The sequence below is a fragment of the Babylonia areolata genome, chromosome 28, assembly GCF_041734735.1.
Source record: "Babylonia areolata isolate BAREFJ2019XMU chromosome 28, ASM4173473v1, whole genome shotgun sequence".
In the NCBI taxonomy this organism is placed as follows: Eukaryota; Metazoa; Mollusca; class Gastropoda; order Neogastropoda; family Buccinidae; genus Babylonia; species Babylonia areolata.
Genome location: NC_134903.1, coordinates 14,858,011 through 15,002,189, shown reverse-complemented (window position 1 = coordinate 15,002,189; position 144,179 = coordinate 14,858,011). Strand labels below are relative to the sequence as shown.

At 42.9% G+C, this 144,179-nt stretch overlaps 4 protein-coding genes and 1 non-coding gene across 7 annotated transcripts in view; 2 read left to right on the top strand and 3 right to left on the bottom strand.

Moving 5' to 3' along the window:
* LOC143301964 (prostamide/prostaglandin F synthase-like) overlaps positions 1 to 13,616 on the bottom strand; it is a 13,897-nt gene extending 281 nt beyond the window's left edge. Inside the window, exons 1-7 of the mRNA XM_076616441.1 lie at positions 13,475 to 13,616; positions 12,208 to 12,412; positions 10,816 to 10,867; positions 10,133 to 10,196; positions 6,736 to 6,811; positions 4,907 to 5,102; positions 1 to 1,924 (exon numbers count right to left, since the gene is read on the bottom strand). The exon at positions 1 to 1,924 is cut by the window's left edge and continues 281 nt beyond it. Coding sequence (XP_076472556.1) covers positions 4,942 to 5,102; positions 6,736 to 6,811; positions 10,133 to 10,196; positions 10,816 to 10,829 — 315 coding nt within the window. The 5' untranslated portion in view covers positions 10,830 to 10,867; positions 12,208 to 12,412; positions 13,475 to 13,616 and the 3' untranslated portion in view covers positions 1 to 1,924; positions 4,907 to 4,941. The remainder of the gene's footprint in view (positions 1,925 to 4,906; positions 5,103 to 6,735; positions 6,812 to 10,132; positions 10,197 to 10,815; positions 10,868 to 12,207; positions 12,413 to 13,474) is intronic.
* A 4,439-nt stretch (positions 13,617 to 18,055) lies between these two features.
* Positions 18,056 to 23,609, top strand: LOC143301887 (polyadenylate-binding protein 1-A-like). The gene has a single exon (XM_076616317.1). It carries the CDS (start codon positions 18,056 to 18,058, stop codon positions 19,088 to 19,090), a length of 1,035 nt encoding a protein of 344 aa, XP_076472432.1. The 3' UTR covers positions 19,091 to 23,609.
* Positions 23,610 to 48,470: 24,861 nt separating this feature from the next.
* Positions 48,471 to 125,896, bottom strand: LOC143301809 (uncharacterized). Of its 3 annotated transcripts, XM_076616205.1 has the most exons (27): positions 125,562 to 125,896; positions 117,137 to 117,296; positions 105,602 to 105,673; positions 104,623 to 104,786; positions 100,299 to 100,429; positions 98,418 to 98,504; positions 95,261 to 95,366; positions 94,072 to 94,141; positions 91,825 to 92,009; positions 90,553 to 90,637; positions 88,250 to 88,356; positions 85,511 to 85,664; positions 84,984 to 85,101; positions 83,733 to 83,784; positions 82,205 to 82,275; positions 80,530 to 80,642; positions 79,351 to 79,436; positions 77,650 to 77,723; positions 76,882 to 77,097; positions 74,837 to 75,001; positions 73,000 to 73,219; positions 72,299 to 72,456; positions 68,656 to 68,691; positions 63,375 to 63,500; positions 62,285 to 62,498; positions 59,084 to 59,139; positions 48,471 to 55,950 (listed from the first exon to the last, which is right to left on the bottom strand). In XM_076616205.1, the coding sequence occupies exons 2-27, from the start codon at positions 117,214 to 117,216 to the stop codon at positions 54,292 to 54,294; spliced, it is 4,605 nt and encodes a 1,534-aa protein (XP_076472320.1). In that variant the 5' UTR covers positions 117,217 to 117,296; positions 125,562 to 125,896; the 3' UTR covers positions 48,471 to 54,291. The 3 variants fall into 3 exon arrangements, with proteins under 3 accessions (XP_076472320.1, XP_076472321.1, XP_076472322.1); XM_076616206.1 differs by lacking the exon at positions 68,656 to 68,691; XM_076616207.1 differs by lacking the exons at positions 104,623 to 104,786; positions 105,602 to 105,673; positions 117,137 to 117,296; positions 125,562 to 125,896 and adding an exon at positions 104,191 to 104,215.
* A 4,281-nt stretch (positions 125,897 to 130,177) lies between these two features.
* Positions 130,178 to 130,295, top strand: LOC143302156 (5S ribosomal RNA). Its single transcript, XR_013057897.1, has one exon. It is a non-coding gene; the product is annotated as a 5S ribosomal RNA (ribosomal RNA).
* Positions 130,296 to 132,684: 2,389 nt separating this feature from the next.
* Positions 132,685 to 144,179, bottom strand: part of LOC143301991 (period circadian protein-like) — a 59,942-nt gene continuing 48,447 nt past the window's right edge. The window contains exons 16-18 of the mRNA XM_076616474.1: positions 143,999 to 144,107; positions 133,725 to 133,808; positions 132,685 to 132,716 (exon numbers count right to left, since the gene is read on the bottom strand). Of these exons, the coding sequence (XP_076472589.1) occupies positions 132,685 to 132,716; positions 133,725 to 133,808; positions 143,999 to 144,107 (225 nt within the window). The remainder of the gene's footprint in view (positions 132,717 to 133,724; positions 133,809 to 143,998; positions 144,108 to 144,179) is intronic.

The window sequence follows — 144,179 nt, the reverse complement described above, 5'->3', positions numbered from 1 at the left end:
AACCTATCAACTTCCAACACCACTCCAACAAAAATGTCACAACGGTTCACCATTATCTCAATCAGAACATGTCACAGATGTGGCGCTTATTCAACACCATGATAGTTTAACATTTTCATAATCAACGTCATCACAGAGCAAGCTTTCTCATAACAGTCAGAAAATTTAGAGGAAGAACAGGAAAAAACCCCACTGAAAGTATACAATCAATACAAAATAAACAAAAATTATGTTCAATATCTGTCCAAATACAACAAGGGAGGTAAATTATCTAGCAGAGTTTCAGTAACTTTCACCAAAGTGTTTTTTGTTGTTGATTTTTTGAATGCCCACTTCAAATAAAGGAGGGAGGGAAAGAAAGAAGAGAGAGAGAGAGATGGAATATTGGCATTTTGGATTTAAAAAACAACAAAAAAAAAAAAAAAACCACAGAAAAAGGAGCAAAACAACAATTTTAATATAAAAAAAAAAAACCAGCAAAAGGTGCTCAGATTCTCTATGTAATGGTACAATTTTTCTTAATCTCACAAGGAAGAGAATTATTTCAACAAACTCACAGTAGGATAACTAAAGTACCAAATAACACGCACAAAGCAACAAAAACAAAAAAACAAAAAAAAAAAAAAAAAAAAACCCACAACTTCTACTACAATACTACTACCGAATAATGTTTGCCAGAATTTGATTGTGATATCAGGTGTATGTGAACTTCCTCAGAAAATGATTGTCATCACTCCTAGCGTTAAGAGCTTGTGAGAATATCAAATGAGTCTCTAAGCCTTCTGAGTCGTAAGCGTGTGAGAATAGAAATAAACATAAGCCTAAAAAGCTTCAACAGAACAGTGATAACGCCTGCTACCTACCATGTTTCATCACAATGTTATTTCAGTTCATTTGAACATGAATGTACTGCCTAGCCATCTCACAGAAAGCTGACGATGATAATACCTAATAAGCCCTTCTCTCCCTTCTCAAGATAATGTTTGTAATATGTCTACTACCTCACTGAAATAGGATGACCTATTTCCCATGCAAGCTTCAATAAAATATTAACTACTGGAATAACTTTCACATTCATATTCACGGAGAGTATGATCACAATAAAGCCAGTCTACACATAAAATTCACACTGGTGGGGAAAACAAAGAAAACCAGAAACAGTAACAAAAAAAAAAAAACAACAAAAAAACCCAAAAAAACCCACAGAAAACCCCACAACAAAGGATCCAACAAATTAAAGTCTTTGATCGATAAACCTCATCACATTGTTTAGACCTCCCCCACGCCCACCCTCCCCCAACACATCCCTAACTCTCTCCCTAATCCCTGGCTCCGACTCTATAAAAATAAAAATAATAGTAATAATCATCATTTGCAATGTTCATCTTTAATTAAAAAAATATAATAAAATAAAAAATTGCCCAAGAAACACGGAACATCTCGAACATGAAAGACCCCCCTCCCTTCCCCCAAAGCCCCCCCCACCCCCCGACCTCCTCTCCCCCAATGCCAGCACAACACCCTCGCCCTCACCAATACACCAACAGCACCACCACTACAACATCCACCACCCGTGTGAGTGCACATCATGGGGTCTCCCTCTCAGCCGTGTCAGGGGCGCAAAGACCCCAGGATCAGACCCCCTCCCTCCCTGAAAGTCAGAGTTTCGGCAAGAGGTCGTCATGGCAACACGTTCAGGGAGATCACCCCACAAGCGTCAGACGGGTCGATGGTGTTGTTGTTGGTGCTGGCAGTGTTGGTGCTGGCGTTGTTGTTGTTGTTGCTGTTGTTGTTGTTGTTGTAGCTGTTGGTGAGAGTGTTGTCAAACAGAAGATCTGCTGGACGACGATGGCACCAACCACGCCCTCAGTAATGACAACTCCAGGTGTCAGGCCGTCCTCCAGGCAGTCCATTCTGGTGGCATCTGAAAGTGACAACGCAAATCGTTGAACAAAACATGCAGAAAAAGGGGACCCTTGTTTGCCCAAATTAATAACTTTAAAACCTCATATGGGTGACTTCAGTTGACTAGACAGAGCACCGGCATATGCGACTTTAGTTGACATCGAGGGGTCATGTTGATAATACCGAAAACTTAGCCGTATGAAGAGCACAGGAACAGGAGTCATGATGGCTGCCGGAAAAAAAGGACGCTACTTCCGGGAGGTTATTGGCCGTAGCTACTTTCATTTTCTCCGCATAGGCGGATAGTAGTTTGCACAGGACAGGAATGTCAGACCCCTGCCGGAGTCTGCACTAGTGGGTCAAGGTTAAGTGTGTGTAATTAAAACTGTTTTTCACATTGTGACAAAGCTTGACAGCTGCAGCCAGTTTCCCCGCCAATAGAGCAATGACTGACCTTTGCCCCCTGACCGAGTTTGAAGTGAACAAGTCCACTGTGTAGCTTTAACTCACTCAGTACGGCCAGTCCTCTCTTCTCCTCTACACAGACCCCCTCGGATGTCCAGTGGGTGTCTAAATGACCCAACTTCTAGCTTCCGTCGTCAGAATTGTGGTATTCTTTGTCAACATTCACATCTTCAGTATAAGAGCCTTCCGCTTGCAATATTTTGATGATGGTAATTGAGGTGAAACGCTGTTAACGTTGTCTCTTTCGCCGTTCGTATGGAGAGAGTGAACATGTGACTGAGAGCATCTGTCTAAAAATATTTGGCACTGGGGAGCATTTTTCACACTGAAACTTGGCAGTGAAAGAGTTAACTTTACTTTCAAACTTATTGTCTTCATTGACACTAAAACCCTGATTGTAAAGATGCTGTCCTTCGATATAGAAGCAAACAGGCAAAAGAATTGTCCATGAATGGGAATATAATAATGAGGAAAAGAAAAAAAGACAAATAAAAAGGGACTTTTAGTCTCAGATTCTCAAAGATGTCTCAATTCGTTCGGACAAATCCATAAACGCTACACCCCCATCCACTAGGCAGATGCCTGATCAGCAACATAAACCAACACACTTAGTCAGGCCTTGAGCGCACGCATGTATTTGAATACCTATCAGAGTGGATTTATTCTACAGAATTTTGCCAGAGGACAACACTCTCGTTGCCATGGGTTCTTTTACAGTGCACCAAGTGCGTGCTGCACACGGGACCGCGGTTTATCGTCTTATCTTTTCCCTCAGCGATAAGTTCAGTTGTGGCAGGTCCACTTCCTTTGCGTTAGCTGTGCTTGACTATGTGTGCATACATATGTATGTGTACATAACTACATGCATGTATATGAATGTGTATTGCGTGTGCGTGTGCGTGTGTTTATGTAAGTTTGTGCCTGCCTATGTGTGCGTATGTGTTAGGGTAGCTGTTAGATACACATGTATGTTAAAATGTATGTATGCAGCGCGCGCGCGTGTGTGTGTGTGTGTGTGTGTGTGTGTGTGTGTGTGTGTGTGTGTGTGTGTGTGGGTGTGTTTGGGTGTATGCGCGCACGCATGCGTGTGTGTGTGTGTGTGTGTGTGTGTGTGTGTGTGTGTGTGTAGTCACATTTTGGTGTGTGTATGTAACATAGATATGATGTTTTATGTTAACAAAAGCGTTTTTGTAAAGCACCTAGAGCCGATTTCTGGATAGTGTGCTATATAAGTATCCATTATTATTATTATTATTATTATTATTATCTGAAAGACTAGACGCTCAGTTTGATTTTCCAGTCAAACTTGGGAAGAAAGGGCGAGAGCGGGATTGGAACCCACACCCTCACGGACTCACTGTACTGTGGAGTGATGGCCTAGAGGTAACGCGTCCGCCTAGGAAGCGAGAGAATCTGAGCGTGCTGGTTCGAATCACGGTTCAGCCGCCGATATTTTCTCCCCCTCCACTAGACCTTGAGTGGTGGTCTGGACGCTAGTCATTCGGATGAGACGATAAACCGAGGTCCCGTGTGCAGCATGCACTTAGCGCACGTAAAAGAACCCACGGCAACAAAAGGGTTGTTCCTGGCAAAATTCTGTAGAAAAATCCACACCGATAGGAAAAACAAATAACACTGCATGCAGGAAAAAATACAAAAAAAATGGGTGGCGCTGTAATGTAGTGACGCGCTCTCCCTGGGGAGAGCAGCCCAAATTTCACACAGAAAAATCTGTTGTGATAAAAAGAAATACAAATACTAGCAACTGAGTGTCTTAACCATTCTGCCACCTTTCTGCAGCAAGAGGGAGAGAAGAGAAAAAAGGGACCAGATACAGCTCCAAAAAAATCTGTATACTATAACAAATTTGTACACTATTTCCAATTGCTGTTGGTGAACCATCTGATTAGCTGTGTGGTCCACCGTCCTCCTCCCAATACGATCTACAGTGTGAGGATGGGTTAGGTCCTTCAAAAATATCCATGATACACGAAATGATGTAAGCTTGCATCAAACTTTATAGATTGGCAAAAAAAAGAAAAAAAAAAAAAAGAAAAAAAGTCCATCATCCCCCCCCCCCCTCCCGCCCCTGTCCCCTCCATCTAAAATCAATTTAGTAAACTGATGTTAAATATATCGGCAATAAACAAAGAAATTTATTTTACTATTACCATAGCAACATCGTCATCATCATCCTCCTCCTCCTCCTCCTCCTTCATCGTCATCAATATAAACAAAATAGTCTCAAAGTCTGTGGCCGTCCTCCCAATACCATCTACAGTGTGAGGATGGGTCAGGTCCTTCAAAAATATCCACGATACACGAAATGATGTGTAAGCTTGGTGGCGGGGGGGGGGGGGGGGGGGGGGGGGGGGGGGTCATGTGCTTATGGGATGATGTGTGCCTAAATCAGTAGGTCTATGAAGCGGTAAACGTGTGTATTACTCAAGTCAACATGCGAGCGTACTCAGGCGCAGAGCCCAGCTGGAAAACCGCCACAGCGCAAGCCTTCGTTCAGTTCTGTAACCAGTCTGACCTTATTCCTTCTTGGGCATCTGGCACACATCCCCATCACAGCTCACGGCGCCACCAGCAGCAGCAGCAGCAGCAGCAGCACCCTCTGGGGCCGCCTGGGGTGGCGGCCCCTTCGATGCCGAGTGCCTTCAGTATCTCTGCGTTCGCTACGCTGTCCGAGGGACTCTCCTGCTTGAAGCTGAGCAGAGTCTTGCCCCCTGGAAAAAAAAAGCTTCAGTGTCAGTTTCTCTGAAGGAGGTGTCACTGTGTTTGGACAAATCCATATATACACACGCTTCACCACATCTGCTAGGCAGATGCCTTACCATCAGCATAACCCAACGCGCTTAGTCAGGCCTTGAGAGCAAGTAATATATATATATATATATATTTGTGTACCTATCATAGTGGATTTATACTACAGTACAATACAACACAATACATCTTTATGCATCCAACTGGAAACAGGTTTTCTTCTACAGAATTTCGACAGAGAATGACACTTCTGCCGCCATGGGTTCTTTTCAAGTGTACAAGTGTGTCCTGCAAATGGGACCTCATTTTATCATCTCATCCGAACGACAGGATGCTCAGTTTGATTTTCCCAGCCAAACGTGGGAGAAAGGCTGAGACTGGAATTTGAACCCACACCCTTCACAGATTGTTTCAGTTTCAGTTTCAGTAGCTCAAGGTGGCGTCACTGCATTCGGACAAAACCATATACGCTGCACCACATCTGCCAAGCAGATGCCTGACCTGCGTAACCCAACGCGCTTAGTCAGGCCTTGCGGAAAAAAAAAAAAGGAGGGGAATAAATAATAGATAAGCTTACATAAATAAATAAATAAATAATAATAATATAGAAAAAGGTAGTAGTAGTAATAATAATAATAATAATAATATATAAAAATATAGATTGGCACAGATTGGCAGATGAGCATTTTAACCATTCTGCCACCTTCCTCCCTGTTTCATTACAAAAAAAAAAAAACGACTCAAATTCCATGCACAGAAATCTGTTGCGACAAACAATAATGACGAAATGCAATACAACTACACGAAAAAAAAAAAAACAATTTCAGACACCCCACCGACTCCCAGAGAAATCTGTTGCGACAAACATTACAGACTAAATTCAACACAACTCCACCAAAAAAAAAAAAAAAAAAAGAATCTCAAGAGACCCAGCCAACACACACTAAAAATCTGTTGCAACAAAGGAAATTTTCTTCCTAAAATTACGTTTACCTAACATACTTACCGTGACCCACTAGTGCAGACTCTAACAGGGGTCCGATTCCTGTTCCTGTGCAAACTACTATCCGCCTATGCAGAGAAAATGATCTGTTGTTGAGAGAGGCAGAGGTAGAGGGCTCAGAGTGATCGCGAATCGATTGCAATCGTGCCTTAATTTTAGCCCGATCTCCCAATCGAGCCACATAATTTTGCGACCTCGCTGAAGACATAATTGGACAAAAAGCAGAAACGCCAAAGACAGATAGAAAATGCGAAAAAAAAACTTAACCGTATGAAGTGCACAGGAACAGGAATTGAGATGGCTGCCGGAAAAAGAGGGCGCTAGCCAGCGGGACAAAGGGGAGGTTACCTACTTCTGGGAGCTTATCGGCCGTAGTTACTTTCGTTTTCTCCCCATAGGCGGATAGTAGTTTGCACAGGACAGGAATGTCAGACCCCTGCCGGAGTCTGCACTAGTGGGTCACGGTTAAGTATGTGTCATTAAAATGAAAGTAGCTACAGCCAATAACCTCCAACAAACATTTTTGACTAAATGCAATACAACAACTCGAAAAAACAAACAAAACAAAACAGAATCTTAGAGACCAAGCCGACCTTTTTCAACGACCAGCAGCCCTCCGTTCTGCATGCCGTCCCCTTTCAGGTCACCTCCCAGCTTATCTTCCTTGGCCTGCACACGTTTATACACACTTCTGGTACTTCTTTTATGTTGACAATGATGGTAATTATGGTGATATGTGTGACGGCCTTGAGGTAACGCATCCGCCTAGAAAGCGAGAGAAAATCTGAATGCGCTGGTTCGAATCACGGCTCAGCCGCTAATGTTTTCTCACCCTCCACCAGACCTTGAGTCGTGGTCTGGGCACTAGTCATTCGGATGAGACGATAAACCAAGGTCCTGTGTGCAGCATGCACTTAGCGCACGTTAAAGAACCCACGGCAACAAAAGGGTTGTTCCTGGCAAAATTCTGTAGAAAAATCCACTTCGATAGGAAGAACAAATAAAAATACTGCACGCAGGAACACTACAAAAAAAAAAAAAAAAAAAAAAAGGGTGGCACTGTAGTGTAGCGACATGCTCTCCCTGGGGAGAGCAGCCCGAATTTCACACACAGAAATCTGTTGTGATAAAAAGAAATACAAATACAATTACAAATGATACAGAGATATACACACTTCTGGCACTTCTATCATATTGATAATAATGATGTTAATATTACAGAGATAAACACACTTCTGACAATTCCTTATACTGATAATAATGATGAAAATGATACAGAGATAAACACACATCTGGCACTTCATGTTGATAATAATGGTAATGACGACGACGACGATGATGATGATGATGATGATGATAATACAGAAATAAACACACTTCTGGCACTTATCTTATGTTGATAATAATGGTAATGATGATGATGATATAATAATACTGAGATAAACTCACTTCCAGCACTTCTTTATATTGATTTGTTTTTGTTTTTTGTTGTTGTTTTTTTTCTTTTAGTTGTTGTTTCTTCTTCTTCTTCTTCTTCCAATCTTACATTGCATGTTCACACTTCCATCTACTTTTTTCCTTAATTGAACAAATAAAATTAACTGCGCAAAAAACGGAAAAGAAGCTTCAAAAAAAAAAAAAGAAGCTATTTAAAAAAATCAAACAAACAAAAAAAGAACATATAGGTATTTCAAAACACATAAGTATTTCAAATTCCAAGAACATTTTTAATGTTATCCATCTAAAATCTTTCTTTTTTTTCTCTTTTAAAAAAAAAGAGACTTAAAAGGGACGTACACAACAGCCAAGTGGTTAAAAGTATTACTGGACTTTCCATCCGCGAGTCCTGGGTTCAAATTCCCGACGCGGCATCTGTTAGGTTTAGTGTGGAAGTGTCTTCCTTATCTTCCAGGTCAGCCAGTGTGCAGACCTGTTAGCATCACTACCGTTATCATCACTGCTGTTAGCATCACTACCGTTATCATCACTGCTGTTAGCATCACTACCGTTATCATCACTGCTTTTAGCATCACTACCGTTATCATCACTGCCGTTAGCATCACTGCTGTTAGCATCACTACCGTTATCATCACTGCCGGTAGCATCACTGCTCTTAGCATCACTACCGTTATCATCACTGCTGTTAGCATCATTACTGGTGTTAGCATCACTACCGTTATCATCACTGCTGTTAGCATCACTACCGTTAGCATCACTACCGTTAGCATCACTACCGTTATCACTGCTTTTAGCATCACTACCGTTATCATCACTGCTGTTAGCATCATTACTGTTATCATCACTGCTGTTAGCATCATTACCGTTATCACTGCTCTTAGCATCACTACCGTTATCATCACTGCTGTTAGCATCACTACCGTTATCATCACTGTTGTTAGCATCACTACCGTTATCATCACTGCTGTTAGCATCATTACTGTTATCATCACTGCTGTTAGCATCATTACTGCTGTTAGCATCACTACCGTTATCATCACTGCTTTTAGCATCACTACCGTTATCATCACTGCCGTTAGCATCACTGCTGTTAGCATCACTACCGTTATCATCACTGCTCTTAGCATCACTACTGTTATCATCACTGCTGTTAGCATCATTACTGTTATCATCACTGCTGTTAGCATCATTACTGCTGTTAGCATCACTACCGTTATCATCACTGCTGTTAGCATCACTACCGTTAGCATCACTACCGTTAGCATCACTGCCGTTAGCATCACTACCGTTATCATCACTGCCGGTAGCATCACTGCTGTTAGCATCACTACCGTTATCATCACTGCTCTTAGCATCACTACTGTTATCATCACTGCTGTTAGCATCATTACTGTTATCACTGCTCTTAGCATCACTACCGTTATCATCACTGCTGTTAGCATCACTACCGTTATCATCACTGCTGTTAGCATCATTACTGTTATCATCACTGCTGTTAGCATCATTACTGCTGTTAGCATCACTACCGTTATCATCACTGCTGTTAGCATCACTACCATTAGCATCACTGCCGTTAGCATCACTGCTGTTAGCATCACTGCCGTTAGCATCACTGCTGTTAGCATCACTACCGTTATCATCACTGCTGTTAGCATCACTGCCGTTAGCATCACTGCTCTTAGCATCACTACCGTTATCATCACTGCTGTTCCTTGTTTCGGTGATCGGTTCTCTTGTACTTTTTCTTTTTTCCATTTATCTTTCTTGCTCTTGTGTCTCTACATAAGCTGCCAGAAATATTAAAGTCTATTACTTATCACTATAGCTGTTAAGAAGTCTACCCCCCAAAACAGAGCAGGGCTGCGCCTATATGGTGGCGTAAAAACGGTCTCACACAGTAAAAGCCCTCTCGTGAACATACGAGTCAATGTGAAGAGTTGCAGCCCATGAACGAAGAAGAGGAAGTAGAATCGAAGTATTTTACGGATAACTATGGTCGTTAAGAAGCCTCAGTGGAGGTGGAATCAGTTACATGCTGGACTTCTGATCCAGCGTTCATCAGTGATCAGGGTTCGAGGTCCTGTTTCAGCAAGGCGTTGTGTTCTTGGGAAAGGTTATCGGGTGTTTCCCCCCAAAAAAGTGACATGCTGTTTTGAATTTGACAATACTCGCATAATTTGCGTCCAAACTTTTAGATATTTTGCACACTTGTTGATGATACCCTAAGGTTACTGTGTGTAAATTTTCAACGAATTCGGTTTCTCTATCACTGAGAAAATACCCTGATATATCATCCGCCAATTTTCCTTACTCCACCCCAAGTGCGAACCGGTACCCGACTTTAGTTGGGGGGGAGGGAAGCTTTAAACTGTGGAAGGAGAAGAGGATTGGGGCCTGCCTACTTATGCCGAGCCCTGAACAAAGTGGATATGAATTCACTGCCCTTCTGGCTAACACAGGCTATGGGATCTTCAAACCATCTATTTCCTTATCCATAGTTGTTACCTGCTACTGCTGCTCATAGTTTCTCACCTTAGAATAGGCAGTTCTGGAAGCCTTGGAAAAGATGGCAGGAAACATGCTGAAGAAATTTAACCTGCACACATTTGCAGTGTGAAAAAGTAATCGCCAAAAAACAACAAACAAACAAAAAACATGTTGTTAAACATGAATAAACATACACAACAGCTACAACCCAAAATAACGTACTGGTGTGGCAAACAGTATAATACATGTACATCATTCAATATTCTCACTACCCCTTTTTTTCTTTCTTTTTTTTTTTTTTTAAATCAAAACTAGGAGAATTTGGCTCATACATTTTCACATGTACTTTTTTTTTTTTAAATGTCAGCATAAACATACTGTTTCTATTCTAATGTTTTAAATGCTTTCGTCTTGTTTTGTTTTGTTTTTGTTGTTTTATTTTGCAACACTTGAAAAAGTTGTGGCTAATTATTATTAAACCTGACAGATTTATCAAACAGAACAACTTTGTAGTTTGTAGTACATGAATTTCACATGACTTTGTCATTATACCACAAAAAATCAGTTGCACCAAACTGTCTTTATTCGCGCAAGAAGAACACAACAGAAACAACAACAAAAAAGACCAAACTACAACTGCAACAACAAAACTTAGCTCAACAAGAACAGCTTCCAATAAATACACTGATTAAACGTACACACACACACACACACACACACTGGCTTACCTTCTAAATCCCATGAGTTTATACGTCTCCTTCTTTGTATCAATAAATAAATCTGAAACAAAAAAAAACAACAACAACTGACTACCCTTTTTTTATTTGTTAAAAATAACTAGTCAGGAAAAATCACAAGCAAAGTCATAATTATACCACACACAAAAATCAATGCATATATTTTTTTGTAAAATGCAGTTCCAGATTTGTGGATTTTTATCATGAGAAATCAATTTGAAATAGAGTTTCAATATTCATCATGAACTGAATCCAAGTTTATGAAATCATCTGATTTGCAAGACAAAGAAAATATAGTGTCTTTCCACCTTGACAACTGGTGGAATCAGAATTAAGAAACATTTTCCTATGTTAATGATTTTTTCTTTCTTTTTTATCACTTACTGTAATCAATATGTATGTATGTATATATATATATATATGATAGTCAGTCATGTCCGACTATGACCATCAGAACAGCAAAGGAGGCAACTGCTGTTCCGACTATTTGGGCTAGAATTTGATTATAGTGGAGAGTGTCTTGCCCAAGTTACATCCCCACTCTCTCGGCCAAGAGGGTTTTAGGACAGTCGGCGTTGGGATGGTTCCCAAAGGCCAACTAGCCCACAAGGCTGCAGCACTAAGAGCCAGTGCAATTTTGCCTCCTAGTTTGAGAGTCATAGTCCTTCACAAAAGACTAAGCTGTAAATGATTCCCCATTGACTGGAGAAACCATTGATAATACAGCTCTCACTTTGCTGTTGGTCCAAATATAAACTTATGTCAATCTGTGATATAAGCCGAGTGTTGGGCCTGTATGTATATATATATATATATATATATATATATATATATATATATATATATATATATATATTGGTAGATAGATAGTACATAAGTATATAGACATAGATATATATATATGTATGATAGTCAGTCATGTTGAACTATGACCACCAGAACAGCAGAACTGCTGTCCAGACTATCTGGGCTAGAATTTGATTATAGCAGAGAGTGTCTTGCCCAAGTTACATCCCTTAACTCTTGGCCGAGAGAGTTTTAGGACAGTCGGTGTCGGATAGATATATAAATATATATGTGTGTGTGTGTGTGTGTGTGTGTGTGTGTGTGTGTGTGTACAGTGCGTGTGTGTGTGTGTGTGTGTGTGTGTGTGTGTGTGTGTGTGTGTGTGTGTGTGTGTGTGTGTGTGTGTGCATGCACTCAAAGCCTGACAAAGAGTGCTGGGTTATGCTGCCAAGGTCAGATGTCCAGCAAGCAGATATGGCAAGGAAGCACAAATCAATGGATTTACCCTGTCATGTTAAACTATGACTCCTTGAGGAACTGAAGCTGAAAACTGAAGCCAACCCAGGCTCAAACTGAAACACCCCTCCCCTCTCTTACCCCCTGAAAAAAACTGCCCCTGCTGGAACTCCTCCAGGCCGAGCTCCTCCAAGCCGATGCCGATGAGGCGCACCCCCTGAGCATCCAGCTGAGGCTTCAGGCCCGAGAGCTCCTTTGCATGGAGCCGACAAAAGGCTCATCCGAAGCGGCGGAGGAAAGCAATCACACAGGTCTGGCCAGCATAGAAAGACTCGATGGCCACGCTCTGCAAGTATTCAACACTGAGTTTGATTATAAAATACTATGTTAGCTCCGGGGGGATGAGGGGGGGGGGGGGGGATGAAAATAATAATAGCAATAATAATAATAATAACAACATGCAAGCTTGTATAGCACAGTACCCCCCCCCCCTCTCAAATGGGGCTCACCGTGCTTTACAATAAGATATACAAATCTAAGACTAAGTGACATAAAAATATGTACAAAAAACAAAATAAATAAAATAAAATGAATAAATAGATAAATAGATATAGTCTGTAGTATCTTTGCTCTGAACAAAATGTGTCTGTGTTTTGTTTTTCTTTAATATATATATATATATATATATATATATATATATATATATGGGGGAAAATGTTGAATACATGCTCCTGACTGAGTGTCTTCGTTTAAGGTATGATAATCAAGTACAAAAAAAAACCCCAAAAAACAGACAATTCTGGTGGGGAGAAAAAAAAGACCCAATGGTTTAACACAGGAAAGTGTTCCCCTGGTATGCTGAACTAGACCTTTGACCTTTGACCCTGGTTTCAACTGAGTCTTATCAATGGTGTTTGCTAAGACTGGGTCACGGACCTTTGACCTCAATCCATGAAGTGCAACTAAAAGTAACAAACAGAAAATACAACTCAACAATCCTCCAAAGTCTGATTCCTCTATCAATAAATTGTGGTACTCCCGCTTCCCCACATCCTCGTTCCTCCAAGAAATCACACACACACACACACACACACACAGGCGCGTACGCACGCACGCACGCACGCATGCAAACACACTCACACCCAAATAAGGGCGATTACACAATCCCATTCTGCAACGTGAGCCAAAAAGACCGTTTCGTTTCAAACAATGCAATATTCAGAGCAATAGAGAGGAAGAAAATGAGCAACGGAACGTTCTACCGAAGTATCTTGCACGCGCTTTGACTGACCACGGATCGTCAAAGACTGAAAATTACTGAGTCACCGAACTCAAAGCCGCGGCCAAGCATATTGAAGTCGGCTCAAATGTGACAAAAACCCCGAGTAAAAGAGTGCATAGGCTTTACCTCGTTCGATGTAACGCTTCGAACTAGGCACTTTGCAATTTTTGACAGTTCCATTGTGGCAGTGAAGCTCTTGAAATGATCCGCAGTCTCTTGACGTCTTTTCCCAGTTTTTACGCAATTTCACTGAGTGTTGCCCTGCCCCTTTCGTAATCACGTGGTTCAATATGACCTAATTCCCATATGGTTTGGACTCTTTGAAGATGACCCCCCGAATCCGAATAAGGACTCGTCACTGAATCTTTTCACTGCAAAATGATTGACACAAAGATTGATTGCCGGATAACGTTGTGTAACGGAAACGTGTCCCAAGTACAGGCGTTTAATATATGTCGAGCGATTGTGCTAAATTAGTTCACAATGCGATGACAAAAATCATACCGCTGAAAGTATTTTTCCTTTGCAAACATGCTTATTTTCGTCAAATTAGGTCAGGCAAAAGTGTTTCGAATCCTTTACAATATTTATCTTTTCTCATGGCAGGGCACAATTGGCTAACATAAATTCATAATTGTCATACGACACTGAAACAACTAGTACCCTGTCTTCTGTTGTTTTCAAACTAACTTTACCTGGGAAATGCTTTGCTACTAAAATAAGTTCTCCCCTACTTCTATTTGTGCCTTCGTTAAAGAAAATAGTTCCACCCCACTGTTTCTCCCAAAATGGTATGTCTTTGGCTGTTACATGTGCTTCTTGTAAACAAATAATGTCAAACTTCTGCTCTCTTAAATAACGAAAGATTGAAATGCGTTTAAACGTATTTTTCAACCCTCTTACATTTAAAGATGAGATCAATAACTTGTCCATTGTGGGGGTAAATCAAAATTCATTTTATAGCCTATTGATGAGTACACACAAGATTAACATCGATAAAACATAACACATAAAATTAATCACTATTCAGTCTCATAGTCCGGGGACGAAAACCAAAACCGTCTTTGACACAGAGGACAGCAGCAACACATTACCGACAATTCTCGGCAGTCACAGGCTCCTGGGCATGAACGGGGGGGACTGGGCTACCTGATCGTCGGTCATTCCGTCGACGATGCTTGTCGGTCCTGTCCCTCGGGCTGCGGCGATCCTGGGACCGCTGGCGCTTGGGGGTCTCGGACCTGCTGCGGTGCTGGTCGAAAGAGAAGAGGGTGGACTGACGATAGCTCGGTCGGCTTCTGTCACCCCGGTCACCAGCTTTGCTGCCGGAACATCCAGCACCTTTTGTGGAAGAGTTGGATGCTGGAGATGTGGCTGTGGGAACAGGAGCTACCGCTGCATTCTGGATGTCCGAGTACACCCCTCTGTCGTCTCCCTCCTGCTGCTGGGCATGCTTCTTGTCTGCTGGGTTCCCTGCAAACTGACAGGCTGCATCACCTCTCTTATGTCCAGGTTGTTTACACTGTCGGCACACAACTTCTTTTGTGCACTGTGAGACATGATGGTTAGACTCCAGGCATCGTGAGCAGAATACTGTTTTTTTAACTTCTTTCTGCTCTTTGTGGTAGATTTTGGCATTAAATATATTCACTTTCAAGATCTTTTCAAGGGGAGTGGGGGGAACGGAGATGAAAACAAAACGCCGCCCAGTTAAGAAACGGGTTAACTTGTTGTCCTGGTCCCTAGCCCTTTCGTATTTGACATTGGATCTGAGTTCACATCCTATTTTAGTGAGGGAATGTTCTATTTCCGAATCAGCCACGGATATCGGAATATTGTCAATCCACACCTTTGTGGACAGTTTTTCTTCTTCTGAGCCATCCCTAAGAATGTAAGGATTTGCATTAGAGGCCTGTATCACAGTATCTCTCACGCGCATACCTTTAAGAAGGATGTCTGTACGAGCCTCCTGTGTTGCAGGGTAGACACGCCACAAGCCTCGTATCTCCTGTTCCCCAAGGATGGTGCCTTGACCAGCAGCACGCTCCGCCGCCAGGCATATTTCCAATACCGTTGGACGAGAGTTAATAATAATAATAATAATGGATACTTATATAGCACACTATCCAGAAATCTGCTCTAGGTGCTTTACAAAAACGCTTTTGATAACATAAAACATTATATCTATGTTACATACACACACCAAAATGTGACCACACACACACACGCACGCACGCACGCACACACACACACACACACACACACACACACACAGCATACATACATTTTAACATACATGTGTATCTAACAGCTACCCTAACACATACGCACACATAGGCAGGCACAAACTTACATAGACACACGCACACACAATACACATTTATATACATGCATGTAGTTGTGGACCTGCCACAATTGAACTTATTGCTGAGGGAAAAGGTGAGTTTTGAGACGAGATTTAAAAGATGCGAGGGAATCAGAATGACGGAGGTTATCAGGGAGCTTGTTCCACGTCTTTGGCGATTGAAAAGAAAACGATCTGTGTCCATAGGTCTTACTTCTGACGTGAGGTATCCTGAGAAGTCGAGTATCAGAGGAAGAACGGAGCTGGCGAGACGGGGTATAGATATGGATGAGTTCAGAAAGATATTTGGGGCCAGATCCGTTGACTGCAGAAAAGGTCAGAGTGGATAGCTTATAGTCTATTCGATCAGAAACAGGCAACCAGTGGAGAGACTGAAGGAGAGGAGAAACATGGTCAAATTTAGAAGCTCTGCAAATGAGTCTGGCAGCGTTATTCTGAATTCTTTGGAGTCTGTCTAACAGGTATTTGGGAAGGCCGGCCAAAAGAGAGTTGCTTTAATCCAATCTTGATAGAACCAGAGAGCATACAAGTGTCTTGGTTGCATCGGTTGAGAGATAGTGGCGGATAGAGCTGATTCTACGCAGTTCCAAATAGGCAACTTTACAGATATTCGAAATGTGCTGTTGGAAGGAAAGAGACTGGTCCAGGATTACACCAAGACTGCGAACAGAGGGAGAAAGTGAAACAGGTGTGCTATTGATCAGAACAGAGTCAGGAAAGGAAGGATGTTGACGAAACTTCTTTGGACAGGTTATCATAAATTCAGTCTTATCATCATTTAATTGCAGCTTGTTGAGAGTCATCCAGTCCTTTAGGCCAGCAATGCACTCCTGTGTTTGAGTCACCAGTGCATCAAATTCAGCTATGGAAGCCGACTGATAAAGTTGTGTGTCATGAGCAAAGCTCTCATGCGACATCGCATGATGACTGATGACATCCGACACAGGAGCCGCATACAGCACGAAAAGAACAGGACCTAGGACGGACCCTTGTGGGACACCATATTTCAAGGCAGATACTCTAGAGTATGTACCATTTACACACACTTTCTGTGTACGATCTGACAGGTAAGACGTGATCCATGCTAGTGCAGTGTCACGAATACCAAAGGAAGTTTTAAGTCTGTTCAAGAGGATAGAGTGGTCGAGTTGACCGAGTTGGGAATGTCTTTCTGTCTTATGAATACTGGTTTGATTGTCGAAATCGAAGCCGAGTGCGCCATTTCTGTTACACTGAAGTCGAATGACACCAAAGGGGGGTAGAGGGTGGGGAAATAAATGAACGATGACTGCGATCGACTTCTATGGAAGAAACAGCGGCGCAGAGCGATCGAAATCCTTCCAAACGTAGACTGTGAATGACGGCCTTCCAAACGTAGACTGTGTATGACGGAGAAAAAAACAACTAAGTCCAGAAAATCCCTGAGCTCAGTTCGCGTTCGGTTTGTTGAGAGAGCGCAGTAAGCGTGTCCGTACGGCACGAGAGCCACTCACCGAATCACTCAGTCTCTTCACCCTCCCCCCCCACACACACACATCTTCATACTATAGGCCCTACATATATGCTAATAAATATGCGCACCTGTGCATGTGTGTCATTATTATCAATGTTAAACATTTGTATTTATTACGGTTTTCTGTTTAACATTTGAATTTTATATCATGCATTGGCCGGGTGCGGCCAGTGTATTGCCATTTTCAATTTATTATTTGTTATTTTTAAACGATTGTTTAATGTATTTTTTCTTTCTGTACTGCTTGTTCGACGCTTTTGCATTGAACTCAAACAAACACACACACACACACACACTGGCACAGACACACACACACACACACACACACACACACACACACACACACACACAAATTAGAATGAAAAAAAAGTATTCAGCCACGGTGATCTTGCCCGAGTGACCCGGCCTAGAAATCAGAACTAAACCACTGAGGAAAACCGGACAACAGTTGAATGTATTGTCATATTCTGAATAATATGTCGACCAATCATTTGCAGAACATCTGACCACTTCTATTGAAAACATTGCATTTATGTCTGGCGTGTCATAGATGACACAGGGAAAGTATTTATTTACAAAGAAAAATCATATGCCTCAGTCAACAGAATTTATTATTTTTTTATTATTAGTTAGACTGTCTTGGACGTCATTGTAAAGTCTAAACCATGGAGATGCCATTGACCTGACGATCACTGTCACGTAAGCAAAGGTTTTGAAGAATTGGGAAGTGATTCTGCAAAAAGATCATCTCGAGTCGGGAAGTAACCCGGATTCCACGCATGCGTGTTTGGGTCTGTAGGTCGGCAACCATCCGCCATTATCGCCAAGAATGGAGTCGACAGCGGCTGCGAGCGCATCTGAAGATCAAGTATCTCCAGTGAATGGCCAGGCTGCAGATGGCCAGCGCACTCCAATTGAAGTGATTCCAGGAACAAACCTGTATGTAAAAAATCTCAATGACAGCTTCGATGATGATGGTCTGAAGAAGCTGTTTGCACGATTTGGAACCATTACCAGCGCAAAGGTAATGACAAACGAAGGTGGCCGTTCGAGAGGATTTGGCTTTGTCTGTTTCACAACTGTTGAGGAGGCTTCTGAAGCCATGCGTGTCATGAACGGTCAGATTGTTGCTTCCAAGCCTTTGTATGTTGCTGTAGCCCAGAAAAAAGAAGAAAGAAGAGCTTTTCTGACGAAGCAATACAGCCAACGGTTGGCTGGAGCTCAAGCCGGTAGCCAGCCTCCCAACCAAGTCCCCACTCCTCCTGGTGCTTCCCCGCAAGCCCAACCCTCGCCCCAACTACCGGTGTCCAACGTAGTCCCAGGACCCTCCCCTCATACCCCACAACCCCAGCCACCTGTAGTTGCCACGCCTCCCTTGCCACAACAGTATGGGGGAATGAATAATTTCATGCTGATGACTCCTCAAGTTGGACCTGCAGCAGCGGCCCAGGCTGGGTACTTCTTCACCCCCTCACCACTGACTCCAACACCAACAACCATGCATCAGATCTACGCTCCGGCAACTGCTCGTTGGCCAACGCAAGTCTATCCTGCCATGCCCGCACACCAAAGTCAAGCCATTACAGGAGTACGTTACCCTCATGTGCACACGAACGCCACAAACCAGCAGACGGCATCCATTGCTCTGAGTCCTGCAGTGCGACCAGTGCATATAAGTCAGCATGGTTATAATACACCACTGCTTACTCATCCACCTTTCACGGTCCCTGTCGGTGTGGGCCATTCTGCCAGTGTGAACTCCTACCAGGGTGTAGCAGTGCATCCCATGCACAGTGCTGGTGTGGCTGCTTTCCCACAGGCACAGACTCGCTGGGGCTTGCATAGTCATCAAGGTGATCCATAACGTTGTTTTTCGCTGCTGGGGATTTGTTCTGTACAGTTGAAATGTTCGTTGGATGTGATGGTCCTCATGTGAGATGGTACGATGAAAGATAACTTTTTTTTTTCACCTTTTTTTTTCATTTTAACAACCAGTGTGGGTGTTGAGTTATCAGCCATGTTTTAGAGATTGTGAAACTTCCTGATTGAAATGTTTGTGCAAATCATTGGGTGCAATCTACTCTGTTTCCATGGTCAGGTGTGGCCAAGTCTGCAGTATGTCTGTATGTATGGTGGGAAGAATTTGCAAGCTGCCTAGTCTTCATCATTATGGAACACTTGATAACTGTCTGTCATGAGGGAGATTTCACTTTAGTTGTGAGAAGAAAGGGCTCTGGCTAATGTTTGACTTGTTGACTGTTGTGATTGTGTTTTTCAAGATTGAAACAATATTTATTTGCCTTGCTTTCAAATTCAGCATCGTTCATGATGATCTGAAATGTTGAAGACTGATAATGTGATTCGCTGTTTAAATGGTTGATCATTGACATTTGCGATTAACCAATAATGATTTTGTTTTCCTGTGACATGGACAACTGCAGATGGACCCTGAACTGGTAGTGGATCCTTCATTTTCTCATTTCCATTACTCCCATGTCACCCTGAAAACATGGTTATTTCGCATGTATGGTACTGCAAACTGTTTTACATTATCTGATGTAGGGAAGGTTGTCATTTTATATTTTATACAATGTGAGCACGTTGATGTTTGTGTGTTTTTTCATTATTTTCCTTTTTTTTCTTTTTCTTTTTTCGTGTGTGTGTTTTGTTTTTTTCTTTCAGTTTTTTAATCAGATGAAGTGAGTGAAGGTGGTGGTTGTGTTTGTGATTTTGTTTTTCTATTGTTAGTTTTTAAGAATCATTTTAAGTAACTTTTGCAGGTGAAAACCTCATTATTATTTTTTTCTTTACCAGATGAAAAGATTTTTAAGAATGGACATGGTCAGGCTGGTGTTTGTCTTGTCTACTTTACTGTTCCTCGTCAGTGTCCCAGCCCTCACCTTGTCGCCTAAACGTTTCTCCATTGTGAGTGATATGCAGGACAGATGAAAACAATAATGATGAGTCTTTTTTTTTTTCCTTTTTTTTTTTTCATTGGTTAACTTTCTGTTGTATAGTTTTCTACATTCCTGACACTGAAATATAGTCATGGAAAGCTAAAGTGTTCTAATTCTCTCTGTTGGAGACTGACATGCTGCAGGCTGCTATTGGCGCTGTACATGTCATACTGATAGTGCTGATGGTGGTGCAGTTTGATTGTCGTGGGCCACAGATCTGATACACGTGATCTGAGAAAGCCAGGGGTGTGATGGACTGGTCTTGTCCGGAATTTGTGTGGGATTTGACTGATACGTTGTAGGAACCAATAGTAAGACCAGAGAAAATCACAAAGTGGCTTCAGCCAGCAGCTTCTCTTGATGCATTACCTCCCTTCCATTTTATGCATTCAGCACCCTCTTCCATTCCTGCAGCCTAAAAAAATACATTATATCTTCTTACTATTTTTATTACTAAAATGGGGTTTCGGACGAGAGGTGAGCCATGGGGTAATGCCACTAAAACCACGCAGACGGTGGGACAGTTAAAAAAAAAAAAAAAAAAAAAAAAAATATATATATGAAAAAAAGAAGAAGAAAATACCGTGGCACTGATTAAATCAAGTTTTATTACATCTGACACTGCAGATTTATATTGTATTATTCTGTTTTTTTTTGTCACACAGATTTCATTTGTGAAATTCAGGCTACTCTCCCCAGCAAGAGTGCATCGCTACACTAAGAGCGCCACCCCCTTCCCCTGCACCCCCCTGTCTGCAGGATTTTTTTTAATTTGTTTTCCTATTAAAGTGGATTTTTCTACAGAATTTTACCAGGGACAACCCTTTCATTGTCGTGGGTCCTTTTACGTGCACCAAGTGCATGCTGCACATGGGACCTCATCTGAATGACTAGCATCCAGACCACCACTGAAGGTCTAGTGGAGGGGGAGAAAATATTGGTGACTGTGCCGGGATTCAAACCAGGACACTAAGATTCTATCGCTTCCTGGGCGGATGCATTACCTCCAAGCCATCACTCCACTTTTATATTGAGATTTCACAGATTGTTGACTTGTTGAAGAGGCAATACTCTGAAATTCTTGTAAATGGATTGTTGAAGGACACAAATCTCATTGCCTTTTTCCTGCCATGTTCATTTCTTCTTTGCCTTTCTGTTGTTTTCCTTTTTTTGTACTATTACTTTTTAACAGCGTGTTCATTGTATGCAAACTTTTCTTTGGTTTTCCGATTTCATTTTCATGGAAAAATTCTGTCACAAAAAATTGAGATAAACATCTGTTGATCAAAAAGATCGGGGTTTTTTTTGTTTGTTTTGTTTTGTTTCTGTTTTTAAACAAGTACCTGTCTCTGACACTTTCTCTATGCCTCTGCTTTCTCTTTTTAATAGATTTCTATTTTATTTCAGATCTGTGTAAATATGAATGTGAACCAGCCAACAACCCAGTCCCAGTTATGGTTGAATGTGTATGTGCATGTTTTCAGCTACCGTGCAAGTACTACCCCCTTCAGGAATCAAACATTGCAGGGTGGTTGAGTTTCTGAATAAGACCTTACTTGTAATTAAGAGTTGAGTCTAGTGACCCATTACTAGCATCAGCTTTTACTTTTAGCTCAGGTTTTTCTCATTTTGTGATATGATAGTATTCTGGGCATCATCAATAATGATCAGTCTCGTTCAACACTTGTCAAAAAGAGAAAAGGCATGATGCTGTATTGATTGGGGTAACAGGTTGGATTTTTTGGGAAAAAATTTATATCCAGTTCTTATGGCACGTGGTATAGTGACCGGCTGGAGTGAAAGTATGATCTCCATCAAAGTTCAGGCTCCAGAGTTCAAGATCACAGCATGGCACAGATAGTAAAAACATGTATTTCTGTACAAAATAGATAAGGTCCTTATTATCTATATTATTGTCTTTATTATACAGTGTTCCATTTTGTAAGGTCTTGGTAATGACCAAGAAAAAAAGTAGAACCAGGATTCAAAGGTCAGGGTCAGAATGTTATTCGATATATGTAGCATAGATAGTGGGAAGGAAAAATAGAGATATGGTAAAGCTGGTCAGGCATCTGCTTGGCAGATGTGGTGTAGCATATATGGATTCGTTCGAACGCAGTGACGCCTTGAGCTACTGAAACTGAACTACTGAAACTGGAGTTCTTCATTCACTTTTTATCAAACCTGGTATGGTTATAGTGATTCTCTAGAAAGGGCTAAAACATAAACCCTTAAACTCATAAAAAAAAGTCATAGGTTAGAGATAAAGGTCACAATAGTGTGTGATTCAAAATACCCAATTGAAAGGTGATGTGGTTTGCTTGTGTGTGTGTGTGTTTGGTTTGATCTGTACCATAATTTCTGTGTTGGATTAAGTGTGTATCACGTTGACTTTGTGAGTCATAAACTATTGAAGGCATACTCTCACTTGTTTCAGAAGGGCATTACAAGTATAACTTTGTAACTTAACTAGGTTTCTTGCACAGGTTCAGTTAGTGTGCAGTGAATGCTATTGTATGGTCACAGAATCTGCCCTTTTTGCTTTTTTCTTCTTTTTTTAAATTTAAATTTTTTTTTCTTTTTCTCAGTTTGGGGTTTTTGTTAGTAGATGAGTGGATTGGTGTATCATGCAAGGTTGTAGGAAGGACAATTTCAACATCATGGAAACTAATAAATCGGAAGCAAAAAAAAAAACAAAAAAAAAATTGCAGAACCTGTGGTACAAATTCGCATAACCATGATAATCTCTGTCTTTTGAAGCTTAGCATGCCTGAACAAACAAAAAGGAGTCCAGATGAAAAAAGAAGCTGAAACTAAGGTACTCTGCTAGAATACAGATCACAGCATTTGATGTGTGTATTGTTGTGATAGAAAGGAAAGAATGCACATGTTCTGTGGACCTAAAATACATTAGGTGTATAATAAAAGCTCCCCTAGCTTTTGCGACCATGGGGACAGTGAATTCATATCTGTTGTGTCTGTGGCTTAGAATACGAATGTTGAGCCCAGTCCTGTCCTTTGGATAGTTGAAGTAAGAAAGGACAAAGGTTTGAGCAATTCCAGTGTGCATTTCTCTCTCTCCCTCTCTCTTTCTCCTCTCTCTCTTTCTCTCTCTCTGTTTAAATTTCATTGCAGAGGAGATGTGGTGTGTAATTTCATCAGCACAAGTGATAGTAATGTTAACTTTGAAAGAGATGGCATGACTTTCACAGTGCTTAAACCCTTGTGGAGGGAAGTACATTGCATTAAAAAATAGAAATAAAAACAGAACAAAAGAAACCCCATGATTGCAGACTATTTCCCATACCCCTTTCCTGCAAACAGACACATTCTTTCCGTCTTCTTTTTTCTTGAAATATTTCTTATGATTATTTTCATTTTATACACATAGTCAAAATTTCCAAACAAGAGACGCCACACTTACAGCAGAGGAGCATGGGAAGTAAATTTTAGAATTAGGAAATGTATTGATTGTTTACAAATCATTGTTTTTGTATAATTGCATTTCATCTCAAAGAACTTCGCAAAACTACTACGCTCATGGCATCTGCTGAAGTTTGGTGGTTGTTTGTTGTTGTTTTTTTTAATATCATGTCGACTTTTAGCATTATTTTGAACTTATTTTGTGTGTTTGTGGGGGTGGGGGACAATGCTTGTCAGATACTGTGAATGGCCAAAGCATGGACAATGCCCTCATCTGTGGATGCTACACTACAAAACTTGTGACATTACCTCAATTTAAACAGTTCGTTTCATTTTGGTACTGAAAGAAAACGTGTGAGAGAGACATAGAGCAACATGGAAAGTGTGTGTATATGTTTATACATGTGTGCGTGAGTGTGTGCGTATGTGTGTGTGAGCATGTTCATATGATGTGCCTTTGAGTTTGATTTCTCCTTGCCCTTTCCCCTACCCCCACCTCCACCCTCCGCCCACACACATCCCCCATCTCGTTCGCCTCCATCTCCACGCTCTTTTCCCGAGAAATAAACTCCAGTATGTTAAGTATCTGGTATGAACATGAATACATATGAATGATAATATATCCCATCATTTTGTTTGACTGTTTTTGATGATGTTCGAAATTGAAATTGGGCTCTTTGTTTCCAGTCTTAAATGATGATGATGTTGAATGATTAATATAATGCTTGGTTATTTATTAAAACTGCAAGAGAACAGTTCTTTGGGAAGAGGGGGGGGGGGGGGGGGGGCTGTGTATAGTATTGATGATGTAATGTTGTGTGACTGGACATGTCAGTTTTATTTTGTTGTTATTAAAGCATGATAAATTGTTGATTGTTTGACATTTGATTGCTGGCCATGCTTAGTATGATATGTTTGTTATTGTGTGATTTTTTTTTTTTTTTTTTTTTCAAATGGGTACATGAATATGAGAAATAAGGGGTGAGGTGCATTGTGTGTGTGTGTGGTGGTTGTTTTTTTGGGGGGGGCTGGGGGGGGGGGCGTCATCAGCAGCAAGAATGTTCCGTTGTATAACGCAAAATGTCATTACACTTACAGTAGTACTTATTTGTTACTGCTATAGTGATCTTTGTGATGTTTCTTGTTCTGTTAATGATCTGGGGTAACAACAGATTCTCTTTTTGAATCAAAGGAGATTGGGTTAAACATTTCATGATTTATTATAGTTATATACCCTGCCTTGTGAAGCTGCTTGGTTTAAGTGTCCATAACCAAAGAATAAAAAAAAAAAAATCAATTTCAGCTTTGAAACAAATATTTTTTTCTTATTTTCAATTTTATCAAGGGCTTACTGTTATAGTGTTTTTTGTGTGTGTGTTTTTGTTTTTCACGTTTACAGGCATGAAACTGAACCATTGTATTCTCAACTCGGACTGCAACTGTTCAGTATGAACCAAGTTGAAAGAAAAATCTGGACATTGATTTTCAAATTGCAGAAATTGTAAAATATTGAATTTTTTTTTTTTTTTTTTTTTTTTTTTTAAATTGCTGCTAATTGTTTCTCCAATCTGTAGTATTCATAACATGTCCGAAAGTTGGTCAAAAGAGGGTGGCATATTACTGTAATCTGAAGTTCAGGAATGAATTGACAGAATACTCAACACAACTGAACAAATAAAAGGTTAAACTTAAAGTGAGATGGTCATTTGGGCAGTGGAATAGTATTTTACCGAAATAGCATGTTATATTTTATTCATATAATTTGTATCTTATTGATATTCAGAGTTTACAACTACTACTTTCAAATACCTGGCTGGTGATTGTATATATATTTTTTTTTCAAAGCAAAAAAATCAACAAAGTTCTATTTCGTATCATTTATTTTTTTTGTATTTAAAGTTTCAAATTGCAGGGAATAAAAAAAACACCCGCCCAACATAACTTAGCATTTGTTATAATGGTGTACATCATACAGGGGAAGTGAATGATTGATATGTGGCAGACGGCCTGTGGTGTGTGATGAAGACTTGACACTGGTAATTGTTTTTTTTGTTGTTGTTGTTTTTAAGTAATTTTGATGAATTTGAAACTGTAATAAACCTCTCCACTCCAGGAACTAAGTTCCACCCTTCCACCTGGCAAGCACTGAGAGAATAATATTGGGGTTCATCTGATCGTGGGGTCAGCTAAGCGCAGCTGGTGCAGACTGTGTGCTTGGCTGTTAAAGCTATGCACATGATTGGCTGAACTGGGGTCAATTTTACAATCTTTTATGTTTTGTTTTTGGCTTAAGAAACGGAAAGCAAACTTTCGTTGGGGATACCAGCAGGTCAGGCTTGCACTGTTGGCAACACCAGTTATGGTTGTCTTACGTTTTCCTTCCGTCGTGTGCAAGCTTTTGGTGTGTTTGCTGCCACAGCCAGGCCAGAAACCTTTGCCAGGCCTCACTGAGCTGAGATGACACAGACCATGTGCTTGGCTATCTACATGGTGGCACTGCGGAACTTCGAGCGGCAAGGATGACCTACAGGAGTGGAAAGGTTTATTGTGTTCTGGCTTTGGTCAGCACTCTTGGATTAGAAACGAAAACGGAAGGAAGAATGAAGGAAACAATGAAGACTTTGTTTCTATCAAGTATGGTAACATTTGTGTCAAGCTTTTGGTGTCAAAATGACTGGGAGAGAGAGGGGGTGGGGTGGGGGGTTATCTACTTTAAATTGTTTTTTGGTTTTTTTTGGGTCATGTGTCATTGTGATTTGTCAAATGCATTTACCATATTCTGTAACTGATCTATCATGAATGATGCGGATGAATATATATGATCTGTTGCTTCCCCCAAAGTTTGTTCATGAAAAGTGCAAGTTCACAAAATTCCGATGATAGTCTGAGGGAGGGGTTGGGGGTGTTGTGTTGGATGAGGGATGAAAACACATGTGTAGATGTTAATGAACTTATGAATGAATGCCAGGTTGGCTAAAGTTGTGTTGAATTGAAAAAATGTGCCAATTCCATATCTCCAACCCTCACCCTCCTCCCCACCCAAAAAAAAAAAAAAAAAAAAAAAAAAATCCTGATGTTTCAGTTTGTCCAGTATATTGTAGATCTCCCGATAACTGATTGTTACCCCTCCTCCTGCCCCCCCCCTCCCCCTTTCTCTCTCTCTCTCGCTCTCTCTCTCACACACACATAATCATATGCCAGTTGAATTATTACCACACTACCACCCCCATGCTCCCCCCCTCTCTCTCTCTCTCTCATCAAATTTTTAATCAAGTCCTCAGGAAGAGATGAGTAGTGGTTGGAGGGGAAGGTAGGGGAGGGGCTGAGATTATTAAAAAAAAAAAAAAAAGGTAGAAATTTCTCAGAGGTTTTGAAATTTTTTATATGACCATCTAAAGAACCTCGGCACCCCCCCACCCCCCTCTCCCACACCCACAAAAAATCGGGAGGAAAGTGCTTTTGATATTCACCCCTGTTTAGTATTTTAAAACGAAATTAGAAAATCCAACTCCCATGGCCCCCATTTAATAATTAACAACTTTTTTGTTTGTTTGTTTGTTTTTGATTTATTTATTGTGATTGGGAAATGGTTGAACAAAATATGAGTCAGTTGTGTGTCTGGATTGGTATCATTGAAAATTTGAGTCAGAAAATTTCACTTTTATTATTCCTTACAAAGGCTGAGACACAGTAACTGAATGAGATGTTTAAATCCACAACGGTTCAGTGTGTATGTCTAAAAAGAAAAAAGAAAAAAAAAAAGAAGTTGAAAATTGTGTGACATGTTCTGGTTGGAATGTGATTGCCATACCTGTACTACATCAACTTGTGAGTGATGCAGGATTGTGTGTGTGTGTGTAATGCACATGGGAGGCAGGGAGGGAGAGACAATGTGTGTGCACATTGTGTGTGTGTGTGTGAGAACATGCTATGTTGTTGTAATGGAGACAGTCTGAGAGACTGTACATATTGCTTGTGTATGTGTGTTTCTCCATTCAGTTTTGTTTTGTTTTCTGTCTCTTTTTTTGTCTTTTTTCTAGGTAGACATTGTTGCTGCTATTGTTAGTGATACTGCTACCATGATGATTTGCTTTTTTGTTTCAAAGAGCTGTTTTTACTGGGGAGTTAACTAGTTGTTATCACCTTGTTTGGTTTTTGGGTTTTTTTTTTTTATTACAGATGACATGTGCGAAGACATTACAATTTTACAGGACACTAATATTGCTGCCATGCCATATATGCAATCTCCTCCTCCTCATTGACTTTTGTAATTGCCCCCCCTTGCCCTCCCCCTACTCTCTGCCCCCTCCCTCCCCGCCCCCGCTCCACCCCACCCACCCCACAAGTGACACTGCTTCCCTGAAGAGGATAGTGGCCAATGATACTTTTCTTGAAAAGTAACTGGGATGGAGAGGTGTTTCCAGAGACACTTTTAAAGTGCTCAGTTTGGTATTTGACCGAAGATAAGGCATCAAGGATAATAGTGATAATACTAATGATAAAGACAAGACTATGCCTTTTTCAGGAAACACAGTGGGTGTATGTAGAAATGTTACTTCTGTCATGTAACTTGTACTAAATATGAAACACTGATTTAGTGGGAGCCATGTGTTCATTTTTTTGGGGGGGAAATAAAACATCAGTATGTAGTTTTTGAGCGGCGTGAGTAGGCAGTAAGCTCACAAGCTCAGTGGTATGAAGTTTCTCACAGGTGCACCCACACATGCAGATTTAGAATGCACTCATCCAAATATTGAACAGTTGGGTCCTAACACAGCTTAAAGATAAGTGGAAAACAGTTGTTTTTTTGTTTTTTTTGTTTTATTGTTTTTTTTCCAGGCCAGAAAACCCATTTTGCAAACCTTTTAATGTGAAATATTGAATGATAATGTCACAGCCTTAAAAGAAAAACGGGGAAGAGAAAAAACAAACTTGGTCTTGATATTGTTTGGAGGAGTGATGAACAATGTGTGTGGAGTATGGTGTGTGTAGCGAAGGTTGTAATTGTAAAGCATTGTTCATACCTCGGGTTTTCCACTTCCGTGCTGGTTCACATTGCTGCGTTTGCTCAGAAACGTCCGTGATGATGCATTAGCAGAGGTGCGGAAGCGTTCAGCATATACAGTGATGTGCAGGTATAACTTGGTAGCATTTCGCACTCAGGTGCATGAAACGACACATTTAAAAAAAAAAAAAAAAAAAAATCTGCATTTTCCGTTTTGCCACGTGTGTAACCTTTAGAGTGAGTGTGTGTGTGTGTGTGTGTGTGTGTGTGTGTGTGTGGTAAACTTTAGCATTGATTGTCATTTTCTATGATCATTTTCTCAGCAACTGAACTCTAAATAGAAGCCAGTCATTATCTTCGTTATTATTATGAATTATAATAAGGGTGAGAGGGTCAAGATCTTCAGCAGAGTTGGGAAAAAAATGTTTGATAGAGTTTTGTGTCTTATGATTTATGTCAAATTTTCGTCAAACTTAGTTTCGTGAGTTGCCTTGGTAACGGCTTGATCCCTCATGAAGGTCAAGGTCGCAGCATGGCATAGATATGATATGATTTTGGAGAGGCTCGTAGAAACAAAAAGAGAGATGATCTTGCACACAATGTTTATCATCACACTTGGGAAAGAGATTGGTTAATGTTATTGTTAATGACTGAGAAATGCTTTGTAAAGTCTAGTGTCACAATTATGTGCCAAAAAAAGAAAAGGAGAAAAAAAAAAAGGAGGAAAAAAAAAAGATAAATAAATGAAAAGTCCCATTGTCCTTTTCCTCCCCCATAATTCCTAGTTTTTTTTGTTTTTGTTTTTTTGTTTTGGGTTTTTCTTTCTTTCTTTTTTTTTTTACTCCCAAAATGAGGATGTGTGGGTTTTCAAGGACTTACCTCACTTGTTTCCCTATCTCTCTCTCTCCGTTTTTAATACGTTGAAGTTTGTGAATATAAATCATGTGCTAGAAGTATTTTGCCAAGTTTTACAGAAATAAAGATCTCTACAGCCAACTTTTTTTTTTCTTTGAGAAGAAAAACTGCATTCAGTGAAGCAAGGGATTGAAACAAATTATCTTAGAATCAAAGGTTGTGACATGGAGGTTGTTGCCGTACTGTGAGCGTACAAAGATTGTATTATGTGTATACATTTTTTTTTTCCCCTAGTGGCACAAGGCAGAGCCATCAATATTGGGGGGAGAAGAAACTGAAAACGATGTATTCCCATTCAATTTTTTTTTAATTTTTTTTTTTTAATATTGTTTTTTTTGGTTGTATTTTTTCTTTCTTATACTTCTGTTGTTAATTGTTGCTTGAATAAGGTTGTCACCAACCCTGTCCAATATGCTTTGTCATTAGTTTTATTTTTAATCTTTTTTTCTTTTTCTTTTTTTTTTAATGTTAATTATGATTGTACAACTGCTGCTTCAAGAGTCTTTTTTTTTTTTTTTTTTTTTTAATATATATATATTTTTAGCCATTGGCATGAAATGGTTTCATCAGCTAGTATCCCATCTGTTTGAAAATACTCGCAGAGCTAAAGAATTCCATTCTGCCCCCCACCCCTCCCACACACACCCCACACCTCACAAACCTCTTCCCCCCAAACATCCCTCCCTTGACATGCAGCATTTATTTGTTTTATTTTCATCAGAGAATTGGTACAAAGAGATGAGCTTGTTTGTTTATTGATAATTAATACTCTAATGAATTCTTTGGCGGTTGCTTTTTTTATATTTTTTTATTTTTTTAATATCTATGTCCTTTTCCCTTTTTTGGGGAGGGGTGGGAAGGGGGGCATGGTGATGGATATATTTCTTTCTTTGTTATGGGTTCTGTTTGCTTATTTATTACTGATTTATTCATAACCTCTTTGTTCATGAATAATGTTCTGTGCACGTGCAGCGAAGTTTGACATGAGAGGGAGAGCTTCATGAGATGGTTTTGGACAGATGTGTGATGTGGTTTTAAGAAAAGAAAAGAAAAAGAAAAGAAAAGAAAGAAACGGAAAAAAAAACTTGAGATTTGAGGAATTACAACTGGAGCTTAACAGAGCAAGATGTTACGTTGAAGGGGATCTGTTTGGGGGAAAGGATAGGTGTGGACTATGTTGTTTGGTGAGCATCCAAACAGAAAGGATGGACTGAGCTGTTTGATAAGCCTCCAGGTCTGTACATATGTTAACCTGGGAGATCAGGGGAAAATCTCCACCCTTTACCCAGCAGGCACCGTTACCAAGATTCTTAACCTGGGACCCCTCAGATTGAAAGTCCAACGCTCGGCTGTTGCGCCCGTTTGTTTAGCCTTAAAACAGGTTGGATGTTGCTGTTTGATGAGCCTCAAAACAGAAAGGTTTGAGCTGTTTGAATGGCAAGCCTCAAAACAAAGGTTTGAGCTGTTTGATGAGCCTCAAAACTAAATTTTGATGAGCCTCAAAACAGAAAGGTTTTGAGCTGTTTGATGAGCCTCAAAACAGAAAGGTTTGAGTTGTTTGATGAGCCTCAAAACAGAAAGGTTTGAGCTGTTTGATGAGCCTCAAAACAGAAAGGTTTAAGCTGTTTGATGAGCCTTAAAACAGAAAGGTTTGAATAGTCTCAGAACAGAATGGTTTAAGCTGTTTGAATAGCCTCAAAACAGAAAGGTTTGAGCTGTTTTATGAGCCTTAAAACAGAAAGGTTTGAATAGTCTCAAAACAGAAAGGTTTGAGCTGTTTGATGAGCCTCAAAACAGAATGGTTTGGGCTGTTGGAAGAGCATCCAAACAGAAAGGTTGGACCTGAACTGTTTGTTGAGCATAAAAAAAAAAAAAAAAAAAGAAAGAAAGAGAAAAAAAAAAAAAAATCCCCCCATTGTCATTGTATGGAGGTTACTTAACACCTGAGGGTAGAGACCCTAAGAAATACAATAAAAGTGAAAATAAGGCTCAGGGTTACACAGAACAGGCCTTAGCTGTGAATGATAAGCAGGCTTCAAAACCAGGATCTTACTTTGCAGCAGGGAAGCAAAAGTATGTATGCCGTTTTTATGTAAAACTTTAACTGTTTATGCCAGTGTGGCCAAAGTTTCAAGGCCCGACAAGCGCTTATGTTGGGATTATGTGAAGAAATGGCATCTGCTCTTTTTTTCTCTTTTAAAATTTTTTTTCCTTATATGTACAGCAGATGTGCGACATATGGATCAGTCTGCAACTACACTACTCCTTGAAGCTGAAAACTAAAGGTCCGAGTGTTAATGGAAAAAGCATTCAAAATATTCCTCTTACAAAGCCTCCTCAGACATTGTTGTCTCCTGCAGACATGACAATGAATGCTTTGTCTGGGGGTGTAGTTGTTGTTGGTTTTTTTTGTGTGTGTTTTTGTTTTGATTTTGTTTGTTTTTTGTTGTGGTTTATTTTTGTCATTTTTTTTTTTTTTTTTTTAGTGTCTGTGGTGACAGCAGATTTTTGTTTATCTGTTTGATGAAAAAGAGTTGAGGTTGTGGTGTCAGAAAGTTCAGCACAACTTCTGCTTTTGGTGGAGGGATGTAGGAAGAAATCCGAATAAAAGGGTAGATAGCCAAGGTAATAGCCGAGTGGTTTAAAGCGTTGAACTTTCAATCTGAGGGTCCCAGGTTCATATCTCAGTAACGGTGCCTGATGGGTAAAGGGTGGAGATTTTTCCGATCACCCAAGTCAACATAGGTGCAGACCTGCTTGTGCCTGAACCCCATTTGTGTGTTTACGCACGCAGAAGATCAAATACATAGGTTTAAGATCCTGTGTAATCCATGCAAGTGTTTGGTGGGTTATGGAAACGTGAACATACCCAGCATGCACACCCCTGAAAACGGAATATGGCTGCGTACATGGCGGGGTAAATAAACAAAATGGTCATACACATAAATTATTATATGTTTGTCTGAGTGTGCACACGTGAAATGCATGAAATCTGATTGAACGACACAGAGAACAAATGATGAATGCCCAATGGGAACTGTCCATCAGTTCTACCCAGGTAGGCAGTTTGTAGTGCGGATGACTCTGTAGTGCAAATGAGTCTGTAAAGTGTTTAGAGCTTGGTCTCTGACCAAGGATAGGTGCTGTATAAGTATCCATATCAATCACTGATTCATTTTTTTTGACATACAAACATTGTATTTCCATCAGTAATGTGGGTTAAAACCTGGTAACATCTGGTGGATCATGGGCAGGTGGTTGGGATTTTGTTGTTTTTTTCCCCCTTATCTCCCCTCCTTACATATCAACATTTTTTTCCTAATCCACTGCAAACAGCCCTACAAAAAATAGGCCCTCCTTTTGCAGCTTATGTGTACACGCATCTATACACATATTTTATTCAGGAGACAGTGGGTGCTGTGCAAGCTCGTAATCCTTGTCAATGTTCCTGTCATTTATAGATAATATATAAAAGCATTGCAACATACTCAGCATCAACAGAAAAAAAAAAAAAAATCGATGGCACTGCACTGTGGCAGCAAGCCTTCCCAGGGGAGAGCAACAGAAAGTTCACAGAGAGAAATCTGCTCTGACAAAATAAAAAAACAAGTAATGGAGCACAATACAGTGTTTTGGATCAAGAATTGGAAATATGTTTGCGTTCAGCTGTCATGTTTGAGCAGCTGTTGATGATACGGATACTTTTTTTTTTAACACCTATCCTGAGTCGGAGACCAAGGTCTTTACAAACACGGAGTCATTGGCACATTAGCAGATCTCTTAAATGGGTAGAGCTGACTGAAAGCTGCATTTGGGTGCTCATCGTTTGTTTCCTGTTTCATTCAATCAGGTTTCACTTTCAGTCTTGTTTTTTTTGTTTTTTTTTTTTTAATCTTACCTCACCATGTAGGTAGTCATACTCTGTTTTCGAGGGTGTGCACGTTGCATTTTGTTTTTTGTTTCCATAACCGACGGAACGCTGGCATGGATTACCGGATATCTAAGTGCCTATTTGATCCTCTGAGCATGTACACACACAAAGGGGGTTCAGGCATTAGCAGGTCTGCACATAGGTTGACCTTAACCCACCTGGTGTGCCGGGGATCGAACTCGGGCAAAAATACAGCACTCTGACCATTTGACCACCGCATTTGCTTGAACTTGAAGACCGTGGCATGCTTGACACACGCTGTGAATAATTTGGCAGTGAGTCGGACAGGTTCTATCCATCTATTTATGATTCATCCATCCACTGAATTCCAGCCACTTTTAGCTGGGTTCAGAAAGCTTGTGACTGAGTGACCCTAAATATTAAATCCTTCATTGACGCGAGAAGGGTGACAAAAAATCCTTTTTGGAGTTTTCCGTTGTTTCAGTTTGGACAGGTGGCTTGTAATGTTTTATGCGTGTATGGTTTTGTTTTTTTTCCATTGAGTTCAAGGCACATGGTTTTTACAGGGTGGCTTGCATTTATAAATTCAACCACAAACTATTAAGATTTTATGCTTTGTTGATTTGTGATTATATCGTTAAACTTAATGTTCATTGTGGAGTTTGATCGATAGTTGTAGGCTGGTAGTTCATAGCATTATCATAGGTCTTCTTTTTTTTCTTTCTTTTTTCTTCTTTTTATTGTTATTGTTTCTCATTTGTCTTTTCTTAAGAGAAAAAAGTTTGTGTGTATGTATTATTATACTCTTTTATTTTAATTTTAGTTTTTGCAGTCTTTTTTTTTTCTTTTTCATGTTTTTCAATTGGGGGAAGGGGGGGGGGGGGGGGCAGGGGGGCACTGATGGATTTGTATGTGTGTGTGTGTGTGTTTGCGTGCAAGTGTGTGTGTGTGAGTGTGACTCGCAACATTGCAGAGTTAAAGTACTAACTTGCAGAGATTTGTGTGTAAATGTGTTCTTTTTTTTTTTCTTTTTTTGTAAGTTTTTAATCAAGTGGTTTGGCATTATGTCTCTGCTATATATTATTTATGATTGTAATTTTCATAACAATACCCCAGCTTCTTTCATTTGCCTCCGATGTTATTATTTGTGGGCCAGTTACTGCTTTTTTTTTTTTGCTTTTTTTTTTTTTTTTTGGTTACTCATATGAATCAAAAAAAAAAAAAAAAAAAAGTTAATATGATTATTTATACCATATACGTTACAGGCATTTTTGGGTGTGTGGCATTTCCTTCCCTCTTCCTTCCTCCCCCCAACCCTCCCACTTGATAAACAGCAGCTGTACTGGTTCAGAAGTATCAGAAAAGAGGGATGGAGGGGGAGGAAACTGTGACGCACTCACACCCCCCACCACCACCACCACCACCCTCACCTCCATCCCCCATGTCCCTCCCCTTCCCCCCATTCTCACCCCCCATACTTTTTTTTTTTTTTTTTTTTTTTTCAGTTGGAAGAATTGAAATTGTGCTGTAAATTGGGACCGGGGGTGGAGGGGGTGTGGGGGGATGAACAGAGGGGAGGACAACAAGAAAGAAAAAAGATGAAAAAAAATTTTAATGTTTGGAGAAGCGCAGAACATTCCTACAACCAAAGACCCTTACAAATCAAGGGCTTCAGGTCCTTACAAAGTCACTTAGCCAGCTAAGAATGTCTGATGTTGTTGAACAATTTTTTTTTTTAAAAGCATAACAATCGTGCACTGTTTTAATGTCTTGTCAGACAGACATTACTTTTTGATTTCGTTGAATAGCTTTTCCAGTGTGTAACAATAGAAGAGTTCAGTGTTTGTCTGGTCCGGTCTTGATGGAGTCGGCTAGGCATAAAACTTGTGATCCAGTGTTCACCAGCGATCGGGGTTCGAGACCCTGTTTCAGGATGGTGTTGTGTCCAACTGGCAAGGGAAAGGCACTTCACTCTGATTTTACTCACTCCACACGGACACGGACATTGTTTAGTGCCATTGACAATACTGCCCTTTGGCAAGGGGGACAATGTATGAACAAAGGAATAACGGCAGTTTACAGAGAAATTGACACATTGCAAAGAGTAAAAAGAAAATCAACAACAAAAAACAAGAAGAAAATCATAAAATGCACATATTGCTAAGATTAAAAAGGAAAATAAAAAAGCTCAACCATCCAGCTTTCCACAAAGTCATTCAGAATTATAAACTGTGGAACTGGCATCAGGGTAACAGTGTTTTTTCGATAACTGTAAGGCTTCCGAGGTTAATTTCTTTTTCCCACAATCCCAAGCTAGGGTGATTAATTTCGCTAGTGATCTTATTCTTCATCATCTATCAAAAGCGTACTGGTAAGGTTCATGTTCTTTGAGTTTTCACCGTTAAAGATTAAGCAGTTCGAATTTCTTAATAATTGCACACTCCACCCAGGTGCGAATGGTTAGCGGACCTCAGTGGGGGAAGGTTGAAACAGGAGGAAGGAGAGAATTGCTTGTTCTTTGAGATAATGGGCCTCAAGGCCTGACTAAGCGCATTGGGTTATGCTGCTGGTCAGGCATCTGCTTGGCAGATGTGGTGTAGCGTATATGGATTTGTCCGAACGCAGTGACACCTCCTTCAGCTACTGAAACTGAGATAACGGAAGTCACCACGTGATAACCTGAGTATGAGTATTGCTGCTAAATACTTGTTTTAGAGATAATGGAAATCACCTCTTGATTAACCTGAGTAAAGAGTATTGTTGCTAAATACTTGTTTTAGAGATATTAGAAATCACCTCTTGATTAACCCGAGTAAAGAGTATTGTTGCTAAATACTTGTTTTAGAGATATTAGAAATCACCTCTTGATTAACCTGAGTAAAGAGTATTGTTGCTAAATACTTGTTTTAGAGATAATGGAAATCATCTCGTGATTACCTGAGGAGTATTGTATTTGTATTTCTCTTTTTATCTCAACAGATTTCTCTGTGTGAAATTTGGGCTGCTCTCCCCAGGGAGAGCACGTCGCTACACCACATTGCCACCCATTTTTTTTGTATTGTTTCCTGTGTGCAGTTTAATTTGTTTTTCCTGTCGAAGTGGATTTCTACAGAATTTTGCCAGGAAAAGCCCTTTTGTTGCCGTGGGTTCTTTTACGTGCACTAAGTGCATGCTGCACAAGGGACCTCTGTTTATCATCTCATTCGAGTGACTAATTATAAGTGCTAAATACTTTTTCTTGGAGGTAATGAAGTCACCTTCTGATAGCCTGAGAACGATTATTAGCGGTAAATTTTTTTCTCAGAAATAACTGAAGTCACTTTCTGATGATCTGAGAACAACTAAGAGTGCTAAATATGTTCTTTGAGATAATGAAAACCTTCTAACTGAGAATGAGTATTATTGTTCTTACAGACAGCAGTCACCCGAAAATGTATATCATTTCAAAATACCTGTTCTTAGAGATAAAGTCACCTCCTGGTAAGTTGAGAATGAGTATGAGTGCTAAATATTTATTCCTAAAGATAACGAAATTTATCTTCCAACCGAGAATGGGTATTAATGTCAAATACCTGTTCTTAAAAATAACGGAAGTTCTCTCCTTGTAACCTGAGATCAAGGGTTAGTACTAAATACCTGCTCTTAGAGATAACAGAAATCATGTCCTGGTAACTTGAGGACAAGTATTAGTACTCAGTTCCTGTTCGTGGAGACGACAGTCGCCTGAAAATAAGAAATTAGTGGAAAATACTTGTTCATATAGATAATGAAATCATCTCCTGGTAACCTGAGAACAAGTATTTGTGCTGAACACTTATTCTTGGGAGGTAACAGAAGTTACCTTCTCGTATGGTCAGCTTGTGGATGCTGCCTTGTTGGCTGTGGACAGGATATTTTTCGGTGCGGTGGCCTGGTTGTGTGGTGTTACTATGCCTTGTGTGGATAGTTGCTTGGACCTGTAAAGAATGACAACTTGATAATGAGACACGGGACTGCTGGACCGCTTGCTCGAACAATGCTTAAAAGGCGACAAATTTCCTGTAGAACTTTTCTTTGCAGGGACAGTGCGGGCGTTGTCTTTGGTAATGTTTTTTGTTCTGCTGACAGGTGACATACTTTAAAAAAAAAAAAAAAAATTATTAAAAAAAAAATCTTTTTATTCTCTCCCTCCACTAGAACTTGAGTGGTGATAGGATAAACTGAGGTCCCGTGTCCAGCATGCACTTAGCGCATGTAAAAGAACCCACAGCAGCAGAATGGTCTCCCCTGGCAAAATTCTGAAGAAAAATCCATTTTGATAGGAAAACAAATATAGTACTTGCAGGCAGGGGAAAGGGAAGGGGGGGGGGGGGGGGGAGAAAAAAAAGGGGTGGCTCTCAACTGTAGTTACACACTCTCCCTGAGGACAGCAGCCCGAATTTCACTTAGAGAAATCTGTAGTGACAAAGATTTATACAGTACAATACAATACAATACAATACACTTTCATACAGTACGTAATTAATAGTTAAACTTCACTGCAAAAGCACAACAATGAAAACGAAAAGTGGTTGAGGATTTCATCAAATGAAAAAAATTTTTTTTGATGTGGTGGTTTTGGGGTTTTTTGGTGGTTTTTTTTTTTTTTTAGGATTTTATTTTATTTTATTTAATTTTTCATGGGAGTGTGAATTGTTCATAAGAACTCGTTCAGAATTTGTTACCACCACTTTTCACTTTTCTTTTTTTTTCTTTCTTTAAATTCTGTGTTGTATATTGACATGCCATGTGTATATTGTTGTTGTTGCCCATGTTCAGTTTTCAGGAGTTATTACAAGAACATTTGTCTAACATGCTTTTTTTTTTTTTTTTTTTTTTTTTTGTCCTTTTTGTGTGTGTGTTGTTCTGTAGAACTGGAAGTCTTGTTTGAAGAGACACACACACACACACACATACACACAGTTTTCGCTTTATTTCAGTTTTGATGGGAGATGACTCAAAATGATATGAAAAAAAAAATATATATATATATATATATATCTTGCTCAGTTCCACCACATCCGGCCTGTGGGCAGTTACTGGTGAGTGTGAAGTTATGATTTTGATTTGATTTGTCTCTTGTGTGTGTGTGTGTGTTGGTTTTCTGTTGGGTTTTTTTTGTTTTTTTGTTTTTTGTTGTTTTTTTGTTGTTTTTTTAACAGCAGCTGTGGTGTAGCATGTATGGATTGGTCTGCGCTTCCTGACACCTCCTTGACACTAAAAATTGTCTGCGTGCATGTGTACACTTTTTTTTCGTTGGGAGTAGGGAATTGTTTTATGGTTGTTTGATATGTTGTTGTTGTTTTGTTTATTTTTTTGGGGGGGGGGGGGGGGGTTAATAATAATACTTTTTATGTTGTATTTTGCAAGTTGTTTTCTTAATATTTTGATGACTGAGGGTGTATTTTTTATTGTTGTTGTTTGTGTGTGTGTACATGTGTTTTGCAAGCCCTCTTGGCCAAAAGAGAGTGGTTGGGGGGGGGGGGGGGATATACATATGTAACTTTGGCAAGACACTGTCCACTGTATTGAAGTTCTAGCCCAGTCTGGACAACAGTTGCCTCCTGTGCTGTTCTGAGGGTCCTGGCCAGATACGACTGACTAGACTGCCGTACAACGTTGTGCAAGTGTAATTTTTTTTCCGTTTCTTTGTTTTGTTTTTTGTTGTTGTTTTTTGTTTGTTTGTTTTTTTGTTGGTTTCTTTTGGTTGTTTCTTGACGTTTAACCAAAAAAATGAAAGTTGAATCCACAAGCGGAAATGCTACCGGGCATGATAATGAATCTGGGCAGAGCGTATGTATCTTGCAGATCTGAATTTATTATTATATTGTAATAAATGTCATGGCAAACATAATTATTCTTCCATGATGCTTTGTTCCCATCCGCCACCTCCACCCCCACGCCTCCACCCCATCCACCCTCGCCCTCTCTCTCCTTCCCAGATTATCATGTCATGCATGACTCATTACGGGTATTTTGTTTTCACTGTGGATTTTTTAACTTTTGTGTTCTATTTTGTTCCCTTTTTTTTTTTTCTTCTTTTTTTTCATTTTCTTTGTGGTTCAGTTCAAATCCAGCAACTCTCAGAGATTTGAAACTTTTGAACTGGTTTTTTTTTTTTTTTTTTTTTTTAAAATGAAAGCGAAACTTTGGTTTGTAATATTGCGTTTTTCTTTCTCTTTTTTTCTTCTTGGTGTGTGTGTATGTTTTTTTTTTTTTTTTTTTTTTTTTTTTTTTAACTTTCAGTTCTTTTTGTTTTATTTCATTTTATCCATTTTTCATTTCTTTCAGTGTTTTTATTTTCGTGATTTGTTTACCTTTATCGGATCAGTTGTGTCCGGCGTCTTTTTACAGTACTGAGTATACGGTTCACAAAAAGATGAGAGTCCTTGGTGAAGGGTTTGTATGTCATTTGAAAACCAGCACCACTGTTTTGACACGGACGGTTTTTTACATCATGGAACTTCCAAGTGGAACACCCCCACCAGTGGTGGTTCAGTTTGGTTTGTTAGTTTTTTTACATGGCCAGAATTTGTCACCGTTTATGAGTGTGTGTCTGTGTTTAGTCTTTTATTTTGATACCCACACCCCACCCCCAACCCCCTCCCACCCTCACCACCACCACCACCACCACCAAAAAAACCCATTTTTTTGGCCAAGTTTGATTTTGTTTCAACCTGAAGCAAAACTAACAGCAGACTTGGTTCTTGACAGACTAGGAATTACCGTATTGATGTGAATGCTGTGTAAAACAGCATTCTTTGTTGTTGTTGTTGTTGTTGTTGTGAATATTAAGGTTGCTATGTACTTGGATGAATCATCACCCCAGGTTTGATCACTGATTTAAGGTAGGGTTCTGGCACAGCGTTCTGGGAAATCATACTTTTGAAAGTCATGTGTGTGTGTGTGACATGGTATGCTTATCAAATTCAGTGTATCGTGTGTGTGTTTTGTTGTTGTTTTTTTTAAATTTTTTTTTGTTGTTATTTGAAAGTTGCGTTAAGAGAATTGTTCTTGTTTCTTAGTTTTGTGACCCTTGTTTAAATTTTTCTGGCCTTAATGTTGGTGACTTGTTTGCGTTGATCAGTATGAATTTGTATGATGAGCCTTTTTTTGACTTACTCATTTGGAGAAAGTGAGTGTGTACCTGGGTTTTTTTTGTGTGCTTTTTTTCTTTTTTTGAAAGAATGTGATGGCCAAGCATTTTTGTTGTGTTGGATGATAAATATGTCTGGCTGGCAAGTTCAGGGCTGAGTGTGTGTGTGTGTGTGTGTGTATGTATGTGTGTGTTTGATGTAGATTTTCCACTGCAAAACCAGTGGAGAGAGAATTACTGGTGGGTTTTTGTGCACAGCACAAGCATATATGTGCATGTGGTTTAAGTCGCAGGAGTGGTGGTGTGTGGTTTTGTGAGTCAGGTTTTTTGGTGGTGGTGGTGGTTGTGTGTGTGGCACAGAGGCTGAAGTTCTCAGGCCTGAGGTTGGTGTGTGTGTGTGTGTGTGTGTGTGAGCATGGCGTTGCTATCTTGTGGGGGTGGTGGGGGGGGGGGTAGCTGGGGAGTTGTTTGTGAGAATCATGTCAGTCTGAACTTGTGTCTGTGTCTGTATCAACCTATGTACGTTTGGAATGGTGTGTTTGCATATATATATATATATATATATAATGCATCACATTGACTCACTCAAACTATATATTATGCTCCATTTTTTTTTGAGACGCGAGTTGAATTCATGTGTTGGTGGTCACAGTGTGCGGTTTTTGGGGGTTTTTTTTAGTTGATTTTTTTTATGGGGGGGGGGGGGGGTTCCCCTCTCTCATGAGGGACAGTGGTATGTAAGTCGTTTCTGTTGATGTGTAAACATGTATGTGCGTATGTGGGTGCACAGCTTGCTGTGTCATTGTTCCCTTTGGGGAAAGTGTGTGTGTATGTGTCTAACATTAGCTGACCGGACCGGCAGTTTATTTATATTGATATATGCTATGTATAGTATTGACAATTTATAGCATTAACCAACTCATGAGCTGCTCAGATGGTGCAACGCCATTCTGTCACTGTTGGAGAGTAGGAATTTGTGGGTCTCCATTGTTGACCTTTGCGAATGGGGTTTTTAAGACCGCTTCTGAATGCATAGCACACAAGTTGTTGTATACCTGTTTGATGAACCCGAGAAACTGTATGCCAGAAGAGGAGAGAGGATTTTTCTGGACGGGGCCTGTTTCGCTGAGCAATGTTGCATCGATTGTTGTCATAGTGAGTTGTTGAGACCGCCTACTGAGTTCACAGCTACATTTGTTTGTGTGTGTGTACAGAAAAAAAAGGAAGGGGGTGGTGGTGGCAGGGCTGGGGGGGGGGGGGGGAGAGAGAAAGACGTCTGAACAGCTTTGCGTTTTTGTTACGTGTGTATGTGTGAATCAGTGTGACTGCTGGTGTTGGGACTTGGATGTGTTTGTGTGTGTGTGTGAAGATAGTCCTGAGGCGGGAAGGTGGTTGGGGGGGGGGGGGGGGGGGGGGGGGGGGGGGTGGGGGTAGGATGTTGACTTGTAATCTCAACCGGCCCAAAAGGGTTGAATCGGTTTGAGTATGTTGGTGAAGAAGCAAAACAAGACAGACAACACAAAACGTGGATAGAAATGTGGTGTGTGTGTGTTGTTTTTTTTGGGGGGGGGTGTTTTTTTTTTCAATTTATTCTTATTTTATGTCCGATGATTGGAGGGAATTTGTTTGCGCAAACTAAGCAAACAACTGAAAGAAAAAAAACATCCAACATTAACTACTTCAAATGTTTTCTGTTCTTTCTTTATTTATTTATCAGTTATATTTTCATTGATGGCAGGAAGAAATTTGTTTCCGGGGCAAAATAAAAGCCTGTGGCCTTGGATTTTTTTTTTTTTTTTTTTTTTTTTTTTTTTTTTTTTTTCATTTTCAATGCTTCCATATGATGGTGAGAGGTGTTTGATAGTGGGTGGGTCTCTCTCTCTCAGAGTGATGAATGATGCTTTCCTCTTCTTTCCCACCCACCATCCCCACCCCCGATGATGGGGCACAAGTCCTTGAGAGACAGACAGATGTCTGGCGTTGGTGAGGTGGAATGAAAAATGAAAGCGGATGAGAGGGCCGAGAGGGTTGACCAAATTGTTCGTGCCACAGCCGCTGCCTGAGATAAGACCTGCCCACTTGCTGTAATATGGGGGAAGGGGGGGGGGGGGGGGAGGTGTCTTAGTTTTACAGTTGTTTTCATGAAGGACTATGACTTAAAAAAAAAAAAAAAAAGAGGTAAGGTTGCACTGGCCCTCAGTGCTGCAGCCTTTTCTTTCTTTTTTTTTTTTTTTATCCAGGGGGCAAGTTGGCCTTTAGGGGCTGGCTATCCCCCAGTGCAGACTGTCCTAAAAAGCCATCTTGGGTCAAGAGAATGAGGAAAGGGGGGGGGGGGGGGTAACTTTGGAAAGACATTCACCACTGAAATCCTGGTCAGTTCCAAGCCTCTGATAGTCCAGACAGCAGTTTCCTCCTCTGCTTTTCTGATGGTGATGGTCAGACTGGACTGATTATCATACATTATTATTATTATCTCCCTTTTATGTGCTAATAAAGGTTGGGAGAGGTTGGGAAGTTTTTATTATTTTGATATGAGCTTGAACAACTTTTTCTTTTCTTTTTTTTTCCAGTTCGAGTGCATGGAAACAAGTTACAGTATTTTGAATTAATTTTGGTGTATTTGGCGGCCCTGTTCCCTCCCAGTTTTTAAAAAAAATTTTTTTTTTTAGTATTGATGAAGCCTCAGTTGGGGAATGGGGAGGGAGTGGTACTGTGTCTATCACCCCCTCATCCTTCCTCCCCTCCCCCACCCCTCAAAAGAAGTCATCATTACAGTTTGAAAAAGACAGGTGGTGTTTGTGTTTTTTTTGTTTTGTTTTTTAATAATTTATTTATTTTTTTACTTAACCAGTGATCAGTGTAATTATTATTTATTATTTTTGTTTTAAGACTGATCACCTTTAAAAACATGAAAATTTTTGTCTTCCTCCTATCAGATATGGATAATGATGATGATGATGATGTGTGTTTTTTTGTGTTTTTTTGTTTGTTTTTATTATAATGTAGATGACAAGTTAGGATGCATGCGCATTTATCAGCCCCCTTTTTTTTTTCTTAATATAATTTAAATGTTGTTTATGATCATTGGAGTTGGCAACCGCCCCCAACTCCTGTGTCAAGCATACATGCATTGTTAGAAGGTATCGTTGTCTGTTGTAAGGGGGGTGATTCTCTGAACACCACTGCTACCATTGAGATGGGATGCTTGTATTTCTTATTATGTCAGTGATAGGATGAGAAATGATTGCTTGACCGTTGTATGTGACTGGTTGCGAAGCAAAAGTTATGTTCCATGATGATTTTGAGAGAGGAATGGTAAAAGGGTGTGTTTAGAACTGTATGGGCTTTTTATACATATATATATAAAAGATTATTATTTAAAAAAAAAAAAAAAAAAAATCAACAACGTTGATGTTCAGGCGTGTTGTCAACAACCAGTGAGCTATGAGCACTGTTATGGCTGGCTAGATAGAAATCGTTTATTTTTCATGGAACATGCTGTGTTTTGGTCATGAATGCCCATGCTAAATATTTATGTAGGAACTATGTGTACATGTGGATTTTTTTTTTCTTTGAAAGCATGTATGCATCTGAATGGATTGTGGGAAGGGGTGGGTGGATGGGGGAGTGGGGTTGGGGCTCACTGAAACGTCAACTGTTCAGGAAAGATTTTTTTGAAAACCAATGCTGTTGAACAATATGCAATGCTTTAAGAAGAAAAAAAAAAGGAAACAATAAATAATTCATAAGGTTAACAAGTCTACCTAATGGTGGTTACCTGCCTGCCCTAGAAAGGAGCAGGGCACTGAGGATGTGTGAAATTCGAACAGCAAGACTTGATGGTAAGAACCAACTTGGCAGGTATGATGAAGTGTTTTATTTTAACAGAGCAGATGTTGACGAGTAGTTATGATAAATAAAAACGGCATCATTCATCAAAACTTGGTATGTGGGAGTTTTCTTGGTGTGGATGTGAATGGACATTTGAGTGTGGATACGAATGTTCATGTTTGTATGTGGTGTGGTAAGAGATGTGGATGAAAGAAACAATGGACATCACCTTTAAAGAAATTTGAAAAGGACTTCCAGGACTGCAGAATTATAAAAAATTAAAAATTTTTTGTAACTTACTGTAGCAGATCCCCCCCCCCCAACTTTTTTTTTTTTTTTTCACTCTTTCTATACTAATATACGCTGTAGTGTACCTCATGTGCACTATACTTTGTTACTGTGGTACACTATAGCGTACCGCGAGTTAAAAAATTCATAGGTCATTGGTTAACGGTCTTGTGCGAAACTAAATGAACAGCTCTGTTCTACAGTCACCCAAAAGTGCACCTGTACTTTTATTGTGGCTGAGAATGCCTTTGAACACAATACATGCGATCGTACAGTCGTCAGACTCTGCCTTCGCGCTCACTCACTCAACATGATGGTGTCTCCGTCAACTTTGGCAAGTACTGTGGCTCAAAGTCGAATGCAAACTGATTCTATAGTCGATATCCACTGTGCATACGCATTTGCCAATTCAATTGCTACAATTAGGAAGTGTCAATGGTTACAAAAGACCACATTTGTAAAAATTTCTATTATATGAAAAAAAAACCCAACTTACCCTTTATGTCAGTTGTGAAAAACATGGATTTTTTTTCTTCCAAATATGATAAATTAGTCAATAATAAAGTGAGTGCTATGAAACTTTGCCCAATGTTAGTCCATTCTATTCTTTATATCAACAACAAATTTCACAGCTGTATGTACTTGCATTCTTTTTTGGGAATTTTTCTTGTAACATAAACAAACAGCTAGTACAGAGAACATATATAATGAAGGAAGTCATCGGACAGTATAGAATGGGTTGGCTTTTGTTTCGGTGCCACATAACATAAGGGCCGCATTGATATTATTTGTAGTTGTTCACATAATTTTGCAATTTTCTAACAAAAAAAAAAAAAGAAAGAAAAAAAAACATTCACCAAGGGCCACACTTTCAATGCACATCAAAACAACAGCAGCTTCTCCATTTCTTGCAAGACTCTTCTGTTCCACTGTTTTCAATTTCGTAATCAGCAAACAATACACACACACACACACACACAGGCATGCAAGATTCAGTTCTGGATTCTTGAACAAGTCTAAATTACCCCATACTTTCCACACACCCCAAGCAGCCGTTTAAAAAACAAAAAACAAAAAAAAAGCCACCACAAATACATTTTTTAATGACTTTTTATTAATATTTTTTTATCATTTCTGTCATCTTCAACAACACTGGGCTTTTTTCACCCAAGGAAAAACAAAACAATAACAAGACCGCTGCAGGTATTTCCACGTTCACACACACACACACACACACACACACACACACAACCTGCAGAACCAGCGAGAGAACCACTGACATAATGTACAATAATTATGATACGATAACCAAAGCACAAAGTAAAAAGTGGCAGGCAATAACTGAATCGTATAATGTACACGACCCGATCACAACACAACACACACAAAAAAAAACCGAAATCAGTACAATGTCTTATACATAACCTGATAGTCCTTTGGAATAACTTGCGCTGGTTGCCACGGCGATGAAAAGGATTTTCCCCCTCACCACCCCCCTTCTCCCTTTCCCCAAGCCCCCATTTCCCACCATCCCCAATCATCTCCCTTCCTTCCATCCATTCTCAGCTCTCTTTCTTTTCCATCAGTATCACTGATGAAACAAAATCGGGAAACAACAAAAATAAAACAAACAAACAACAACAAACAAACAAACAAAATTCAGCAAAATTTCACTTTCAAAAATCACTAAACATATACTTTAAAAAAATCTTTACCTCACCAACAACGTCTAATCCTTGGAAATGATTAATACAACCATGCTAATCTCAGAGTAAGTTGGAAAAAATAACTTAAATTCATTCTGAGCAGAAGAAACACACAAGATACTATCATAAAAAAACACAAAACAAAAAAAAAAAAACAACCACCACAACAACAAAACCCAACTCATAACTTGACTAAATTTAAAACAGCAAATGCTTACAAATGAAAAAAAAAAAAAGGAAAAAAAAAACCCTGAGCATATATATATATACAAATATATACATATAAATAGCTTTGAACAGAAACACTCAAGTTACCAATGAAAAAAAAAAGGTCAAAGTTTAACTATTTTCGATGGCAACACCCTGTCAGAGACAAGTATCCTATCTCCTGTGTATGATTATGTTGAATAAAAAATCCATTCACTTCTTTAAAATGAAAACACCTGACTCTAAAAACCAAAAAAACAAACAAAAATCAAAAACATAAAAGAAATAAAAGGGAGAGGCAGGTGTCTTTGAAATAACAAGTTTGAAAGCATCCGCGAACGATAAGTGAACTTTATGTAGTGACTGACAACAACAAAAACACAAGCGGTTCCAAAACTCAAGCTTTAAGTTTAATACCATCTCACTGAAGTGCCTGCTGTTTACACGTAAGACACCCCACCCACACATCACTCGCTTTCTGCCTTTACATGTCAAGTCACCACAAGCACAGAGCAGATCTTCACAAATTGCGAACAATAATTTACAATAATTTCTCATTCATACTCACTTGTACACGACATGTGCACACATGTTCAACCAAGCAATTATGCCACACACACACACACATATACACACAATGTGCCACATGCAAGTATTAGAGCACATACATACAAGATTGTTCTTTAGCCTTCAGGTTGTTGACTACGATAAAATGACAACAGCATAAATTTAACATTTTCTCACATTCAATAAAATGTCAAAACAGAAGCCATATATAAGAAAATCAAAATATCAACACCGAAAAATTGTCAAAACAGAAACCATATAATTATTTAAAAAAATCAATATATCAACACAGCACAAAAAACAACAAACAAACAAACAAAAAGCAGAAAATAAATCCAATTAAAAATATCATATACTTTCTTACACATGCCACTGCACATCTTTTTTTTTTATTTTTTTTTTTTTATCTCACCCTCTCATGCACACACGCCATCTTTTCAGGGTTTTTGTCTTGTCTCCCTTGTATTTGTTTATTCTCTCTCTCTCTCTCCACACACACACACACACAGCAATATATGATAGGCATATTATACACACACACACACACACAAAGAGCAATATATGATAGATATATTATACACACATACATTCATAAGAATGTCAACAAATACAACATTAAATTTGACGAACATATTCCGCACCTGTGGACTGGAAACTAGTCACCATTTGAGCAATAAAAATGTTCACACACACACACACACACACACACACACACATACACACACACACTCCCTCAGCCTCCACTACCCCCTCATCTCAGCACCTTTCCCCATCTCCTCATTCACACACACTCACACACATTCCTGCCCTTTCTTTAAGAACACACACACACACACACACACACACACACATCCTGACACACACACACACACTGATGCACATAATTATACATGTACATGTCGGTAAAATTGTTACCATCTGTAGATAGTGTAATTCTGAAAGACACAAATCATTCAGCTTAAAATACAATTTCTGAGTCATACTTCAATGGTAAACACGCACGCACTCTCTCTCTCTCTCTGTATATATAAATGTGTGTGTGTGTGCGCACATGTGTCTGCGCATATTCAAGTGTGTGTGTGTGTGTGTGTGTGTGTGTGCACGTTGCAAAAAGTTGGGGACAGGACAGAGAAAGTGGTAGAAATACAGACACAGAATAATAAATAAATAAATAAATTATTTTTAAAAAAAAATTGACAATCAACTTTCAATCCCAGCACATCACTGACTTGCTCTGAAATGCTGCCTTCAAATCAACCAATCAGCTGATATCACACCAACAAGCATGTGTACATACACACACACACACACACACACACACACAACTTTGTATACACACACACACACACACACACAAATATATATATATATGCACTCACACATGTACAGCACACACACATACATGTTAAAAACTCACACATATTATATACACACACTGTATAAGCCACTGGTCATTAGTACACAGGGACAAAAAAAACCAAAAAAACACACAATGAAAATCACAAGAATAACAATAACAACAACAAAAATCAAAGGAGACAAATGATGATAAATCCACAAGTAAAATCATAAATCTTGATGACAATATCAACTCTCCGTCTCTCTTGACCCCCACAAACCTTCCTCTGGTTTCATATTACAATACACAGAATTCAAATCAGACATTAATACTTTATCATTTTGGGACTGTGCTGCTGACTGTTGTTGATTCAAAGAAGCAGATTCAGTCATGTTCCATTTATAAAAAATAATGTGTATATATATATATAATGCCACAAAATATATTCATAAAGTAACTATCAAAACAACGGGGATGCTGAACAACCGAAGGAAACTTTCCTGAATAACATAGTCTGAGCAGGTTTTTATTAACAAATTTACAGTTTCTCTCTCTCTCTCTCTCTCAGACCAACATATTTAAAACTGCAACCATCTCTCCCTCTCCCTCTCTCTTGCGCATACACACACACACTCTCTCTCTCTTTTTCTCTGATACATGTGTATACATACATACACACTTGCATTACCCCTACTGGGAACAAAAAGATTATACTACAACGCATGCCACATTTTGTATGTACACATGTTAACCTTCGCTGGCTATCGTGGATCGTACACGACCCAGAAGGGTACAAAAAAGCAAATATCTCAGCCAATTCTTAATATTTTTCTACGAAATTTCAGAAATGCTTCCTACACCTAAAAGGCCAACTTTTGCCAAAAAATGAAAAAAAAAATTCATTAATTAGTTAATGAGTAATTACAGCTGGCGCTTTTTAAAGAGGAAAAAACGTGGTCACCCCTCGAAAGCTCGTGTGGGTCATGCACGACCCATACCTTTTTAATAGTGATTTCAGGTTTAATTTGCAATTAGTGAAGGAAAATAAAGAAGTTTTACTTTCACTACCACCCCCCCCTCCCCAATTCCTTTCGCCTGTCTTCAGCTATAACCCCCTTCCATCCCTTTCTCTAACAGCATGTACCTGTGTGACTGAATATCTTTGACTGTATGTGTATAGGATGCTATGAGTCATCTCTCTCTCTCTCTCTGTCTCACTGTCTGTCTGTCTCAGTCCCTCTCTATCTCTGTGTGCATAAGTAGGGTTTGTATGTATGTGCATGTGGTGTTATGCGTTTGTGTGTGTGATCAGTTGTGTGTGTGTGTGTGTGTGTGTATGTATGTGCGTGTGTGTGAATGCGTGAGCATGTGTTTCTTCTGAGTGTATGTGTTTGTGTGAGTCTGTGTGTGCGTGTGCGAGCGCATGTGTGTGTGATCAGTTGTTATGATATGTTTTCCTTTTCTATATTTTGTTATAAGCTTTGGAGGAATATACAGGTTTTTGTCTCTTTACGAAGTATGGGTCATGCACGACCCACACAAGCTTTGGAGGAATATACAGGTTTTTGTCTCTAAAAGGTATGGGTTGTGGGCGACCCACATGAGCTTCCGTGTATAGTCAAAAGCGACAGCAGTATGGGTCGTGGACGACCCACATGAGCTTCCGTGTGTAGTCAAAAGCAACAGCCAGCGAAGGTTAATAAAAGAGATGTTTTCTGTTGTCTGAGGGGTTGCCGATAACTCAAGACATCATTATTTACATTAACGTTAACAGGCTTTTAAATACAAACATACATATATATATATATATATACATAATCTGGACATCATCATTCACATTTCCTAAACAGGCTTTTAAAACACAAACACATATTGACATCATTGTTTACAAATACATAAAACAGGCTTTTTAATTAAATGCAAATGAACACAATGTCAACTTCATTATTCACTTACATGACAGACTTTATATGTTCTGGATCAATTAAAAACATCATTCCTCGTAACCCTTTTTAGCCAAACAACATTCTAAACTGCATGACAGCTCAGATCACTAACATTTCTGAGATCAAAGAAACTGGACATCAGTGATAGCATTTGATGGCTCATCATTTGTATTTTTGTATTTGTATTTCTTTTTATCACAACAGATTTCTCTGTGTGAAATTCGGGCTGCTGTCCCCAGGGACAGCGCATTGCTACACTACAGCGCCACCCATTTTTTGATATTTTTTCCTGCATGCATTTTTTTTTGTTTTTTGTTTTTTCCTATTGAAGTGGATTTTTCTACAGAATTTTGCCAGGAACAACCCTTTTGTTGCCGTGGGTTCTTTTATGCTGCACACAGGACCTCGGCTTATCATCTCATCCGAATGACTAGCGTACAGACCACCACTCAAGGTCTAGTGGAGAGGGAGAAAATATTGGCGGCTGAGCCGTGATTTGAACCAGCGCGCTCTGATTCTCTCACTTCCTAGGCGGATGCGTTACCTCTAGGCCGTCAATCTGCACTCCATCATGGCCTAGCCTTTTGGACAAGTATGACAGCCTCTGAGGGCTGCAGCTCTCACCTTCAACTTGTGTGCTGTTTGCGTGGGGTTTTTCAACAGTGCACAGGACCAGTTTCACCCTGCCAAAATAGGCAGCCACACTTTGTTTTGGGGGCATATGAAGAGGTCAATCTACCTGTTCAAGAGAGAGAATGACTCTGTGTGTGTGTGTGTGTGTGCACACGTTTGTGTGTGTGTGTGTGTGCCTGTGTGTAGCGTGTGTGTGTGTGTGCTGTGTGTGTGAGCATGTATGTGAGTTTGTCTGCGTGCCTACTGTCTTCTCAACAAAGACACCACCACTTGCTCATCCTTCAGTGTAATCTTGTTATCAGAGGTAGGAAATTTTCTTCCTAAAATTACGTTTATGTAACATACTTTCTGTGACCCACTAGTGCAGACTCCGGCAGGGGTCCGATTCCTGTCCTGTGCAAACTACTATCCGCCTATGCGGAGAAAACGAAAGTAGCTACGGCCGATAACCTCCCGAAGTAGGTTACCTCCCCTTTGCATCACTTTTACTCTCATACCATGTCATGGTCTCTGTCTGCCGTTGCTCCGCATCTTTGTCTGGTCAGTCCCCACCCAAGTAGCGGTTTTCATTATTTACCGCAAATGGGTTGTATCAAACTGTGCAGAATGGTGTTTCCAGCGCAAGTTTGATGAACACACTGTTAGGTGATATCTTTGATGGAGAAGATCTGGGAATATGTCTCTCTAAGTCTACATTAGTCACTTAGTTCACTCATTCAAGGCTCCATCCTACACAACCACACACACACACACACGCACAGAGGTACAAGTGCAGTCTCACTCACAGTACAGGCACACACACATCCAGTTACACAGAGACACAGGCATACCGTTGTTAACACTCGTCAACCCACCCCACAAGAATCCACCCTGGACTTTTTTTTTTAAAAACAGTCACAGCACCAAGAAAATGGTCATTCTCTTTTTGTCTCGTCCTTCTCCCCCTCACTCCATCCAGATTCACTGAGGCTAAGCCAGTCTTGTTTCAAGAACTGATGCAATGAGTTACTGCTCACTGTGATGGTCCTCATTTATAATACATGCACTACATCAATATGTCATTGGTAGCAAGAAAATCAAAGTGTGAGCGCAAACATTCTTGTTTTTTTCTTCTTCCTTTTTTAAGCGCAAACATTCAATACTTATGCCCGGACAGTCCTGTTAGACAAAAAAAAACAACAAAAAAACAACAACAAACAAACAAAACAAAAAAACAACTGGGTATATACATCATTCCAATAATGATTACTATCATCGATGTGAAAACTATCGCAAATGTTGAACGCAGTGAGTTGTCGTAAGTTTTATACAGAGAAACCATTCAACCATCACGAAGGAAATGTATTGTCTTTTGTTTTTTTTTGCTGGGAGGGTGTGTGTGTGTGGGGGGGGGCGGGGCGGGGGGAGGGGGTGCACTTTTCTTCTTCAGTTACTTCTCTCTGTTTTCAAACCAATGCTTTGAGTTTTTCATTTCTGGCTGATCACTGAGGTGACGGAGGTACTCGTCAGCACAACATCAGCAGGGATGAAGACATATTCCTGAAGGTGGGCTGACCGCACTGTACAGCGAAAACACCAGGTCTGGCACAAGCAGGCAGCAGAGAAACAGTCGTCTTGAGAACCAGTCCAGTCCACTGAACTCACACGAGTCAGAGCTGACCAAAGTGATCGCGTTTTGAACCATCGCATGTCAGCAAAATTCTTTCAGCCCCCTTTGTCATATTTTATCCTTGATCCATGGGATTATTTCTCCCTGTCCTGTAATCCTTGATCAGTCAACCGGATTCTTCCGTTATGTCCTGTAATCTGTGCTCTGTCCTTACTCTGTCCTTTTATCCTTACTGTGAGGGATTCTTCCTTTCTGTCCTGTAATCTGTGCTCTGTCCTTACTCTGTCCTTTTATCCTTACTGTGCAGGATTCTTCTGTTATGTCCTGTAATCTGTGCTCTGTCCTTACTCTGTCCTTTTCTCCTTACTGTGAGGGATTCTTCCTTTCTGTCCTGTAATCTGTGCTCTGTCCTTACTCTGTCCTTTTCTCCTTACTGTGAGGGATTCTTTCTTTCTGTCCTGTAATCTGTGCTCTGTCCTTACTCTGTCCTTTTCTCCTTACTGTGCGGGATTCTTTCTTTCTGTCCTGTAATCTGTGCTCTGTCCTTACTCCGTCCTTTTATCCTTACTGTGCAGGATTCTTTCTTTCTGTCCTGTAATCTGTGCTCTGTCCTTACTCCGTCCTTTTCTCCTTACTGTGCGGGATTCTTTCTTTCTGTCCTGTAATCTGTGCTCTGTCCTTACTCTGTCCTTTTCTCCTTACTGTGCCCGATTCTTTCTTTCTGTCCTGTAATCTGTGCTCTGTCCTTACTCCGTCCTTTTCTCCTTACTGTGCGGGATTCTTCCTTTCTGTCCTGTAATCTGTGCTCTGTCCTTACTCCGTCCTCTTATCCTTACTGTGCGGGATTCTTCTGTTATGTCCTGTAATCTGTGCTCTGTCCTTACTCCGTCCTCTTATCCTTACTGTGCGGGATTCTTTCTTTCTGTCCTGTAATCTGTGCTCTGTCCTTACTCTGTCCTTTTATCCTTACTGTGAGGGATTCTTCCTTTCTGTCCTGTAATCTGTGCTCTGTCCTTACTCCGTCCTTTTATCCTTACTGTGCAGGATTCTTCTGTTATGTCCTGTAATCTGTGCTCTGTCCTTACTCTGTCCTTTTATCCTTACTGTGCAGGATTCTTCTGTTATGTCCTGTAATCTGTGCTCTGTCCTTACTCCGTCCTTTTATCCTTACTGTGCAGGATTCTTTCTTTCTGTCCCATAATCCATGCAATTCTTTCTCCATCATCCATTGGATTCTTTCTCCCTGTCTTATAATCCTTAATCCACGGGATTCTTTCGTTCTGTCCTGAAATCCATCTGATTTTTTCTCCCTGTCCAGTAATCCTTAATCCACCCGATTCTTTCTTTCTGTCCTATAAATAATCCATGGGATTCTTTCTCCCTGTCCTACAATCAATCCTTAATCCACAGGAATCCTTCTCACTGTCTTACAGAATCCAAAATCCACAGGATTCCTTCTACCTATCATATAATCCTTATTCCTAAACGCTTAGTTCACTGCACTCACCAAACGATTCCTTCTCCCTGTCACAGATAACCCTTAATCCTCACAGGGGGGCGAGGGGAGGGGGTGGGGGGAGGGGGGAACCTTCTTCTCCCTGTCATGTGTCGTGGTGTGTGGTATGAGATCCCTCTAATCCACAGAGTCCATGATCTCGCTGCTGTGGGCACGGCCGGCCGTTTCGGTGGCAGCGGTGGAGCTGACCAGGTCGACGGGCAGGAAGACCCGGTTCATGATGACGTCGCCCGGCCAGCTCTCTGAGGGCTGCCCCGAGGTCAGACTCTGCAGCTTGTCCAGCAGCTGCTTCTTCAGGCAGCCCCTGGCCCCAGCCTGACCTTCACCTTCCTGGGTCTGCAGGGAGGCGGGCTTCGGGTTCCTGCCTTGGGCAGCGTCGGTGGCAAGGTGCGATTTCTTCACAGGCTCTGAAGACCGCGGATGCTTGATGCTCGGGGGCTGCATGAGTTTAGAGGAGGAGGAGGAGGAGGAGGAGGTCTCGCCTGACCTTGACGACGACAGCAACGATGATGACGATGGCCCCTCACTCGACATGTGAACATCGTCCCCTGTGATAGGGGTGGTGGTGGTGGTGGTAACGGTGGTGGTGGTGGTGGTGGTGGAACTCTCTGCCCCAGCTCCGGCCATGGCCATGGTGGTGGTGAACCCTCCCTTGTGACCTTGACCTTCCATCTCGTGCAGCAACTCCAGCAGCTGGCCGCTGACCTTGTCAGGCTGCGTCATGCCGGCCAGGCGGCGGCGGTCGTTGGCCAGGATGGTGGCCAGGTCCAGGGGCCGCAGGTTGTAGCGCATGGCCACGTCCGGCGTCAGATGGGCTTCCTGCTGCCAAAAGGGCAGGGCCCACACCTTCGGCTTCTTCTTCGTCGCCCCAACCCCCACCTCCACCTCTGCCTCCCCGGGGCACATGCTAACCCTCAGCGGCACAAATAGCTTCTCCAGGACATCCGGCCTGGGTGTGGAGGCTGACTCGGCCCCCGAGTCCGTGGACATTTTGTCGTTGGAGGAGGAGGAGGAGGAGGAGGCGAAGGAGCCTTTCCCCGTGGACAGGTCAGACTCCTTCATGGAGCTGCTGGCATCCTCCGTGCTGCGCTCATCAGAGGGGGTCAGGCTGGAGGAGACCTTGGAGGAGGAGGACTGGGCGTCCTCGTTGCTTTTCTGCCGCGAGGAGTTTTGGCTGCTGTTCTCGCTGCCCTTGTCGCTGCCCGCGTCGCTGCGCCCGTCATCGCTGCTGCACCCCGCGTCCTTGGGGGACTTGGTCTCCATGGCCGCCTCCCCCACGCCCTCCGGGGACTTGCGGCACGCTTCCCCAGCCTCCCGCTCTCCCCCTTCCACCCCGCTGCCCTCCTCCCCCACGGAGGCGCTGCCCTCCTCCTTCCCACTGCTGCTGTTGCTGCTGCCCTCAGAGGCTGGGGAGTGCACCTTCTCCATGGACTCCTCCGTCAGGTTCATCGGCTCCGGGGCCAGCTCCTCCTCCGCCATGGGCTCCGGAGGGTCCTCCGTCACCACCACCTCCACGCATCCACCAACGCCGCACACACCGTTGCCAGGTGACGCCTCCTCCCCCTCCACACCGTCCTCCGTGTCTGCTGCTCCGCTGTCGTGGGCGTTGTTGTTGTCCGCTGAGGAGACGGTGGTGGTGGCAGTGGGTCCCAGTTGGAAGGCCACAGTCGGGGACAGGGTGTCCCTGGGGGTTTTCTCCCCTTCCTCTTCGCTGGCCGTGAGGGGGGCGTCCCCTGTGCGCCCCGCTGGGTAGAAAATGTAGTCTGCCTCCTCGTCCTGTGAGGGGGAGATAAAACAATATATACATATACAAACACACACACACACACACACACACACATATATATATATATATATATATATATATATATCGAGAGAGAGAGAGAGAAACACTGAAATGTTTAATGTCATTAGCTGAAAAGCTCTGGTGACATAGTAGTACTAATCAGAACAAAATGGTGCAAAATAGATAAAAATGGAATAGAGAGAGAGAGAGAGAGAGAGAGAGAGAGAGAGAGAGAGAGGTGCATATTCATCTTTTAAATTTTTTTTAGTGTATTGTACCATATTGTATTGTATTTTTTTGTATTGTACTGTACTGTATCGTATTGTATTGTAATGTAATGTACTGTACTGTATTGTATTGTATCGTATCGTATCGTAAACCCATATATCTTCTTTCATCATCTCTTCTTCCCTGGCTGAAGAACTTGGAAAGAAAGGACACGACAACCACCAAAAAAATGACCCCCTTCTTCTTCTTCTGCGTTCACTCGTATGCACACGAGTGGGCTTTTACGTGTATGACCGTTTTTACCCTGCCACGTAGGCAGCCATACTCCGTGGATTACAGGATCTTTAACGTGCGTATTTGATCTTCTGCTTGCATATACACACGAAGGGGGTTCAGGCACTAGCAGGTCTGCACATATGTTGACCTGGGAGATCGTAAAAATCTCCACCCTTTACCCACCAGGCGCCGTCACCGTGATTCGAACCCGGGACCCTCAGATTGACAGTCCAACGCATTAACCACTCGGCTATTGCGCCCGTCAAAAAACATGACCCCCAAAACAACAACTCATCAGGACAGACAAGTTCATGTGAAGCAGTTAAAAAAAAAAAAAAAAAAAAAAAAGGAAAAGGAAGAAGAAGGAGGGGGGGGGGGGGGGGGGGGGGGGGGGGGGGGGAATAAAGGATACAGCGATCAGAGATGTCTTTGTAACAGTACTGTGATGTGTTATAGTATGAAGATGTTTTTGTAATAGTAATGTGATGTGTAACAGTATGAAGATACAGCGATCAGAGATGTCTTCGTAACAGTACTGTGATGTGTTATAGTATGAAGATGTTTTTGTAATAGTAATGTGATGTGTAACAGTATGAAGATACAGCGATCAGAGATGTCTTTGTAACAGTACTGTGATGTGTTGTAGTATGAAGATGTTTTTGTAATAGTAATGTGACTGTGTAACAGTATGAAGATACAGCGATCAGAGATGTCTTCGTAACAGTACTGTGATGTGTTATAGTATGAAGATGTTTTTGTAATAGTAATGTGATGTGTAACAGTATGAAGATACAGCGATCAGAGATGTCTTCGTAACAGTACTGTGATGTGTTAGTAGTATGAAGATGTTTTTGTAATAGTAATGTGATGTGTAACAGTATGAAGATACAGCGATCAGAGATGCCTTTCGTAACAGTACTGTGATGTGTTATAGTATGAAGATGTTTTTGTAATAGTAATGTGATGTGTAACAGTATGAAGATACAGCGATCAGAGATGTCTTTGTAACAGTATTGTGATGTGTTGTAGTATGAAGATGTTTTTGTAATAGTAATGTGATGTGTAACAGTATGAAGATACAGCGATCAGAGATGTCTTCGTAACAGTATTGTGATGTGTTGTAGTATGAAGATGTTTTTGTAATAGTAATGTGATGTGTAACAGTATGAAGATACAGCGATCAGAGATGCCTTTGTAACAGTACTGTGATGTGTTATAGTATGAAGATGTTTTTGTAATAGTAATGTGACGTGTAACAGTATGAAGATACAGCGATCAGAGATGTCTTCGTAACAGTACTGTGATGTGTTATAGTATGAAGATGTTTTTGTAATAGTAATGTGATGTGTAACAGTATGAAGATACAGCGATCAGAGATGTCTTCGTAACAGTACTGTGATGTGTTATAGTATGAAGATGTTTTTGTAATAGTAATGTGATGTGTAACAGTATGAAGATACAGCGATCAGAGATGTCTTCGTAACAGTATTGTGATGTGTTGTAGTATGAAGATGTTTTTGTAATAGTAATGTGATGTGTAACAGTATGAAGATACAGCGATCAGAGATATCTTCGTAACAGTACTGTGATGTGTTGTAGTATGAAGATGTTTTTGTAATAGTAATGTGATGTGTAACAGTATGAAGATACAGCGATCAGAGATATCTTTGTAACAGTATTGTGATGTGTTGTAGTATGAAGATGTTTTTGTAATAGTAATGTGATGTGTAACAGTATGAAGATACAGCGATCAGAGATGTCTTTGTAACAGTACTGTGATGTGTTATAGTATGAAGATGTTTTTGTAATAGTAATGTGATGTGTAACAGTATGAAGATACAGCGATCAGAGATGTCTTCGTAACAGTATTGTGATGTGTTGTAGTATGAAGATGTTTTTAATAGTAATGTGATGTGTAACAGTATGAAGATACAGCGATCAGAGATGTCTTCGTAACAGTACTGTGATGTGTTATAGTATGAAGATGTTTTTGTAATAGTAATGTGATGTGTAACAGTATGAAGATACAGCGATCAGAGATGTCTTTGTAACAGTACTGTGATGTGTTATAGTATGAAGATGTTTTTGTAATAGTAATGTGATGTGTAACAGTATGAAGATACAGCGATCAGAGATGTCTTTGTAATAGTAGTGTGATGTGTTGTAGTATGAAGATACAGCGATGTAAAAAAAAAAAAATTAAAAATTAAAAAAAAGGTTGTCAGCGGACACTGAAGACAATGGTAGCATGGCTGGGCTAGAAATGACTGCAGCTCTGCACTCAGCATAAAGATGAATGACATAGCAAAATGTGCGGTCGCATATGTGTGTGTGTGTGTGTGTGCTTATGTTTCTGTGTCTGTGTTTGTGTCTGTGTCTTTATATGTTGTCACTAAAAAAAACCATAAAATGATTCATGTGTTTGATTGTGTAATGAACTATACATATCAGCATAATCACTTACATCTGTTATTTTTTATGCTCAATGTATTCAGATTTTTTTCCCATCTAATCTGAATTGTAATAATGAATTTATATACAAAATAAAACGGTGGTCGACCCAAGAAAGTCCTGGCAAAAAAAACAACAAAAAAAAACACACAAAAAAAACGAACTCACCAGGGCAGGAAGGTAATCAGGACTGTCCACTTCCTCCAGCAGCGTCTCCAGGTGACCTTTCATAATAACAAGAACACGTCTTTTTTTTAATACTGCGCTTTTCCCTGACAAACCGACAGCTCCAAGCAACATAACTGATATTCACAAGAACACGTCTTTTTTTTAATACTGCGCTTTTCCCTGACAAACTGACAGCTCCAAGCAACATAACTGATATTCACAAGAACACGTCTTTTTTTTAATACTGCGCTTTTCCCTGACAAACCAACACCTCCAAGCAACATAATTCATAATACCAAGAACACGTCTTTTTTTTAACGCTGTGCTTTTCCCTGACAAACCAACAGCTCCAAGCAACATAATTCATAATACCAAGAACACGTCTTTTTTTTTAACACTGCGCTTTTCCCTGACAAACCGACAGCTCCAAGCAACATAACTGATATTCACAAGAACACGTCTTTTTTTTAATACTGCGCTTTTCCCTGACAAACCAACACCTCCAAGCAACATAATTCATAATACCAAGAACACGTCTTTTTTTTAACGCTGTGCTTTTCCCTGACAAACCGACAGCTCCAAGCAACATAACTGATATTCACAAGAACACGTCTTTTTTTTTAATACTGCGCTTTTCCATGACAAACCATCAGCTCCAAGCAACATAATTGATATTCACAAGAACACGTCTTTTTTTTTTAATACTGCGCTTTTCCCTGACAAACCGACAGCTCCAAGCAACATAACTGATATTCACAAGAACACGTCTTTTTTTAACACTGCGCTTTTCCCTAACAAACCGACAGCTCCAAGCAACATAACTGATAATCACAAGAACACGTCTTTTTTTTAATACTGCGCTTTTCCCTGACAAACTGACAGCTCCAAGCAACATAACTGATATTCACAAGAACACGTCTTTTTTTTTAACGCTGTGCTTTTCCCTGACAAACCAACAGCTCCAAGCAACATAACTGATATTCACAAGAACACGTCTTTTTTTTTTAACGCTGCGCTTTTCCCTGACAAACCTACAGCTCCAAGCAACATAACTGATATTCACAAGAACACGTCTTTTTTTTTAACACTGCGCTTTTCCCTGACAAACCTACAGCTCCAAGCAACATAATTCATAATACCAAGAACACGTCTTTTTTTTAACGCTGCGCTTTTCCCTGACAAACCTACAGCTCCAAGCAACATAATTGATATTCACAAGAACACGTCTTTTTTTTTAACGCTGTGCTTTTCCCTGACAAACCGACAGCTCCAAGCAACATAACTGATAATCACAAGAACACGTCTTTTTTTTAATACTGCGCTTTTCCCTGACAAACCGACAGCTCCAAGCAACATAATTGATATTCACAAGAACACGTCTTTTTTTTTAACGCTGCGCTTTTCCCTGACAAACCGACAGCTCCAAGCAACATAATTGATATTCACAAGAACACGTCTTTTTTTTTAACGCTGCGCTTTTCCCTAACAAACCGACAGCTCGAAGCAACATAACTGATAATCACAAGAACACGTCTTTTTTTAACACTGCGCTTTTCCCTGACAAACCGACAGCTCCAAGCAACATAATTGATAATCACAAGAACACGTCTTTTTTTTAACACTGCCCTTTTCCCTGACAAACCGACAGCTCCAAGCAACATAACTGATATTCACAAGAACACGTCTTTTTTTAACACTGCGCTTTTCCCTAACAAACCGACAGCTCCAAGCAACATAACTGATATTCACAAGAACACGTCTTTTTTTTAATACTGCGCTTTTCCCTGACAAACCGACAGCTCCAAGCAACATAACTGATATTCACAAGAACACGTCTTTCTTTTAATACTGCGCTTTTCCCTCACAAACCAACAGCTCCAAGCAACATAACTGATATTCACAACACGTCTTTTTTTTTAATACTGCGCTTTTCCCTGACAAACCGACAGCTCCAAGCAACATAATTGATATTCACAAGAACACGTCTTTTTTTTAATACTGCGCTTTTCCCTGACAAACCAACAGCTCCAAGCAACATAATTCATAATACCAAGAACACGTCTTTTTTTTAATACTGCGCTTTTCCCTGACAAACCGACAGCTCCAAGCAACATAATTGATAATCACAAGAACACGTCTTTTTTTTTTAACGCTGCGTTTTTCCCTGACAAACCAACAGCTCCAAGCAACATAATTGATATTCACAAGAACACGTCTTTTTTTTTTTAACGCTGCGCTTTTCCCTGACAAACCGACAGCTCGAAGCAACATAACTGATATTCACAAGAACACGTCTTTTTTTAACACTGCGCTTTTCCCTAACAAACCGACAGCTCCAAGCAACATAACTGATATTCACAAGAACACGTCTTTTTTTAACGCTGTGCTTTTCTCTGACAAACCGACAGCTCCGAGCCACATAACTGATAATCACAAGAACACGTCTTTTTTTAACACTGCGCTTTTCCCTGACAAGCCAACAGCTCCGAGCGACATAACAACGAGACAGTAAAACAAGCTCAGGTGCAGTAAGACATGTTCAAATGATGTCAGTTAAAGATGTACAAAATCTACAACAGTCATTGAAGAGAATGACACAGAAAAATAATTTAGACTTACAATAACATAATCAGACCAGATGAAAAGGAACTTTTCATCAACAGCTGAATAGCCGGCAAAAAAAAAAAAAAGAAATAAAAAGAAAAAAAAAAGTGCATCAGCCTCGAAAAAATGTGAAAGCAATAAGGTCTTAGAAGAGAATCATATATATATAAAACATACACATAATAACACAATTAAACAAGATGAAGAGTACAAATTAACAACTGAACAACTGGTAAGAAGTGCTTAGCAAAACAAAAACCCATGTGTAAACATTAAAATAAAAAACAAAACATCAAAATTAATAAATATACAAATAAAAGAAACAAAATCACTTATTTATAATATTGTACTCTTGGATATCGTGTCAACTCAAACCTTAACACACACACACTGTCACACACACACACACAAACACAGAGTGACACACACACACACACACACAAACACAACACACATGCATATACACAGTAACACCCACACCCACAAACAGTGACACACACACACACACACACACACACAGATAACACACACACTGACACACCCACCAGCACACACACACACACACACCAACAAACACACCCACACACCCACCCCTACCTTTGACCTGCTCGGACTGCGCCATCTTCTTGAGGGCCTCTCGGTCCTTCTTCAGCACGCTCTTGGCCTTCTGCACCGGCAGCTGGTAGGTCAGCCTGACCTCTGGCGTCCAGTTCACCGTCTGCAGCCAGGGCGGCACCGTCAGCCGGCGCCGCGTTAACTTTGTGCCCCCCATGTCCACTTTCTGCCGAGGGCGATTCTTCTCGTCCGTCTCCTGTGTACGGTGGGGTTGGAAGAGTTTGTTGCAAGATAAGAACGGGGAGAGTTTGTGGGAGGGGTATGAAAATTGGGAAGGGGGGGGGGTTGAATCATGAGTGAAGATGGGCTGAATATGGGCACACACACAAACATTCACGCATGCGTGCACACACACACACACACACACACACACAGTCACAAACACATGCACGCATACACACACTCACAAGGGTTGCACATGTACACAAGTGTGCACAAACACATGCGTGCACACATACACACACACATGCATGCACACACACACACACAATTGTGGACAAGCACACACGTTCATAAACTGTGCACATGAATACTCAACAAAGCGCATGCGCACGCGCGCGCGCACACACACACACACACTCACCCCCCTCACCTCTCCCTCCCACTTCCCCCAACACCCACACACAAGTGTTGGCAAGACTTTTGTAGTATATGAGGGAATATGTGTGCATGTGAATGGGATAGGCATGGTGTATTCATGTCCGAGCATTTGTGTTCAATTGTGTGCGTGTGTGTGTGTGTGTGTGTGTGTGTGAAATAGAAATGCAAATGTGTATTTCATTATCACAATGCTCTTGTATATATAGTCATTTTGTTTGTTGTTGCTTTTATTATGCTCGTTTCTTTCTGACTCTCTCCCTCACACTCTCTTTTTTTTCTTTCTTTTTCATTGACGGTTTGATGTAAAAAATTTTTTTTAAAACAGCAACTGTTGCTTATTCAATTTACCATCATGAAATAAAATCTTGACTTGACTTGACACTCTCATCCCCCCCCCCACCCCGCTTCTATTTCCTCCCATCTCCCAATTCCCCCAACATGCACACACACACACACACACACACACACACACCTCATTGGGCGAACTGTTGTTTCCGCTGACAGCATCCAGCAGGTACTGGATGGAGGAGCTGGTTTCTTCTGTGGATGATGGGGGGTTGTCCGAGTCTGTGCTGTTCTTCTGCTGCTCCTTCGTCTTCTGCACACACACACACACACACACACACACACACACACCACACAGTCACAAACGCACACACAGTCACACACAACACACAACCTTCATTGTATGCTGACGTCAACAGGAGGGGCAGGGGAAAATATGCATACACAAAAAAGAAAGGGGAACACACACACACACACACAGAGTTACACTTCTCTCCCCTGTCAGTTTTCGTTGCACTTCTCTCCCCTGTCAGTTCTTGTTGCACTTCTCTCCCCTGTCAGTTATCGTTACACTTCTCTCCCCTGTCAGTTCTTGTTGCACTTCTCTCCCCTGTCAGTTCTTGTTGCACTTCTCTCCCCTGTCAGTTCCTGTTGCACTTCTCTCCCCTGTCAGTTCTTGTTGCACTTCTCTCCCCTGTCAGTTCCTGTTGCACTTCTCTCCCCTGTCAGTTCTTGTTGCACTTCTCTCCCCTGTCAGTTATCGTTACACTTCTCTCCCCTGTCAGTTCTTGTTACACTTCTCTCCCCTGTCAGTTCTTGTTACACTTCTCTCCCCTGTCAAAGCACCACTCAGTCATCATCAGACTTCTTTCCCCTATCAATTACTGTTCCACTTCTCTCCCCTGTCAGTTATCCTTACACTTCTCTCCCCTGTCAAAGCACCACTCAGTCATCATCAGACTTCTTTCCCCTATCAATTATTGTTCCACTTCTCTCCCCTGTCAGTTATTCTTACACTTCTCTCCCCTGTTAAAGCACTGCTTAGTCATTGTTAGACTCCTTTCCCCTATCAATTATTGTTCACATTCTCTCCCCTGTCAGTTATTATTACACTTCTCTCCCCTGTCAAAGCACCACACAGTCATCATCAGACTTCTTTCCCCTATCAATTATTGTTCACATTCTCTCCCCTGTCAGTTATCCTTACACTTCTCTCCCCTGTCAAAGCACCGCTAAGTCATTGTTAGACTTCTTTCCCCTATCAATCATTGTTCCACTTCTCTCCCCTGTCAAAGCACTGCTCACTTCCTGTTACTTCAGATTTCTGTCTTCTGGAAACTATCCCACCTCAACTCAGTCGTCAGGAAGCAACTGCCATGACTGAATGATACCATGGATTATGGACAACGTACGTAATTGATCTTCTGCATGCGTATACATGCAAAGGGGGTTTAGGCACAAGCAGGTCGGCGCACATGCGTTTACGTGGGAGATCAGGAAAAAAAAAAATCTCTACCCTTCACCCACCATGCGCTGATACCCGATTTATCGAACCTAAGACCTGCTGGCTGAAAGACATCAACTCCCAACCACTTGAGCTATTAACAGCGCATGTCCACGCATGACCACAAAACTCTTACGGGATATCTACAAACTGAATAAACACTTTTTAAAATATTTTTTTTAGCAGCCATCAGACATATTCTGTTGTACACCAAAAAAACATTTATTATCTATAACAGAATGAAAAAAGAATCAAATCATTTTCAGAAAAAAAAAAAACTATATAGTTAAAGTTGCTACACAGCATGAAACCAATTTCCCTCCTTGTTGGAAGAAGACAAAAGGAATACATTTTTTTTAAAAGTACAAAACAAAATATAGATAAAACTGGAAAAAGTAGATAAGAAAAAGGAAACTGCAAAAATCTACAAAACAAAATAAGAAAACACACAAAAAAAGTTTTGCTACACTTATACAACCAAATAAATACACAAAGAAAAATACATATTTTGCATGCAGAATGGTGAGTATCTTACCTTGGGTTAATCAAAAAAGCCAATAAAGATTAGTTTTAAAGCTCCGAAAAGAACAATGTAACAAATGCGATTAACACACAAACACACACAAACACACAGACACAAATGATTAGTGAGCAATGAGAGGCAGGGACTTTGAAATGAGGGTTGGAAGAAATACAACCTACCTCAACCACCACCACCACATCATCCCCTCCACCCCTCCCCACCCCCCTCTCCCAACACCCGCACATAAAAACGCTGTAATTTCTCACATGCCAGTCTGAGATGAAACACTGAAGCTTTTCCTACCAAAGCACAAGCTTCAAAATGCACACGTTTTCGTAAATTTCAGGTGTACTTGTAACAATAAGGCCTCATGTTTCAGATGCTACAGAGAGTTCAGATGTACCTTAATGGTCAAGCCTGATCTTTCAAATGCTAGAGCGAGTTCAGATGTACCTTAACTGTCAGGCCTGATCTTTCAAATGCTAGAGAGAGTTCAGATGTACCTTAACTGTCAGGCCTGATCTTTCAAATGCTAGAGAGAGTTCAGATGTACCTTAACAGTCAGGCCTGATCTTTCAAATGCTAGACAGAGTTCAGACGTACCTTAACAGTCAGGCCTGATCTTTCAAATGCTAGAGAGAGTTCAGATGTACCTTAACAGTCAGGCCTGATCTTTCAAATGCTAGACAGAGTTCAGATGTACTGTAACTGTCAGGCCTGATCTTTCAAATGCCAGAGAGAGTTCAGATGTAGCTTAACAGTCCAGCCTGATCTTTCAAATGCTGCACAACTCTTGGAGTTCAGATGTATTGTAACTATCAGACCTCATCTGTCAAATGCTGCACAGGGCCCAGCTGACAAAGGCCTTATCTTTATCAGACCTCATCTGTCAAATGCTGCACAGGGTCTAGCTGACAAAGGCCTTATCTATCAAGTACTCCACACCCAAAACAAGTTTATGCAAGGAAAATCCCCCCCCCCCCCCTGCCCCCCAACCCTCACACCCCCATATTGCCATCAAAACCGGTCAGCACACTCACTGAAAAACATGCTGGGACCTGAATATTCATGGCATAAAATGGCTGAACAACCAAACAAAAAAAAACCAAAAAAAAAAAACCCAAACCCCCCCCCCAACCCCTCGGCCCCCAGCCCCGCCCCCTCCAAAATCCTGACCATACAAAGCCATTGTTTTTCTCAAATCCCTGTAACATAAAAGCTGCTGGTATATGACTACTGTCCTGACTGGTAGTTCAATTACAACCTTTCTGACTCCCTGTCTGTGTTGTTGGCTGTTGTTGTTGTTTTACATGCGTTAATGGTTAAGCAAAACAAGGCACTGTCATCCTACAAAAAAAAACCAAAAAAACTATCACAGCGATGGCTGCAGTCAGTCAAAGTCAGGCAAGCACCGGAAGGCTACTGATAAAAGCAAAATACTCTAATGCAACAAATAATTGTTTTGTGAAGGGGGGTGGGGTATAGTTTTTTTTCTAAACCTTCCTTGTTCTGTAACAACAAACAAACAACAACAAAAAAAGTAATTCTTCAACAGTTGGCAATGGCGCCAGTGTTGTAAGGCATTGGACCGCTGATCCCTCGTTCACCAGTGACCAGGGTTCAAGACCACTTCTGGGCATGGTGTCGTGCACTAGGGAAAGGTACCTCTTCTCCAATTCTCCTCACTCCACCAAGGTGTGAATGGGGCGGGGGGAACAGGGTACAATAGCCGAATGGTTAAAGCGTAGGACTTTCAATCTGAGGGTCCCGGGTTCGAATCTCCGTGACGGCGCCTGGTGTGGGTAAAAGGGTGGAGATTTTTCCGATCCCCCAGGCCAACATATGTGCAGACCTGCCAGTGCCTGAGCCCCCTTCATGTGTATACGCACGCAGAAGATCAAATACGCATGCTAAAGATCCTGTAATCCATGTCAGCGTTCGATGGGTCACAGAAACAAGGACATACCCAGCATGCACACCCCCGAAAACGGAGTATGGCTGCCTACATGGTGGGGTAGATAAACAAAAACAGTCATACACGTACAATGTTACATGTCTGTTTGAGTATGTGTCTGACTGAATGACACAGGAAACGAATGATGAGTGCCGTCAGTGGCAGCCGTCAGTTGGCTCTACCCAGGTAGGGCAGCCTGTTGTGCAAATGACCCCGTGTTTGTAAAGAGCTTGGTCTCTGACCGAGGATAGGCAGCTATATAAGTATCCATATCAATCAATCAATCAAAAAATGTTCATTGCCTCAATGGCAGCAAAAGACTGCAGCTTTTTTATCTCTTTTTTTTGTCTTTTTTTTTTTTTTTTTTTTTAAATAACAGTGGAGTGATGGCCTAGAGGTAACGTATCTGCCTAGGAAGTGAGAGAATCTGAGCGTGCTGGTTCGAATCACGACTCAGCCGCTGATATTTTCTCCCCTGCCACTTGACCTTGAGTGGTGGTCTGGACGCTAGTCACTCGGATGAGACGATAAACTGAGGTCCCATATGCAGCATGCACTTAGCGCATGTAAAGGAACCCATGGCAACAAAAGGGTTGTTCCTGGCAAAACTCTGTAGAAAAATCCACTTCGATAGGAAAAACAAAATAAAACCGCACGCAGGAAAAAATACAAAAAATGGGTGGCGCTGTAGTGTAGCGACACGCTCTCCCTGGGGGAGAGTAGCCCAAATTTCACACAGAGAAATCTGTTGTGATAAAAAGAAACACAAATGCAAATAACTGGACAACACGATGCATCAGCCCTATCCCACCACAAGGAAACAGCCATCCTCCACAGATCAGCACACTTTAAATCTGAAGTCCAAGCCTTCATTTCCCGATAGCTTCAGTTTCTCAAGGAGTGAACCACGATATTCGGACAAATCCATATATACTACACCACATTAGCTAGGCAGGTGCCTGACCAGCAGCGTAACCCAATTCTCTAAGTCATACCTTGAGTGCATGCAGATATATTTGTGTGCACATTTCTGCTGCAGAATTTCGCCAGAGGACAACGTTCACGCTGCCATGGGTTCTTTCTTTAAGTGCCCTAAATGCGTGCTGCACACAGGACCTCGATTTTTTTTTTTTTTAATTTTTTTTTTTATGGTCTTCTCCTCTGAATGACCAGACCCTCAGTTTGATTCTTCCTGTCAAACATGGGAGAAAGTGTGAGGCTGGCAATCAAAACCCATTTGGCACAGTAAGTGTCTATAAATCTTTCTTCCACCTTCCCCCATGCAAAATATTCACACACACACCTCCCAGTCTACAACAACAACAACAACAACAAAAACCCGGTTTTAACAAGCCGTCTTCCAAAAAAAACACAAACACAGGAGACATGCGGTAAAAAAAACAAAGGATGCAGTACTGACTGGCGAAAGGCCCAAGCCAGCTACAGCAGCAGAGAGGCTAGCTGCCTGGAAAAGCCCTGACACTTACCTCCAGCTCCGCCAAAAAGGCTCGACACGTCCACCCCTGAAACAGTGGCCAAGGAGGGGCCAACAGCACCCCCCAACCACAGTCCTTTCATCAGTACTTCCCAACACTTCCTTTTAAACACCAGCCTTTCACCCCAGCACAAGTTGTTGTTTGGTCAGTGTGGTTGTAGGCAGCCAAGACAAGAGTGGGTAGGATGTGTTCGTTCTTTTTTTAACCTCACTCCGGACGAATAGTTTTCTCCCTTGCTTTTCACTACAGATGACCCAGTTGTTTGGGTTTGGAAAAAAAAAATCACAAAAAATACAAAACATAAAGTAAATGAATGAAACTCACTGTACATGACCCACTGACCTCTCTCCTCACGTCGTGTGAATGCCCACCCCCCTCCCTCTTCACTGCTCTCAGAAGCTGGATTACTATCAGTATCTACTTGCTGGTAGCTTTCTTCACTGCAGATTTATTCAACATCTTCATCATCCTCATCAATGTCGAAACCTTCAGTTTGAAGCATTTCAATCACTTCAGCAGCGGTAAAAGCCGCTGTCGTGATCTAGTTTGCTCCAAAAATTTCCATCTGTATCGCCTGCGACGCCATTTTCAATACGTATGCAGATTAGCTTGTTTTGTGGGTTCCTGAACTCGCTGGCTCACTGTGGAGTGTGTTGTTACGAAATCTCATGAAGAAACTTTCCATTCGACCCTTGACATGTTCGCAAAGCCCGGTGTAGCTGCGATCGTTATGCTACCCCATGAGGAAAACGTGGAAAAATTTTGAATTGTCGAAACTGCTATAGCGTTCCGTCATCCTGAATGCTACCTTATGTCAGGAACGCTATAGCATTCCATTGTCCGGAGTGAGTTAAGGAAAGCATTAGGACGGTGTGTGTACACAAGTCTCAAAGAATAACTTTCTGGTGTTCAGTGTCTCCTTGTAGCTGCTACTGAATAGCTAAGTGTACCATGAAATAACAATACAATCTTTCTGCATTCTAAAATGAAATAACAATCGTCAAATTAATTACCCATCACCCAGTCTGATCACACAGTCGGCAGTCTGCATCACACGGAGCAGCCTTCACACTCTTGATTGACTCACACAACAAGCGTGTTAATCGAGGAAGCCTTTTCGATGCGGACCTATGCACTCTGCACTCTCTGATGCTGACCTTCACACTCTGTCCTCTCTGATACTGTTGACATGAGCACTCTACCGACCTATGCACTCTGCACAAGGATGAGACTGACCAAACTCTGGACACTGCTTCTGCCTACAGTGAAACACCACAACCCACCACTCTCCCTAGATAGCAAAAATGGTTGACCTTGTGCGTTGTGATTGGCTTCAATTGGTCACATGTCCTAAGAACTCGACCACAATCAGTCAGTTTTTAATCATGACACTCAGGTCATTCAAGAAAACTTTGCAAATTTCTCGGCAGAAGAACCAAAACTGGGTGACTGTTACTGAAGTGAACGGGAATACCTGAACGATGCCTCAAATACTAGTTTTGGACTGAGAGCATTTATCCCCACTCGGTCCACTTCACCAAACTACGATAACACGGCTGATCTGTTCTGGATGCCAACTCTGCAGAGACAGTTAACTGAAGACTTTTCCACTACAACCCCCCCGCCCCCCCCCCCCCCCCCCCAACACTCCCCCACCCCCTGCTCCCCCCCCCAACACTCCCCCCCCCTGCTCCCCCCCGACCCCTCCCACAACTCCGGTTTTCTAGGGACATGTTGCTGTCCCTGTGTTGTGGCCAACACAGAATGCTGTCATCATCATATTCCTTGTGAACCCCCTCCCCACCCCACCCCCCTACACCCCCCTCCTCCCTCAGCCCTGTACACTTGGTAATAACAGAGACATATTCTGATCAACCCTATGGCTGTCGGTTGTGTGTCAAAAAGGGGTGGGGAGAACGAGAGAGAGAGAGAGACAGGGTAGCAAGGCAGGGGTGTGATGGGTGGGTGGGTTGGAAGGGGGGGGGGAAGGGATGATGATAAATCATGAAATGAATCAGAATATAAACATTACAGATGCGTTGTTGGGCGATTCTGTCCCTTAACATGCATGTTATCCTTAAAAAAAAAAAAAAAAAAAATTATTAAAAAAAAAGAAAAAAAAAGAAGTAAAAACTGTGAGGGTTGGGTTTTTTTTTTAATTATAAAAAATGTAAAAATTACAACAACAACAACAAAATTTGCATGGCAAACATCCTAACCCTAACCTTGCGGACAACACTCTCTCCAAAAACTCCCCCTCACGCACTCCCTCCACCCCACAGTACTACTACCCCTGCCTTCAGTCCCCCCACAGCCCTTCCCCCCCACCTCCACACGCACAAACACAACACTCCCCCCAAAAAACATCCCCCTCCCTCCCTCCACACTTAACACCCTGCCACCCCCTTCCCCACCCACAAAACCATCATCCCCCCCCCTTCCCCCCATCACACACACAAACACAACACTCCCCCCCAAAAACCATCCCCCTCCTTCCACACCACACAGTAAACACCTTGCCACCCCCCTCCCCCATCCACAAAACCATCATCCCCCCCACCCCCATCCTCCCACCACACACACAAACACAACACTCCCCCCATACATCCCCCCTCCCTCTCTCCACACCACACACTCATCATCACCATGCAACCCCCACCCACAAAACCATCACCCCCCCCCACCCCCTCCCAACACACACACACACACACATTCAACACTCCCAAAACATCTCCCTCACTGCCACACACTCAACGCCCTGCCGCCACCATACCCCCCCCGCCGCAAAACCATCACACACACACACACCACTCTCCCAAAACATCACCCTCCACACCACAAACTCAACGCCCTGCCACCCATGTCACCCCACGCCCACACACACACACACAAATCAACACCACACCCCCCTCCACCTCTCCACCACCACCAACACACACACACCACTCTCCCCCATAACATCTCCCTCCCTGCACACCACATACTCAACATCCCCCCCCCACCCCCTCCCAAACACAACACCCTCCCAAAACACCCCCTCCCTCTCTGCACACCACACATTCAACACCATGCCACCCCACCCCCCACCCCCCACGTCACAAAACTATCAACCCCCCAAACACACACACACACAAACAACACCCTCCCAACCCCCCAACCCCCGCCCCCTTCTCTCCACACCTTGCCATCCCCTCTTCACCCTCACAAACAAAACCATCACACACACACACACACACAAACACAACACTATCCCCCAACCCTTCCCTGCCCTCCCTCCCCCCCTCCCTGCACACCACACACCACCCCCCCTACTCTCCCCCCTAAAAAAAAACCCCATCACCCTCCCTCCCTCCACATCACACACCATCCCCTACCCCACCCCCCCAACACACACACGAAACCATCACCTCTCCCCACCCACACACACCCCCAACACACACACATACACACACACAAACACTCTCCCCCCTAAAAAAAAACATCACCCTCCCTCCCTCTCTTAAAATACCACACACCACTCCCTCCACCCTCCCTCTGCCCCCCCCCCCCTTCCTCTCCCCCCACTGCTCACATCTGCTCCCACCCCCCACATCCACCCCCATCGCCCCCACCCCTCCCCCTCCCATCAACTCACAGGAGGCTGTTGCTGCATGGCAGGGTGGGAGAAGGTGGGTGTGGTGGTGCAGGGTGGGTGCTCGCTGAAGGGGGGCGCCTGGGTGACGGGGGTCATGGGCATGGGCTGCAGCAATGGCTGGTAGAAGCCGGCCATCACCTGGGGCAACAGGGAGTAGCCTGCACACACACACACGCACACACACACACAGAGTAATGATTTGTGTTCATTTTGTGCATCATGAACACACACACACACACACACACACACACACACACACAGTGTACTGATTTGTGTTCATTTTGTGCCTCATAAACACACACACACACACACATAGAGTAATGATTTGTGCTCAGTTTGTGCATCATAAACACACACACACACACACACACACACACACACAGAAATAATTTGTGTTGGTTTTGTGCATCATAAACACACACACACACACACACATACAAAAAAAATACTTTGTGCTGATTTTGTGCATCATAAACACTCACACACACACACACAGTAATAATCTGTGTTGATTTTGTGCATCATAAACACACACACACACACACACACACAAACACACACACACATACATACAATACCCACACCCGCCCACACACGGTGACACCCCCCACTCCAACACGCCCCCACACAAGGTGACACCCCCCACCCCACCCCACCCCACACACATACACACACACACCACCCACACACCACACACAGACCTGACTGAGGGTAGTAGGGCCACTGCATGTTGTTGGTGGGGGAGGGCAGGAAAGGCTGGAGGTGGGGCTGGAGGGTGATGCCGGTGGCGGGGTCAATCGGCAGCATGGTCAGCTGTGGCATCACCCCCATCCCCGGCTGGAAGTGCCCGGGGACCACGCCCACCACGTTGGGCGCCGGGCTGCTCAGCCCTGCACTGTTGGTCGGCTGCGATGGCGTCGGCTGTCGTTGTAAAACGACCATGATCAGTGTTCATGTATACAGCGCTGAAATCTTGCGCAGAGACAAATCACAGCGCTTTCACACCAGTCGTTCGCTCGCATGCGCAACTGGAGAAACTGAAGACAAGGGGGGGGGAGGCAGGGGAGGGAGGCTATTTTGGGAAGAGGTGGGTTTTAAGGCCAGACTCGAAAGAGCTGAGTGCCGGAGACCTGAGGAGAGGAGGTTCATTCCACACGCATGGCCCAGAGACAGAGAAAGAACGGCTACACGTGTGTTGGTGGTGTTGGGTTGGAAATGAAATTGTGGTTGTTGGTTAATGAAGTGTTGTTCTTGTGTGATTGTGTTGGAGGGTGGGGGAGGGGGCGGGGGTGGGGGTTAGGGGGGATTGTGGGAGGGTGGAGGGTGGTGGGGGTATGGGAGATGGGGGGAGGTGGGGAGGGGTTGGTTTGGGAGGGGGGGGTGGGTGTGTTTGTGTGTGTGTACACATGTGTGTGTGTTGTTGTTGTCTTCAGTTTAACGCCTTTCCACTTGAAGTGATATTAGACGGGGGGAAAAAAAAACAAAAACAACAACAACAAAAAAACCCGGTGGGGTTGGGGTTGTGAGAGGGGGAGGGGTAAAAGTGTGTAAAAGTGTGTGTATGTGTGGAGGGTGAATAGGGATAGACAACGCTAGGGAAAATGGAAACGTTATAAACGCCAACATCAAACAACTATAACATCTATAACAAATGTCCTATAGGATTATGTGTGTGTGTGTGTGTGTGTGTGTGTGTGTGTGTGCGCGCGCGCGCGAGTGTGCGCGTGTGTGTGTCTGTGTGTACATTGTTTGAGCATGTGTGTGTGTGTGTGTGTGTGCATGCGTGTATGTACATTGTCTGTGCGTGTCTGTGCAGGTTTGTGTGTGTGTGTGAGTGCATGTGTGTCCTGAGCTCACCTGGATGTCAACAGCAATGATGGGCAAGTTGGACATGAATCAACCCCTTGCTGGTTCTGTGTGTGTGTGTGCATATGTGTGTGTGTGTGTGTGTGTGTGTGTGTGTATGCATGTTTGTGTGTAAGTGCATTTGTGCATGTTTGTGTGTGTGTTCATTCTTTAGTTTAGCATCTTTTCACTATCAGTGATATTAGACAATTTAAAAAAAAAAAAAAAAAAAAAAAAAGATGAGAAAAAAGGGGGGCTGGGGTGGAGTGGAGGGCTGGGGGGGGGGAGGAACAAACAAAAAAGGTAGAAAACTATCACAAAATGCATAACTAACATGCAATTACATTTAACAGTAATAATTCAATAATGAGAACAATAATTAGAAACCATTAACGCAATTCTGAAGTACATTAAAGGAATGTAGAAATAGGGCAATGAACTAATGGCCTGTGAAAGTTTGACCATAAGAACCTTATCAGAAATAACTTTCCAAAAATCATCTGCAGAATAGTTCTTCTCTTTGAAATACTTGGGCAAGAAGGCATGTTAACTGCTTACAGTGAAACAAACAATAATGCGTGTGTGTGTGTGTGCATGTACGTTCATGTTTGTGCATGTGTGTGTGTGTTAGTGCACGCATGCATGCAGTGCGTGCGTGCGAGCGAGCGCACACAGGTGTGATCAGCAGCTGACCTGGATGTCGACGGCGGTGATGGGGAAGTTGGACATGAAGAGGCCCGGGGAACCACTGTTGCCCGCCCCCCTCTGGTTCTTGGAGTTGCGGGCGAACTTGAACACGTCCGTCGTCTCCTCGTGACCGCTGGGCCGACTGCGCTTCTGACGGTTACGCTGCATCACCTGCAGTGGGGTTGGGGGGTGGGGAGTGGGAGGATTGGGGAGGGGGGTCCGGGGGGCAGGGGGGGGGGGGGGGAAGAAAATGAATAAATGACTTGAGTGAATAACTAAATAATGCATCACCCAAGGGACAGTGAAGGAAAGGAAGGAAAGGAATAAATGACTTGAGTGAATAACTAAATAATGCATCACTTAAAGGAAAGAAAGAAAATGAATGACTGAGTGAATAACTAATTAATGCATCACTTAAAGGAAAGAAAGAAAATGAATGACTGAGTGAATAACTAATTAATGCATCACCTAAAGGAAAGAAAGAAAATGAATAAATGACGGAGTGAATAACTAAATAATGCATCACCTAAAGGAAAGAAAGAAAATCGATTAATGACTGAGTGAAAAACTAAATAATGCATCACCCAAGGGAGCGTGAAGGGGAGAAAGAAAATGAATAAATGACTGAGTAAATAACTAAATAATGCATCACCTAAAGGAAAGAAAGAAAATGAATAAATGACTGAGTGAATAACTAAATAATGCATCACCTAAGGGAGAGTGAAGGAAAGAAAGAAAATGATTAAATGACTGAGTGAATCACTAAATAATGCATCACCAAAAGGAAAGAAAGAAAATGAATAAATGACTGAGTGAATAACTAAATAATACATCACCTAAGGGAGAGTGAAGGAAAGAAAGAAAATGATTAAATGACTGAGTGAATCACTAAATAATGCATCACCGAAAGGAAAGAAAGAAAATGAATAAATGACTGAGTGAATAACTAAATAATGCATCACCTAAGGGAGAGTTAAGGAGAGGAAGAAAATGAATAAATGACTGAGTGAATAGCTAAATAATGCATCACCTAAAGGAAAGAAAGAAGAAGAAATAAATGAATGAGTAAAAGGGGAGGAAGAAAATGAATAAATGACTGAGTGAATAGCTAAATAATGCATCACCTAAAGGAAAGAAAGAAAGAAAGAAGAAGAAGAAATAAATGAATGAGTAAAATTTTCAGAATGAAAAGAGGAATGAATGATTTAATTAATCAATAATTATGTACAAAATAAAATTAAAAAAAACCGAAAAAGAACAATGACGCTAGAAGAGTAAATGATTAACAAACAACAAAGAGTGGTAACTCTCTCCATTCACAAGGTACACAACTTCAAGTCAGTGCTGCTTACGCGACCCATTTAGCTTGCACACAGCACACGTCAAAAGATTGGTAGGGGTACAAACCTGGAACTTCCTTTTTTATTTCTTTTTTTTTTTTTGAGGAAGTATCAATTTATTTACCTGCGTGCTAGCTGTATATTCTCTGTGGAATATTCAGAATTACACGGCTATGCCAATATTTGTGTTTGCACATTTCTTTTGTGATTGCTGCTGTGTGCACATGAAAAATGATTGGTGTAAGGACAAGCTCGGAGCTTCCTGTTTTTTTTTTTTTAGAGGAAGTGTCTAGAGTTTGTTCCAATGTACCTTTTCTTTACCGGTGTTCTAGATGAATCAGTAGCACAAGCAGCAGTGACTTGTAAATGGAGAGAGTTACCAGTCTTAATTCTTGTAAAAAATAAAATAATAAAAATGTGGAAAAAAAAAAAAAAAATATGTACAAATGTGCATTGTTGATGATGGGGATATGATTATCACCCCCCCTGCCCCCCCCCCCCCCCCACACCACACATCAACCCCCACAACTTGAGGTGGAAGAGAGGTGGAGCTGTTCCTTGAAGGATTTCCAAAAGGCACAGCGTCTCCCCCCAAAATACCACATCCCCACTCCACACACACACCCCACCCAACCTGACTCACACCCACCCACATACATCCACACACCCACACCCACTCCACCACACAACCCCACCCCCCACACCCCCCACCTGTCGCCGCGACTTGAGGTGGAAGAGGTGGGGCTGCTCCTTGGAGGCCTCCTGCAGGTACAGCAGCTCCTGGGCCTTGGTGTGCTTGCGCAGAGAGTCCTCGGTCAGCATCAGCTGGTTGTCCAGCGCCTCCCGCCCAGTCTGGTTCGGGTCCTCCCCGCCAAACGACGGAGGGCTGGGCACCTCCTCATGGAACCCTTGCTCCGACACGTGCACCTGTCGAAAACAGGGAAAGGGGGTTAGGGGGGGTGGGGTGGGGTGGGAGTGTGAGAGGAGAGAGGGGGAGGGGTTCATTAACACTTGCCTGTTATTCTGTCCGCAACAGTTCACAGATAACCGCTACAAAAAAAAAAACTTTTGGTAACCCCCTCCTCGCTCGTTCACACTCAGGAGGCCACGGCATGGCAGAGTGAGTCGTTTCGGCGCTGGATTTCTGATCCAGTGTTCACATGCGATCAGGTGTTTTCGAGGCCCTGGTTAGGGAAGTTACATAGTTCCCTCTCTTTTTGCAGTTCATGCCTATGCGGTACTGTGAAAGCCGAGACAATTCTTTTGAACAAGATTCGTGTTCACCACCATAATGAACAGAAACCTAATGGGTCTCCAATAGCAGCAGGAGAACAACAACGATCTCTACCCATCACCAGTTCATCATCATTCAAATATGGAAAACAAAATTCTGAGGCACCCACCCCCAGGCCCCTCCCACACCGGTTTTTTTATTTTTTTTTTTTTTTTTTTTTAAACAAAACAAGGGAGATAACCCACCTGCGTACTGCTGCCACAGCTGGGAGGCCGACACACAGGTATCTCCACCTGCATCTCCTCTTCTTCATTCAAGTCTGTACACACAATTTATTTTCATGAAAAAAGGAAAACAGCAGCCGGAATCTGACACAGAGATCAGTTGTGACAATATGTATTATATTACATCAGAATACGATACAATACATGACGATACGGTACAATACAACACAATGCATATAATATGATACATCTTCTTCTTTCTTCGTGGGCTACAACTCCCACTTTCACTGGAATGTGCACGCGTGGGCTTAGGTGTATGACCGTTTCACCCCGCCATGTAGGCAGCTATACTCCGTTTACGGGGGTGTGCATGCTGGGTATATTCTTATTTCCATAACCCACCAAACGCTGACATGGATAACAGGATATTCAACGCATGCATTTGATCTTCTGCTTGCGTATACACACAAAGGGGGTTCAGGCACAAACAGGTCTACACAAATGTTGACCTGGGAGATCGGAAAAATCTCCACCCTTTACCCACCAGGCTCCGTTACTGAGAATCGAACCTGGGACCCCGAGATTGGAAGTCCAGTGCTTTAACCACTCGGCTATCAATAATAATAATAATAATGGACATTTGTTAAGTGCTTTCCTCCCTTGAAGAGAGCTCAAAGCACTTTACAATAAACATTAAACACACACACAATATGATACAATACATTAGAATACATTACAATACGATACGATTTGATACGAGGCAATACAATACATTACAATACAATACCATATGATACAATACATCATGATATGATACGATAATATGCAATACGATATGATACATTATCATATGATAAGATGCAATACGATATGATACATTATGATATGATACGATAAGACGCAATACGATATGATACAATACATCAGGATATGATACGATAAGATGCAATACGATATGATACAATACATAATGATATGATACGATAAGATGCAATACAATACGATATGATACAATAAGATGCAATACAATATGATACAATACATCATGATATGATACCATAAGATGCAATACAATATGATACAATACATCATGATATGATACCATAAGATGCAATACGATATGATACAATACATCATGATATGATACAATAAGATGCAATACGATATGATACAATACATCATGATATGATACGATAAGACGCAATACGATATGATACAATACATCATGATATGATACAATAAGATGCAATGCAATATGATACAATACATCATGATATGATACGATGAGATGCAGTACGATATGATACAATACATCATGATATGATACGATAAGACGCAATACAATATGATACAATACATGATGATATGATACGATAAGATGCAATGCGATATGATATGATACAATACATCATGATATGATACGATGAGACGCAATACGATATGATACAATACATCATGATATGATACGATAAGATGCAATACGATATGATACAATACATCATGATATGATACGATAAGATGCAATGCGATATGATATGATACAATACATCATGATATGATACGATGAGACGCAATACGATATGATACAATACATCATGATATGATATGATGAGACGCAATACGATATGATACAATACATCATGATATGATACCATAAGATGCAATGCGATATGATATGATACAATACACGGGATGAAGGACAAAAACCTCATTTTCACTGACCTTCCTCACTGTCGTCTTTGTGAACGACATCAGTACTGCTGTCCTCGTCAGACACAGGGAACGCCTTGGGATGACTCAAGAGGAACCTGTTGGGAGGGGTGGGGAAACAGTTGAACGTTTGTTTGTTTAATTGATATCATGTTCAGTGAAATGTTCTGATATGGTCATGGTTTGTGTGTGTGTGTGTGTGTGTGTGTGTGTGTGTGTTGTGCGTGTGTGTGTGTGTGTGCATGTGTGTGTGTAAATGTTTGCATGTGTGTGTACGAGACACACACATACACACGTTCACACAAACACACATGCACACATACAAAAGATGAACCACACAGACATGAAAATCAGACAGAGACACACAGGAAGAGAGACATTGACACCGACATCATTCCTCTTTTAACTCACTCCGGACGAACAGTTTTCTCCCTTGCTTTTCCCTACAGACGACCCAGTTGTTAGAGTTTGGAGAAAAAAAATCACAAAAAATACAAAACATAAAGTAACTGAATGAAACTCACTGTACATGACCCACTGACCCCTCTCCTCACATCATGTGACCGCCCAACCCCCTCCCTCTTCACTGCTCTCAGAAGCTGAGTCACTATCAGTACCTTCTTGCTGGTAGCTTTCTTCAATGCAGATATTTTATTCAACGTCTTCATCATCCTCATCGATGTCGTAACCTTCAGTTTGAAGCATTTCAATCACTTCAGCAGCGGTAAAAGCCACTGTCATGATCTAGTTTGCTCCATAATTTTCAACTTGTATCATCTGCGACCCCATTTTCGATACGTACGCATATTAGCTTGTCGTGTGGGGTTCTGAACTCCCTGGCTCACTGTGGAGTGTGTTGTTACAGAATCTCATGAAGAACCTTTCCATTCGACCCTTGACACGTTCGCAATGCCTGGTGTAGCTGCGATTGTTATGCTACCCCATGAGGAAAACGGAGAAAAATTCTGAACTGTCGAAACCGCTATAGCGTTCCGTCGTCCGGAGTGATTTAAAGAATTCAATGAATTCAGTCTTTTTTTACCTCAACACTGACACTGAATGATTTTAAATGGACGCAGGCAGACAGCTTCTAGCATGAACACATCCAAACAAAGTACATTTCTGACAGAACTGGAGGAAGAAAGACAGAGAAACAGAGAGAGAAAAGACAGAAAGAGAGAGAGGACATACTTTTTGATGTTGAGGGAGTAGTTGACCTGGTTGTACAGGGAGGAGATGCTCTTTTCATCGATGATGCTGGATGAAATATCAGAGGCCGACGTCTGACCCGTAGAGTTTTCATTCTGCAAGACCAACAAACAACATTTATTCACCTTTGATTTAAAAAAAAACCCAACACAACACAGTTTTCTTCAGACTTATAGTCAGACAGAATGCCTTGGCTGCCTGTGAAAAATGGTCTACGAATACCTGCAGAGCTTCTTCTGTGTGTGCCAGGAGGGTGCAGTCGTCTGCAAAGAGCAAAGAGCAGGTCCAAGATAGCTTCTTTTGAGGTCTTCATGTGGGCCATGAGCCTTCGTAAGTTGAATACCCTGCTGTCGGTCCTGAATCTGATATAAATCCCCTCGTCTAGATCCTCCTTTGCTTCTCTCAGCATCATGCTGAAGAAGATCGCGAAGAGTGTACGGGCTAATAAGCAGCCTTGCTTCACTCCATTGCTGATTGGGAATTCTTCGGAGGAATCACCATTACACTTGACTTGACCCATTTGTCCTTTGTGGAGTTGTTGTAGGATTGCAAGGAACTTTGGAGGGCATCCCAGTTTGGTCATTATTTTCCATAGGCCATCTCTGCTGACTGTGTCGAAGGCTTTCGTGAGGTTGATGAATGCTGCATATAGGTTCATATTCTGTTCTCTGCACAAAGATCATGTCAGCTGTTCCTCCATTTGCTCTGAAGCCGCACTGGCTCTCTGGGAGATGTACCTCAGCAATGGATGGGATGAGCCTGTCCAGGAGAACTCGGGTGAGGATCTTGCCAGCAATGGAGAGCAATGTGACACCTCTGTAGTTGGAGCAGTCTGATTTGGAACCGTTATTCTTAAAGAGGGAGACAATCACTGCATCGCGCATGTCCTGTGGCACTACTCCTTCATTCCAGCACGATGTGAATAGCTCCTCAAGCTTCTGAATGTGGGTGTCTCCTCCATGCTTATATACCTCTGCTGGGATACCATTGATGCCTGGTGCTTTGTGGCACTTCAGCTTCTTTATTGCTGCCTTGATTTCTTCGTTACCTCATTCAAACATTATAGGACATCATAAATGGGGGCTGAACGTTGTAGGACATCATAAATGGGAGGTAACCCACCTTGAACATTTTAGGACATCATAAATGGGACGTTACCTACCTTGAACGTTATAGGACATCATAAATGGGAGGCAACCCACCTTCAACGTTGCAGGACATCATACATGGGAGGTTACCTACCTTGAACGTTATAGGGCATCATAAATGGGAGGTTACCTACCTTGAACATTGTAGAATGCCATAAATGGGAAGTTACCTCCCTCAAACGTTATAGGACATCATAAATGTGAGCTGAACATTGTAGGACATCATAAATGGGAGATAACCCACCTTGAACGTTATAGGACATCATAAATGCGAGGTAACCCACCTTGAACATTATAGGACATCATAAATGGGAGATAACCCACCTTGAACGTCATAGGACATCATAAATGGGAGGCTACCCACCTTGAACATTATAGGACATCATAAATGGGAGGCAACCCAAACACTGTAGGACATCATAAGTGGGAGGTTACCGAACTTGAACGTTCTAGAACATCATAAATGGGAGCTGAACGTTGTAGGACGCCATAAATGGGAGGCTGCCTACCTTGCCCTTTTCTTTGGTCTTGTCACTGTCTCTGACGGGAGTGCTGCCCCCTGTATTGACTGGGGATCCAGCTGCAACACATCGGGTTTCAGTTTTTCAAGGAGTCTTTCAGAACTACATTCGAAACAAATCCACATACACTATACCACACCTGCTAGGCAGATGCCAGACCAGCAGCTTCACCAAACATGCCAGCCAGGCCTTGAGTGCATGCACATATATAAATTGTGTGCCTTTAAGAGAAGTTTTTCTTCTTCAGAATCTATCCACAGGACATCACTTCTGTTGCCATGGGTTCTTTTTCAGTGCACACTGTGTGCTTGGTGCCTCGGTTTATCGTCTCATCTGAATGACTAGAGAGGTTCAGCTCGGATTTTCCAGTCAAAAACCTGGAGAGAAAGGGTAGGGAGGGCCTGGAATCAAAACCCAGACGCCGAGGCCCTCATGGGCACTGTTATCGGGAGATAAGCGTCTGATCCGTTCAGCCACCTTTCCTCCTAAAACCACTCTGCCGCCCTCCTAGGGTGGCGCAGCATGTCAGATGCAGAAGTGCGGTTGTTTGATGGTGTTTCTCTCTCTCTCTCTCTCTCACACACACACACACACACACACACACACTCACTCACTCACACACTCACACAGACAGACAGCCCTTTGTTGATGAGTCTACCTGTCATCACCAGTCAAGGTGTTAAAGCACTTACCATATAAACAAATGTACACAATCAACAGCACATATTTAGAGTGATAACAGCAACCAAAACATGTTTCTCTCTCTCTCACACTCTGTCACACACAGACACAGACACACACACACAGCCCTTCGTTGATTGGTGTACTTGTCAGCAGAAGTCAAAGGGTTAAAGCACTTACCCTATAAACAAATGTACACAATCAACAGCACATGTTTAGAATGACAACAACAACAAAACCACGTTTCTCTCTCTCTCTCACTCTGTCACACACAGACACACACACACAGCCCTTCGTTGATTGGTGTACTTGTCAGCAGTAGTCAAAGGGTTAAAGCACTTACCCTACAAACAAATGTACACAATCAACAGCACATGTTTAGAATGACAACAACAAAAACATCTTTATCTCTCTCTCTCTCACACACTCTGTCACACACACACACCCACACACACACACACAGCCCTTCCTTGATGAGTTTGTCGGCAGTAGTCAAGGTGTTAAAGCACTTACCATATAAACAAATGTACACAATCAACAGCACATATTTAGAATGACAAAAAACCCAATATGTTTCTCTCTCTCTCTCTCTCCCTCTCTTTCTCTCTCTCACTCTGTCACACACACACACACACACACAAATGCATACACAAAATACAAACACATACACAAATACACACACACAAACACACACACACACATACAAATACACAAACATAACACACACACACACAAAACAAACAAACACATACACACACACACACAACACACACACACAACACAACACACAAACACGTCACACACACACACAAATACACACACACACTCCACTCACCAGCTCCCCCAGAGTCAGACGGCGTGAGAGGCATGGTATCAAAACTCATGGGCTGCACACACACACACACACACACACACATCACTCCTCAGTACAACAAAACACTTCTTCTGCCTTTAGTTGTTGTTTTTTTCTCTCATACAAACCTACAAAGCCACAAAAGTACAAACAGAGCCTTGCAAAAAAGCCACAGCAACAAAGACACCTGCTGAGAAATTGAACAACTGGGTCGACACCTTGAATAATCAATCACTTCAGCACACAGCTTCACATTAGTTCGGAACGTTCAATCAAAAAGACACAGAGGGAGGGTCAGAAAAACATTCCAAACAAGCGTGAATGCACACACACCCACCCACCTACCAACCGACTCGCCTACCCCACACACAAAGCATAAATGCACACATCTACTACGAACAACGCCCCCCCCCCCCCCCCCCCCCTCTACAACATAACCACACACACGAGCATGAACGCACACACCCACCAACCGACCCCCTACACATATTCACACAAGCATATAGCCACCTACCTACCTACCACCCCCAAATCCTCACACATACATGCAGGAACGCACACACCTATCTACGATCTATGCCACCCCCCACAAGCATGAACTCAGACATCCACCTTTCATAGCCCCTCCTCCCCCTGTCTCTCTCTCACACACACACACACACACACACACACACTTCCCACAACACAAGCAAGCATGAACGCACACACTCACCTACAAACCATCTCACATTCACACGCATACAGACACAAAAGCACACACACACACACACAAAGGACACACATATATCAACATCCCTCCTCTCTGCACACACACACACATACATTCCACCCCCCTCCTCTTCACACACACACACATTCCACTCCTCCCTCCTCTTCACACACACACACACACACTACTCCCCTCCCCTCCTCTTCACACACACACAACCATTCCTCTCCCTTCCTCTTTTCACACACACACACATTCCACCCCCTCCTCTTCTCACACACATACACACACATTCCACCCCCCTCCTCTTCACACACAAACACACACACACATTCCACCCCCCTCCTCTTCACACACACAACCATTCCTCCCCCTTCCTCTTTTCACACACACACACGCACACACACATTCCACCCCCCTCCTCTTCTCACACACACACACGCACACACACATTCCACCCCCCTCCTCTTCGCACGCACACACACACACACACACACATACACATGAATAGTGTAAGTTCTCACCTTCTGCAGCATCTCAGTAATCTTGCTGATCAATTTTCGGGATGTCTCCGACGTCCTGGCTTCTGTCAATTTGCGGTCGTCAGGACTTTCCTCGAATACGTTAGGATTGTCTGGGGCCCTGGAAACACAGTAAACAATGTTTGAAAATAAAATAAAAGTAACAAGTGTGTCGCATACTGGACAAACATCGTAGTGTCTCAAAAATTTTTAGTGGCGTGTGTGTATGTGTGTGTGAGTGTATATGTGACCAACTCTGTTGGAATACTATATAATCAGTATGCAGATGACAAAAATGACACATGACCATACCTGCACTAGCTTGACTAAGTCATGCTCATGCACAAACACATGCCGTACACACATTTACACGAATCCTCCTCCACACACACACACACACACACCCTCCACCCCCAGCCACACACCCCCTCCACACCCCTCAACAGACACACACCAACCCCCTCACACCCCGCAACCCCAACCCCCCTCCCCTCACACAAACACATACACACACACACACACAGACTGACTTGATGATGGTGTGCTGAGCGATGATGAACTCCAGCTTGTGGTCCCAGGGGTTCATGAAGGAGGACCACTCCGTCGTCACCTTCACGTACGTCCCGTTCCGGGTTCGGATCCTCAGCGGTCCACTCTTGAACGGCTGGCCCATGGAGTGCATGGCTGGGGAGCGCAACACTTTCACTTTTCACTTTTCAGTTTCTCAAGGAGGCGTCACTACGTTCGGGCAAATCCATACACGCTACACCACGTCTGCTAGTAGCAGATGCCTGGTCTGCAGCATAACCCAACTGCTTTTTAGAAAATCCCATCTCAGCTACACTACATCTGCTTGGCAGATGCCTGACCAGCAGCATAACCCAACTGCTTTCAAACAAATCCATATATATGCCACATCACATCTGCTAAGCTTTACCATAACCCAATGAGCCAGCCAGGCCTTGAAGGAATGCACAGACATCTGTGCACCCATCAATGAAAAACAAAATGCGTCAGCAGTGAAAGAGTCAACGAAAAATGAAATATCACAGCAGAGAAAGGGTCAATGAAAAACGAAATGTGACAGCAGAGAAAGGGTCAATGAAAAACAAAATATCACAACAGTGAAAGGGTGAAAAACGAAATGTGACAGCAGAGAAAGGGTCAATGAAAAACGAAATATGACAGCAGTGAAAGGGTGAAAAACGAAATACGACAGCAGTGAAAGGGTCAATGAAAAACGAAATATGACAGCAGAGAAAGGGTCAATGAAAAACGAATATGACAGCAGAGAAAGGGTCAATGAAAAACGAAATGACAACAGAGAAAGGGTCAATAAAAAACGAAATGTGACAGCAGAGAAAGGATCAATGAAAAACGAAATGTGACAGCAGAGAAAGGGTCAATGAGAAACGAAATATGACAGCAGTGAAAGGGTCAATGAAAAACGAAATATGACAGCAGAGAAAGGGTCAATGAAAAACGAAATGTGACAGAACAGAAAGGGTCAATGGAAAACAAAACATGTCAGCAGTGAAAGAGTCCATGAAAAATGAAATATCACAGCAGAAAAAGGTTAAAAAAACGAAATATGACAGCAAAGAAAGGGTCACTGAAAAACGAAATATGACAGCAGAGAAAGGGTCAATACAAAACGAAATGACAGCAGAGAAAGGGTCAATGAGAAACGAAATATGACAGCAGTGAAATGGGCAACGAAAAAGGAAGGGGTGATGACACTGAGCGGCGTGGTGGTTCAGCGGTAACAAGTCCACACGGTGAGTGAGAGAATCTGAGTGCACGGGATCAGACCCACAGCAGAGAAAGGGTCAATGAAAAACGAAATATGACAGCAGAGAAAGGGTCAATGAAAAACGAAATGTCAGCAGTCAAACAGTCAATGAAAAACGAAATGTGACAGCAGAGAAACAGGCAACGAAAAAGGAAGGGGTGACGACACTGAGCGGCGTGGTGGTTCAGTGTTAACAAGTCCACACGGTGAGCGAGAGAATCTGAGTGCATGGGATCAGACCCCCACTCTCTCCAGCAATTTTTAGACCTTGAGTGGTGGTCTGAACACTAGCCATTCGGATGTGACAATAAACAGAGGTCCCGTGTGCAGCATGCACTTTTAGAGCACATAAAAGAACCCCAAAAAAAGGTTGTCCCTGGCAAAAATCCTGTAGAAAAAAATCCACTTTGATATGAAGGGAGAAAAAACAGAAGGAAAAAAAATTACAACTGCAGGCGGGCAAAAAAAAGAGAAGCCTGCAAAAAAAAAAACAGAGAAAAGTATAGCACTGCACTGTAGCAATGCAGTCTCCCTACAGAAAGCTGGCTGAATTTCACACACACACACACAGATCTGCTGTGACAAAAAGAGTAATGCAAAACAATACCACACAATACAATACAATACAAAACAACACAATTCAATATAACACAATACAATGCCATACAAAATAATACAATTCAATACAATACCATACAAACAATACAACTCAACGCAATAACACACAATACAATGAAATACAAAACAACACAATCCAGTACAATACCATAAAATACAAAACAATACAACACAATACAATACAATACAATGAAACACAATTAAACACAACGCAATACAATTCAATACAACACAATGCAACACATTACAACACAATAGTGATAAGAAACTCTAGGGAGAGCTGGACAGTACAAGGTCTTCAGAGAAGAAGCCCCCCTCAGTCAAGTGTTTCAGCCCTTAACTCCTTACACTCTAAGGGGGCTGGGCTGCACCCAGGTCATGACTCCTAGATGCCCTTGTATTGCCCCCCCACACCCCCCGGTCCTCAGCAAACCCACGCCTCCAGGGTGGTCACCACTTCAGAACTGAGTCACCTTTTCTGGCAGACGTTTTAACCACTGAGCCATCGTATGACTAGTTTGAGCAGGGAAATTTAATCCTTATGAAGTATACTTTCATTCCTCCTTGACCAGATCCAGCTGGAACTCTTTTCTGCTGCTTCTGCCATTGCTTTGAGAGCTCATGTCCTCTCTCTGTACCAGAAATCAACAGCTGTTCCATGAGGCTGTAGGCAGATGCGCCCACAAACCCTCTTGCACCAATCTCTGTGACGAGGACTTTGGCTTGGAAGCCGGATTCTCTCAGGCTGCTGGCTAGACTAGCATACACAATACAATTCAATACAAAACACAACACAAAACAATACCATACAACACAACACAACATAACACAGAGACAGAGGACCCCAGCAGACACCCACCTTTCTTGTAGATGTCCAGGAGCTGGGGCAGGTCATCAGGGTGATAGTAGTCGAAGATGGAGGTGCCCACAATGTCCTGCGGCAGGAACCCCAACAGGGCCACAGTGCTGTTGACACAACATCACCAGTTGTCATCATCATCATCATGACAATAATCATAATCATAATTCATAATATTGGGATTTTTTTTTTTTTGGAATTTTTTTTTTATCATGCCCTGATGATGTTCGTCCTTCAGATTTGAAGATGACCATGGCTTCAAAGAATCAGTTCAGAATAAAGCTCTGTCAGTGTCCAAAGAAGACAGGTGGACCCATTTTGCTGTTTCTATATTACCAACCGTTAACACAAGAGACCAGGTGAGAAATATGTATTAGTATTTGTATTTCTTTTTATCACAACAGATTTCTCTGTGTGAAATTCAGGCTGCTCTCCCTAGGGAGAGCGCGTCGCTACACCACAGCGCCACCCTTTTTTTTTTTTTTTTTTTCCTGCGTGCAGTTTTTTTGTTTTTGTTTTTTTTCCCTATCGAAGTGGATTTTTCTACAGAATTTTGCCAGGAACAACCATTTTGTTGCCGTGGGTTCTTTTACGTGTGCTAAGTGCATGCTGCACACGGGAACTCGGTTTATCGTCTCATCCGAATGACTAGCGTCCAGACCACCACTCAAGGTCTAGTGGAGGTGGCAAAAATATCGGCAGCTGAGCTGTGATTCAAACCAGCGCACTGAGATTCTCTGAGTTATAAAGAAAGACAGCTTTTTGGTGGTTGGTTGTTTTTTTTAATCACACACATACATGCACATACATACATTCATACAGCAAACTGAGCACACAGGCCAACTGGGAACAGGTAAACTGGGATAACCAAGAACCAATTTAATGATAGGCGAAATGGCAACAGGTGAATCCGGAATAGGTTAATCTGAAATGGGTGAATTCAGCAGACACAAGTTTTCAGGCCTCAACAAGCCAGCAGAGACAGGGTGGAGAAGTGAAAGATGCAACAGTGCCCAGTGGTCGAAGCGTCAGACTTTCAATCTGAGGGTCCCGGGTTCAAATCCCAGCCATGGCGCCTGGTGGGTAAAGCGTGGAGATTTTTTTTTTTTTTCTGATCTCTCTCCCAGGTCAAAAGATGTGCAGACGTGCTTGTGCCTGACCCCCCTTTCGTGTGTATACCCATGCAACAGATCACCCCCCTTCGTGTGTATACCCATGCAACAGATCACCCCCTCTTCGTATGTATACCCATGCAACAGATCACCCCCCTTCGTGTGTATACCCATGCAACAGATCACCCCCCTTCGTGTGTATACCCATGCAACACATCACCCCCCTTCGTGTGTATACCCATGCAACAGATCACCCCCCCTTCATGTGTATACCCATGCAACAGATCACCCCCCTTCGTGTGTATACCCATGCAACACATCACCCCCCTTTCGTGTGTATACCCATGCAACAGATCACCCCCCTTCGTGTGTATACCCATGCAACAGATCACCCCCCCTTTCGTGTGTATACCCATGCAACAGATCACCTCTCTTTGTGTGTATACCCATGCAACACATCACCTCCCTTTCGTGTGTATACACATGCAGAAGATCAAAACAACGCACATTAAAGATCCACACAGTAGTCAATGTCAAGCATCAAGTGGGGTTATGGAAACAAGATCTTACCCAGCATGCAACCATCCCCCCCCCCCCCTCCCCCCAAAAAACAACAACAACAACATGAGTATGACTGCCTGCAAAACCAAGGATGGTGTGAGGAAGGGACTGAGAACGGTTCTGTTCTGTTCAGTTACTCAAGGAGGCGTCACTGCATTCATACAAATCCATATACGCTACGCCACATCTGCTAAGCAGATGCCTGACCAGCAGCGTAACCCAAAGCCTTTAGTCAGTCCTCGAAAGAGAGAAAAAAAAAGAAAAAAGAAGTGCATAATGGATACATCATTAGATTCATGTATAGATAAATAAACAAATGAATAAGGAAAGAAAGAAATACATAAATAAATAAACAAACACACAGACAACATAAAAATAAAAAAAAAAAGATAATCAGACAACAATGATAGTAAATAACTTAATAAGCAAATAAATGTAAACTGACATACAGACAAGCACGCACACACACGTACTCACATGTACACACGTACACATACAAGTACACTCACACACACACACACAACACACACACACACACACACACACAAACACACACACGCAAACCAGCAAAACATGCAGTTTCACAGACACGGAAGCACAAAACAAAAGCGCAGACGGACGGTCACTCACTTGGCGTGGGTGTAGGTGTAAGTGCAGAACAGGGAGTGACGCAGGCTGAAGGTCCGCTGCTCCGGCTCTGGAGGTAACTGGCCGTCTGTGAAGGAACAGACAGCAAGGTTGGCGGTCATCAGTTTCCTCAGTGTGTGTTGGTCGGGAGAGGAATGAGTGGGGGGGCAGTGGGGGGGGGGGGGGGGGGAGTGTTGGTGTTGTGTGTGTGTGATGGGAGGGAAGGGGAGGGGGGTTGTGCAGAGTGGTAGGGGTAACTGACCATCTGTGAAGGGACAGACAGCAAGGTTGGTGGTCATCAGTTTCCTCTGTGTGTGTTGGTGGGGAGAGGAAGGAGGAAGGAGGGATGTGGGGGGGTGGGGGTGGGGGGAGAGTGATGGTGGTGTGTGTGTGATGGGAGGAAAGGGGGGGGGTGCAGAGTGGTAGGGGTAACTGACCATCTGTGAAGGGACAGAGAGCAATGCGGTGGTCATCAGTTTCCTCTGTGTGTGTTGGTGGGGAGAGGAAGGAGGAAGGAGGAAGGAGGGGTGTGGGGGGGTGGGGGTGGGGGGTAGAGTGATGGTGGTGTGTGTGTGATGGGAGAGGAGGGGGGGTGCAGAGCGGTGGGGGTAACTGACCGTCTGTGAAGGTACAGACAGCAAGGCAGTGGTCATCAGTTTTCTCTGTTTGTGTGTTGGTGGGGAGAGGAAGGAAGGGGGGGGGGGGGGGGGGACAGTGTTGGTGTTGTGTGTGTGATGGGGGAGGGGGGTGGAGCAGAGTGGTGGGGGTAACTGACCGTCTGTGAAGGTACAGACAGCAAGGCGGTGGTCATCAGTTTCCTCTGTGTGTGTGTGTGTGTGTGTGTGTGTGTGTGTGATGGGGGAGGGGGGTGGAGCAGAGTGGAGGGGGAAACTGGACGTCTGTGGGGGACAGACAGCAAGGTGGTAGTGGTGATGGTGGTGGTGGTCATCAGTTTTGTGTGCGCGTGCATGTGTGTGTGTGTGTGTGTGTGTGTGCGTGCGCGTGCATGTGTGTGTGTGTGTGTACGCACGCACATGGTTGTGTGTGCACAAGAAGAATGCACCTCTTGGTGTGTGTGTGTGTGTGTGTGTGTGTGTGTGTGTGTGTGTGTGTGTGTGTCCTGTGTGTGTGTTGTGTGTGTGTGTGTTTAATTTTTTTTTACGGGGAGGCTATGAGAGCAAAGTAGAGCATCATGCACCTCTTAGTGTGTGTGAGTGTGCGTGTGTGTGCATGTAAGTGTGTGTGTTTTGAAGGGATGAAATTAGCCAGGCTCACCTTTGTAGGGGGAGGCCATCGGGGCAAAGTAGAGCATCATGCACCTCTTGGCCACCTTCTGGTCGTCCAGCACTCCCCCCTCCCCCACCAGGTTCTCCAGTGGCTTGGACGTGGCCATGACCTTGAAGAACACGTACGTCCCCGCACTGGACAGGCTGAACCCGGAAGACAGGCTCCGGAACCGTCTGAAACACGCCAGGTTTTGCGGCACTCGTCAGGTGTCTCTTGTTCTCTCATTCCAGGACACACACTGAAGAAATTTCGCTCAACTCGGAATCCAACATTGAACTTAGTCGAGTATTTTGATGGTTTCGTACCATCTTCCCGGCTCAAAGCAAGTTTCCTCGAGTTGTGAAGTTTCTTCTTCCACAGGTTCATTTTTTATCTATTAGCCCCCCTGGGCAATAAAAAATTATCTCGGAATTTTCTAGAGCTGTTTCACAGTATGGGTTTGGGTTTGTTGGAAAATAAACAACAACAACAAACAAACAAAAACAAAAAAAACCACAACATTGAGTTTCAATGTCTGGGCAACACTTAACCAGCTTTCACTTTCGTGTGGCAAAAATGATAATCAAACAGATTATATTCTATTTGCTTTTTTTTTTTTTTTTTTTTACAATATAAACTACAGGAAATTTATTTCCTAAAATTACATTAATCTAACATACTTTACCGTGACCCACTAGTGCAGACTCCGGCAGGGGAGTCCAATTCCTGTCCTGTGCAAACTACTATCCGCCTACGCGGAGAAAACGAAAGTAGCAACGGCTGATAACCTGGAAGTAGGTTACCATATGATTTCTTTCTTGAGTCCCCACCCCACCGACCCACACCCCATCCACCACAACCTTAAAACTAAGACAAATCCACCACCACCCTAAACTATGACTAACTGCTGAATAATCACTCAGCCAATCTTACTTTCAGCTGCCAAACTGTATTTGTATTTCTTTTTATCACAACAGATTTCTCTTTGTGAAATTCAGGCTGCTCTCTCCATGGAGAGCGCGTCGCTATACTACAGCGCCACCCATTTTTTTGTATTTTTTCCTGCGTGCAGTTTTATTTGTTTTTCCTATCGAAGTGGATTTTTCTACAGAATTTTGCCAGGAACAACCCTTTTGTTGCCGTGGGTTCTTTTACGTGCGCTAAGTGCATGCTGCACACGGGACCTCGGTTTATCATCTCATCCGAATGACTAGCGTCCAGCGTCCAGACCACCACTGGTGTAGACTAGCGTCCAGACCACCACTCAAGGTCTAGTGGAGGGGGAGAAAATATTGGTGGCTGAACCGTGATTCGAACCAGCGCGCTCAGATTCTCTCTCGCTTCCTAGGCGGACACGTTACCTCTAGACCATCACCCAACAGCAAACAATTTCTTGTTTGTTTCTTTTCTTTCTTTCCAAGTAAGCCAGCCACACAGCTTGCTGTCCATGTCCGAGACTGCGAAACCAAGCACGGACTTTCAGCTGGGTCAGTTCCCACACATGCATCACCACAGTAAATGGGGAGCACGCTGGAAACAACGGGCGCAACAGCCAAGTGGTTTCAACAATGGACTTTCAATCCCGAGGGTCCTGTGTTCAAATCCTGGTGTGTTAGTTAAAGGTGAAGATTTTTCTCCATCCCCAGGTCATCAACAGACATGCAGACTTCCTTATGCCTAAACTTTGTGTACATAACCATACGCATGCAGAATACCAAATACGCATGTCAAAGATCCCATAATCCATGTCGGCATTCCATGGGCGATAGAAACAAGAACAAACCCAACATGCATAACCCTGAAATGGGAGTATGGCTGCCTACATGGCTGGGTAAAAAAAGAGTCCATAAAAGGCCATTGTAAATAGTACACGAGTAAATGGGGCAGGGAGGGTGGGGGGTCAGGGGGGGAGTTGCAGCCCATGAATCCAAAAGGAGGAGGAGGAGGAAGAGGAAGAGAAGAAGAAGATGAAATGGAGAAGGAGAAGAACAAGAAGTAGAAGAAGAAGAAAGGACAAAAAGAAGAACAAGAATAAGAAAAAGAACGAGAAGGAGAAGCAGAAGCAGAAGAAGAAGAAAAAAACCCCAAAAAAACAGAAGAAGCAGAAGAAGAAGAAGAAAAAGAAGCCGAAGAAGAAGAAAAAGAAGAGAAAGAAGAAAAAGAAAAGAAGCAGAAGAAAAAGAAGCAGAAGAAAAAGAAGCCGAAGAAGAAGAAGAAGAAGAAAGAAAGACGACGACAACAAAGAGAGTCACTGACCTAATCCTGGCGTAGAAGAACTGTTTTTGCTGCTTGGGACTGTCGGTCTTGCCCTGGCTCCTGGACTCTGCTGAAATTACGACGACAACAACAGATCCAGATTCACTTTCACACAGACAACACAAAGTGCAGACCCGTCTATTTTCGTGAACTTGTCGACATATTTGTTTTCTTTACGCACAGAATCTAACAGACTCTCTCTACTTCACAGAGGTGTAAAACGCAACACACACACACACTCTCTCTCCCTCTCTCTCTTGCTCTCTCTTCCCCTTTCTCATTCACATTAAAACATAGAACACAAACACATGCATGCTGATCACTTGTGAGAAGACCTGTCAGTACCTGATATTTCGAAGAGAGCACACACACACACAAACACACACACACACACACACATGATTATATATGCACATGCATGCAAATGACACACACAAATAAAGAAACACAAACAAAACACAGAGCCTCAGATACACACAAATCATCAGACACAGGCACAAACACACATGCACGAACAAACACACACTAACCCCTATTCACTAATCCTCACACACACACACACACACAGATCCCCAAGCAACCCTCACACACACACACACCCTCGCAGTCCTACCCCACAACCCCTCCTCCCACCCTCTCCCCCCCGACACAAGTTCACACTCTCACACCCCACCAACCCTAACACACACATTCACCTCACACCCTCTCTCACCCCCCCTCCCCCACCCTCACCCCCGACACAAGTTCACACTCTCACACCCCACCAACCCTAACACACACATTCACCTCACACCCTCTCTCACCCCCCCTCCCCCCGACACAGGTTCACACTCTCACACCCCACCAACCCTAACACACACATTCACCTCACACCCTCTCTCACCCCCCCTCCCCCAGACACAGGTTCACACTCTCACACCCCACCAACCCTAACACACACATTCACCTCACACCCTCTCTCACCCCCCCCTCCTTCCCCCCGACACAAGTTCACACTCTCACACCCCACCAACCCTAACACACACATTCACCTCACACCCTCTCACCACCACCCCCTCCCCCCGACACAAGTTCACACTCTCACACTCCACCAACCCTAACACACACATTCACCTCACACCCTCTCTCACCCCCCCCCCCCCCCCACTCACCCCCCCCCCACCCCCACCCCCCCGACCAAAACACTCACTTGGGCAGCCGTCGCCTTCAGAGTTCTCGGAACTGATGTAACTGTTGACAGTCATCACATCCTTCTTGTGCACAAAGTCCTTCAGGAGCCGCCCTTTCCACCACGCCTGTGACAAACATACACACACGCACACACCCTGCATGGTGAAAATAACTTTTTTTTCATCATCATAACGGTAATAATAATAATAATTAGCGATGCTGTGCATTTATCCCCCCACCCCTCCTCCCCCGAGCAATTAGACAAGGTGCAGTGGCCGAATGGTTAACTCACTCAGTACGGCCAGTCCTCTCTTCTTCTCAACACAGACCCCTCGGATGTCCAGTGGGTGTCTGAATGACCCAACCTTTAGCTTCCGTCGTCAGAATTGTGGTATTCTTTGTCAACATTCACCTCTTCAGTATAAGAGCCTTCCGCTTGCAATATTTTGATGACGGTAATTGGGGTGAAACGCTGTTAACGTCGTCTCTTTCGCCGTTCGTATAGAGAGAGTTAAGAGCATTGGGTTCTCGCCCAAGCTCCCCCCAAGTTCCATCCCTGGTTTCAGCACACCAGGTGGGTTGAAGGGTGGAGATTTTTTTTTTTCCAACCTCCCAGATCAACATGTGTGCACACTTCCTGGTTCCTGAACCTCCTTCAAGCGTATGTAATAGCATTTATTTTGTGGCACTTTGAATGAATGTGTGGTTGAGATTGCGCGTCCGTGTTGTTGCTTGTGATGCTAGGGGAAGCAATTGCGTGGTGGTGCTTGTGATGCTAGGGGAAGCAATTGCGTGGTGGTGCTTGTGATGCTAGGGGAAGCAATTGCGTGGTGGTGCTTGTGATGCTAGGGGAAGCAATTGCGCGTTTCTTATGAATATAATTTTATTGTGATCATCGTTCCTCAGTGTCAGTGAGTACAGTTCTGGATAGCTTAGCTGATCCCGTCACAGCAACTGTAAGCCAGAGCGTGAAAATCGGCTGGACCGGACGGGTTCTAGTGTTTCGATGTTTGGCCTGTTGTCACACTGATGAGAGGTTCGCGCATTGTTGTGCACTGTCAGGCACTCTCACCCTTTGTATTCTGAACAGATCAGAATAGAGAACCTCTGTAAAACGACCTTGTGTGAGGTATTCATTCCCTTTTCCTCCCCCTCTTGTTCTTCCTTACCCTCTTCTGGAAAACACTGTATCGAAGATAGAACCCACCCCAACAACTACAACACGTATACGCAAGCAAAAGATGAAATACGCTCAATAACTCACTCAGGGTGACAAGTTTTCTCTCTTGCTTTTTCCCCACAGACGGCCCATTTGTAAGGGTTTGGAAAAAAATTACAAAAAATACAAAATACAGAGTAAGAAAATGAAACTTTCAGACCTGGTTTATTACGTGTTGGGCTATGACATAAAAAAAAAAAATCAAATTTCTCATCTTATTTTTACAGTTTTGACGTTATGTAGAAAATAATGCCAATTTTTCACCCCGAATCACCATACCCAGGCTCACTTCCTGCACTTAATGCACTTTCTTCTTCATCAACATCCACTTTTTCAATGTCCAACCCTTCAGGCCACACATGGCAGGCTGGCCAATCATACCATTTGGTTGTGGAGTGACCCAGAATAGCGCACTCTGCTTGGCTAATTACAAAATCACGTATACAGCGTGTGATGGATTTTTATTCTTGGGAAATGCTATTCCATTCCGTCGTCCGAATCCGAATACATTTCATGTAGGAATGCTCATGCATTCTGTCGTCATGGAAATGCAAAAAATACCCAGCATGCATCAAGCATGACAGTGCCACTGGCAGGTCAATGTTGGTCATGTAACAGGAGAAAGAAGAAGAGAAACATGCACCCGATCAGACCCACTGGTGGGCACTGACAAAGCATGCACACCACAGCTGTGAGTGGAGTGATGGCCTACAGGTAACGCGTCCACCTAGGAAGCGAGAGAATCTGAACGCGCTGGTTCGAATCACAGCTCAGCCGCCGATATTTTCTCCCCTTCCACTAGACCTTGAGTGGTGGTCTGGACAGTAGTCATTCGGATGAGACGATAAACCGAGGTCCCATGTGCAGCACGCACTTAGCACACGTAAAAGAACCCAGGGCAAGAAAAGGGCTATTCCCGGCAAAAATTTTTTTTTAAGAAAAATCCACTCCAATAGGAAAAACAAATAAAACTGCACGCAGGAAAGAATACAAAAAAGAAAGAAAAAAAAAAAGGGTGGCACTGTATTGAGTCGCGACACACTCTCCCTGGGGAGAGCAGCCCAAATTTCACACAGAGAAATCTGTTGTGATAAAAAGAGGAATACAAATACAAATACAATACAGAAGAACCACAGCAGCAACTTCGCCAAGGCCAGCAAGAACAGGAAGGCAGCAACAGCAGTAGCAACAGTGCCCAAGCAGCCCGGACATTTTCCCTGCCCTCACTGCCCACACCCATGCAGATCAAAACCGGAACTCTGCAGCCACGTGCAGGTTCACACCAAACGAGACAAAGGGACACGCAGAGGTCGTCTGACACGACAGACTACATTCACTCACACACATACTCACACATTTACACACACACACGCATGCACGCACACGCACGCATGCACACGCGCGCGCACGCACATGCGTGCGCACACACACACATACAGTATTCACTTGCACACATACTCATTCACTTGTACACACAAACACACACTCACACACACACACACACTCACACACAGTCATTCACTTGCACACATACTCATTCACGCACACACACTCGCTCACTCTATTTCATACACACAAACACACACATACACACAGATCCTCCTAGAGAGCCTAATCCAGCTGATTGCATCATTCCATGATGGCATGCAGGCGAGAGTACAGACACACACTCATTCACTCTATTTCATACACACAAACACAAACACACACATACACACACTCACCACTACACACAAACTCACCCCCCCCCCCCCTGACACACACACACACTCAACCCCCACGACACACACACACTCAACCCATACACACATACTCCCCTACCCGCACAACACAGACTCAACCCACATACACACACACCACACACATTCCACGCCCCCCCCTACCCCACCCCCACACATCCCCCTCCACCCCCCCCACTCCCCATCCCCCACCCGACACCCACACGGACGGCACTCACATTGGGGTATCCCAGGAGGTCCATGAGGGCCTGTGAGGTGTGTAGGACCACATGGTTCTTCAGGGAGACGGCCACCGTCAGTTCACTCTGCACAGCCACACACAGCACAGTATGCAGAGCTGTTATCATTACTACCAGTACTTACATAGCACCTATCTTCATCAGACACACACAGCACACAGCGCTGTACTCAGAGCTGTTATCATTACTACCGGTACTTACATAGCCCCTATCTTCATCAGACACACACAGCACACAGCGCTGTACTCAGAGCTGTTATCATTACTACCAGTACTTACATAGCACCTATCTTCAACAGACACACATAGCACTGTACTCAGCTGTTATCATTACTACCAGTACTTACATAGCCCCTATCTTCATCAGACACACACAGCACACAGCGCTGTACTCAGAGCTGTTATCCTTACTACCGGTACTTACATAGCACCTATCTTCATCAGACACACACAGCGCTGTACTCAGAGCTGTTATCCTTACTACCGGTACTTACATAGCCCCTATCTTCATCAGACACACACAGCACACAGCGCTGCACTCAGAGCTGTTATCCTTACTACCGGTACTTACATAGCACCTATCTTCATCAGACACATACAGAACTGTACTCAGAGCTGTTATCATTACTACCAGTACTTACAGAGCACCTATCTTCATCAGACACACACAACACCCAGCGCTGTACTCAGAGCTGTTATCCTTACTACCGGTACTTACATAGCACCTATCTTCATCAGACACACACAGCACACAGCGCTGTACTCAGAGCTGTTATCATTACTACCGGTACTTACATAGCCCCTATCTTCATCAGACACACACAGCACACAGCGCTGTACTCAGAGCTGTTATCATTACTACCGGTACTTACATAGCCCCTATCTTCATCAGACACACACAGCACACAGCGCGGCACTCAGAGCTGTTATCCTTACTACCGGTACTTACATAGCACCTATTTTCCGTCAGAGATTAAACTTATGAGTGCTTTACAGTTTCAGTTATTGATACATAGTGCCTGTCTTCAGTAAGAGACCAAACTACTCTCTTCACAGGTTCAGTTTATTGATACTTATATAACGCCTATCTTCGATCAGAAACCAAACTATAACTTGTACAAGCGCTGTATGTTTTCAGTTTATTGATAATTACGCGGCGCCTATCTTCGATCAGAAACCAAACTATAACTAGTGTAAGTGCTGCATGTTTTCAGTTTATTGATAATTACACAGTGCCTCTCTTTGGTCAGAAACCAAACTATAAGTGCTGTATGTTTTCAGTTTATTGATACTTACATAGCGCCGATCTTCGGTCAGAAACCAAACTATAAGCGCTGTACGTTTTCATTTTATTGATACTCACATAGCACTTATCTTCGATCAGAAACCAAACTGTAACTAGTATTAAGCGCTGTATGTTTTCATTTTATTGATACTTGCATAGTGCCTATCTTCGGTCAGAAACCAAACTATAAGCGCTGTATGTTTTCAGTTTGTTGATATTTACATAGCGCCTATCTTCAGCCAGAAAATTAGCGCTCCAGTTTCAGTTTCTCAAGGAGATGTCACTGGACAAATCCATACACAAGAAATGCCTCATCTGCTAGGCAGATGGTCTGGCAGAAGGATAACCCAGGATAACCATAAACACCAGTCAGGGCTGGAGTACCCATCAGAGTGGGTTTCTTCTTCAGATTTCTGCCATGGGTTGCTTGTGTGTTAAGGAGTGTTGAACTATGTGTTAAGGAGTGTTCACCTGTGTGTGTAAAGGAGAGTGTTTACCTGTGTGTGTTAAGGAGTGTTCACTGGTATGGTTAGGGGGTGGGGGGGGGGGTAGAGTTTTTTTTGTGTTTTTTTTTACCTGTGTGTTGAGGACGATGCCGTCATTGACGTTGCGGAAGTCAACCGACTCAGTGCACTGAAGACTGGGCAGGGCCACAGGTTCAGAGGAGGGCGCCTTGAACACACCCCCTTTGTCCTGCTTCTGCACCTCTGTACACACAGCACACAGAGAAACGCATTATTCACCAACACAGATACCAAACCTTCATCAACACAAAAATTCCACCATTTATCATCCATCATTTAGCAACATAGACATTTTGATGTTCATCAACACACACAAAAAAAATCCATCATTCATCAACATAGACATTCACAAACATTATCATCACAGAAATTCATCACTAGTCAACGCAGAATTTAGCAATTTATCAACATGGAATTTTGTCATTCATCAACACAGATATTAGCTATTTATCAACACAGTGATTTTTCATTATCAACACAGAAATTTGTCATTTATCAACATAGAAATTCGTCATTTATTAACACAGGAAATTTATCAATTATAATCACTGAAATTCATCTGTTATTAACACAGAAATCCATCATTTATTGACATGCCTTTGCTCCTCTTTGAACAAAGAACACACAGAAATCAATCATTCATCGACACAGAAATTCACCATTAATCAACACAGAAATTCGTCATCACAAAAACCCATCATTTTATCAACACAGAAATTCATCATTTGTCAACACATAAACACAGAAATTCATCATTTATCAACACCAAAATTCATCATTCACCAACACAGAAATTCATCATTTATCAACACCAAAATTCATCTTTCACTAACAGTAACACAGAAAAGCATTCCCTTCCCACCACACTCATCATCCCCCAACATGTTTTGTTTGTTTGTTTGTTTTCATCTTTGCCAGCCAGCCCATTATCTGCACCATTTCATTCCCATGCCACTCGTATCGCTCGGCAAGACTGCATGCCTCTCACACAATCCACAACCGTGACAGAATTCCGGCTGGAAGCAACAACAACAACAAAAAAAAAAAATCCCTAACTCACGGCAAACCACAGCTACACAAGACCAGACCTCCTGAGCCTTAACTCACTCAGTACGGCCAGTCCTCTCTTCTCCACTACACAGACCCCTCGGATGTCCAGTGGGTGTCTCAATGACCCAACCTTTAGCTTCCGTCGTCAGAATTGTGGTATTCTTTGTCAACATTCACCTCTTCAGTATAAGAGCCTTCCGCTTGCAATATTCTGATGATGGTAATTGGGCTGAAACGCTGTTAACGTCGTCTCTTTCGCCGTTCGTATGGAGAGAGTTAACAAAACATATTCATCAATGTTTTAACTTTGCCAACACCTTTTCTGTTCTGTTCCTTATCTTCGGTCGTGGTTGAAGGTTTCGTACTATTGACAACAACAGCGACACACACGACAATTGTCTGAACAGAACAACGCTGGTTCCAAGGCTAACGACGAGTCGCTTGTTCAAAGGGGAAGAAGTCACGTGACCTATGACGATGCGACAGTCATGGACATGTGACCGCGCATGCCTTATCTCCCACTCAACAACAACACACTCGACAGGAATAGGCACGCTCAAGGACAAAAACTGCTCAGATTTCTGTGTCTGAAAGGACAGCTGGAGAGAGAAAGAGAGGGTGTGTGGGGGAAGAAGGCATGGAGAGAGAGAGAGAGAGAGGGAGTGAGTTGGGGATGGGAGAGAGAGAGAGAGAGAGCAAGAAAGAGAACAGAAATAATGATGGACGTTAAAATTGCGCGCTTGTCCAGAAATACTGCTCACAGCACTTCACATTCTGTTCCCCTCTCCTGCCCCCCCCACACACCCCATATCCCCACACACGCGCGCACGCGCGCGCACACGCACACACACACACACACAGAATCATGGGTCAGAATACACTCACGCTACTGGACACTGAAAACCACTCACCCACCCATGATGCCCTTTAGAAAACAAATCCTTAGAAAACAAACACGAGAGCAAGAAACAAGAGACGGAGACAGAGAGACAGACCAACGGAGGGGGGGAGACACAGAGAAAGAGAGAGATGGGGTAGGACAAAGGACAGAGAGAGAGGCAGACAGAGAGAGAGAGAGAGAGAGAGAGAGAGACAGAGAGAGAGAGAGAGAGAGAGAGAGAGAGAGAGAGAGAGAGAGAGAGTTTCACCCCTAATAATAAGACAAACAGAAAAAAAAAAAAGCCAGCTGTTCCATTTCTTGTTTCATTCTTGTTACTGAGAAAAAAGACATTTCTTTCCCTTCTTTTTTTTTTCTAGTTTCTTTTTTGTCTGTCCCTTATAACAAATGCTTTCTTTCCTTTCTTTTCTCCGCCCCCTCTTTTTTTTTTTCCCTTTCAAAGCAAAACTATGGCTTATCTGCACTATACAAATCAGAAAAACAGAACAACCACAGCACATACAAAATCCGCAATCCATACAAATTACAGCTGACTCCTTCACTACACAAGTGAATTCCAGCCCAAGAATGAAAGGAGGAGGAGGAAGAGAAGTAGGAGGAGGAGGAGGAGGAGGAGGAGGAGGAGAAAGGAAGGAAGGAGGGCGGCAGAGGATGAAGAATGAAAAATAATCACGTTCCAGCTCATTACTTTCCACACGTGCGGCACTTGGTGCAATAAAGAGAAAGGGGAAGCGAAACAGATGGCTAACGAGATGGACAAGACACGATGATGACACGTGTCCCGATTGCTTCAAGGATACCCTGCTCCCTCGGCGTACTGCCTGGTGGTTGTTCAGATGAACAAAATAATGACTGGTGGTTTAAAACGAGAAAAATAAAAATAGAATGGCAGGGTGTGTGTTTGTGTGTGTGTGTGTGTGTGTGTGACTGTGACTGTGTGTGTGTGTGTGTGTGTGTGTGTGTAAAGGACTCTAAAATGAGCAATGTGGTAATAATGCCACAGATGATGGTGCAAAAAGAAAAAAAGGAAAAAGGTACTGACGCAATCACTGCTTGGTAAAATCTCCACTCTTAACCCAACCCCCAGGCACCAAAAACCAGATTCAAACCCCAGTCTTTTCAGGACAAACTCCAGCGCTTTTTAACCCCTGGGCTGCTATGCTCATCACTAACCAAAAATCACTACAAAAGTTTATCAGTCAGACATGTCAATCCTGCTACTGTCAACTGCGGCGCATCAGTCCATCCAGAAATATCTGTCCATTGACGCAACATCTAGACTTGTTGTTTCTCTTATTCTCTCTCGCCTTGACTACTGTAACTCTCTTTATCTGGTTTGCTTGCTTCATCCATTCAGTCCCTTCAGAGCATACAAAACTCTGCTGCCCGACTCGTCCTCATAAAGAAAAGATCTGAGCACATCACTCCTCTTTTGCAACATCTCCACTGGCTCCCTGTCTCACACAGAATAAAGCACAAGATCAGTACTCTATGTAAATGTATTCACAAATCTGCCCCTTCCTATCTCTGTGGCTGCCTTCACCTCTACACTCCAGCTCGCTCACTACAATCGGCTTCAGATCCACTGTTTACGCATACCCAGATTCAAACACTCGACTGTTGGCCGCCGTTCTTTCTGGCTCTGGATGACAATGATAAATGAGTGGCGCTGTAGTGTAGCGACACGCTCTCCCTGGGGAGAGCAGCCCAAATTTCAAACAGAGAAATCTGTTGTGATAAAAAAAACCCACAAAAACAAATACAAATACAATACAACACTGACCTGTGATTCTGTGCATGCTGAAGACAACATAGTCGAGGGTGCTGTGAGTGCAATACAATACAACATACAATACAATATAACATAATACAATACAATGCAATACAATACAATACAAAACTGACTTGTGATTTTTGCGCATGCTGGAGACGACATAGTCATGGGAGATGAGGGTACAATACAATACATTACAACACAACACAATACGACACTGACCTGTGATTTTGCGCATGCTGGAGACGACATAGTCATGGGAGCTGAGGGTACAATACAATACAATACAACACAATACGACACTGACCTGTGATTTTGCGCATGCTGGAGACGACATAGTCATGGGAGCTGAGGGTACAATACAATACATTACAATACAACACAATACGACACTGACCTGTGATTTTTGCGCATGCTGAAGACGACATAGTCATGGGAGCTGAGGGTACAATACAATACATTACAATACAACACAATACGACACTGACCTGTGATTTTTGCGCATGCTGGAGACGACATAGTCATGGGAACTGAGGGTACAATACAATACAACACAATACGACACTGACCTGTGATTTTGCGCATGCTGGAGACGACATAGTCATGGGAGCTGAGGGTACAATACAATACAATACAACACAATACGACACTGACCTGTGATTTTGCGCATGCTGGAGACGACATAGTCGAGGGTGCTGAGGGTGCCCAGCTTGGAGCCAGAGGACTGCTGGGGCACCATGGACTTCAGCTCCCTCAGGAACTCCTTCACCTTCTGCCGCTTCTTCTCCCGGCTCTGCATGTGGGACGCCATCTCGCTGCTGGGGACCGGACGGGGCAGGGACAGAGAGAGAGAGAGAGAGAGAATCAGTGTGTGTGTGTGTGTGTCAGTGTTTGCGTGGATAAGCGTTTACATGAGCGTACAAACACTCAAACACAGACACAAACACACACACAGAGTCAGTGTGTGTGTGTGAGTGTTCGCGTGAATAGGCGTTTACATGAGTGTACACACACACACACACACGCACACACACAGAGTCAGTGTGTCTCTGTGTGAGTGTTCCTGAGGACAGGCGTTTACTTGAGCAAGCATACACACACACACACACACACACTCTGCATGTATGAATGTGTGATGCCATCTTGCTGCAGTGGACCACACAGCACAGGGAGAGAGACACACACAGAGTCAAAGTGTGTGTGTGTGTGTGTGTGTGTGTGTGTGTGTGTGTGTGTATGTGTGTGTGTGTGTGTGTGTGTGTGTGTGTGTTTCTGTGTGTGTGTGAATGTTTGCATGGACAGGTGCTGACATGAGCGTGCAAACATAGTAACACACACACACACACACACACACACGCTGACCCCCAAACACACACATGCTCTACATGTGCGATGCAGTCTCACTGCTGTGGATCAGACAGCACAGGGAGAGAGAGAGAGAGGAAGAGAGAGAGAGAGTGAGTGTGTGTGTGTGTGTGAATGTTTGCGTGGACAGGCGTTTACATGAGCATGCAAACACTCAACACTCACACACATGCTCAGCATGTACGACACCATCTGCACATCCCCCCCCCCAACCCCCCCCACTCTCCCAACCACACGCACACATACATGCAGACCAAATAATACTGACCTACAACCACTGGTAGAGGGATCGTCCAGAAAGTCGCTTTCACTCAGCAGAGAGAGACAGCTACTACTGCTTCTGCACACAATGCAATGCACACACACACACACGCGCGCACACACACACACACACGCAACACTGTAGTAAATGTCAACTGCTCTGAATCCTGCAGCAACACTCTGTCCCTATTTTTACTCTGCCGCCGTGAAACGCAACACAAGTATTACTTCCCTTTATTTTCCGTTTCATGCACTCAAGATCAGATTCACTGGACATAGCACAGCACGGGTTATACGACCTTTGCTGTGTTACTGTTAGGCATTTGTTAACTATGGGTGGGTGTCCTTCTTGGAATGCCGGAACATGGCTGGACTTTGTCACTGTGTTGTTCTGTGGAACCTGATGCGTGCCTCGCCTTTTGTCACTTTGTTGTCAGCAAACGCATCAACATTTCCTCTTTTGGGGATTAACCCTTTCACTGCCAAACTATTTTATGCAGCAGTTTGGTAGAGGACCCCTGTCACTGAAGGGCGACAAGATCATGTGTCCGTTATCCATGAACCTACTGCTCTTTATGTTCGGTGGTAGGATAGATAGGTCATTATTTCTACACACACATCACAGGGGGAATCCCCAGCTGTTAAGAGACACCATATTTTCTGTGTTTATTGCACAAGGGAATTTTTCACTCTAAAGTGACTGGCGGTGAAGGGGTTAAGAAGCATTCTCCTATCTTGTATTCTTGTTACAGCAGCAGACTATCATAGAATCATTCACACCACCAGGATTGCTGTAATGCTTTCACCAAACTTTCAAACTGCAAGAGAATCAAGAATCAAGAATTGATTTAATCCTTTGACCCATGTTGGGGTATGAAGGATATATATATATATATATATATATATATATATATATATATATATATAATAAAGTAACAATACTGGTGTTATGCACCAAACTTGAAATGCAAACAGTAAATTAAAGGATGAAACTGGTCATCAAAACAGATAACAGTGATCATATCATCTTGTAATCTTAACCCCCACTTTCAAACACACTTTCCTCCCTGCTTTCCACAAATTGTAAAAAAAAAAAATCAAAAACTGCTTTTGGATTCAAATATTTCTTTGGAATGAATTCATTACGAAGATCCGCAAAAATTTTGGGCATACCATGATGGAAATGAAAATCGTTCCCGATCACATCCATATATCGCAGTTACTACAAGTACGCAACTCGCGCGGATTTTTGTGACATCTACCTGTCTGCCAAATCACATCCATAGTGCAGTTATGACAAGTAGGCAATTCAAACCGATTATTGTGAGTGTACCAGTTTCAACAGGTAATTTATGACTACTATACCTGAACTGCATTTTAATGATGAAATGTGAGACAGGTAGACTGGATATATACTTTTATCTTCCAAAATTAGCTTTAAAGTTTCTATATATAAAAATAAATTTAAAAAAATAATAAAAACAATTACTATGTTCCAAAGGCATTCCGCCATAATCAAATACAATTATTTGCAGTTCCTGTCTGACATTAAAAAATAAAACATGAACTATTTTCGTTTGAAAATGACTGTAAATCCCAGACAGACAATGACTGTGACAGACAATCACTGTGAATCCCAAACTAAAACATACACATTTACACCACACACTTATCTGTGACTGCACAAGAATAACCATCCCCTGAAAACTGTAGGTACAATGATGCAGATGCTGGTACAATGTAATGACAGTATACATACATAATTATGGGCTTATAGGTATATATATATATATATATATACACGCACACACACACATATACACACATATATATATATGCATGATACATATATATATATATATATATATATATAACTCTCATTATCTTTATGTATATATATAAATATTAATAATATTCATAGAGCAGCTGACCACACGGAACCATGTAGTATAACGCAGGAAACATGTTGCAAAAAAAAAAAAAAAAAAAAAAAGAAGAAAAATTTCAATCCCACCCAAAATGACTGTGTCATATACCTTGCTAATCCTGGGAGGGCAAAAAATGTCAAAAAAAACCAACAAACAAACAAAAAAAAAATTTAGGCACAGAAGTTGATGAAATTGTGTTCAAACGCTGTCAACGACCCTTGTCTACGGTGAGGGGATCACAAAAAGTAAAACAACCTACAGTTCAATCATTGTTATCCAAAATATATAAGAACAGGCGCAGAATTTTCTTTTTTCAGTCCATCTGTCAAAAATTCACTTTAACACACCACAGACAGAAATACAAACTTGCATTTGCATGCCACCAACAAAAACTGTTCATACAAACTTGCATCTGCACGCCAGTAAAAAAAAAAATACAGGCTCACATTTGCGAGCCAAAAAATAAAAATATTTTTTTTTTTTAAAAACCCACATTTGCACGCCACAAATACATATTATTACACACACACACACACACACACACACACACACAAACACACAGAGAGAAAGCTGCAGGCTACAAATAAACACAGTTACATGCACTCACATTTGCCGGCCAAGAATGAATATTAAAAAAACAACCTATACAAGCTCACATTTGTCAGCCACAAACAAAAACAATAAATAACTATCAAGTCCTGGGGAGTGGAGGAGGCGGGGGAGGTTGGTGGGGGGGGGGGGGGGGGGGGGGGGGCAGAGAAGAGACATGACATGACCTTTGACATGACATTTTTATTGAATAAACAAAATGTTCATTTCAAAATGTTAGAACGCATCTCTCAATCAATTCAATTTCGCACGAAATGGACGGCTTCTTCCTTCGGATTATTCCCGTACAAAAAGACAACAAACAAGGGGTTGACTCAATAACTCAATGAACCAGTTTCCCTTTACATTTTTCTTTCATCATGACTTCCCGACTTCAAATTTTGATTCATCATCCTCGATTATCACCACTCAATCTTCTGCTCTTAACTCACTCGGGACGACAAGTTTTCTCCCTTGCTTTTCCCCACAGACGGCCCATTTGTAAGGGTTTGGAAAAAAATTACAAAAAATACAAAATACAGAGTAAGAAAATGAAACTTTCAGAACTGGTTTATTACGTGTTGAGCTATTACATATAAAAAAAAATCAAATTTCTCATCTTATTTTTACAGTTTTGCCATATGTAGAAAATACTGCCAATTTTTCACCCCGAATCACCATACCCATGCTCGCTTTCTGCATTAAATTCGCTTTCTTCTTCGTCATCATCCACCTCTTCAATGTCCGACCCTTCAGTTTGTAGCATTTCAAGTACTTCGGCAACCCTAAAACGTTGCCGTCACTGCCTTGTTCGCTTCACAACATTCTGAGAAGAGCCCGCTTTGCTAACAGGCTGGCACGCGAGCAGACGACCGGTCAGTGACTTTGTCAGCGTGTGTGCGAGACGGGCCACACATCCCAGGCTGACCAATCATACCATTCGATTGTGGAGTTACCCAGAATAGCGCACTCTGCTTGGCTAATCACAAAATCACGTGTACAGCGCATGATGGAATTTTACTTTCGGAGAATGCTATTCCATTCCTTCATCTGAATCCGAATACGTTTTGTGTAGGAATGCGTGAGCATTCCTTCGTCCGGAAAGAGTTAACTCTGACCTTTTCTGAAACACTTTGTACAAAAATCTTGACAATTGAAAAACAGATAACTCCTCATTACACAACATCACATACGAAACATTTCTGTTTGCTTTGAAAATAATATTTACGTCTGTCCTGAAAATATCGTATGTTTTATAATAAAACAGCACGTGGGATTCGTCTTCGAGCAGTTGTTTACAAACAGGGCATAATAAATGTCTAGGTGTTACATCCTTTCTGTATCGCAGTTTATGTATATTGATGGGTGAAATACCAAGTCTAAATTTTGTGTATGCACCTTTGTAACATTTAAGCATGTTATAGTCCAAGTATTTTTCAGTTTTGGAACGTTTGCTTAAAAGTACTGTACAATTCACAGCGATCTTGTGGGGGGTGGGGGGGAGGAGAAGAGAGAGAGAGACAGAGACACAGAGAGAGAAGAAGAAGAAAAAGAAGAAGAAGAAGAAGCAGAAGAAGAAGAAGAAGAAACAACATACTCTGGTACTAAGCTGTAGAAGAGTTCCTTCACCAAAATGAAGGTAAACAGACCAGAAATGGCAGAAAAGAAAAGAGGAAAACACTTGAAACTGAACCAAAAGAAAGAAAAAAAGAAAGAAATCCAGAAAACAAAGAAAGTCATCGAAAAGATGAAATTTTCAGCACAAGATTTCCACAGTGGGGGAGACTGCTTGCAACTAACATTCTTCTGCATCCCTGTCAAACTCCCAAGCACTGCAATGTTCAGAACTCTTTCGTGATCTGGGCTTATAGGTAAATCACAAACAAATCTGTGGGTGGACCAGAAACTCTTTTACAGTTAATCCATGGGGCTGCTAAATAGGATATTAAAAAAAAAACACAACTTTTTTTTTATAAACAACAAAAAAAACAAAAAAACCCAGGAGGGTTCGCTTAGTGTGTGTGCAGCAGCGTCCTGCAGGCCGAAAAGTATGGAACATTCAGAGGGTCTCTCTTACGCTGCGATCATCCCATCAAATCTGCACTGCTACAGTAACACACACATGACACACAAAGGCAGGAGGAATATATCTTCTCATTATAACAATCATCTTCAAAGTCTCTGTAGCTCCTCATGACATCAGACTGAAGCTCCGATACACAAAAATCATCACACCTTTTTTTTTTTTTTTGCATTGCATCATCGAAGTTTAAGATGTTGTGTCTGTGCTGTGTCCACCTCCCTTGATCTCCCCAATGGTTGGTCCTTGAGTTCACTGAAGTCTGCTTTGCAAAGGCTGCCTACAAAATGGACCCAGACCCAGCTGTGCGAAACATGCTTGTGTCGCGTCCATGAAAACGTGCATAGTGGACCCAGATGGAGCAAGGCCAGAGACAGCTGCCCACAAGTTTCCTTGGAAACCTGACAACAAAATGGTGTGCATGCACCAACAAAAATTGTTTTTATTTTGGTGGTCAGGTCAGGGGCATAGCCCTTGCTACTGGTACCATGTAACCCAGTACTAGCTGCTGCATGTGAAGTCTCCCAACGACGGACCAGGCGGAGGAGGAAACCTTTCCCAACGGCTGTGAAGGTGGAAGAGGATGACCAAAGGGCAGGGGGAGCTCTTATCCTTGGCTGGAAGTCCTCCCAGGGGACGGAACTCCGAAGAAAAAACCTGCACCTGCCGAGGCCATTCTACACGTGGCAGTATCTGTAACTGTGGGACTATGAGCGTCGCTAGGCAAGAGAGTGGGGAAGGGACTAAACAACCCCTCTTCATTAAAAAAAAAAAAAAAGTCACCTGTGCTGGTCAGGCAACCAGGCTAATGTCGGAATGACAAGCTAGCCCTTCAACACCCAGCTTTCCCAAGCCCTGTGGCGATGGAGAAGTGGTAATGGGGACAGGCAGAGGATGCTGCTGGCAGTTCCTAGTCACGCAGGCAGCTGTGGGGTGAACATCGTCCACCATAGACTGGGGCAGATGTGGCGCCCATATCCTCCCACAGCATCACAGCAGCCCTGTTTAGGGATAGCACTGCTCTCCCCACACGGGGAAGGGGAGATAAAAGGATCCCTAAACAAAGCCTGCCTCACCTAGTACTTAGCAGGAAACCGTACCTACTTGGACATCCAACACTAGCGGTCGAAAACAACAGAAGAAAAGAACCAGGAGTCATGCCCTGATTCTGGGTGCCTGGAATGTTAGCACTCTTTTGGACAGAGACGACAGACCAGAAAGGCGCAAAGCGCTCATTGCTAGAATGCTTGATCGCTACCTGGTGGACATTGCAACCCTGAGCAAAACCAGGTTTGCCGGTGAAACCCAGCTGGAGGAAGTTGGAGGAGGCTACACCTTCTACTGCACTGGGAAACCAGAAGGCACCCAAAGAACTTCAGGCGTGGGCTTTGCCATACAAACCAAACTTGCACGACAGCTTGACAGCCTTCCACGTAGGATAAACAATAGGTTGATGACCCTACGTCTGAAGCTGTCCGAGGATCGCTTCGCCAAAGTCATCAGCTGCTATGCCCTGACAATGACCAACCTTGTTGACATCAAAGAAGCCTTCTACGAGGAGCTCAGTTGCACCATTTCAGCAGCAGACAGAAAGGACAGGCTGATCATCCTTGGGGATTTCAATGCCCACGTCGGCATGGACTTCTCCTCGTGGCCAATAGTCCTAGGACAGTATGGCACTGGCAAGTGCAACTCAAACGGACTGCTTTTGCTCTCGCTCTGCGTGGATCCACTCGGTTTCCACATGCCCAAATTCAAACACTCCAGCGTCTGCCGCTGTTCTTTCTCTGTCTGTGGACCTTGCTTTTGGAATGAACGTCCTCTTTTGCTTTGTGGGGTCTCCGCACTCAGCTCTTTGAAGTCGGGCCTTGAAACCTACCTCTTCCAGAAATAAACCCCCTCCCTCCTTCCCGTCTCTTCCTTGTCTTCAGTTTCTCCAGCTTTCTATAATTACACGTATTCTTAAGTTCTGTTTTTACTGTCTGTAAATTTGAGTTATGCATGCATGCATGTCAATGACTGGTGAGTAAGCCCTTTGATAAGTCTGTGCACAAGATTCAGCGCTATATCATAAACACTATTATTATCATCATTATTATCATCATCATCATTATTATAATTATCAAATTAGGAGTTGAAAAACAAAAAAACACACAAAAAAGCTATCAAACCATGCTTCAACCTTAATTCTCTACAAAGTAGAATGGCATCATAACGCTGAGACTGGTACATTCACACTGTTGGCAGACAGCAGAAAACGACAAAAACAAGAACAACAAATCAAGCCATATCAAAGATCCTCTTTTCTGAACAGGGGTTTCCGTGGGGTTTATTGTGGGGTGGGTTTTTTTGTGTGTGTGTGTGTGTGGGGGGGGATGGGGGGATTTTTTGTTTTCGTCTTTGCATCAGTGCAGGCATGCCTACCCGCACTGCTTTTCAGGAACAACACATTTTAGAATCAGGGACAGGGTATCATTATTTTCAGGAACATCTCAACAAACATGCAACAGTCGCCTGACAGCCAGAAGCATCATGCCTCCACTTTCAAAAGGCTGTCCGCGTTCAAAATGCCGGTGCTTACCCGCATGCACACTGGTCTTGCACACTGGTCTTGCTAAAGTTACTTTGCCAGTGACAGAAACTGAGCATGACTTTTACAAAAATGGCTTTGGTACTGTTTGAACAGTTCCAGCTTTTCACGAAGTGGCTTCTGCAATATTCGGCAGCGTTTCAGTAAGTCTTAACGGTCTTCGGCAATGTTCAAAAAGACATCTAAGGGTACAACTTGTACCCACTAGATACTAAGGGGGAAAAATGTTACTGTCCGATTTTTTTTTTTTCAGGGACATGCACTATGCAGCAATTATCCGTATTAGTGGGACACCCTGTCTTTCTTCTTCTTCTGCGTTCACTCGTATGCACACGAGTTGGCTTTTATGTGTATGACCGTTTTTACCCCGCCATGTAGGCAGCCATACTCCGTTTTCGGGGGTGTGCATGCTGGGTATGTTCGTGTTTCCATAACCCACCTGAACGCTGACATGATTACAGGATCTTAAACGTGCGTATTTGATCTTCTGCTTGCATATACACACGAAGGGGGTTCAGGCACTAGCAGGTCTGCACATATGTTGACCTGGGAGATCGTAAAAATCTCCACCCTTTACCCACCAGGCGCCGTCACCGTGATTCGAACCCGGGACCCTCAGATTGAAAGTCCAACGCTTTAACCATTCGGCTATGGCGCCCGTCGGACACCCTGTCCATTTTATCAATATTCCAGGACAAGTACAGGCCCTCAGTAATTGTAGGCATGCCTGTCAGTGCAGCATATACACATGTATATTTATAAACACTGTACTGGAGCAAAGCTATGTGGACAACAAACACAGTCAGTTTTCTTGTATTTTATTCTAATATTTCAATATTTGCCTGCTTTAGATTTTTTCACTTTTATTCTGTTCTGACTTGTTCACTTGTTTTGTTTATTTGGTTTCATTTTGGTTTGGCTTGGTTTATTTTCTGGTAAAAAGTATTCTATTTCTTTTTTTCTAACAGATTTGGATGGGTTTTTTTCTACTGGCAGCATTTGTTAGGCTCTGCATGCCGGATCTGTGCATTCATATCTCAGGCATCTGCGCTCACACACCTCCCCTCCCCCACTACCCCTGACCCTCTTTTTTTTTCTTTTTTTTTTTTTTAATCAAAGTTGATGCGGTGGAGAGACTCTATCTCATGGATCACCCTGCATGCTTGGATGCCTCCTTGAAACTGTGAACGATCCAATCAAAAGTTCACAGTAATGACAGGGAGTACTAACGAACACTGCGCTTCAGGCCCTGACGGAGGGGATGTGGAAAGACGGACAGGTTAACCCTTTCACCGCCAAGCTCGCATTGATGCACAGGCGTGGTAGAGGACCCATGTCACTGGAATGTGACCATTCATTGGTCTGTTATCCATGAACCTACTGCTCTTAATGTTCGGTGGTAGGATAGGCCATATTTTCTATACATCGCAAGGGGAATCCCCCAGCTATTCTTAGCCACTGTCTTTTCTGTGTTTATACCACAAGGGAATTTTGTACTCTAAATTGACTGGCGGTGAAAGGGTTAAAGGGTACCCATAGGTCATAGGAAAAGGGAGGGAGACAGGTGCAGCAGTTGAGTGGCTATACAGCATTGGATTTTCAATCTGAGGGTCCTGGGTTCAAATCACTGTCGTGAGGCATAGTGGTGGTTTCTTCTTCTTCGTTCATGGACTGCAACTCCCACATTCACTCGGATGGATCTACACAAGTGGGATTTTAAAAGTGTATGACCGTTTTTACCCCACCATGTAGGCAGCCATACTCCGTTTTCGGGGGCAGAGGTGGTTTAAGGGTGGGGATTTTTCCACTGATCTATCTTCAGGGTTGACAGGTGCATATGTGTGCAGACCCGCCAGGTCCCGAGCCCCTTTCGTGTGTGTATATATACCAGCTAGTGAAAATCTTGTTGGTGATAAAATGTTTAAGTAGTAGCAGGCTTTAATTGTTTTAGAAATGTTGCTATAGAAGTATAATTGTCTTAAATTGTATATACACTGTTCCTTGAACTGCTGAAGGTTTTTTGATTGTTGTTGTTTTTTTTCCAAGTCATTTACAGCTGGACACGAGAAATCACATCAGTAAAAGTTACATTTAAAAAAAAATATTTCTTCAAAGCAGATGCGGTCAGAGCTTCAACAAAGTGACTACCATTTCGCATTCTGCAGTTGTTGTTTTTGGGGTTTTTTTCAGTTTAAAAAAAACGAACACTCCTCTCCTTCCCCTTGTAATTCCTAAAAAAAAAAAAAAAAAACAAAAAAAACCCTGCTAAAATGAAGTATAGGAAAATGACGATGAAAAATGGCAAGGTGTTTGATATTTGCAGGTCTGCTCACGCGTAATTCTCTTGCTGCCGATGGCGTGTCCTACCCATGGAAACAACTGAGTGTGTCCGCCAGCAAAGGTGACCGTGAGGAACTTTGCACAGAGGGGGAGTGGTTTTGAGTTTTGGCCTACTGGCAGGGCAGAGTGGAGAGTAGTAGTAGTAGTAGTAGCAAAAGGGGCAAATCTTTTTTTGCGGGTCACTTCACTTCACCTGCCCACCCACACACACATTAACATGTCATGCAATGGGTCAAATATCAACACACACACACACACACACACGTACACACATGGACACATGCGCACACATGCACTCAAACATAAAAATACATGATATACATGTATACACATGTTCACAATTCACACACAGCACCACCACAGCAAAGCACATTGGTTTGGGTGTATATATATATATATATATATATATATATATATATATATATATATATATATATATATATGGGTGATGTGACGATTGAGGATGGACACAAGGATATAATATAGCAGTTTACACTTCACAGAGTTATACTTTTCTCTTGATCTTGCACATTAGGATGGACAGCCACACACAGAACACTTTACAGGAATACCTCTTCAAATCAACACATCATCTTGATCATATCTGGCTAGACAGAGGTGAAATTTACACTTTACTGGTGTAAATAATCAGAAATTTTATAAATTCATATATATATTATCATAAACAAATACACATCAATTTTGTGAGTGCATTTGGTGGGACAGAGAAATTTCATCTCTTTAACTTTAAGGCATAATATACCAATGAATCATTGATGTCAGCAGCGTATACACATGAACACATTTATGAGTGTGTGTGTGCATGTGTGTGAGAGAGAGTATGTGTGTGTGTGTGTGTGTGTGTGTGTGTGTGTGTGTGTGTGTGTGTGTGTGTGTGTGTGCATGCATGCACATGCACACACCTATGCATGACTGAAGCCTCACTGAATGACACAGGAAACAAATGACGAGTGCCTATAGGTAGTTCTCAGTCGACCACCCACGTAGGAAGCCTTTAGTGCAATTTTTTTTTTATGACTGTGTTTGTAAAGTGCTTAGACCAAGAGCTTGGCCTCTAAGGACAGGTGCTATAAAAGTTCTGATATCATTATCAATCAACCAGTCAATCCTAAGTCACTCCAGCACTAACAGTCTTACGATTAAGGACAGTCCTTAGGAAGAAACTGAAAGATGATTCTGACATGCATCAGATGATCTCCGGTAAGGTCCTTTAGTGGGCTTGAACTTTTGTTCAACCCATGCGCGGTCCATGACCCCACTAAGCTATGAACATAGACTCAGTTACCCCTTTCACTGCCAGGGAAACACAACTGCTGTTGGAAGAGAAATATTCAGTGGGGAAAAAAAAGGGGTAGAAATGAACCAAAAACGTCACATTATATACATACATGTATACAACAAGAGAATGTGTAACCTGAATGTAGCAGAAGAAGAAGACTGAAATATTCTCAAGACAACCATGCTCCCTGGCAACAACAACAAAAGATTAACAATCAGATGCTAAAAATAAAAGATGAACCCAAGAAAACAACACAACTGCTCAAAACAAAGACTGTAAAACAGCAGGAGACTGGTCCACATGCACTCCTTCATCAAAGCGAGAGCTGTATGATCAATGGTTTTTCCACTACAATGCGAATTCATTTACAGCTTAGTCTTTGGGGAAAAACTATGACTCTCAAACAAGGAGGCAAGACTGCCCTGGCTCTTGGTGCTGCAGCCTCGGGGGCTAGCTGGCCTTTGGGAACCATCCCAACACTGGCTGTCCCAAAGCCTTCTTGGCCGAGAGAGTGGGGATGCAGTTGGGCAAGACTCTCTCCATTGTCATCATTTTCTGGTCAGGATAGTCGGGACGGGACGGCAGTTGCCTCCTCAGCTGTTCTGATGGTCATAGCTGGACACGACTGACTATATACACGTTAATTTTATGCACACAACCACCATGACAAAGACTGGCGTAAGGACGGACAGCATGTTGAGACAATGGACACTCACTCGGCAATTAATGAACCATAGTTGGAGTCACTGATCTTGGTACTGGTGTCTTGGGCTTGGGTGGGTGGTTCCTTTTCCATTGGGGCGCGCTTGGAGGACGCACACACACCCTGCCAGTGTGCTGACCGGGTCCGTGCTGAGAGCTCTCGCAAGTCACCACCTGAAACACACACACAGTACACAGCTTGTAGAACCTTTTTTTTCTTTTTCTTTTTCTTTTATTTGATTTGCTGCCCCACCAACTGCACCATTTCAGTGGCATTCCAACTCTACTCATTCAGACAGAGTACCCCATACACAGCCACACCCGGGTCCATCTTGTCACAGCACCAGTGTCAGCAGAACTTCCCACAGAAAACTATCAATGTTAGGTCACCAGGATGCCACACACCGGAGGAGGCCCTGCACTGCTCCTGAGTCACATCAAAGGTGTTCAGTAGAGTCTGTTCTGACTTAACATACTTAGAACACCATCTACCACAGCTTATGTTATAAATTACTAATTAGAAACTTTAAATTGCGCATATAATAATAATGAGTACCCTATTTCATAGACTATTCGTTTAACTTATGCTGTTATACTAGGGCAATATTCTCCCCGCTACTTTGACCCATGTGCCTTGTTAATGTTGGGCATAATATGGTAAGCCTGAAGTAAGATAAAAAATAAAATCATCAGAATGCTGTCATGAATCAGAGTTATGTTGAGGCCAACTTCTGAACATGCAATATATATACAATATGACACTCACACTCAGTCATGGCAGTGGAAACAAATAAAACCTTCCCTCAAATCAGAATAAAAACAGCTCTCAAACAACACACTACTTCGGAGAGAAGTGGGGGACAGAAGGGTTAAAAAAAAAAAAAAGGGAAAAAAAAGAAGAAAACGTAAAGACTGACAGAGAAAGAGCAGAAAAAGCAAACAGGGATCATAGTAGTTAGTTGCAGCCCACATCTACAGAAGAAGTGCAACAGAACAAAAACAAAACAAACATAGCAAACCCTCAAACAATCCAAAAGTGCAGCACACTCAAAAAAGGATGAATAGCACTGTGGAAAGGACAACATTTCTGAAAAAAAAAAACCATTCTTTATATTGTGTGAAGCAGTGAATCAAGCTGGCAGAAGGGTTAAGACGCTCATCTGCCAATACAGAGTCCGCGAGGGTCTGGGTTCAATTCTTCAAATTCTGCTCTTGCCCTTTCTCCTAAGTTTGACTTGAAAATCAAAATGAGTGTATATCAATAACATTCAGATGAGACGATAAAATGAGGTCCCGTGTGCAGCAAGTATTTGAAAAAAAAGAAAAAAGAAAAAAAAAAAAGAACCCATGGCAACAAAAAGTCTTGTCCTCTGGCAAACTTCTGTAAACAAAATCCACTCTGATACAGTGATAGGTATATTGTGCATACATGTACTCAAGGCCTGACAAGTGCATTGGGTTATGCTGCTGCCAGGCATCTGCCTAGCAGATCTATGTGGCATACCGTATATATTTGCTCAAAGAGTTACGTCTCCAAGAGAAACACACTGAAACTGAAGCAGTGACCCAGTGGTTATGTGACTACCTTGGGCTTGAGCAGGAAATGAGTGCCACCCCACCACCCCCTATCCACTGTACCTCGAGTGCTGGTCTGGGTGCTAGGCTTTCAGTCCCATGAGCAGCATGCACATGTTTAGTGCATGCAAAAGAACGCACGGCAACAAAAGGGCAAAATACTGTAGAAAGATCCACTTTGAAACAAAATAATTTTTACACATTTGCACAAGCTGCAGACTAAAAAAGGAAAAAGCAAAAAAAAAAAAAAAATAAAAAAGGGAGGGGGTGATGCTGCATTATGATGTCGCGCTCTATCCGGGAAGAGCAGCCTGAATTTTAAGCAGAGAAATCTGCAGTGACAAAAAATAGTAAAACAGTTTAGAAGCTTTTCTTTTCTTTAATTGTTTAAATAAACACCAACAACAACAAAAAACCAAACATTTATTACAAACCATTAGACTGCTGTGCTTCCATACGTCGTGGGTCTTCTGAATCCGACTCAAAATTCATTCCCTCCATCTCACAAGACATGACAGGGACCTTACTTCACAATGAAAAATACCAGAATGAACTGAAATGCACTGCCTGAAAACATACCCACCAGGACCCAACCCACAACAGGCCCTACAAGACATTTTAGGGAAAAAACAATGGATTCTTGTTGATTTTTGCTTTATAAATAGCTACAACCTCGGCTAAATGGAATAAATCAGTAAACGAGGGCAGGAAACTGTCATTTTTGACGCAAATTGTGACGTCACATTCCATGATCTGAGGCAAGAGAGAAATATGGGTGTGTAAACGGAGAGTTTGCTAAGCAGCCAGATGTGGATCGATATGTACACACATGAATAGAAAGACGTCTGAAGTATTTCTTACCATGGATGTTATGACATTTTGCCTGTAATCAGAAGCACTGCCTGGCATATTCTGACATTTGCTTGCATGAGCTTTGTTTCCGCTTGCTCAACTTTTATCTCTGACTGCTGTCACTGATAGTGGCAACAGATGAGTGGTTAAAGCATTGTACTTTCATTCGGAGGGTCCCTGGTTTGAATCCAAGTTGAGCGGATAATGGGCTAAGGTGGAGATTTTTCCAATCTCCCAGGTCAACAGATGATCAGACCTGTTAGGGCCTAACCCCCCTTCATGTGCACATTTAATGTTTATAGAAAACTTACATGATGTATTTATAAAATACATAATACCATATGCATGCAGAAGATTAAATATGCGTGTCACGGACAAGGAGGGTTGTGCGTGCGTGTGTGTGAACGCTGCCACTTTTGGTTGACCCCTCTCCTTGTAGCTCTTCCGCGTGCTCCATGTAGCCAAGGAAGTGTATGGAATGCACGTGTTGCACTAGAAAACATGACGTGCATATTTCTAATTTGTGAGTTATAGAAAGTTTTCTCCTTTTGGAAAACCAGCACCATTAGTCAGTGGAGCAGGACACTCGGCCAGGTCAAGTGTAGGGTCCTATGGAGAGAGACGCTCAGCCGGTATTTTGGCCGGAGATCAGAAACCGTTGAGGTTTTTGTCTAGGGAACTCCATTCTTCCTGTGTGGAGACTCAACTTCATCCCCCGCTGTTTGAGTGGCCGTCTTCCGCCTGGGGAGCTCGAGCGTCGCTGGTGGACGTGTTTCCCCAAGCGCAACACCAGAGTCCACCTTCCAGAACTACGAACTGTGTGGTGCCAGTTTTTATCCCCCCCCCCCCCCCCACACCTAAGCTATTACTGGGAAAAAGACAAACTGTCACAGAAGAGGGTGACGAAGGGAAAATTGTGGGTGTTCCTCATGTGGAAGAGGAAAACGAACAGACTTCTTTTCTTTGTGGTGTCTAATTAAGTATTGTATCGTGTCTGTGATTTTTTGTTAAAGTATTTGGAGTAAATGTTTTGTATCTGTTTATTCCAGGCTTTTGTTTGGATAAAGGTGAGAGAGCGTGAGAGAGCTGGCCATAACTTTAGTTTGAAAAGTTGCACGCGACAATGCGCTTAACAAAATGACAGATCCTGTGTTCAATGTCTGTGTTTCATAGGTTACGGAAACAAGAACATATCCAGCAAAACAGCATCCACGCCACAAAAACCAGAGTATTACTGCGTGCATCAGTACATATTCGATCATTATTAATACTACAGTAGATTATCATTATGATTACCTGAAATTACCAATCATGCTGATCTGAGTTATCCAAAAATTTATGCTGGTCACAAAAATTAAGATGAAACAAAATGAAGACAACAGAAACGTAATGATGCATCCAACAGTGACTCTGAAAAAAGAATGTAAAATATGGAGAAATGGACTTATGCACGCTCACTTGCGCAGCAGCTTGTATAAAATACCAGTTTAGTGCACAGTTGTCCGGCAGTCAGCCAGCCAAGCACACACAAAATCACACGCGATCTATCATCATCGTTGAAAAGACAGTGGCAAGTTTGTCCCTGATTACAACTACTGCTACATTACTTTGGATCTGATGTGTTATACTACAGTAAACACAGCTGTGTGTCAGCGATCAAGACATCTAGTGATCTACCTTCTGCAACACAGCTTCAGTTTCGTTTTCAGACACTCAAGAAGGTGTTACTGTGTTTGGACAAATCATTTGAATACACATCAGGCAGATGCCTGACAGCAGCATAATCCTATGCGCTAGTCTAGCCTTGAGTGCATGCAATTTGTCTACCTATCACTGTGTCAGAGTGAAATTCTTCAGAATTTCACCATCTGGAGGACAACACTTTTGTTGCTGTGGGTTCATTTTCAGTGCGCCAAGTGAGCGCTGCATACAAGACCTCAGTTGATCATCTAATCCGAATGACCAGACTCAGTCTGACTTTCCAATCAAACTTGGGAGAAAGGGCGAGAGCTGGAATGGAACCCAGGCCCTCATGGACACTGTATTAACAGATAATGTGGAGTGTGGAGTCATGGCCTAGAGGTAACGCGTCCGCCTAGGAAGCGAGAGAATCTGAGCGCGCTGGTTCGAATCACGGCTCAGCCGCCGATATTTTCTCCCCCTCCACTAGACCTTGAGTGGTGGTCTGGACGCTAGTCATTCGGATGAGACGATAAACCGAGGTCCCGTGTGCAGCATGCACTTAGCGCATATAAAAGAACCCACGGCAACAAGAGGGTTGTTCCTGGCAAAATTCTGTAGAAAAATCCACTGCGATAGGAAAAACAAATAAAACTGCACGCAGGAAAAAATACCAAAAAAAAAGGGTGGCGCTGTAGTGTAGCGATGCACTCTCCCTGGGGAGAGCAGCCCGAATTTCACACAGAGAAATCTGTTGTGATAAAAAGAAATACAAATACAAATACAAATAAGCATCTTCAGCATTCTGCCACCTTCCTCCCTGCAACACTCACTAGCCCATTAACATGGCTTGGCCCAATTCCCTCACTCAAGGGACAAACTCTACAGAGACCCGGAAGGAGACCTTTCCGAGGTCTGCACTACATTAATGCAGAAGAACACTGTGGTATCAGGTCTCTCCAGGAAAGTGAATGACAAAGAAGTGATCATCAGTTGCAACAGTAGTGCCACTGACTGAGACAGCACAGAAGGTAGGACGGTAAAAACTGACAGGTGCAACAGCCAGGTGGTTAACTCTTTCCATACGAACGACGAAAGAGACGACGTTAACAGCGTTTCACCCCAATTATCATCATCAAAATATTGCAAGCGGAAGGCTCTTATACTGAAGAGGTAAATGTTGACAGAGAATACCACAATTCTGACGACAGAAGCTAAAGGTTGGGTCATTCAGATACCCACTGGACATCCGAAGGGTCTGTGTAGAGGAGAAGAGAGGACTGGCCGTACTGAGTGAGTTAAAGTGATGGACTTTCAATCTGGGGGTTTTAAATCCCAGTCACAGCACATGGTGGGTTAAGGGTGGAGAAGCTTCTGATCTCCCAGGTCAACAGACATGCAGACCTGTATCTAGTGCCCGAACTTGCCAGTTTCAAAGACTCTGAACAGTCCAGAAGTGGTCTGAGAAAAACATATATGTTATATGGGTCATTTTTTGATGCTGGTTACACAAAGTGGGAATTAGAGGCAAAGATAAAATCTGATTAAATACAGTTCAAACTGGTTGTTTAATCTTCTAAATCCCTTTAATTTCTGGTCACAATTGGAGGAAAACAATACAAGTACAATACTCTGAATAAGTTATACATGTATCATGTGTTCCAATCAATATCTTTATTCTCTTTTAGTCTTTACTGTTTACAAATTACAGGCTGTTTTTCACATGTTCAAAATCCCCTGATTTCTTTTCTTTTCGGTTTTTCCCCCTATTTTTTCCTCAAATGAAAAATGTAGTGGACCAAAAAAATCATTTTTTAAGTGGAGTCACAGTACTAAGTCCATAAAGTAATACTAATTGTTTTAACAAAACAGCTGAAATTGATCAGTTAATCTAATTGAAAGAAGGGATGCAATCTTGATAAAGTAAACTCATCTCATAGTCGATGGGCTTCAAAAGCTTTTTTTTTCATACTTTTTTTAAATTTTAAACTGTGGTGAACGCTCACACCTTACTATCATTGATCAACCCTTTGTCAGAAAGACTCAAGGGAATCATACTGATTCGGTGATTGAAAAATTATTATATCATCTAAAATCTATTTTGGGATTTAAGGATTCTTTCATGCGCGTGGATTGTTTTGTGGCACTGTTAATTGCATCAGGAAGAAAAGTTCCTACTGTAAGGTTCACAACATGTGACGCATGGAATTCAAGCAAACGCCCTTTCTTCTTGTTTTTATTTATTGATATCTAAAGTAAATTTGCTTGAAAAACTTACAAAAGGGTATAATCTATTGTGATAACCTTGCAACCATACAAACTTTCCGTTAAGGCTTCATGGTTGAGTAAAACCATGCTGAATGTTTGTGTCAAATGCAACACCAACAATGTCAAAAAATCAGCTTCCATAGATCATTCGATGTCCAGTTCAATGTCCAGTGTGACAAAATGACTGTGACCGTGTTTTTAAGAAGTTGAGGTGAGGTTTGGTTCACTGTTACTAGTCTGTTCAAATATATGATCTCTTTTGAAACTTGTGTTTTAAATGAGGCACAACAGCTGCACATTTAACTTAATTTTCCCCATTTTCAACTGCCATTTTCAATGACATTTTGCATGTAATTTTTTTATTTTGCAACACTTTTACCCACCATGTATGCACCACACATCACACCAGAATGTTTACCTGTGTAATTCCTTCAGTTAAGATCTGAAGATGAAATGGTCCCCATGTCCTGTTTCATAAGTATTAAGATTTTACTTTATCACATGTCTTATATCAAACATGGACAGATATAATCATATATCATTACTGCTACTAAACACAGTGAACTTTCAGCTTTTCTCAGTGTAAGTGGGGTTTTGTTGTTTTTGTGAGATTTTGTTTTGTTTTGTTTTTTTAGATTGTTCATTTGTTGTTATTGTTTTACAGAAATAAGGTCTAGATCTAATATGTCCGGTGAAAACAAAAAGCACAAGACATTCTCGAAGAGAAACAGACAAGGGGGGAACAAATTGTCTGTCATCATTTCAAACAGGAGAGACATGGGCATAATTTGTACTTGACTGTAATGTTTGAGGAGTTTCTCTGCATGGGTCTGATGCCCATTCTTGTCACCAATACTAAGTTTGTGGCATTATGTTATTGTTGTTACTTCTTCAGTTGTTGAGTTGTTAGCTTGCTGGCTTGCATTTTAAGATTAATGTCTAAGTACAGGCCAGGAACTGAGGAAGGGTATCGTGTTGCTGAACGGGGAACTGAGCTATTATCCTAGAAGTAAGAGGCCTCAATGCTGTTATGTTTGCTGCAGAAGCTTCAAGTTCGCAAGGCTATTTATAACATGTAAGCTGATCCGCTTGAGGTAGTGTGTCAGAATGTCCTTAATCCTAAATTTGGGCCTTCCCAGTCTGCGCGAGCCTTCTTTCAGCTGACTGTGCATGTGTTGTCTGGGTGGGTACACGACTGTTATCCGTTCCAATGATACGGTCAGTCCAGCATAGCTGGACCTTCAGCAAAATTGACCAAATCAAAGATTGTTAAGGCAGCCCTGTCCACCACTTCCTGGTTTGTGACTCTCTCCTGCTTGATGTTCATGATCCTGAAAAGCAGTCTCATATGGCACACACACACCTATAGATGCATGTGGATGTTTGGAGTGGAAGAGCTGTTGCACGGGAACACTCCCATTTGCTCAGCAGAAGAAAGCTTACCCAGCAGCATGGAGAACTGTTACATCTGGAGACTCCACCTGGACTTCTTAGTGTCTTTTTGTGCTCTTTGGCACTACACAACACCTGCCAGAACCACCCTTCTGACTGTTGGGCCTTACTGATGGTCTCATCCCTCCAGTCTGCCGGAACCAGTCTTCACATGCATGGGCAGACAAGCCCTTACTCACCAAAGGTTTCAGACCTGTCAGCTACCCTAACCACATTTAGCTGGCCAGTCCAAGCCGTTCATAAAAGTATATACTATTTGTAGGCTTTTATTAACGCTCTTTTGTTTAACATTATCATTACTCGCATTTTCAAAGATATATATCAAGTACTAAGAACACATTCACAAAAAAATGTGATGTCTAAGCATTTTTGCGGAGTGTTGACATCAAGTACTAAAAGATGCGACTGAGATATATTGTCAGTCACAAATTATATGATCCACACAAAAACCCTATACCCCGCCCCCACTCGATGTCCCAAACCTCTACAACTCCGAGTTACTGTTTTGCTCGTTTCTGTGTCAAGGATAGCAATCACTGATAATAATGTGAATCGATCCAATTAAATATGATTAAATGTAAACAAATCATAATGTGATGATAAAAGACTCACCTTCTTACAATACTAACTCGTAGTTGCCGGTGTTCTTACAAATCCACACACACAGAAAAACACACAATAATTAAAACTATTCCATCAACGGCCTTGCTCCAGTTGAAAATGTCCGCTCGTGGCTCCGAAACGTGAGCATGGAGGCAGCGTTCGTGGGTCCTGACATGAGAATGCGTTTTAAATCCCAGTTACTGAAATCCTCCTCCATCCACTTACACTGTTAGAGTAACGTGAAAAAGTTTTCAATCACGTATACACTGGTCAAATGAAAACACAGATGATTTTGTAATGAAAACGGCGATATTTGCGCAGTCAACTACATCGATCGGTGGCACTGTTGTTCACACTGTTGTCAACCGAAGCTTGCCGAGTTACGTCCCTTGATGTGTCCGAACGCTCACGTTCTCATCCAAACAAATGCCGATATTCTCCAAAATCACCATATTCCGTGCAGTTGTGCGTCGTAGAATTTCGAAATAATTCTACAAATTGTAATAGCAGCAACAATGCACACAAAGAGGTTTTCCACTCCCACTTATGGATATGATTGTTAGTTCTTTTCACATGTTGGCTCACGTGTTTCATAATATCACACGCACTCGGCAAAGATCGGAAAATCATTCCGACGGCCGCCTCGCCGCAGACATCCCATTCGGCTCAGTGTCACGATTGAAAACATGTGACGGCTCGGCAAAAATAGTCGGGAATTGTGGTCTAAATTTGGCACACCAGCAGGCTCGTCCGCGTGGTCTGGTTCTAAAATCTGCAGGAAAACACCTCGAAAGACATCCTGTTTTATTTGTCACGGAGGATCTCACTTTATCTGGAGTCAGAACTGATGAAAAAATACACACTGTGAGTCAGTGAAAAAAATCATCAGTACGCGAATCGGATCAAACAAGAGTTGGTTCCAGCCGGTTTCTACCTCATTTGCATAAGGGCACGTGCCATACGGATTTAACTTAAACCCAAAAACGATATGAAACGTACCAATGAATAACACTGAAACAGGCCAAAAGCTCAGGGACGGAAACAACACACACACACACAACACACACTACTATATATATGTATATATACACATATATCATATATAAATGCATATATACCATATATATATATATATATATATATATATATATGTGTGTGTGTGTGTGTGTGTGTGTCAGTGTTGTGTGTGTGTGTGTGTGTTATTGATGCACTGATACTAAGATTTCTGAGTTGATAGCCGACTGAACCAGTGAAACCGTGACAACACTGAGGACGACGAAAAGCCCGAACTCATTCAGTGACAACAGTAACTGCACCGGCTGCCGAGATGATGCCAGGAGAGAAACCGCCGGCGCGGCGGCCGCGATGTTTGACTGCCGGACGGGTTTGTGTGATGGCGCAGTGTGACAATACCACTGCCGCCGGGGAAAATTAATCAGTGCAGACGGCCGGGTCTGACTACGACTGAACTGGCAGCCAGTCGCCGGGACTCAGTCACAACCGAACGGAACTGCCCAATCGATCACAGTGATACCGCAGAGCCTGGACAACCAGCTCCACCGACTGCGGAGCCGGGTTACTCAGTGCACAGACACCTGAATACTGATCTCATCTAGTGTCTGCTATGCTTAGTGCAAGCACTGTACCGGCGAGAAAGCCTGGAACCCCCGTTGGACTCACTCAGACTCCGACTGACAGTGAGGAGAGCCAGGTTGTTCATGCTTTTCAGTTCAAGACCAGTATGGGGACCAGTTGCAACTGAAACTGAGGTACCGGGCCACACCCGGTTAGTGGAGTCCACTAATAGCACCAGCCGAGCCGCCGCAATGAGCTTGAAAGCGGTCGGCCCCCGACCACGCAAACCTTTGACAGGACCGGCTGTCCCCCGGCCGTGTAGAGCGGCGCCGCCGGGGACATCAGGCTGTACCTTCTACCCACCAGCCTGCCGGTTCCGAGTCGTCAGTCAGTGACTCGGGTAAACTGAAGTCGCCCTGCCCCGGCCACTGAAACCCGAGACTCATGTCACGTCGATGCCCCATCCCCGGCCGGGGGTCTTGACATGTTATTCGTTCAGAGACAGGCCAGGAACATACGCGCAAGCATTTTTTTTTTTTTTCCTGTGCCGAATTGATCAATCGTTACTTTGATTGAAAATTCACTGTCTGCAACCACAGTTGTTAAATCCGGCAACCTATAGGATTTACATAAACGTCGAGTTATAGTCCTCGATGACTAAGGTGTCAATTAATCTCAGTGCTGACCCCGGCACTAGCTGGCCCCTCAGTGACCCACCTACCCCACTACTGGTACATATCATTACTCACATTTTCAAAGATATATATCAAGTACTAAGAACACATTCACAAAAAAATGTGATGTCTAAGCATTTATGTGGAGTATTGACATCAAGTACTAAAAGATGCGACTGAGATACATTGTCAATCACAATTTATATGATTCACCCAAAAACCCTACCCCCCACCCCCCACGCCCCCTTGCACCGCCCCCCTCCCTCCCTTCGATGTCCCAAACCTCGACAAGTCCGGGTTACTTTATTGCTCGTTTCTGTGTCAGTCAAGGACCTTTCAGTTCTCTTTCAGTTCTCCAGTCTCTCACCATCTCTTGAAGTTCTGTTGACGTTTTTTTTGTGGTTTCAGTTTACTAATTTTTGTTTTCACTGAGTTTTCTGGCTCGAAAACCGGCACTGGCATCCACCGCCCAGCGAAACAATGCCGGTGCCGGTCAACATTTCACCCTGGGGATCTGTCGAAAGGAAGAAGAAGAAGAAGAGTAACAGTTTGAAAAACAAACAAATTTAACAACTAAACACACCGGCGTTGCCGTCTGAGTTTTTGTGCGATGTAGGTATATCTTTCTCCAGGCAGCGATTGGGAAAACAAAAAAACAAACAAACAAAAAACCTCAGTATTACAGCCGGGTACGCATTAGGCATGTACACTGGATATAACATCAGACTTTATCCAATATACGAAAAAAAATGATCAGAAGAAGAAGGGGAAAAAAAAATCGGCAATCTTAAACTGACTGGTGTATTCCACCACCATATGAATAGCCGGCACTGAAGCGTCGAGTCAGTCGTGTATCGAAAATCTGATTCACTGGCAGCACACAGTGGACCATTCACGTGGTCGTAAACTTCACACACACACACACACACACACACACACACACACACACACACACACACACACAGAAACGAGGTGGTTTTTAGGTCTTTTATTTATTTATTTTTTTTTTGTCAGTTGTTGTTTTCCCACATATTCAAACAACTTAAACAAGAGAGGCAAGGCCTTCAAGACTCACTTGTGATACACTTAAAAAAAAAAAAAATCCAAGTTTTTTATGTATTGATTATAATTTCAAAATGTAATGTTTAAGATTGGAAATATCAGTTTAAAGCAAATTAACTCCCCTAGCATTAATTACAAAGTAATTTCCCTTTTTTACTATCTGCACCAAAACGTTTGCAAATAAATAAAACTTCCGTGCTTAGCAAAAGAAGTTCCTGTTTGAACAAAAAATGATAATAATGACTGCTCTTGTTGTTGGGTCAGAATATCAGATCAAAGTGCCAAGTTTAGAGAATACAAAAAATATAACAGTAAATGCAGTTTGCATATAATTAGGCTTCATTTTTTATTTTTTTGCGCCCATCCCAGAGGTGCTATATTGTTTTAAACAAGATGAGTGGAAAGAACTGAATGTTTCCTATTTTTATGCCTAATTTGGTGTCAACTGACAAAGTATTTGCAGAGAAAATGTCAATGTTAAAGTTTACCACACACACACACACACACACAGAGACAACCGAACACCGGGTTAAAACATAGACTCACTTTGTTTACACAAGTGAGTCAAAAAGGGTCGAGTACGTATGTACGCATGGCGCGGCTGATTTTTAAAGGAAAACTCGGAAAGACTGGCAGAAAGATTGTCGAGTCACGCAGTCCGTTCTAGTTTCTTTCTCTTTGTTTCATTTTTACCAGCTGCATGATCAGTTGCCGGCGTGTTATGTTGGACTTTCTGCTTAGTGCTAACGAATGTATTCAATTTGTATTTGATTTGCAAGTCCGTATAGTGAAATGCGTGCAGACCTATTTATTACTGATATTCACCCCAGTGCCATGCTCCCCAGCAGGAGTCAAATAATTACCTCTGTACTGAACAGCATCAGTATCAGTATCAGTAGCTCAAGGAGGCGTCACTGCGTTCGGTCAAATCCATATACGCTACACCACATCTGCCAAGCAGATGCCTGACCAGCAGCGAAACCCAACGCGCTTAGTCAGGCCATGAGAAAAAAAACATGAAAAAAAAAAGTAAAATAAAATAGCAAAAATTGTAAATAAATAAATAAAAACAGCTTCAAACGTCTTCAAAGAAATAATTCAAATTTCTTGGTTTATGATGATTCTTGTCAGTAAACCAACTAAACAGCTTCACGGAGTTTAATGCTTGTCAGCCCGGCGGTCGAGCAGACCAGCTCCATCCACACACACAGTCCCCCCGGGCCCGCATACACACATCATCAGTGTGTTGATGAGAGGCAGTTTGTTCGGGCTTTATTGGCGTTGTGTGTGTGGTAATCTGGTGCCTTTGAAATTGCCAACGGCCATACCACGTTGAAAACACCGGTTCTCGTCCGATCACCGAAGTTAAGCAACGTCGGGCCCGGTTAGTACTTGATGGGTGACCGCCTGGGAACACCGGGTGCTGTTGGCAACCTTTTTACATTTTTTCTCAAGACCTGACTGAGCGCGTTGGGTTACGCTGCTGGTCAGGCATCTGCTTGGCAGATGTGGTGTAGTGTATATGGATTTGTCCGAACGCAGTGACGCCTCCTTGAGCTACTGAAACTGAAACTGACAATGACAATGAGTTTATTCCCATTAACTCTTTTGAGTCATAGAGAAACAAGGAAACATGATGACAATAACAGGATGACGGCCACTGAGGAAGAGTGGAAAAAATAAAATGACATAAAATAAAATGCCAAATGTAATCATCAGTCTGATACAATGCAATAAGAATAGCGAAAGCGATACTCCACTGATAGACGAATGCACAGATCACAATTTAGATTTACAATAATTGTGAATGAAGTGACATGTTTGGCTCTGTATCTGGTTAGTTTTAGCCTGAACTGGGAACTCAGTGTGGTGTTAGCTGGAGCATAGCAATAACCGCAATGACTGGTGTAACAAAAAAAAAAAACAACCCCACAATAATTTGTTATTTTAGCACCCATTTGCCAGTAATACTGGAATTGGTTTGATATAAACAGGAGAGAAAAAGACAAATGAAAAATATAATCATACAATTACAAATCAGTGGATATACATGATACAGGATGCAGTGTCAAGATTAACACATGTCATTATTCTAATTCCTATTCAACAAGTAGCCTACAGTTAAGGCATAAGTGGTAAAGAATCCAGGCTGAGACTGACTCCTAGCGAAACACATTAAAACTTTCTTTAATGAATTCAGTAAAATTTAGCAACTTTTTCTTACTGCTAATAGACATTAATGTTGCATATTTGTGGAAGTTGGGACGTGTTCTGTAATACTGACTTAGGTAAATACTGACTGCGGAGATTTTGAATTGCAGGACATTCTATGACAAGGTGGTATGGTATTCGTCTCAGTCCCACTCGATTCGTGTCACAAAGATAACACAGTCTTGCTTCTGGTGGTATGTTCATGTGTCTCCCTTTCTCAACCGCGTCCACCTAGGAGGGGAGAGAATCTGTGCGCGGGGGGGATCGCCGGCAGTATTTCCTCCCCCTCCGCTAGCCCCATGGACGTGGCCAGCCATTGGAGACAGCTGTTCATTTCGGATAAGACGCGTGACTGATAAACTGTGTGTGTGTGGCGTGCGCTCCAGTCAGTAATCATATGTAACCCACCGCGGCAACAAAAGGGTTGTCCCTGGCAAAAATCTGTAAAAATCCACTTTGATAACGAGAAAACAATCAATACAGCTGTAGGCCGCCAAAGGGGGAAAAAAAAAAAAAAAAAAAAACATTTAGAAGAAATAAACCTGTTGTGTGCTCAGTGCTGTACGAGTTGCGACACTGACACTCTCCCTGGGGACAGCAGCCCGAATTCCACACAGATAATCTGCTGTGACAAAAGAGTCATTACAATACTGTGACAATACAATACCGGCAATACAATACAACACTGACCTGTGATTCTGCGCAAGCTGGAGACGACATAGTCGTGGGTGCTGAGGGTGCAATACAATACAATACAATACAATACAATACAATACAATACAACAGTGAACTGTTATTTTGCGCATGCTGGAGAGGACATAGTCAAGGGTGCAATACAATACAATACGCGTACAATACAACGCAGCTTTTTAACACGTGTGAACCGATAGAAAGGGCATTATATAAATGAACATTATTATTATCATTAAGTTATTGTTTACGGCCGGCGGCGACTGATCTAGATCTGTCATCGATCTGTTTGAAGGATGGTGCCTGTGGGTTCTATATATATTCCAGGTGGAATTTCCATCTTTATTAAAGTCAAGCAGTTTGTCTAATAGGCGTTCTATTCGTCGAGGAGGACGGAGGCTTTAATAATGACGTCTTAAATCCTGACCCTCACGGTCTTCTCGCCGACCGACGTACGTGCCCGGTGTAGCGGCCCATTCGTACCCCCTTTATTTTTACCCCAGGGTCAAATCTGGCCAGCCTAGGCTACCCGTTTCTATTGTTTGTTTTGCATGAATATTCTCTGGCAAATTGTCCATTGACTTGGCTGCCGCAAACAATTTTCAAAGTAGATATACATTCTTTTAAAAGAAATAAACAACTTGACTGAGTAATTGAATAAAAGTAGACAGACAGAATAAAGAAATGAACTAAACTGATTTAACTCTGCATAATTGACGGAAACGGACGAGATCAATCCTTGTGAGGTAAATAATAAACGAATGAAATTAAACAGAAAGAAAATTGAAGTGAACGAAAATAATCGGATTCTCACAAATAAAATAGGTACTGCTCCCATTCAAAAAAGTCAGAAAAGAAGAAGAAGAAGAAAAGGTACTACCCCCACTAAAGAAAGGTCACACAAAACTAAAACAATCGGGTCAACTGAAAATGTAGGTCTTGTCAAGGATCGCTGAAAATTGAATGATCACAACACAAAACAAAAACAGTTACTATCCACCATTAAGAAAAAAAAAAAAAAAAGAAAAAAAAAAAAGGCCACACAAACTAAAATAGACTGTTGAAAGAAACTGAAAATTGAATTGTCACAATTTGAATTTCTTTTTTTTTTTTTTTTAAACTTTATTTCCCTGTGACCAGGTTCAGTGAAGACCAAGGTGACGACAGTGACTTTAATTTCCTTCTCGCAGCCATACTCCGCTTTCGGGGGTGTGCATGCTGGGTATATTCTTGTTTCCATAACCCACCGAACGCTGACATGTATTACACTGGCAGGATCTTTAACGTGCGTATTTGATCTTCTACGTGCGTATACACACGAAGGGGGTTCAGGCACTAGCAGGTCTGCACACATGTTGACCTGGGAGATCGAGAAAATCTCGGCCACCCCTTACCCACCAGGCACCGTTACCGAGATTCGAACCCAGGACCCTCAGACTGAAAGTCCAACGCTCTAACCATTCGGCTATTGCGCCCGTCATACAATGCAATACATTTTCTCACTTGACACTGTCACCTTTTTTCTTTTCGTTATCCTTAGTGGAGAAGGTAATTCAATTACCTTAGAAGAAATAAACCTGTTGTGTGCTCAGTGCTGTACGAGTTGCGACACTGACACTCTCCCTGAGGACAGCATCCTGAATTCCACACAGATAATCTGCTGTGACAAAAGAGTCATTACCGTTGAATGCAGTCAGTACAATACAATACTGTGACAATACAACTGACCGAAAGACTAGACGCTCAGTTTGATTTTCCAAACTTGGGAGAATGGGCAAAAGCGGGATTCGAACCCACACCCTCACGGACTCTTCCCCCCCCCCTCCCCCCGAAGCCCCTCCCCCCCCCTCCCCCGCAGACCGGCCTTGATGACGAAGGATGATCAGTGATGGCTGATGATGATGATGATGATGGTGGTGGTGGTGGTGGTGAGTGGTGATGACGACGACAATGACGGTACTGCCGCTATAGAAGTCCGACACCAGGCTGCGGAGAGTCCATGTAGGTTCAATCAGGGACAACTGGTTCAAGTCAAGACACTCAGCTGCCAATAAAGCCAGAGAGTCCGTGAGGGTGTTGGTTCGAATCCCGCTCTCGCCCTTTCCGAGTCTCCCAAGTTTAGCTGGAAAATCAAACTGAGCGTCTAGTCTTTCGGATGAGACGCCGATAAACCGAGGTCCCGTGTGCACTGCACGTACTTCCGTGGCACACTGAAAAAAAAACAACCCATGGCAACGAGAGTGTTGTTCCCCGGCCGAGTCTGGCAACTGAATTTATGTAAAAAAAAAGAAATCCACTCTGATAGGTACACAAATACATATGCATGCACTCAAGGCCTCAGTGACAAGCGTGTCATGCTGCAGTCAGGAATCACCTAGAAGATCATGTGGTGTAACGTATATGGATTTGTCCGAAAGCAGTTACGGTGACGCCTGTTCACGGTTGTGAAACTGAAACTTGACCACTACTGAACTGAAACGGAACAACTTCAGTGATAAGTTCTATGGCCTGAAACTGAAACACCCGGCCGGAACAACTTCAGTGATAAGTTCTGATGGCCGTTCAGCTGTGATCAAACGCCGGCTTTGCTGTCAGTTTTCAAAACAAAGGAGCACCAGCTGAGATAGCAAAACAGTCAAATGAAGACGCTTATCTGCCAATCACGGTACTGTGTCCGCCAACTGATGACTGATCAAGGGGTCTCAGCACGGTGGCTTAGTTCGAACAGTATCCTGAGTAGTCTCGCCCGCTCTCACCCTTTCTCCCAAGTCAGTTCGAACAGTATCAGTAGTCTCGCCCGCTCTCGCCCCTTCTCCCAAGTCAGTTCGAACAGTATCAGTAGTCTCGCCCGCTCTCGCCCCTCAGTGTCCCAAGTCAGTTCGAACAGTATCAGTAGTCTCGCCCGCTCTCGCCCCTCAGTCTCCCAAGTCAGTTCGAACAGTATCAGTAGTCTCGCCCGCTCTCGCCCCTCAGTGTCCCAAGTCAGTTCGAACAGTATCAGTAGTCTCGCCCGCTCTCACCCCTTCTCCCAAGTCAGTTCGAACAGTATCAGTAGTCAGTCTCGCCCGCTCTCGCCCTTTCTCACAACCCGGGTCAGTTCGAACAGTATCTGAGTAGTCTCGCCCGCTCTCGAACTTCTCCCAAGTCAGTTCGAACAGTATCAGTAGTCTCGCCCGCTCTCGCCCCTCAGTGTCCCAAGTCAGTTCGAACAGTATCAGTAGTCTCGCCCGCTCTCGAACTTCTCCCAAGTCAGTTCGAACAGTATCAGTAGTCTCGCCCGCTCTCACCCCTTCTCCCAAGTCAGTTCGAACAGTATCAGTAGTCTCGCCCGCTCTCACCCCTTCTCCCAACTGAGTCAGTTCGAACAGTATCAGTAGTCTCGCCCGCTCTTACCCTTTCTCCCAAGTCAGTTCGAACAGTATCTGAGTAGTCTCGCCCGCTCTCGCCCCTTCTCCCAAGTCAGTTCGAACAGTATCAGTAGTCTCGCCCGCTCTCGCCCCTTCTCCCATGTCAGTTCGAACAGTATCAGTAGTCTCGCCCGCTCTCGAACTTCTCCCAAGTCAGTTCGAACAGTATCAGTAGTCTCGCCCGCTCTCGCCCCTCAGTCTCCCATGTCAGTTCCAACAGTATCAGTAGTCTCGCCCGCTCTCGCCCCTCAGTCTCCCAAGTCAGTTCGAACAGTATCAGTAGTCTCGCCCGCTCTTGCCCCTTCTCCCAAGTCAGTTCGAACAGTATCAGTAGTCTCGCCCGCTCTTACCCTTTCTCCCAAGTCAGTTCGAACAGTATCAGTAGTCTCGCCCGCTCTCACCCCTTCTCCCAAGTCAGTTCGAACAGTATCAGTAGTCTCGCCCGCTCAGTCTCGCCCCTCAGTCTCCCAAGTCAGTGTGTGTGTGTGTGTGTGTGTGTGTGTGTGTGTGTGTGTGTGTGTGTGTGTGTGTGTGTGTGTGTGTGTGTGTGTGTGTGTGTGTGTGTTTTGTGTGTGTGTGTGTGTGTGTGTGTGTGTGTGTGTGTGTGTGTGTGTGTGTGTGTGTGTGTGTGTGTGTGTGTGTGTGTGTGTGTTGGGAAGATATGGACGGAATCACTACAATAAAGTACAAAATGAATGTATCAGAAGCGCTATAAAGAAGGAATTTGAAAAGAGGAAAATATATTACTCAACTGCGATTGCCCAATGAAATCATAATTTCGTTAATCAAATGTAATAAACACTGTGTACCAACTGAAACAGAACTGGTAAACTGAATTTCAAGAGAACACAGTTTCTCGAAAAAAAGAAAAAAAAAAAAAAAGAAGAAGAAGAAGAAAGAAGGAAAGAAAGAAAAAAGAAAAAAAAAGAATACTGTGTGTGTGTGTGTGTGTGTGTGTGTGTGTGTGTGTGTGTGTTAGTGAAAATGAGATTAATTCGATTTTGGACCAGCTCAGTGACATAAAACACAGAAAATTATATATTATTGGAAAATATATTTGATATTACTTTAATTGATTTGTATCGAAATGGTATTTATTCTTCAAAATGGATGAGTTGTATCAGACAAAGTTTAATAGAAACAGGGGTATGACTGTGTTTGGAAACAGGGAGACACAATGGCATACATGAGAGTTACCGCTTTGTAAGGTTTGTAACATGTCTGTGATTGGGGATGAGTTTCATTTTATAACTGAATGGAATGTCCCAATTATGATCAGTTACGAAATAGATATGTTCCTAAAAAAAAATATATTTGTCTCCAAAATCGGTTGTTGTTTTTTGTTTGTTTGTTTGTTTGTTTTTGTAATATGCTCAATGGAGGCACACAAAAAAAAGTCATTTTAGCTGTCAGTAAGATGATTAGATTTGCAAATGTTGCCTAGCTACACTTTTAGAGTAAAAAGACATTTGTGTTTTCAAGGCAGGGCGCGCGCCGTCGCCGCGGCACGACCACACACATGCGCATCTCACTGATGCATAAAGCATCACTTTTCATTATGCAGAATGACGGGTGCAATATCCGAGTGGTTAAAGCGTTGGACTTTCAATCTGAAAGTCCCGGGTTTGAATCTCGGTAATGGCGCCTTGTGGGAAAAGGGTGGAGATTTTCCGATCTCCCAGGTCAACATATGTTCAGACCTGCTTGTGCCTGACTGAGCAGAAGATCAGATATGCACGTTAAAAATCCTCAGAGTCATCCATGTCAGCATTTGGTGGGTTATGGAAACAAGAACATACCCAGCATGCACACCTCCGAAAATGGAGTATGGCTGCCTTCATGGTGGGGTAAAAACTGAACAGTCGCATGCGTAAAAGCCCACTTGTTGTGCATACAGTGAACGTCAGTGGGAGTTGTAGCTCACGAACGAAGTGAATCTTATCGATCACACTTCCCTCTCTTCCACCAAACAGCACAGTCATCCACCCCACTTCCCCCTCTTCCACCAAACAGCACTCCCATCCACCCCACTTCCCCCTCTTACACCACCTTCCACTCTTATCTACCCCACTTCCCCTCTTCCACCACACTCCACTCTCATCCACCCCATTTCCCCTCTTCCACCACACTCCACTCTCACCCACCCCACTTCCCCTCTTCCACAACACTCCACTCTCACCCACCCCACTTCCCTCTCTTCCACCACACAGCACTCTCATCCACCCCATTTCCTCTCTTCCACCACACTTCACTCTCACCCACCCCATTTCCCCTCTTCCACCAGACAGCACTCTCACCCACCCCACTTCCCCTCTTCCACCACACTCCACTCTCATCCACCCCATTTCCTCTCTTCCACCACACTCCACTCTCATCCACCCCATTTCCTCTCTTCCACCACACTCCACTCTCACCCACCCCATTTCCCCTCTTCCACCAGACAGCACTGTCACCCACCCCACTTCCCCTCTTCCACCACACTCCACTCTCATCCACCCCATTTCCTCTCTTCCACCACACTCCACTCTCACCCACCCCACTTCCCTCTCTTCCACCACACAGCACTCTCATCCACCCCATTTCCTCTCTTCCACCACACAGCACTCTCACCCACCCCATTTCCTCTCTTCCACAACACTCCACTCTCACCCACCCCACTTCCCTCTCTTCCACCACACAGCACTCTCATCCACCCCACTTCCCCCTCTTCCACCACACAGCACTCTCATCCACCCCACTTCCCTCTCTTCCACCACACTTCCACTCTCACCCACCCCACTTCCCCTCTTCCACCACACTCCACTCTCATCCACCCCACTTCCCTCTTCCACCACACTTCACTCTCACCCACCCCATTTCCCCTCTTCCACCACACAGCACTGTCACCCACCCCACTTCCCCTCTTCCACCACACTCCACTCTCACCCACCCCACTTCCCTCTCTTCCACCACACTCCACTCTCACCCACCCCATTTCCCCTCTTCCACCACACTCCACTCTCACCCACCCCACTTCCCCTCTTCCACCACACAGCACTCTCATCCACCCCACTTTCCCCTCTTCCACCACACAGCACTCTCATCCACCCCACTTCCCTCTCTTCCACCACACTCCACTCTCATCCACCCCACTTCCCTCTCTTCCACCACACTCCACTCTCATCCACCCCACTTCCCTCTTCCACCACACAGCACTCTCATCCACCCCACTTCCCCTCTTCCACCACACAGCACTCTCATCCCACCCCACTTCCCTCTTCCACCACACAGCACTCTCATCCACCCCATTTCCTCTCTTCCACCACACTCCACTCTCATCCACCCCATTTCCCCTCTTCCACCACACAGCACTCTCATCCACCCCACTTCCCCCTCTTCCACCACACAGCACTCTCATCCACCCCACTTCCCCCTCTTCCATCACACAGCACTCTCATCCACCCCACTTCCCCCTCTTCCATCACACAGCACTCTCATCCGCCCCACTTCCCCCTCTTCCATCACACAGCACTCTCATCCACCCCACTTCCCCCTCTTCCATCACACAGCACTCTCATCCACCCCACTTCCCCCTCTTCCATCACACAGCACTCTCATCCACCCCATTTCCTCTCTTCCACCAGACAGCACTGTCACTCACCCCACTTCCCCTCTTCCACCACACTCCACTCTCATCCACCCCATTTCCTCTCTTTCACCACACTCCACTCTCATCCACCCCACTTCCCCCTCTTCCACCATACAGCACTCTGATCCACTCCACTTCCCCATCCCACCCACCCCTCTCCTCCACCCCACTCTCCCTCCTCCACCACACAAGCCAACAACTCTCATCCACCCCTCTACTTACTCCTCCAATTCACTCACCTTCCCCCCACCCATCTCCTCCCTCCTCTACCTCACTCCACCTCCACCACCCCACTCTCCTCCCATTTTACTACTTCACCCCACACTATCCCCCCTCAGCCCCCCCTCCCCCCCACGCCCCCCACCTCCATCCCACTCCTCAACACACACAACTGAACCTTCCTCCACTCACCCCCTCCCTCCTCCACCCCACTCCTCTCCACCACCGAACTCCACCTTCCTCCATCTCACTCCTCCACCCCACAATGTTTTTTTTTTTTCAATCCTCCACCACCCTAGACCTCCACCCCACAATGTTTTTTTTTTTCCCAATCCTCCACCACCCTAGACCTCCACCCCACAATTTTTTTTCAATCCTCCACCACCCTAGACCTCCACAACACAATGTTTGTTTTTTTTTCAATCCTCCACCACCCTAGACCTCCACCCCACAATGTTTTTTTTTTTCAATCCTCCACCACCCTAGACCTCCACCCCACAATGTTTTTTTTCCCAATCCTCCACCACCCTAGACCTCCACCCCACAATGTTTTTTTTCCAATCCTCCACCACCCTAGACCTCCACCCCACAATGTTTTTTTTCAATCCTCCACCACCCTAGACCTCCACCCCACAATGTTTTTTTTTTTTTCAATCCTCCACCACCCTAGACCTCCACCCCACAATGTTTTTTTTCCAATCCTCCACCACCCTAGACCTCCACCCCACAATGTTTTTTTTCAATCCTCCACCACCCTAGACCTCCACCCCACAATGTTTTTTTTTCAATCCTCCACCACCCTAGACCTCCACCCGACAATGTTTTTTTTTTCAATCCTCCACCACCCTAGACCTCCACCCCACAATGTTTTTTTTTTTCAATCCTCCACCACCCTAGACCTCCACCCCACTCCACTCCTGTTCCACCCCATCCTTCCTTCCCAACCCAACAGCTCACTCCTCCAGCCCACACCATTTACCCCCCCCCCCCCCCTCATCCACCAACTCCCCCTCCACCCCACTCTTCCCTTCTTCATCCCACTCCCCTTCCTCCACCCCACTTCCACTCCTCAACCTAGTCCCCCCCTCCACTCTCCTCCATCACCACCCCAATCCACATCCTCTCAAACCACCCCACTCCCTCTCCACCACCAGCTCATCCACCCCACTCTACCACCCCACTCCCCCTCTTCCACCCCCCACTCCCCTTTCTTCCACCCCACTTCAGCACCTCCACCCACTGCTCCCTCCCCCCACATGTCTCCTCCCTCCTCCCCCAGAGTCCACAACCACCCACTCCCCCCATCTCCAGCCTTGGGTACTCCTCTCCCGCCCCACTGGCAATCCTGGAACCACTCCCCTACCCTCCACCACACTCGTTTCATTCTCTATCCCAGTCTTGCATACTCCACCCTTCCACTTCTCCCTCCTCCACCGCACCACCCTCCTCCACCTCCACCTCCACTCCTCTTTCTTCATCCCCACTCCTCTCACCCACCCTGCTCATTCCTCCTCCACCCCTATCCTCCCCCTTTCCACCCCGACTCCTCTGTCCTCCAGCCAACTCCACTTTCCTACACCCATTCTACCCTCCACCACTCAACTCCCCCTCCCCCTTCCTCCACTCCACTCCACTCCTCTCCTCCAACCCGACAGCTCCTCCCACCCCATTCAACCACCCCACTCCCCCTCCTCCACCCCACACCTCCACCCCCACTCCCCCTCCTCCACCCAACGCCCAAATTTCTTCTGGAAAACATGAGAGTCAGCACACTCACATGCCTACCTGTATTTACATGTATGGAAGTTGTGTGTGTGTGTGTGTGTGTGTGTGTGTGTGTGTGTGTGCTTTGTGTGCATTTTGAGAATGCTTATGCATACTTAACACATGTTCTAATGCATTACAGATGTTGGATGAGGAAAATGGGTCAGTCAAGGATGCATGCATGTGTTTGCACATGCGCAAGCAAATAAGATGCATGCAGCTATTGAAAGTAAATACTTTGCTTCACTACTGGTTATGACTGAATTAAGGTTATATATCAATGTTAATAATTATTCATAATTTCATCATAACGTACAGCATTTTTGTCATTTGAACAGGTGGCACCCTGCAGAATCATTGCAGCTGGCATTGTACTCTTCACAGTGTTGCAGTGACACTTGGGTTACTGGAGTCAGACATTGATTCTGATGATGCAGGACCATGATGGTGCTGGATTGGGAGCTGGTGATGCTGGGGACAGGCCAGGACAAATGGCTGATGAAACAATCATGGAAAAATATCAGTGTTGGCAAGGTCAGTTGTTGTTGTTTTGTGGGAGTGAAGGGGGGTGGGGGGGCGTTTTTCCTATATCATTTCTATGTGCTAAAATAAAAATAAAAAAGTTACCAGTGTGTTCTTTATTGAGTGTGCCATACCATACACTTTTTTTTCATCGATTTTGTTTTTGTTTTGGGGGAAGGGTGGCAGGAAGGGGTGCCGTTGATATGTCTTTACTTTTTTTCTTTTTTGTGTGTGCTGAAATAGCACAATCAAGAATGTTCAGCAAGCACTTACCTTATATTCATTTATTCAGTAACTTATGAGATGTTTCAAGCAGACAGCACATATGCACCTTCGGATAATCAATGTGAATGTATTTGCACAGTAGTGTTCACAGGTGCATGCATGTATTTTCACTGGAAGGTGTACAAATAATCTGTGATGTAGTGTAATAATGTTGTCAGATGTGTGTGTGTTTGTGTGTGTGGGTGTGTAAGAGGATAGGGGCTGCTGTGCGTCTGTCTGTAAACTAGATGCTGAAGGACAGAGAACAGACAGGAGACCAATAACAGGTATTGAAAGATACACAGACACAGACATGTGTAAAGACAATCAGAATTTTTTTCAGGCAGGACACTTAAGCGTGAAACATATAACAGGTATCAAAAGATACACAGATATGCTGTGTGAAGCCAATCAATTTTTTTTTTTTTAACAAAAGACATGGCAAGAAATTCTTTCAGACAAAACACTTTAGCGTGAAATATACAACATGTATCAAAAGATACAGACAAGTTGTGTGAAACCAATCAAATTTATTTATTCACAAAAGGCATGGCAAGAAATTCTTTCAGACAAAACACGTTAGCGTGAAACATACAACAGGTATCAAAAGATACACAGATGGAGATAAGTTGTGTGAAATCAATCAGATTTATTTATTCGCAAAAGACATGGGCTGGTCATAAATCAAAATGCAACCCACCTAAAAAAAGAAAAGAAAAGAAAAGATTATCATGACATGATACACCACATGATTTCTTATTTCGAAGTTCCTTTACATATCTTATTCTGAAAGTGTAACACATTACCTTTTTATTCAATAGCAGAATTTCAGTTTTGATGTCACATAAATGGATTTTATTGTGGAAAATGGTTTTATGTGGTGTCTGTTCAGATGCTTTTATTCTGTGTTTTACAACTTTCTCATCATGACCGATGTCAATTTCTTCACTTAGAAAATATAGTATCACTACATTCATAGTCACTAAGTTCAATGTTTTATCATTTTACTTCAAATTTGATGTATATGGAAAACAAAGTAAACAAACAAAACACACACACAACTTTCTCGGTTTTTGTGTGTTGCTGTAAGACTTGCAATGACAAACCAGTAATAGGCCATTGCATAGATTTTCCAGCAACCAGTTTTATTCTTTAAGTGTTAAAAAAAACAATGATATTGTGATGCAAAAACAACAAGAACAGAAAACCATAGTGAATCAATGAATGATTATATTTTCTTCACATTAAAAAAACACCAACAACACATCACCACATACACAGCTGTCGGTGTCTTCTCGATTTCCTTTGTAGTTTGAAAAAAGCAAACAAGCAAAACACACTTTTCAATTTTCTTAATAATAATAAAGATAAATCCCACAACATGCTCAGTCATCACTGACTTCTACATTTCCACTGCACTAATTTTTTTTTTTTTTCAAATCTCATCACAGTGAGGTGTGTTGCTCTAAAATCTGCAGTGGTGTACCTGTGATAGGCCATTACATTGACTTGCCAGTACCACAACCGGTTTCTATATAGTAAGCAGCACTGACTTTAACTTGTGTACCTTGTGAATGGAGAGTGTTACCACTCATTTGTTAATCATTTGATGTCCTGGCATAATTGTTTACTAATTTGAAGTTGAAAAACCACCGAGGTAACCATGTGTTCGTTCTGTATTGTCCATGTATTATGTGTGGCTTGTTCAGGGTTAAAGAGGCTATGCCAGTCTTGAATACATGCTAATTTGTGTTTGCACATTTCTTCTGACTTTGCTGCTGTGTGCACATGTCAAATGATCAGTATAAGTTAAGGCCCGGTGCTTCATTTTTCAAGGAAGTGTCTGGGTTAGTTCCAATGTACCTTTTTGTTTACCTGTGTGTTAGCTGAATTGGTAGCGTGAGCAGCACTGATTTGAAATTGTGTACCTTGTGAATGGAGAGGTACCTCTCTTTACTATTGGTTTCTTTTGCGTTTATTATTACTGTTGTTGCTTTTTTAGAACAAAAAGTCAAAATACTGTGACAGAAAAATAGCTCAGTGGGTTCTCTCTGCTGGTGTTCTTGGCCGCTGCTGGTGTTTTTGGGGGGTAACCCTGCTGGTGTTCATGGGGGTACTCCTGCTCATTTACAACGAGCCTGTGATTGCACGACTTAGTTTCCATGTGGATTAATAAAGTGTTTTTGATTGATTGATTGATTAGTGTTCTTGGGGATGCCCCTGCTGGTGTTCTTGGGGGTACCCCTGCTAGTGTTCTTGGGGATGCCCTGTCTGGTGTTCTTGGGGTACCCCTTCTGGTGTTCTTGGGGATGCCGTCGCTGGTGTTCTTGGGTACCCCTTCTGGTGTTCTTGGGGATGTTGTCGCTGGTGTTCTTGGGGATGTTGTCGCTGGTGTTCTTGGGGATGTTGTCACTGGTGTTCTTGGGGTACCCCTTCTGGTGTTCTTGGGGATGTTCTCGCTAGTGTTCTTGGGGATGCTGTCGCTGGTGTTCTTGGGGATGCTGTCGCTGGTGTTCTTGGGGTAACCCCTTCTGGTGTTCTTGGGGATGCTGTCGCTGGTGTTCTTGGGGTACCCCTTCTGGTGTTCTTGGGGATGCTGTCGCTGGTGTTC

Coding starts and splice junctions, on each gene's coding strand:
- LOC143301887 (XM_076616317.1), top strand. CDS start 18,056: ATGGAGTCGACAGCGGCTGCGAGCGCATCTGAAGATCAAGTATCTCCA.
- LOC143301809 (XM_076616205.1), bottom strand. CDS start 117,216: ATGGAAAAGGAACCACCCACCCAAGCCCAAGACACCAGTACCAAGATC. Junction 79,437..80,529: donor TACTCCCTCAACATCAAAAA/GTATGTCCTCTC, acceptor CCCTCCCAACAG/GTTCCTCTTGAGTCATCCCA. Junction 59,140..62,284: donor GCAGTCCGAGCAGGTCAAAG/GTAGGGGTGGGT, acceptor TTATTATGAAAG/GTCACCTGGAGACGCTGCTG.